Genomic DNA, 144,179 nt, shown 5'->3' with positions numbered 1-144,179 from the left:
AGTGCTTAATAAAATAATCATGACAGAATTACTGCAACATGGACATGTACCACAGCCCACATCCTGTTCTATGGGGTTTCTGATAATGGCCTCTTAGATTGATGAATTAATGAATTATGATGTGAAATACTGGACTCTTACCTGAGTCTGGTTTACACTGCAGAAGCAAACCAGGAGTCTGTTTGGATACCTGAGAACAGGTGGCAACCTGATTTTTGAGTGTTGACACCAGTGGAGTGGAATCAGGCAATTCCCATCCATGTCAAGACCAAGTTAAGATGGACAGCTCTGAATCTTAATGGTGTTCATGGGTCAGAAAAGCTCCAGCTCTATTTCCATGAAACCAAGGCAGAGAGATGCTCAGTGGATTGCTAAACCAAAACTCTGGCAAATCAGAAACTTGATCCTAGTTCTTTTTGACAGTTGAAAGGATAAAACTAGACTACTTTTCTCTCCTAAAGGAGAAAATGTTCAGCTGCAGTGCAGGTTTCCAATAACTGACTCGTGGTCAAAGCAAAGCGAAGACTGACATGTAGCTGATTGATTTGCTGTGACTTTGGGCTGGGTTTTGCTATAGATGTGCCTGAGCTCTGCTTGACACAATAAATGTTATTCTAGTGCTCTCACTTTCCTTGCCACCAGATATTTAGGAGTGCATTTGATCAGTCCCTGAAGTGAGAGGAAGCAGACTGCAGCAACAAAGTTGATAGCAAAGTTAGTAGATCTTGTTTTAGTTGAGGAGCTCCTCATGTGAAAATTCTGTCAAATGTAACTCCAACCTTACTTAGAGAGAATCTCAGAGAGACTCTACTGCCCTGTTCAGCTGGGTAGGTCAAGGGGCAAGTAATTTGTCAGCAAATGTGCTCATGACCTTTCAGCATTTGACCTGAGCTTATTAAAATCTATCAGTACATATTTAAAAATCAGTAAATTGTGCTCTTCAGCTTCAAGAGTTTGCACAGTTATAGTTTTGGTTGATTTTTTTCTGGTTGGTTTTCTTTTTTTGTTTTGTTTTGGTGGCTTTTTTTTTTTTTAATGTGGCTCCATCACTTGTAGATTGAAATGAGTGATAGGTTTCTGATTTCACCCCCCTGCAACAAATACGACAATTAAAAATGCTTTTCTGCTGTTTAATATCTGTGGCCCCCTGCATGACTCTGCATTTTAATCTGTTTTCTTCTGGCAATCTATGTTTTAGTATGATAGTGTGTTCAAGGGAACATATTAACATGGCCAGGGTGAGGGAACACATTTATCTGGTTCTGTTGTCTGCTGTAATTCAGAAATTATTATCTCTTCTTTAGGTGGTTGCAAAATAACTTTCCTAAAATTCTTGGAAAAGTTACAATTAAGCTCATATTTATGGGGGTTTTCACATGCCAGTGCTGTTGTTTCTGCAGAAAAAAAATTCAACATTTTGGGAGTACTTCTGCATTTATTGGTTTAAATGATAAATAAAAAACAAATTTAATTTTGTTTTAAAGTACGTGTACACTAAATCACTTCCATGCTGAACACCAGGTTCAAACCCACCTCAGTGGGCTTCTCCAGTGCCCTTTATTCATGAGGGTTAAAAACTGGCAAACCACAATTGCATTCAAAGCAATCCAGCTCGGTTGCCATGGAGACAGGCAGGATGTTAGTGATGTGGATTATTATTTTAAAAGCTGAACCACTTCCTTGTGTGCTTCCTCCTTCCTCTTCCCTGCTCCTGAGGTCCCACCAGGCTTTGACATGCGACATGTGCTTGGAAGTGAATTGGCTTTTTCAATATGACTTCCCATTGAAGGAGTTTGGAATTCTGGGCTCAGCCCTCGCCTGAGCTCTGAGCTCTCCATGCCCATGTCCTGTGGGGTTCAGGCTGTAGGAAGCTGTAGATCTCAACCTACCCTTGCACCAGTGACAGCCAAGGTCTCTTCTCTTAGGCAACCAGCAGTAGAACAAGAGGGCACAGGCTTAAGCTCTGCCAGAGGAGGTTTAGGTTGGATATTAGAAAGAAATTCTTTCCAGAGAGAGTAATCAGGCATTGGAATGGGCTGCCCAGGGAGGGGGTGGATTCTCCATCCCTGGAGGTGTTTAAGATGAGACTGCATGTGGCACTCAGTGCCATGATGTGGTGATCACAGTAGGGTTGGACTTGATGATAGAGGTCTCTTCCAACCCAGTTCATTCTATGATTCTATGATTTGACATTTGAGGTCAGCTACTGTTTCCATGTCATCCCTCCAGGTGCAGACAGGCAGGATTCACACCTGTGTTCTGTGTTAGTGATAAAGTTCAACTTCTGTTTGCAACCCCCCAGTTATTTGGGAATATCGTAGGTTTTATCCTCAATGAGTGTGTTGTTCTTTTCTCCTGGCTGACTGCAGAATGTGGGATGGGCTTTGCTTAATGTGATAAGGTTAAATGTTTAATGACATCTGTAGCTAAGTTGTCATTAGATCTTATTTGCTACCCTTAGGCAAGCTTAATTTAAAGCTTGAATTATCAAGACTGCTTCTGGTTGAGAGAAAAATGTTTTATTATATTATACAAAAAAAAATTAGTTTCTAGTCCCAAAGTGTGAAAGATGTTTGCCATGTGTAAAATGCATGAGCTCTTGACAACTTAAAAAAAAAAAGCTAAAAATCGGGAAGGGGAGAAAAGACCAAAACAAACAACCCCAAAAACTTTATTTGTAGTTCCTGTCCTTGAAAGGTAAAGTGTAATCTTCCCTTATTTATTCATTCCACTCCACTTTGCCCTCTCTGCCATTATGCAGGTTCCAACAAAGAAGGTGACCCCTAAGTATTCAAAACAAGTCTGGAGTAATATACTAATAAAAATTCATGTGGTGTTTAAAAAAAATGAAAAAGAAAAGCTCAAATCTTTGTTCAAGGTCCATTAAAATGTACAGATCATTCCACAATACTTTCATTAGCAAGCTCCTTGCTTGGGAAAGTCCTGCCTATTGTCTGATGAATCCCCTACAGTATTATTGACTATCTTGTCCTCTCCAAAGGTAGAAGATAAAATTAATAATAATAAAAAAGTGTGGTAGGGTGGAAGAATGATAGCAGTTAAGTTTCACATGCAGTTTAGTATGAGATGCATTAGCTTTTGGCAAACTCTGTTTGACCTCACATCATTTGGCCATTCAATATCATTGAAGGGGTCCATAACTCACACTGCAAGTAAATGAAAAACGTTAGCACAGGTCTATGTTAGTTTACAATATAATACTGCAGCCCCAAAGAGAACCCTTCCAAGGCTCTGTGGAGAAGGAAAGGGCAAGAAAAAACAGAGGTAAATGTGAATTTAAGGGCTGGAATAATTTATCCTGCTTGAAAACCTTTGTGCAATGAATGGTGGTTTCAAAGGGGACACTTAAAATCCAGGAGATCTTTTCTCAGCTTTAGGGACTAAGGGACTAGTGTTGCTTAGGAACAACCTGCACATTTAAACACTGTTCTAAATGAAGATACCACAATTCAGTTAATGAATGCCAAGCTCTGAAACTCTAATTTCTGGACTACTACCTTGTGTGAAGGCTATCTTGGCTTGGAAGTGTATGAAAACATACAAGAGCAAGTTTTCAATCTGTTCAGACAATCTATAAATTCATTCCTTTTTTATTGTCCCCCAGGGAAGATTCTCTAACTGGTGCCCTACCCTGTGTATTTTAAGTGCCATCCATTCTTTTAAGGCTGTATAAGTACCTGGGGAACTGAACTGTCACAACCTGGTTCTCTGTCTTTGCAACTTGAGAGATTCTTGAGCTGTAGATGATAAACCTTTCCATCTTTGAATCCAGCGATCCTGGGTTTTGTTCTTCCTGTTGTTCAAAGTCAGCAATGAGGAGCTGCTCAGTGCACTGCTGTGACTGCAGCTGGAGGATTGGGAGGCTCAGAAATTGCTGCTTGGTCTGGATGGACTGTGAGGATGCACATAACCAGGGCTGAGCCTTTGGTGTAGCACTGGGGGACAACAGAGCTGAGAGCTTCCAAGTCATGTAGAACCTGTTCAGCAGCAAAATTCTGAGTACTTTAATAAGGTTTGGAATCCTTTTCCTAGAGAAGTTCGTAAGGATCTGCTCCTACTTCACAGGAATATGGATCTCTGTGGATGCTGCTGCTCCAATGAGAGCAAGATGGGATGTTGCAGATGACACAACTCCTTGTCCCATAATATCATCCTCCTCAAAGGGTCTGTACCTGATGTGTCACTGGATGAAGTGGCTTCTCAGGGTTAATTATGCCTGTGGCAGGTCTTTCCTAAATATTCAGTTCTTTTCCACTTCAGAACTGAGAAGGATCATTGTATCCACAAGGAGAGGGTTTGGTTTTCAGTTGGATTTGCCTGAATCCACAAATACTGTACCAGCTCATTTCTTTCCTGTGTTCTATTGAAGGTTTTCTAAGCATTCAATAAACATATTTAAAAACAGAAAGCAAGGGGGGGAAATCTAGAAGATAAAGGGCTTAGAATCAGCTCAAAGAAAAACAGTCACTTGTGATAAATGTAAGGTAGCTTGTAATTGATTGCAATATTGAAGAATTTTACCTCCATTAGCTTTATGGTCTCCTATTACACGCTTTCCAACCTTAGAGTAAAACTGGATCCATGTGAACCTTTTGTAAATAAGATCAATCAAAGCTCCTTTAAAGATTACCAAGATGATGAAGTCATTTTTCCCAGGCATTGCTCTGCAGCCCTGCCCGTCCATTCTGCTGGGAAGTGAAGCCTCTGCTTGTTTGGCAATGACAGGGGAGGGGAAACCAGACCCTCTGGCCTCACCTTCTGAAAGGAACTGCACAGTAGAATTTCATAGAATCATAGAATGGATTGGGTTGGAAAAGACCTCTGAGATCATCAAGTCCAACCCTCGGGCCAACTCCAGTCCCTTTACCAGATCATGGCACTCAGTGCCACGGCCACTCTCAGTTTAAAAACCTCCAGGGATGGGGAATCCACCCCCTCTCTGGGCAGGTCATTCCAATGCCTGATTACTCTCTCTGGAAAGAATTTTTTTCTGCTCTCCAACTTCAATTTCTCCTGGCAGAGCTTGAGCCCGTGCCCCCTTGTCCTATTGATGAACTCTTTGTCTTGATGTGAACACAAGAGGACTTTGTAGGAGATGAATTTTGAGAGTTGGCCAAGCTCAATTCACCTAAAATGCAGACAAGAGTTTACTTTTTGGATTACAATTTCTTGTGTGTAACTTTCTGCTTTTGGCTGTGAAAGGGATGAGTTTTCTTTCCCACGTTCTGTTCTTGCCTTTGTGGCTGCATTTGTGCTTCCCACTGACAGTGAGTGGAGGTTTCAGACATCACACTTAGTGCTTATTGCTGTTATCCATCAATACAGTGGCACACAATTCCACTGATTTTAATATAATTGAAGCAAATTAATTTTAATAACTAAAATCTGAACATTAGCATTAGTTGAAATGGGAATAAAATTGCTCCCATCTCACGTTTAAATTACTGCTCCTTTTCATAAATTTTAAAACAGCTGACTCTGGATTCTTACCTGCATTTTGGGGGGAAAAAATTTATTACTGCTATTTTTTAACAAGGACTCATGCAGAATTCTGTTGGAGCTGTAGTTATGCCAAAGATAAAGTGCAGCAAAAAGGCTGACTGCTGCACCAGGAGCCTGCAGTGGAGAATATTACAGCATAATTTCCTAATACATAACTGGGCATCCCCAAAGGGTGCAACAGAGATTTCTGGTTTCAAAGGATGTGAATGGATTGAACCGGAAAGAACAATCAAAGCTTTGACTCATTGAAATAAGTACATTTTATTCAGGTTTTATGGAATTGCTTGTTTTATCCTTGCATAAAAACCTCAAAATGTGTAATGCTGGAAGCATTCTGACCTTCATTCCGACTTTTCCTAATGGACTTGTTCTGCTGTTTTGACTTGAAATTATTTTTTCTTTAGTGGGCAGGGGCTGTGTGTGCTTTCTCCTAATCTTTTATATTTAAAAATAATCATGAAACCACAAAATATGCTCTAATACTGCTCTGGTCCTTGCTGTATCTCAAGGCAACCTGATGTCCAGGTGGTGAGCAGTGATCCACAGTTCTGAGACTTGTACCATGTACAAAACTAAGGTGGTTCTCAGTTCATCTCCTAATTCCACACAGAAGTAAAACCGTTGAAATTTAAAAACTCTCTTTAAATTTCATTGTCCCAATTCTGTATCAATGTAGAACTCCCTGAAGATTTTGAAGCTTTGGGGAGCTGTTGGTCCACATTCACAGGACTGGAAATTGAAGGCAACGAAAGTTGTGGCTTAATCAAATCTGGCTTTTCTTCCTTGGGAAAATTGGCTTTTCTGCCTGTGTTGAAGTGGAACTTGTTCATATTCAACCAGAAAAATGTTTCTGCACAGGTCTGGTCTCTTGTGCTGTTTGGTATTTCCCTTTGACCTGCAAGGCAGGGCTCTGTCTGCAGCAAGAAGCTTTGTCTGGCTGCTGTTATTGATTTGGAAAGTCACAGTGGCTGAGCAGAGTGGTACAACTGCCCTGCTAGAAAAATGCATTTGGTGGGTTTACTCTGGTTTCCTCCACTTTCCTGCTGGTTGATGAAGCAGGTGATACTCCAGATTTTTCCTGCAGCAGGGGGTTGTGCAGTGCTCTGAGGGCTGTGTGTTGACTGTGAGGATGTCCTGCTCTGGCAGCAGAGATTTACACAGGCAGGGCTTGATGTCCAGGTCTGAGGGACCCTGCTGGATCTTACACTGTAGTGCTGCAGTTTGGAGAGATGCTTTCCTATTTCTGTCACTCAGAAACTTTCCTGCAAGTAGCAATCTCTGCTTACAAAACTGTGTGCAGAAAGCAAGAAATGCAAATCAGGGTGGTTGATGCAGACTGGCTCTAATTTGAATTAATGCCTGAAAATAATGGTGTGTTTTATCTCCGCTCAACTGAACCATATTCAATTTTATTTTTTCCTTCCCTCCTTTCCTTGAGTGTAAAGGGTGCACAAACCTCCCTGAATGGTGGTAGAAGGTATCACATTGGAGCAGGTGATTTTTTGGAGTGAGAATCTGTGTCTTTGCATATAAGAACTGCTGGCACTGTATTAACATTAAAATTTAATGGTTGCTGTGCTTGTGTGCACGAAGGGAATAGGCCGACTTCTTAATTTGGGATAGCGAATGCCGTTAACTTCCTTCACGTTTATGAAAATTAAAGTTTAATTATGAGGCATTTGTTTTGAAGTTAATTTCTTTCTCTTTGCTTTGCCTTTGTGCTCAGGTTGAGAACTGGAAAGTGAGATTACGTAAAATTGTTTAATTTAATTAGTAGTCTCATGGTAAATGTTCTGCAGAGCATTAGTGACTGACCTGTGCCCTGACATTATTGAACTATAAAGCAAATACCCATGAGAAGAAAGTATGGTGAATTAGCAAATTCTCTAGCAAAAGCTGAAAATTAAACTCTCCTCTCATATAATTGTGCCTATGCAAATCCTTGTACTAATATAACTCTGAGAATCTGTTCCTTTGCGGAGGTGAAAAACGGTTTATTCCCAACTCCTTGTTGAGCTGAGAGGATGCTGGTTAACCCTTTCCCCTCCCTGTCCCCCCAGTACCTTTCCACACAAACCTTTCCATGGCAGAGCTGTAGCTCTGAGCTCCTCAGGTGTTCAGGGTGGGTTGCAGGGTGTGTTTCCTGCAGGGGTGGGTAAGAAAACACCTCTAATGACTCTCCTAGAATAACTCTATTTAAGATATATAGAAAAATGTTGTGGGCGATGCTGAGAATTTAAGCAGCTTCAACGTGGTGCCAATTCATTACCAATCATCCTTTCTTGTTTTTTAAACATAAACTCTGCAAATGGAGCCTAAGAGAAATCAATACTGAGATGGAGGATTTAATGTGGATCAAAGTGGAATTACAATTACTTTAGGTAATTTACCTTTAGAGATCAGTTGCTAATAATTAATTTCCTTGATTTTATGAGAAGCTATTAGCAGCTTGTAAAGGAAATGTAAACTTCTTTAGATAAAGAATGCTACAGCTTCTTGTGTGAATATATGACTCTCAAAATGTTTCTAATACTGTCATCTGTCTAGGAAAACCGAGCCATCTGCCACATTGATTATGACAGAAACCTGTGATAATTTAGTTTCCTAGAAAGATTAGACTCTAATGAATTTTCATTCATATGGAAAGCTGGATGTTAAAGAGCAGCTCAGCAGCATCTCAGGAGCTGGATTTCTTACACACAGACTTGTGCATCTCCTGTGAGAGCTATTCTTTGGCACTTGGGTTTTGGTGGCTTTTAGGTTTTGTTTGTGTGTCTGTGATTTTCCAGTTCCTCAGGGCTCTCTTGCCATCTCTTCCAAAGCTCCTGCCATGCTGCACTTAACTGGCTGGGCTAAGGAAGAATTTGTTTTGTCTTAGTGTCACCTTGAATGAGAGCAAAGAGCACAGCGACATTGCTTCATGATCTTTTACAAAGTTGTCAACAATTCTAATTCCTTTTTTTAAAAAAAAAACACAACCCCAACTTTGAAATCTAAATCTCTGGCCCTTATATATCTATTTATGTTAGATTCCATCATAAAAGTGTGCTGTGATATAGAGACTTTGCAGCTTGCTACAAAGTGACCTCAAAGTTCTTCCTTCCCTGTATGTTTGGTTTCTAAAGACACTGCCTTTTACTTGTTTACATCAACTTCTTCATTGCCTTATCAAAAAGCCAAATGTGTATTATATCTTGAAAGCAGCGTCCGATGTGCTGATCAGACAGGGAATCAAACAGGGCCTTTGAACAGCTTTGCCAAGAAGGTGCAATGAGGCTGCTTGGAATTATCATCAGGGCCCAGCTTCATCCTGCTCTGAGTTCTTCAAAGCAGTGGGACTGTTGTTTCATTAAAAGAATATATCTGCTTTTAAAGTAAGAGATTGTTAATTAAATGAAGTTTGCTGCCAAATATTGATAATATTTGAAGTGCAAAGTCAGGACTTGTTGAACAGCTTGGTGTGCTATTTCTGGATGCTGAAGGCCTTCTACCAAGCTGGGCAGAAGACAGCAGTGCCTGGGCTGCCTTCAAGCCCTGCTCTGGCTGGAGTGCTAAAGGGAAATCCTCCAATCCACTGAGTCCAATCTGCAGCTGCTGAGCCTGCTAATGCTGGAGGGTGAGGGACACCAGCTGGTGCTGGGACCAAACTGAGCTCCTTTCACATCAGTGCTTCTCTCTGTGTTAATGGAAACACTGACATTTACCTCCAGGAGCTCCTGTGCCATTATAACACAATTATTGGTCAGTTTGTTTGGGTTTTTTTTTCCCCTGAATGGCAAACATTTAGGTCAGCAGGTGGCCAGACGTGGTCCAACCTGAGGGTGTGCTTTCTGAAGCTGACAGGATGTATCTCACCTAAAAGTTGAACCTGCAAAGAAAACGCTGTCCAATTTCTAGTACCTCAAGCTCCAAAAATTGAATCATCCATGTGTGGGAATTGCCCTGCACCAGACTGGGAGATAAGCTTGGTGCTTTCAACTAGATTAGAAAGCCAGAGCTGACACACAGAGGCAAATAGCTGAGGTGATGATCACGATTTACAGTCAGGATGCTCGAGGCTTCAGGGAACAGCAACACAGGAGGGGAGATGATGTCCGAGGGCAGGAGCTGGCAGTTGCCTAGGAAGGCTTTAACTTCATATGGCTTATCCAATTAATCCCTGTGACTCCTTGGCCCTTCTGCCATACCTGGTAGGTGGGCCTAATGGACTAAAGAGCCCAGGAACAAAGTGGAGAGAGCTCCTGGTATTTACAGTGTGAAACAGCTCCCAGCAGAGTGGGGAGCTGGAGACAACATCATCTCCTCAATATGCTGCAGTTGTGGAGCCTCAAACAGTCCACTTTGGAGCACACTGCACAGTCACTGAATTAAAGCCCTTAAGCAAACCAGGCAGAAAAGTATAAATTAGCTGAGAAGGCACATGTATCTGGAAAATCAATTTGAATCCTGCAAGGCTCTTGCCAGCAGGACCAGGCTCTCAGACTTTTCAGATCCAACAAAAATATTCACCACAAATGTGTTTTTAGTACTAGCATTAAATAACAGACCTCTGAACCAGTGATCTGGAGTCTGCTAAATTATTCTCCATCTTAATAAGGCACAATGGAAGTGTTCAGAAGTGGGCAGTGTAAATGCACATGAGTTGATTACTGTCTCAACCCCTTTGGAAATGAAGTTCTGCAAGTCTTCACATAGAATGGCAAGCTAAAACTACATCTTTGCTAATGTTTTGCATTAGCTGCTGTCTGCACCATTGCTTGAAAGCAGTTGTGCCTTTGGAGGAGACTGTAATTCCAGGCATAAGGGAGATGGATGCTGGCAGTAACAAGACATCCCTTCCCCTGTGCACAGTGCAGTGAGGGGTGTTTATTCCCTCATCTCTTGGCAAATGCTGAACTGTAGAAATCACTACAATCATTATTAATGGTTGTAAATCAGAGCTGCCCCAAGCAACATTTTATCAGAAGGCAGAGTTCACTTGATCAGATGGAAACCCTGATGTTTGTGTTTCTGAAGTTCCAGTAAATTGCTCTATAAATTGCTAGTTGTACACGTAAATAACACGAACTAATAACTGTAGGGGGATGGATTGGAAGGAAGGGATTTCTGGGGGGGAAATTTCCATGGGGGAAGATTTCCACCCCCACCAACCCTTGTCAGGGTTCCCATACTGCACCTTCTGTCCATATTCACACACATCCCAATTAGGACCTGACCTTTCTTGTTACTTTTGCACCTTTCAGGGTCAGTCCAGTTATTAGCTCAGCTCACCAAGTTTATCAGCATGCAGGGCCAAAAGCTGACACTGAGGAGAAGAGGTACCTGAGGGTCATCTTGCAAAGAACTCTCTCATTATGAAAGCAAACAGAGTAATGGAAGAAAATATCCTGAGGTGACAACACTTTCCATTACCACATATTAAGCTACTTAACTTGTGACTATGAAATTTAGGGTTTCCTTTACAGGCATTTCTGCCCAAGTACCATTTTTATTCATTTTTCTTGCTCCTTGAAAGGAGTTGAGTTTTTCTGTGCATGACACCCTTTCTCACAGGAGGGTCATGTGACAGGTTGCCAGGGGACACTGCAGTGGTTATGGAAGCCAAGCAATCAGCAGAGGGTGACACCTTCCAATTGTGGGGACAGAAAGTCCTCACCCACACTAATGGCAAAAAGAGAAAAGAAAATAAAGGAGTTCCATGAGATTCTAACAACAAGATATTTGGATTCTGAGAATAAAAGAAAAAATGGGTTAAGATGGAAAGTGAAAATGCAATTAACTTCAGCAATCCACCAGGAATTCCATGAAATAAAACAAGTACTGACTTGCACTTTTTTTGTTTGGAATATTTTGATTTCCCACTTGCATTCCACACCCACTCCATATTAATTGCTAATATTTACTGTCCCTGATCTTTCAGAAGGTATCTTTAAAATTTATCATAAAACCCCTTTAATTGCTGCTTTTAGTCATCTGTTGGGCTTGATGGTTGTTCTCCATGAATTTAGATGGATGGCATTTTTGAATTTTTCACTAGTTCAATCTTCCTTTTGGATCTTGGGATGACAAATTTGGAGATCCTAAAAGCGAAGGAAGAGCAGTTCTGCCAGTGGTGAACAGAGATGAGATGATGGTGATGCAGTTTCACATCCTGAGGAGGGCACAGATTCCTGGAAGGCTTTTACTTTCCAATATCCCATCTATCCTTTCCCTCTGGCAGTGGGAAGCCATTCCCCCTTGTGCTGTCACTCCATCCCTTTCCAAAGTCTCTCTCCAGCTCTTCTGGAGCTCCTTTAGGCACTGGAAGGGGCACTAAAGATTAATGATTATAAAAATGTAGCCTTTCTTCTCTTCCAATTAATGTGTGACACACCTGGAATTACTAAAGACATTTCTGAAATAGTACCTGATGCTGGAAGGACACCTGAGGAACTCTGGTCGAGGGAATTCTGACTTTTCTTTGGTATTTGTCAAAATACCTATTCTTTGAATAAAATAATGAAAAGCTTGAACATTCCCTTTTGTATTTAAAAGAAAACTAGTCCGTCCTGTGGGAATAACCTTTTTTCTTTTTTTTGTTTATGCATAAACAGGCAAAACACTCTGAACAATGGCTGAGCATGATACTTTTTTTTCCAGAGATCTGGAGTGCCCACAGCTATGCTTGACTTCAGCAGAAATTCTGTGTGTTCACTTCTTCTGAAAATTAGACTCTGTTCTTTTCCTGGAGCAATGACAATCTGTGTCTCAAAGGTAAAGCCACACTGTACCATAAGCTGAAAGGGTAACAATGTAACAATATGCTTGGTTTTTTTGTAAAGAGATTTGCAAGTCAAAAAAATAAATGAAAAAAGGAAGAACTGAATTTTTAAGAAGTGGTTTTGATTGAACACCACCGTCAAGATGTTAAAATCTCCTGCTTTTTTCTTCTCCAGTCAGTATTCCTAAGGGGACTTCTCTCACTCTCTGTCCTTATAGAGATGGAGTAAAAAATGCATCGCTGTTGTGTTTTAATTGTGAATAAGGAAACATTTCTGCTGCCTCATCATGGGAAGTGGGAATTGGGCAGTTCTTTTTCAGGTACTTTCCCTTGTTCATACTTGTCAATGTTTAAGAATGAAAGAATAGGATTGAAAAAAAAACATAAAACCTGATGCCAGATCTCACAAACCTCACATAAATAATGTTTTGATTTTTCATTTGTTCCACGGGTATTTTTCAGAAGGTTCTCAACTTCTCTGTAAAGCAAATTGCATATTTCCCTCAGAGGTGTTATGGGTGTATTGACAATTCCATTTTCACAGTGAAGTCTGTTCTTGTGCATATGTATGGGAAGCATCTCTGGAATTATTCCTTGGAAAGCAACATTCATTCTCTGAGTCTTGTTACCTCTAAAATTCCCTCTAGGCATCCTTTGCTGGAAGCTGCTGGATGGCAACATCTCTTCCACTATTGTTTTCTGGTAAAGATGTGTTCTATCCCATTTTAAGTAGGGAAAAGTGAGAGGACCAGATCATTGTGTGTTTCAAGTATCTCATGGTTTATCTCTAAGACCAGTGCATGGTTTAGCTTCTTATCTTCTCCAGGAATTTCTGTCTGGAATATTGACTGGCTTTTTGGGATCTGTTTGCCTAAAGTACAAACACCTCTAATTAATTGCACACTGAAGGCACTTCCATTTGTTTGCCAATCTCAGGAGATAGTGTAGGATGTAATTTGGTGTTCCCTTCATTCATTCATAGTGTAGGATGTAATTTGGTGTTCCCTCCATTCATTCAGGTGTTATAAACTGCTGATTCCATGACTGGGAGCAGAGCTCACTCTGGAACCCGTGCCAGGGACAGAGCACAGACTGGGGGAGGAATGGGGTGTTGGCAGCATTTGTGGCACTGGCAAGGACACCAAACCAGCCAGTTCTGCCAGTGCCCCAGTGTGGACCCACTGGCCATGTGTGGTGTCTTGATGGATGCGTTGCAATTGCTCTTAAAATAGTAGAAATCAATAATTTTATGAAAACTTTCAGACTTAGAGTTGCTAAAAGAATTGGTGGCATTTGGCTGAACTTTAAGGGTATTCTCAATATAAGACTTGGTCTCTACTAGTCTTTTTCTATGGTAAATTTAATGGCTTTTTAAAGGTAATCTGTGAAGTAAATGAATTGAACGTTTGAGTGGAGATCTGGAAGAATGAATGGAAATTTCAGAGTCATCTGATTGGTATGTTATTGCTTGATAGTTGCATTAAACTGAGTGGCAAAGTGGATGGTATTGAAAAGAATAAGCTGAAAATATTCTTGTAACTCCAAGATGGCATGTCAATTTAGGTTTCACAAGCTCTCTAATTTAAATCATTATCTGTGCTAAATTTTACTGTCTGACATTTTATAAAATCAAAGTAATGAGCTTAATACTGAGAGCATATTTGAAAACATCTTTGTTGGAGCTGGCTGAAAATTTCAACAACTGCTTTTCATCACAAATAGCAATTTCATCAAATACATAATGTTTTCAGAAAGCCTGAGTTGATTTTTTAGCAGAGTAAAGTTAAATAATGCCTTCAGAAATTTTTTCTTTAGATTAAGCAAGAAACTGTTCAAATTATGCCTTAATTCCAGTTGAGGCTTTTCATGCTGGTTTGAATTTTGAAATGATTGGATTACCTGGAGTATACAAATTTGATTTTATGACAAAGTCTAATCTTATTAATCAAAGCTGTTCAATATTTCATTTTGCTTTTTGGTGAAATAATGAGTGTATTTAACTAGAATTGAAGACTTTGATTTTTGAATCTATTTATTGAAAAATAAGCAAATTACATTGTTTATGCTCAGGAAAATGTTTAGGATTAACGCTTAATAGTGTGTTCAGGTGGTTTTTTTTCAATATAGTAAGCAAGAGATATTAAATTTCATTAACTTTATTTAAGGAAAGGAAAAAAATCTTATTTTTCTGTACCTGTTAGAGCAAATTGGTTTATTAGACAAAAAAATCCAACCTACAAAGAGGCAAAGAACTTGGAGCAAATATTTTCCATTTTCTAGGGAGAAAAATGTTAATTATGGAAGTAAAATTATTCACACCAGAAACCTGATTGAAGAGTTTTCTGCAGTCATGATAGAGCTCATAATCACAGTTGTGCCCTGCATCACAGGGGGCAAAGAAAAGCACATGGGCTTTGCTGAATTGTGCCAAGTATTACAAAAGGAGAAATCATTAAGAAGTAAAGTGAGATAAAGCTGTTCCTGGAGCCAAAGCAGAAGCAGAGTCATTGTTCTTTGAGAGTGACTTGTACAGAGATGACTTTACATGTCAATCCAGGCCACTCTTCTGCATTTCAGAGAGCAGGAAATTGAAGCAATTACAGTTCTCAGGGTGTTGAGTTGCTGTGTTGCAGGTAAGAAAGATCCAACATTGCAGGGGGTTATTTTGCCGTGGCAGCAGAGCCCAGAGTCTGCCCATGGCTGGGCACGAAGCTCTGCCCTGGGCACTTCAGGTGCTTGGTCTGTTCTTCCTATCAGAGGTGCCCATAAAGTTCTGGGCCCTGGCACTTAATGGGCTCCCACTTGGTTTTGTCTGTGCTGCTGCTCAGGTTTTTGAGGAGTCCCTTTTCCCTAGACATACACATCTCAAACTCTTCTCTGCCATGAGCTGCCATAACATCCTAGAAAATTATAAGGTGCTTTAACTTGCATTTTGCTTCACTAATTCTGTTTACAACAATTCAAAAATGCTGCAGAAAAGGCCCTTGAAAGGGAGGTACTGGGTAATATACTCAACTTTATAGTATGAGTATGCAATTAATAACAAAATCATTGGGTATTCCAAACCAATGAGGATCAGGTCCCACAAGGAATAGGCAGATGTTTCACCAGCAACTCCTTCGTTGCCACTGTCTTTTTCTTTATTTCTTTCCTTCCATTTTGCTGTTTGAAACAACTTTTAAACACTGCCTTGTGAAAATCAGTTCTGTCACTTCATGTGACATTTCTTGAACTTTACAGATCATTTCAGGTCTGTGGAGCTTGTGCCTAGTGGGCCTTGTATGGAGTTTTGGGATCATCTAATCTTTGCAGAGCAAAGCCAGAATAAAACAATAGCTGCCAGGCTTTATCCAGCTGCACTGTTTGGTGTGAGCTTCAGATGGGCAACTCTGAGAGGTGATGTTTGTAAAGGGAAAAGAGAGCACTGGTCAGCAAAAGAAAGCCTGGCATTGAAATCACAAATATGTCGTGACACTCATAAATGTCACATAGTAGTTCTTTGTAGGGGCTTGAATCTGCTTTTCCTTGCATTTGTGCTATTTATTTACCCTCCTTCCCTGCACCTCATCACTGCAGCATCAAACAGAGCAAAGTAATCAGCGGGAGATTTGCCTTTTTTGTGAATGAAAAGGAAATGAAGACTCTTAGTAAATTTCCCCCTTTCCTAATTGTGGTAATTGGAATTTAGAAAAGCAGGAATGCACAGCTCTGGCATGGAAAGCTGCAGCTGAACTGTGCTTCCAGTCTCAGTGGTTCTTTTTTTCCCTGCTCTTTATGTTCTTCCTTGCAGTAGATCAGTGCAGAGTTCCACGGTCAAGCCCACCTGGCTTTGCAAAGTCTGGGTTTGGATTTTGGCTGAGCACTTTTAAAATATTTCTAGGTTCTTATTGGCAGCTGGATGATCCGAAACCTGTGTGACAGATTTTCCATGTCACTGCCCTTAATGGATCCAGACAAGGTGATTTCTCTGTTCCTGATCTATAAGAAAAGCAAGTTGCCCTTGACAGTAATGATCAGCTCATCAGTGTTTGAGCATCATTAGGATTCTCTGCTTGTTGCTGGGATAGCAGTGCCTGTGGTACAGCATGTTTTCATTTTGCTGCTGGCCAGAAGAGTTTAAATCCCCCAACTCAGCACCCCAGGGCATCCAAATCATACTTGCTGTGCTGGGAATGGGCTGGACTCGGTGCTGCTGCCTCAGGTGGGTTTGGCCTCATTGGCAGTGCCGGGGAGGGCCCCTGAGTCAGCGATTGATGCCATCGATCCTGCTGGTGGGTTTGTGCACAGGCAGGGCAGCGATGGGCACTGAGCCACCTCCTGAGCTGCTGCTGCCTGCAGGGAGGAGGGACAGGAGTGACTGCTGTGGGGAAAGCTCCAGAGTCAGCACTGCCCAGGGTAGTGCAGCCTAGAGGGAGTAAAGATGATGCACATACCTGCCTCTGCTGGAGATGTCCTGTTTGTTTCCATTTGTGTCTTCCATGTGGATGTGCTGATTTAAAGGTAAATTGACAGGAGAAATGAACCCAACACAAAAGAGATTAAAAGTCAAAGTTACAATTTAATAACTATTACAATAAATGCAAAGGCACAAAGAGAAATTGGTTTTAACCCACAAAACCCAGACGTATTATCCAGCACCCTGGGCACAAACACAGTGGGGTTTGTTGGCCCCTGTGCTGAGCCCCACGTGGTTCCTTCGAGTCCAAAGCAAAAGGAAGTGAAGAACCTGTTAGTGCAGATGATGGTTGCAGACTGGTCGAGAGTGGTGGTCACAGTCTGGTTGAGGTTCTGTTCCTCCTCTCGATCTGATGAGCAGTCCCCGAGGACTTCAAACTCCAAGATTATGTACTCTCAGGTCCAGGTGGGAGCACTCAGTACCTCCCCCAGGGCGGGGAATTCTACAAGGGGTGATCTGACTCTATGAGTCAGGGGGTATTTTGGAATCATTGATGGCCCATTAGCAGACATGACACCTCAGGCTGGGTGTGAAGGTGCTAATGACTCCCTGGAGGGGAGTTATCACAGCTCCTGTCTCACAGGGTTCTTTCCCACCCAGCTCACAGCTTGAGGAGTTGGGTGTGCCCTGGGCAGCTGCTGCAAATGGTCCATTGTTAACAGTTTTTGGGAGATGAATAGAGGGTTTAGAATACACAGTTTGGGTCACCCCCACACAGTGATAAACTGGTCCCGCTGGCTGAACTAGGACAGTGGACATGAACCCTCTGGAGGAGGATTGAGAGCTTGGAAACTCCTGTCCCTCAAGCACAGCAGTGTGAGCTGAGATGCTCTGTGACAGCTGAAGTCTTGCACGAATAAAACAGATAATAGAAGTTGACAAACTTTCTCGTATACACTGAATTTTCTAATAGCTTTTAGTTGCTTTAATTACTTGTCATGGTTACAAGGAGAGCTTTAGTATAAATATTAATGTTATGAATGAAACATGAGACTTTTATCTCTGTAGTGTCTTCAAATTCACTTAGAGTTTCCTTCTAGTAGAATGATTGATGGGATGTCTTGTTCAGGACTGGACTGACAAGAGAAATTGTAGTTCAGAAGAAATAGCATAATTTTTAAAAGCATTTAGCTCTTGCTATGCTGACAGCAAGAGTTGAGTACATTTTAAATATCTTTAAAATCCTCTTGAGTAGCACAAGTTGACACAGTCTCACTTGCAGACATTTGGGAAATTTCCTGTATTGGCAACTTTTTCCTTTAGTAATTCCTTGTCCTGCTTCAGAATCCATTGTCCTTTCCATAAAAATATGCTATTTATTGCAAAGACTTTGCTGGGTAATTGAAACAATTTCCCAATAAGAAACCTGTAGCCATCTCTAATTCCTTTGCAATAGCAAGGAAGAAGTTCTTATGGTTAAATACATTTTATATAATTCTGCAGAAGAAAAAGCAACATTGATTCCTACTCATGTGTGCCCACAGTTTTTATCTGCCAGGGTGTCACTGCTTTCACGGCTCAGAGGGTGCAGGAGGGGGACCAGGGCTGCAAACACTGGGGAGCACTTTCTCCAAAAGCCTCTTGATGTGCTGGCATTAACCTTGGCAAGAAGGGAATTGGCCCATAACTGCCTCTTATATTCTCTCCACTGGAGCAGGAATAGTCTGAGATTAAAGTAAATAAGTAACATCAATAGTTTGGAGAGAAGACAAATATATAGGAGTTTTTTCCAAGGTGGCTAAAGATTGGAGCTGCAGTTCCCAAAGTTCTCTGCTGAGCAAACTTTGGAGAGTCTGTGTGGGTCTACAGAAGAGCATCCCAATGGGCAGCACTAAAAGTCCATTCTTTAAATATATCACCATAATACTGGAGACAATTCATCTGCTGCATTTTATTGTCCAGTGGAGTGTGGCTGTATCCAGTGGATGGAGATCGTCTGGATCAACATCCTATGGGATTTGGTGGAGAGATTCTTTATGGACAAACAGCTCCTACAACCCTTCACCCACTGATAAGGTCTTTTTGACCATTTTTTCTTAGGCAGAAATTTTATTCCACCAGCACCTGGCTCTCAAAATCTAAATCTTACATGATCCATTCATTCATATTTGACCAGGGATTATAAAAGCTGCATGCAGACATTTTTCCACTGAAAGTAAGAAGTGTGACAATAGGATAATTATATTTTCAAACATTTCTGCATATATATTAAGCCATCCATAAGTTTGCTTCCAGTTTAAATTCTGTTGTGCACATTTGCATCTGTATGTGAGTGTCCCTGACTGACTGTTGGTTTGGGTTTTTAACAGATTTCTCTTCTATGCTAATGCAAGGCTTTGAAAAATCAGTTCTTTGAGTTAAGGCAGCATTGCTGGAAAGAATTATCATCACTGGCTTTAATGTACTCAGGAAGCAAATGCAGTGTCCTTAATCAATCATAGCAGCAAGCCCTAAATAGTGTGAGAGATATTTTATTTCACATTAACTACTTTTAAAGTGAAAATCAGACTAAGGAACAGCTAGTCAATAGAGTACATAAACTTTGTGGGATAGGTCCTGGGTATTTTTATTTGTCAAACAATTTCATATACCATATGTAGCCTTATTTAACAACTCGAGTGAGTGTGTGGCATCATGTCTCATGCTTTGTACTGAACATGATACATCTGCTTTTTCATGGCCACATTCTGTAGCCTTCCTACAGTAATTATTTTATGTATGTTTATATGTCTGAAGACCCAACAAGAATTTAAAAAATCCATTTTTTTCCAGGCTCCCAATAAATACAGCATTATTGCAAGTACTATGGCATTTTGAATCTTTTAGATAGATTATGTATTTCTACAGCTACCTGTAGATATTTCAAAAAAGAACCCAAATACCTATTTGGTGTTAAACTGCAGGATAATTTGATATTTTTTTCTAAAGATGTAAATTTATGCAGGTGACAGTTAAGCAGTGGTCCCTGTAAGTGGAAGAACAGCCTCTTTGCCCTTTAGGAAGGGCTGTAATGGCAGGTTAATAACCAAGAGAATCCTTCCTGCTCTTGGATTAATGAAAATCACTAATGCAAAAATGACACTTGTGTTCCTTTTGAAAAGGTGTCTGCACCTCTCCCTCTATTCTGCATTTTCCTTACAACTTCCAGGCTTTCATTTAGAAATTCCTTTCTCCTCCTTTGCTGCCAGCAAGTTATCAGCTATCTTTGTGTAAATCTGTGCTGACACATGTTAATTCAACCTTGCTGAGAACTGTCTACTTTTAAATTGCAGTGGCAGCAAATCCATAAACTCTGGAATTTACTGAGGGTCACATCAGTATTAAGATGCAGCAGCACAGCAAAGGCAGAGCCTGATCCTGCAAAGGGCCACACTCTCAGGCTGCAGCTCTGCAGCAGGTATGAGGTTCCTCTAAGGACAGAGCATGAGTCCTCCCAGAATATCAGCATATTTATTCAGTGAGAATAAAGATCTGGTGCTCGCTGGAGCTTAATTCAGCTGTCAGGTCAGATATGAGCCACGTTTCAAAGGCTCAGGGTCAGTTTGGAAGTGTGTGATATGTTCATTGGCACCTTGTGCAAGCATTGGTGGCTCTGGGGCTGGGAGCAGAGGCTCTGGTCATGTGTAAGGTGGATAAGCTCAGGTTAGGAGTGGAAATACCCACGAAGGGCAAAAGTGAGTGTGGATGGTCATGCAGATAAACAAATCTCACATGTGGACCTCTTGGCTGCCCAGGGCTTCAAAGAAAACAGATTTTAATGGCTTGCTAATGAAGCTTTTAATCAAAGCCCAACCATTGGTGCACCTCTTGGGCTGGATAAGGTTCCACATGGAGAATTAAAAGAAGCTTCTTTATTCCTCAGACTGAATAAAAGACCACAGATGCCTTGAGTAGGCCAGGAAAGTCTGAGAAAAATTGCACAATAGGTGGAAATGTGCCTATGTCTGTTTGCAGGTAGAGTTATGCAATGTGCTTTTAAAGAATAAAAACAGAAGATTTTAATTTCTTTTACATTGCCTCTAGAGATAATCTTTCTAGGATAGTATTGCCTTGTGTAACAGTTCCCTTTATCAAGCAGAAACATAATACAATTCTTTTCCTTCTTCATCCCTTGGCCTTTTTCATATCCTTTAAGAGTGTGTCAGATTCTCACCAATGAAGCTGAAATAAAGGCTAAATGTTTACAGCAAGTAACACTTGAATTTGTCCTTCATACTTCCTGGGGAAAATTCTTCACCTAATGCCCTCATTTGCCATCCTCTGAGGAAGAAAGGTTTTTTTTTTCTCTCATTGGTAATGGCCCAGCCAGGGGAATGTCATTTAGCACCAAGGGATGTCAACATCACAGAGCATTTGCTAATTTTATCAAGATTAATATAATCCTTGGCACTTGGTCCTAAATCATTGGTGACAGCTCATGGCAAAATGGGAAATATCACAGGGACCAATGACACTTGCTCCAGTTTTCCCTTCAGCAATAACACTTCTGATGTATTTATCTTAATTAGCAGCAGCAGGAGGAAAAGGAAGAAATAGAGACAGAGAGAAATCCAATTGAGTTTGAGCGAGATCATAATTAAGGAAGTGTTGGCTGCACAATTCCAAATGGAGAGTTCTGACAGCAAGGAAGAAATGCAGTTCACTTCCATGAAAGGCAAAAATGAAATGATGTTTAATGAAATATTTGTCATCATTTTTCCTTTTCTGAGCTTCTCCTCTAAATTCCATCACTGTGTAGCTCATTCAGAAAAGCTCACAAGCCCCTATAGTAAAATCTTCCTATTAATGGGAAAAAAATAACACAAATAACTCACATCATTGCTGAAAGAGGAAAGCTAAATCATTCAATTTGTTAAAGCTTGAAATACCTTTAAAAATAAAAGCTAAATGGCTGGAATTAAATAGAAAATATCTTTTTCTAGCTTGTTTATTTTCCTGTTTTCTGGGTTGGTGCATTGTCTTTACCTCCAGTAGATATCAGAGTAACTCAGCACTCCCAACCTGCATACCCTGCTTTTATTGATAGAGGCTTGGGAAAATGAGAGAATCAAATATTAATTTGTATTAGTAGTGTGCACCCTTTATAATCTATCAGCTTGTAACTAGCAGTTTATAAACAGTTATAAAGTTTATAAACACCTATATTTTAAAAATCTTTAACACCAGAAGTCAGTTGTTTCTGAGTTCTTTATTTTTGTCTTCAACATTTCTCTGTGAATTTTGCTCATATATTAGTGCACTAAAATGAGTGAGGTTATTTTTGTGGGTTTTTTAGTCCTGTTAAATGAATAGAATAGCACAAAAAACTGTTGGGAAGTGTGAGAAAGGTGCTGGAGAGATTGAGGCTGGATGAGCAGTTATAGAGGAGGAAGTTCTGCACCAAATCACTGGAAAAAAAGTGGTTTGAGCCTTTATAGAGAGAGGAGTGGAAACCTCCAGCAGCTCAAGACATGAGATGGTTGTGAAAAGCAACTGCCAAAGGACTCCACAGTAATAATGGCTTTATAATACCTGCTCTCATGGCTAAGTTTTTAATTGCTTATTCTGACAAATGCCAACACAAGGTGCAGCTTCTTCCTGCAGGCACTGTGGGGGACTGTTTAAGGGAACTATATGCCCCCAAAGCATATTGGTGTGGGTTACAGAGGGAGCTTCCATGTTTCATGTGATAATTAGGTGCCTGAAGTGTGAAAAACTGCACTCTTGGAAAATGAAATTTGGTGGAAGGGCAGCGGAGTGTGTGGCATTGCTGCTCATACCAAGATTTCTGTTCCCTGCCTAACTGCTTTGCTTTTCCTCTGAGAAACACCTTTCCTTGTTCATCAGACTTGAGATTAATGTTCTCCTGCCACACAGCCAAGTGACTTTATTTTGATAAGTGTCAGTTTGAGATTAACATACAAAGGAAAGTTCTGCCATCTAGCAATTAGTCTGTTGAAGAAATTAAAACCTTCAAGGCTTTAATTTAAGGCTTCATGTGACAGGGCTTAAATTTTCAGTGGCTTTATCTCAGTCTTAGACTGGAATAAGCTCACATAACCTAATAGCTGTGATTACAATCTATTTTTTACTAGACTGTGCTCCTGTTAATCACTGTAATTTTCTTTGTCCTGCTTCTCACTTTGAGCTCTTTTTTCCTTCCTTGTGTGAGATCTGAACACCTGTTCAATACTTCATCAGCAAAACTATTTTTTCCTGTAAAATGGTATTTAAGGGCTTTAAGGTGAGTTCTGCAAATAAGCAGAAGAATTCAGACCCAGCCCAGCCCATTTCTTAACTGTCCCCCTGTACAATTGTCAGAGCTTGAAGCACTCTGTGTTCACAACCCAGTCTGGAACTGGCTCCTCAACACTGACCTTCTCAAACATAAAATCTGTCACAACTGGTAATGATTTGAACCAGTCCTCTCTGTTATTGCATTAGCTTCTCAATTTACTGTATGTTATTGCATTCTCTAATGTTTTTCTTATTACTGAGACTATTGTGTTTAATTTCTGGTTTCCTTACTCTGGTTTTATTTTGTTTGAATAGTGTGATACTTGATTTTAATTTCTTTGTAAAACTTCAGTATTTCTATTTATAAAATTACTACAGTGTTTCAAGAATATCATATTTCAGGATTATTTACTGTGAGATCTAATGAGAAGCTTCAGTGCATTCACATTCATGAAGACCCCAACTTAGGAAAATACTGGAAGGAGTGTAGGATTCTATGACATTAACAGCTGTGGGTCCACTAATTCATCCTGGCCTCAAGCAGAATATTTGGGTTTCTGTTTCTCTTCAAGACAAGCACTTTTAGGATTTCTTCCATAAAGCATTTCTGGCTCTGAACTGGAATTGCAATGGAACAGGAGTGGCTTTATACCAAGATAGTATTTTGAATTAGGAACTTGCTGTGAAAGCATTTGAACTCTGGTAAATGTGGGATTGTAGAGTGACTGAATGGTTTGGGTTGGAAGGGACCTTAAAGACCATCTCATTCCACCCCATGCCATGGGCAGGGTCTCCTTCCACTATCCCAGGCTGCTCCAAGCCCCATCCATCTGGTCTTGGACACTTCCAGGGATGGGGCAGCCACAGCCTCTCTGGGCAACCTGTTCCTGTACTTCACCAGCCTTACAGTGAAGAATTTCTTCCTAATCTCTACTCCAAATGTACCCTCTGTCACCTTAAAGCCATTCCTCCTTGTCCTATCCCTGCTTGTCCTTGCAAAAGGAGCTGTGGAGTGCAATGCATTCTATATGGGCACCAATAAATATGGATAAGTTATTTTTAATAAGTGCCTGTAATCTGCTGGTAGTTCCACATTACAATTTTCTCTCACTCTGGGAGAACATGGTGAAATTATGGGGGGTAGGGAACTTTGTGTGCACCTGAGCATGGACATCTTTGCTCTGGATCACACCTGATGGCTCTGCGTTGGATAACTCTGTGCTGCTTGATCATTCTGTAGTTTCCCAGAAAAAAATTATAACCTGATTTGAAGGAGAGAAGGAGGGGGGATAATTAGCCAGGTTTAGTAGGTGTGGGCTTTGTGCTGATGGAGGAGGGAGGTGATCCCAGCCTTGGGCTGCTGCCTCTGGACATGCCCCACGAGCTCAGCCTTTAAGGCTCAGGTGGACGTTCAAAGTGCTCTGGGCTCTCTGCAGGGCCTTTGCACAGGGGTGAATTTTTCCTCTGGCATGAAAAGGGGCTCTGATAGCTGCTACAAACATATTTTTTATTCATCTTCTGGTCTCTTCATGCCTCAGGGGTACTCCGTGGGGAGCCTCCGACACTGTCTGTGCTGAGAAGTGGAAGGGTTTGTGCATATATTCAGTTAATTCTGAAATCTCAGATGTCACCTCCTCAGCCCATTTCCATAATTACTTGTGTGGAACCAAATCGTGCAGCCACAATGGAAATGGAAAAAAGGCAGGAGTTAAAAAATTAAATGAAATAAAAACTGTTGCACAGCCTCCCCAACTCCTGGGCCTGGCCCTTTGCCTGTGGAAACCCCAGCAAAAATCTGAGTTCTGTGCCTTTTCAGGCTCATCCCAGAGGTCATGATTTCAACTTGTATGAGATAAGAGTGTTTTCTGGTATACTCTTATTAGTTCTGGTCTTCACAGTGTCCTGGACTTATTTTTCTGTAGCTTTGAGAATCTACTGACCCTCCTGCAATCAGGTTATTGGATTTATGTGGGGTTTTTGGTTTGCAGGATATGCTTTCCCATTTTTAATATTTAAATAGCCATTCTCAGCTCCCAGAAGTTGTTTCACATCCTGTCCCCTCTGGATTCACTTTTCCTTTCATGAACTCCAAGATCTCTTGTGATTTGTGACACATTTCCCAAGAGCTCCCAGTCCCACCAGTGTGCTTATTGCTGTGCTGGCTGGTGGCACCTGCACAGCAGATCAAGGTCTTCAGGGAACTTCCTGGGCAACATCTGCTCCAACCTCCTCTGTTTTCTTCTATTTCAGGATTTTTTGGGGTTTGCCTTCATTCAAGAGGTAGTGATTAACCAGAGTGGGGTTTTTTTTGTTGATAGGCTGAGTAGTACAGAGCAAGTGTCTTAGTTTTGGCCTCTCTTTGAAGTCATTAATGTTACAGAAATTAATAATCATTTATGCATAAAATTGTCTTAATCACATTGCATTTCTTCCTGCAAAGATGACTGAGCAGATCCCATTCTACTGCTGTCATTGCACTGTAAGGGCAAATGTTTGTGTTGCCTTATCTCACCTAAACTTGGATGTTTATAGCCTTGTTTTATTTAATATCTCACACACATATTTATAGTTTCCTTCAGCTCTGGTTTCCTTCACATCAAGCATTTCTCTGCAGGGAGTAAAAAAACCACTTCTAAGCCTGTAATGTTCATCTTTCTCTGACACGCCTGGTTGTGATATATTAATTATTTTTAAATAACATTCATTAAAGTTGTGCTCGTTCCTTCAAGATTTTAAAATCAATGTCAGAGAAAATGAAATCCTTTGTTTCAAATTCTCTTTCTGATTATCTTCCCTCTAATTGACTTTTGCTCCTTTCCAGTCAAGTTTTAATTTCCTCATGTGGCTATATGAGGCTGTCTGTTTCTATTTTTCTTTCTTCTGTCTGCCTTTGCATTTCTGCCCTAATATTGTCTAACTCTGATTAATTTGCATTGCATAGGAAGGACTGTGCAGAAAGAAGACCTTAAGATGTGCCTGTGGAAAAGTCCCAGTCAGGGTGGGCTTTGCTTTTTGGGATGTGCTTGGTACTTCCCCCAAAAATCAGTTGGGATAGAGGGAGCTCAAGGTTTATTTTCCAGTTTTCCTGTTTCACAGTCATCAACCAGTACTTTGCTGTAGTCTGAGAGACAGATTCTCTCCTTTCTGAGCAATCTTTATGACAGACCATTTTTAATTTGATGTTATTTTTGAATTATAGATATAATTGTAGATGTTTTTAGCAGTTTCAACTTTAAACCCCAGAGAAGTTCAGCTCCCTGTTGAAGAGGAACATTTGAATTAAAGTTTTTTATTAACTGTGAAGATACCAAGACATATTTTAGGTGTAGTAAAACTATCATGACTGTACTGACAAGAGTTTGAGCACCCTGTGCCATTTGTCTCTCAAAATTTTGTCCTGTTTTTCAGTTTATATTTATAATCTGCCAGACATTCTGAATTACTGCATGCTTTGATTGCAAAAAGAAAGGAAAAATCCCTCCAAACAAAACCCCCAAAACCAAAATCATAACATGCAAATAAATACATCAGTATATTGGGAAAATCAGCTTCACAGATACAGCTGGTAAGTTTAGTATTTTAATCATCTTAGTTATCCATGTGCTTTCCATTGTTTTAAGGGAAGGGAAATAGAACCACCTGAAGAACTTTGCAGTGGTGTCTCAGATAAATCATCTTCAAAAAGCAGCTTGTGCTTAGCACAGCATCTCCTGCTCATGGGTGTGAAATCACTGTGGCTGTCAGATCACTGCTGACCTGACCTGAACCACAATACCCCTCTGCAGTTCATTAGCACGAAATAATACTAAATATTAATTAATTAATCATCATCATCAAATGATTTAGGTTGGAAGGGACCTTAAACCCGTTTCATTCCACTCCCCTGCCATGGACAGGGACACTTTCCACTAGACCAGGTTGGTCCAAGCCTTACCCAGCCTGGACTTGAACTCTTCCAAGGATGAGGAATCCACAACTTCTCTGAGCAACCTGTGCCTCACCATACTCACAGTGAAGAATTTATTCTTAAATAACAATAATAATAGCCTGGAAGCAGCCCCAGGGCACAGTTTGGTGGGAGAGCTGGCAGAGGCCTGAACTGGGCACTTTGATCCCTTTGCCACAGGGAACTTCCTTGTCTCATCCCTCATGGAATGGTCTGTTGCATCTCCTGTTACAGTATTTTCCCTACTGGAGAAACACATTGTTGACCAAAAGGAATGTTCAAAAGAAATCTCTGCCACACCTGGAAGTGCACCAGGGAGGAAGGTATTTGTGAGAGTGAAGAGAACTTACCCTTTTATAGTCAAGGCACAAGTAAAGGGAGAGAAAAGACTGTGCCAGGGAATGAATGAAATCCTTATTGTTGGTAAATATTGCCTTCAACAAGTGCAGTGCAGGATGCCACTTCTCCAAGGCAGATTTTTTTAATAATTCCCTCACCATGAGAAGGAGCTCTTGTGTTCTACAATACATCAAGTATATGTTTGCCTGAAGACTTTATTAACTTATTAAATCAGAAAGATGAAATAGCCACTTTGTACTATTTAATTTAAAACAATAAAACTAAATAATAAAATTGTGGCTTCATAGTGCAGGCTCATGCTAGATAAGGAAGTCTTTTATTCAATATTAGAATTTCTTTCAGTGGTATTTTAGTTTTGTTTATATCCATATATTTAAGTAGGGACACTACATAAGGGTCTGTATGTTTGACAGTTTGTGGCATATAATTAAATGTGAAAAACTTCTGCTGGTGCAAGTAATAGAGGTGTGAATTTAAATGCACACAGGTTTAGAAAGTGAAATTTGTTTCCAAAACAAGATAAAAAAATTCACCAAAAAACCCCAACCAAAACTGCATGTATGAGTGGAGGTGAGAAGACAACACACAGATCCTGATGGTAATTTGTCTATTAGACTAATGCTGTCCCTGTTGAGGAAAGTTGTTATTTGAGATATTTCTGTGTTATTTTAGTTGTTAATTTTTGGATTTGATATTAATGTCTTAAAATGGATGTACTTTCTTGTCTAGATTTTTTTTTGTAATAAACATTTCTACTGAAAAACAGAATAGAGAAACAGAATAGTCATGATACAGATTACACTCTATTTCTTATACTCAGCTGCAAAAGATCTAAGCAATTCTTTGATTCCATCATACCACTTTTTGACCTTAAACCACTATTGGTTCTCAGTAATCACAGTGATCTACACCAAACCTGAAAGATTCAGGGTCAATGTTGATTTTTTTGAAGGTACAGTTCTAGTTTACATCTGTGCTTGTAGTTTACTTAATCCATCTGGTTTTCTGCCTGTGCAGAGAAGGCTGAAGTGGGTACAAATATCCCCAAGTTCAAAATTCCTTGTGAGAGTATGGAAACACAGGTGCATTGTAGCTTTAGTTTTTCCAATAAATTTATTTTGTGATCATTTTTAATACTGTCATTGGTGCAGTGGTTTTTAATAAAAGCTGCAGGAGCCAAGACTCCCTGTATACACTCCCTGTGTACTATAAAACCTGCACATGAGCCTTCTGCAGGGTTTATGGAAATGTGCCTTTGGGCATGAGATACTCTTGCTCTGAAATAGCTGGTTGTTGACATCCCATTATTTTCCTTTACACAGCCAGGAGTTGGGTCTGCCAGCAAAAGCTGTGGGAGGGATTTTCTACCAGCACGTGGCTAATCAAAATATAAAATACAGAATAGTGAAAAGGTCACCATGGCAAACAGCTGGATTGTATTTCATGAATGCATTAAGCATTTCATTTCTAATGCCTCAGTGCAAAGACAAAGATTTTAATGAACCTGGAAAATGCCAGGAAGCTGGTTTTTAATCTGGCTCTGTGTTGCAGAGCAAACAGGCAGCTGCAAAGTCACGTTGCCATCACACATTGGGATCTTTCAGGGCGTGTGAAGTCTTGTCCCAACTTTACCCAGAAATTTGGTTCATTTATTTCCATTTTATTCAAGTAGAATAATGACCCCCTGCTGCTTGCAGTAGTTCCCTTTTTCTTCTTGGTTGTGATGTTCAAAATGAAAGATGGTCTCAGGAGCCACGTTGCATACTCAGAGTTTCTGGGTTTCAGTGGGGTGATTTGGGATCTGTAATGGAAGGGCTGGATGGAAACCTGGCTGCCTTTTACAGCTTCAGAACTCTGGGCTTTGTCACATTTTCAGTGATGTGCAATGTGCTTGCTGAGCTTTATGAGTATATTAAGAACTAAGATGGGCTCAGTGATTGAAATTAAATGCCTTAAAGGGTAGGGTTTTTTTATTTGGGCTGTGTTTTTGCTTTATACAAAAGATATCTATCAAATTTTCTTATTAGGATCTTCCCATGACCTGTAGCCAGCCCCAGGCTAACAGGACAGTGAACTGGATGGATGGTCACCCTTCTGCTGCTCTTTCCTGGGAGAAGTTCCCTGCTGTGCCCAAAAGATTGGGTCAGAATTGCTTACAGGAAGGAATTATGTGGGGAAAGTGTTTTGGTGTGAGTAAAATACCAGCATATTGCACCTTTAATCTGGCTTGTCTTCCCTAAGAATTGGTAGACTTGATATGCCACACCTAAATTAAGAAAAAAACCCCCAACATAATAAGAGTAAATATGTTTTGGTTTATTGCTTTATTTATATCCTTGGGTTATAGACTTGAGTGGAAAGGAATCTGCTGAGGATGTGTTAGGTCTCTGCTAGTCCATTTGAACACACAAATCTACAGTCCACAGGTTTGTCCCAAGATTCAGCTGCTTTGGAAGGGGCAGACAACATTTGTCAGGGTCTGTCAGGTGTTTCATTGGGTAATTTGCAGGTGAACAGGGATTTTTTTGAGAAGTCATTTGACATTTTATGTACCTCTGAGAACCATCCCCCTCTTCTCCCCACATCTTTTAATTATGTAAGAGACTTGCTTTTGTTTAGAAAAGTTCTGATTAGGAGTTCAGTCTGTAGTACCTACAGATTATTCACAAATCAACCTTCCTCTTATGATGGAGAGAAAATTGTGCTACCATCGTAAATCTTGCAGCAAACATTTCCCATTTCCAGTCCTGCAGGGACAAAGGCAAGAAGCCAATATTTATTTTCCCTGGAAGCTGGAACACAGCTGTGCTGCCAGGGCAGAGGAGGCAGTGCCTGCACTCCGTGCTCCTCATCATTCCCAAGCTCCAGGGAAGCCGGTCCTGCTTGCTGGGGGAAGCTTTCAGCCTGTTGGAGGGAATGAGGGAGCATTCCTAAGAAAGCTGAGCCTTTCACACAGCCAGGTGTGCTGGAACCACATGCACACAACAGCATATATTGCAGCTTGAGCGTTCCAGGTGTGCAGGATTCAGGGATTCCTGTCCCCAGTTACCTTTCTGCTGCTCCAGGGAGATCCCAGGGGTATTCACACGGTCAGGATAAATTTACCTGCTGTGAAAGCCCCCCCAGAGTGTCCCAACTAATTTTATACACTCAGAATCTGTGGTCCTTTAAATAACCCCCAAAGAAGCCGTGTTGCAGTTCATTATGTCTGCAGAAAATCCCCCTTCTATTTTTTGGCTGCCTATGGGTCTTTTGGGGACTGTAACAGTGTGAGGGCAGCATTGTTTGGGTTTATTTTCCTGGTGTAAACTCTGGAGTTGTTATTTCTGTGCTGACATTTGGAGTAGAGAGAAAGCAGGTGTGCTAATGTAAGTGGGATTATGCCTTAAATAACAAAGGCAGGCTGGTGTTTGGAAATTTATCTCTTTGTCAGATTTGATGAGCCAAAACAGCCCAAGGAGGCTTGATGAGGGTTTTTGTGGTGAAGGGCTGGTCACTGTGAAGCTCATTAAGGACTAAGAGAACTATCCATTTAGTGTGAATTGGATGTGGGCTTTTATTAATTGTTCAAAAATGTAATTTTTCATGGCTTTCCTGTGCAATTGTAAGGTTTTTTTTTCTGACATTCATAATTTTTGAGCATTTTACTGAGGGACAGGCTGTTGGAGTAAAAAGGATGTCTGCTTGCAGGTTTTCCAGTTCAAATCAGGCTTTCTCTCTCTTCCCAAATCTTTCTGGTTGTCCTGATCTCCACCAGAAACAGTCCTGCAAATGTGGCCCCAGCCCAACTGTACATTAAAAACTGAAAGCCACAATTAAAGAAACGAACAAATAAATAATAAAAACCCCACAACAACCCCCCAACTAACCAAACAAAAAACCCCACACCAACAAAGCAAAAAAGAAAGCAACCAACCCACCCCAGGTTTCTGGAGAGGTTACTGTAACAATTCTCTGATTTGGAGATTTTTGATATAATTTCCTGAATGTTGCTGAAGATAATAATGTGATAACATCCTTGTTTTGCTTTGTTTTTATGATGTCCACTTATTTCACTGCTTCTTCTTCAAGTGAGTGGCCTTTTGGTGAATTTTCTATCTGAGCTGAGGTTTGTTGTATTGTTCTGTTACTTTATAAGTGAATGTTTGTAGGGTTTTGGACTAAGCATATATATGGATAGGAAATGAGAAAAAGTCAGCACCACTGAGTATTTTTGATGCTTTTGATAGAAGAATTTTGTCAAGTTTCTTCAAAGTTTCAGGTGACATTTAAAAAAAACTTTTGAATTTAACACAAACAAACAACCCATCACTGCAAAAACTGATATGAACTGCATTAAATAGATGTAGTTCTTAAATAGAATTAATTGTACTTCTGAAATAGAATTAACTATTCTTTTTCATTATGGCAACACCAAATTCTGTAACTTCCCTTAATTTTAATAGATGATTTTGGCTAGTAAGTGAAGATCTGCACCGTGGAATATTAGAACAGATGCACTATTGCCTTGATCCTGCCTGCTGCTTTGTGTGGGTTGAGTTAAAATTGTCTCTGCTCAGAGATTTTGATGCTCACTTAATATATTAATTTGTAGGTTTGAGGTCTAAGATTGTTCATCTTCTCTGCTATACTGCAGGCTGTTGTTTACTTCCTTTGCTGCTAAAGAGTAACTGTGCAAGTATAATGAATGCATTGATTAATCATTTCAGGGCAAATCATTTATATTCCAAATTAAGTAGCTTGAAAAAGAGCTGAGAACAAGTTTTTAAATTCTTCTTGTCAGAGCCTGACCTGTCCATCCTAGAAATGCACCCAAGCACCTGCTTCCTCCAAACCAGTTCCTGAGCAGAGGAGTCAAACCTCCCTAATAAATGCAGCAACAGCCTCCAGATAAAAGGTACATGTTAAGGACATTTAGTCCCATTATAATGTCCCTGAAGCAGAAGAGTTTAGGGTAAGAGAAAGATAAGAAGTTTTTCCTCCCTCTTTCCTCCCTCTCTTCCTTTCCATTTTGGAAGTAGCACTGTCACCTCAGGATGGTATCAGCTTCCCAAAGGTCTGAGGGTTCAATAAAAGTGTTCCCCTGCAGACTGGACAAGTATTTGGGTGTTCAGCATTACAGCCCAGAGCCAATTAGGCAAGGCTTTCACCTGCAGATGGTGTCTCCAAGTGATCTCTGGAGGCCTTTCAGCTTCTGGTACACTCTGCTACTCAAACTGAGAGTAATGAGCACTTCCCTAGGGCTTTGCAGGGGAAATCAGTAACGTGATATGCACTTCAGCTGGGGAAGTTGAGGCATAGAGGGAAAAGTGGCTGTTAAAAGAGCTGGGAGTGAGTCCTGGATCTCTTGTCTCACTGCCCTGGGCTCTTTTGAAGCTCTGACAGGCAGAGACACTCTAAACTAATATTGGAGCCACAAAGTCTTCTCAAGTCTCTTACATCAGCACTCAGTGGGAGGGATATCAGGACTAGGGTGTTGTATCATCTCAGGCCTATTTGTGTGGCACTGCGAAGTCTCTGTGCATAATAAAGGCAGTGGCTTCCTTAGAAAACGCTATTTCACCCAACAAAATGTTTCTCTACAATAGCAAAGAGCAGGTTTTATTTCTGCCAAAATCTTTACAACCGAATGGACAAAATTTATCTATAGCCTGACAGCCAATATGCATTATCCTCAGGTTCTCTGCTAAACTATTAAAATTAATCAGGTGGCAAACTTTCATTATGCCAGCTCTAATAAACAAGAAATCCAGGCTCCTAGCACTGTAACATCAGTAAATAGAGCAGTGCAATAAAGTGGATGAGAAAATTCTCCAAAAGATAGTCAAATCAAATTAAACTGCGTGTACACCAAACTATTTATTTTTGTTTTGAATTTTTCATACAAAAGTATCACAACCAATTATATGCTATGCAATAAAGTGCAAATACTATCAGCTTGGGGGACAGACTTTGCTGTGTACCCCTTTGGCTCTTCCATTAGTGCTGATGGTGTTGTAGGAATCAGCATCTATAGGTAAATTAAAAGGAAGTTTGGCTGAGAAAACTTGCTTTTCTTATTAGTTAGAGAAGACTAACTGAGGCCATTTTGCCTGGGATTAAACTGTGGCTTGTCATAAAGCCTGTAAAGGGTCAGGAAAATGCAAGGAAAACTAAGCAGACATCATTAAGAAATGCATTCAGGGCATTGGTTAAGAATAATGAAATTAAAGCCTAGTGGTCACAGGTTTCTCAGGTCACACAGACATGGAATGAGGATAGAAAAGCTAAAACTGTGGCCTTGGGAGCTGAGAGGATCAAATAATTTGCAGTATGAGTTGCATATAACTTAATAGTAGTGAACTAATCAACTACTGGAGTTTAGCACAAGTGAATGGAAGAGAATGGAACAGGGAGCATGAAGCTACTGAGAGACCTTGAGGTTGTGTTTGCTTTAAATGCCTGAAAATTTATGGACGTTGCTCTGAGAAATACAGCTGCATCTCCAGAGCAAGAGGAAGAATAGGCTGCAGTTTCCAAAGGAGCATGGGAATGTAAGCAGCAGTTTTATTGGGATTTGGACACGGAACTTCCTCAGGCTTTTCTGAAATTTCGTCAGGAAAACCTGCTCAGGTTCGTGGGATCCCTGGATTTAACCAAAGCACCCTGCCAAGAAAGTGAAGAGCCTGAGGAGATGCTCCAAAGCCAAGCTGTTTGTCTGCAGAGCCAAGGTGTGCAGCTCCCTGCAGGCAGCCCTGAGAGGCTGGGGCAGCACTGGGCCCTCTGCCCACACAGGGCACAGCAGCAAACTGGGGTTAGTTCTGTGCCTGAGGCTGGCAATCCTTTCCCCAAAGGTGGCAGAGTGAGCCAGCAGTGCCTTTGTTTGTGGCACACCTGTGAGGGAACTCCTCTGTGTGTGTGCAGCAATCAGTGCCCTGCCCACAGGGGGATTGAGGCAGCCCTGGCACCAGCACCAAACCAGCAGAGCTGCCACAGCGCTGGCAGATTTGCTCAATAAATTGGGATTAGGCTCAACAGCTGCAAAGTCTTTGTGGTTGGCACTTGGGGAATATCAGCTTACTCTCACCTGGCAAATTAAATCCCACTTTTTAGCTGATCCAGCCTGGAAGGCTGGCTCTGGCTAGGACACAGAGCCCAGCACGAGATGCTGCTTGTGCAGCCTGCCTTGGAAGGAGTGCAGGGACTGCTCTGCTGTTTATTTAATGACTGATGTGTTGTTGGTAGGATGCATTTTTACTGTTTCTCTCAGCACATACATATTGATGTGATTATGCTCCTCCCTTAACCTGTGTTGACTGAAGGTGGTGATTACTCTCCTCATCACTCCTTGTTTTGCCTCTGCCCAGGGTGTGTTCTGTTCCTAGAAATCTGTGCAATCTGTTCTTGGGAGCAGCAAATGTTTACCCAGCAGTGCAGGGTCTTCTCCAAAACAAGCTGAGAATTTAATAAAATAGAAATAAATATGATTTTGTGCATGGGACTGGTAGCCAGGACATTAAGAAATGTAGTTGAATGAGAATTTTCTCTCTGATTTTTGGAAGGTCCTCCTCCTCCTCTTCTTCTTTTTTAAAAAAGTAAATAGAAGTCTAAATGTACATTCTAGTGTTAGGATTAGCAGCTCAGTGTAGTTCTCTGCAGCCCAGCAGGCAAATAAGATCTGCTCCCTTTCTGTGGCTCTGCGCTAAGGCAAAGAACTGAGCTCATAAATTAAACAGAACTGGCCGTGCCAGAACTCCTTTGCCTGGGCCCATAATTGCTGCTCTTTCAAAGTCTAAGCACGATGGAAATTTCTGTATTCATTGGGTTCATATCAGGGGTTGGTGTTGATGTTCTGTCACATTCCAAAATCCTTCTTGCTTGTTATTCATTCAGGTGATGAGGGAACCTTTGGGTTTAATGCAAGGCTGCCCATAGTGTGTGCCCATTGCATCCCAAATATGATCATTTCACAATTCAATTATCTCATGATGTTTCTTGAATCTGCTACATAGAAGATGGCAGGTAAATGCAAAGGGACCATGATATGGATGAGCCTTATAGAGCTTTTCATGGCCTACTCAGTAAGTCTGGGGGGAGTTTGGCATTGGGTTTTTTTGTGTGCTTTATTTTGTTTCGTGTTTTTCTTTGTTTTTCTTTTTTTTTTCCCTCCTAAATACAACTAGATCTTTTCTGTTGCTTGCAAAGCAGACTCTGACAAATGGGATGAAGAATGAGTGAGTCATAAAGACACAAATTAGGTGATTTTAGTTTGGTTTTGTTTTGGACAGTAAACAAACGAAATGTCTCATATTAAAAGATTGTCATTTGCAAACTCTATGTGGTGGAAAAGACTGAATTTCATCTTGCCCATCCTCCTGAGCACATCAGCAGCACAGGCTGACCCTCAGTTGCTGTCAGTGTTTGGAGGAACTCTGTGTGTGCAGGGGAACCCACCAGTTTCTGGTTGTTTTGGACCTGAGCTTCTGGACAGAAAGTTTTGTGAACTTGCCCTGTGGGGCAGACAGAGGAAGAAGTGCCCCATAAAAGCTTTATGAGCCCTAGAGAATGTTTTCCTGAGGGGAAGATAATACAGAATCCAGAGAGTTGTGAGTGGCTTCAGGGAAAGGGAAAGTGTTTGAGCTTCCTCTTGAACTGAAATGGTAAGATTTGAGCTGACACTGGAGGGTTTGTATCCACAAACATATCACAGACATTCTCTATAAAGAGAGAGAGGGTTGAGTTTTTTTGACTAAATACATTTTTCAGTTGCTGCAATGAAAAAAAAACAGTGGAGAAATTATATCCAAGGGATTCAGTATTAAGCTGTTCAGGCAGTACAATTTCAGCCATCAGTTTAATCAGGCCAATCAGAAGGAATATGCAGGTCTGAAATCAAGTACTACATGATTTCTGAGAAGGAGATGTAGGCAGATTGGAAGCTGAATGTTTTTCTGGAACACTTTTTCCAGATGCAACTTTTTTTTTTTGATACAGGAGGAGCTTTAGTTATCCCAGAGCTGCCTTGAGAAGGAGGCTCTGCCTCAGATCAAACCATATGAACTTGGTCCCCCGGTGTAAGGGAATATTCCTTTGGTTGGCTGGCAGTTGGCAAGTCCTGAATGAGGAAGTCTTCTGTGAGTGTGTCAGTTCTGCTGCAGGGAGTGCTGAGCAGAGCTCTGGCCTAGGCAATGAAGTGGAATTTGCCTGTGGAAAAAGGACATGATACATGAGAACAGTCACACATTCAACCTTGGGCAACAGCCTTGTCACATCTCGTACCTTCAGCAGCTTGAGGTCTGCATCGAGCCTGGGAGAGGAAACTGGTGGAGAAGGAGGGCAGGCAGATGGCTCAGCTTTGAATTAGCTGTGCCCCACTGGTAGGATGTCACATCAGGTGCCAGCCTGGGGGGCAGGGTCACAGCCTTTCCTGCAGCTGTTGGACTGTGGCACAGCTGCACAAGGGAAGGTTGGTTTGTGTTTAGGCACTGGACTGTGACTTGGGAGAGATAACCTGGACTCATGGCTTTCCCACAGCCCTCCTGGGTGAGGAGGCAGCTTTGTGTGCTGCTGATGCACCCTGGGCCTCAGCTCCGAGTGGCAGAGCCAAATTTGTGCTGCTCAGCTGAAGAGTTTTGTCATCTTAAGCAAGTTTACTTCTGATTTCTCCTCCTTCTGTAGGAGTCTCAATGACCAGCCCAGAAATATTACGTTTATTATGGTGGTATCTAAGCTGCCAACCAAGAATGAAGCCCTGGGAACAACACAAAGAGAGAAGAAAACTCTCTTCCCCATGATATTCATTATTTTAAGGGCTTATCTAGAGCAGAAAGCTATTCTGATATCAGATAAGATGTGAATAAACCCACATAAACCTGTATAGCTTCATGGGGCTTCTCTGATACCAGATTAAAAGCAAATTTTTTTGGTTGTATTTTTAAGGGTTTTTTTTCAACAACTGCACTTTATTTGTTGGATTAATAGCAACGAAACATTTTAGAGTACTCTCTTCATCTCCTAAACTTCAGTGTGTTGTGCAGCTGCTTTCTCTTTATCTGTGTGTGTGTATATATATGCTCTGCATCCTTCCAGAGCTGGCTATTTTACCAGCAAACAAAATGATTGCACAAAACACACTCTGTAAAGAACCTGAGATTCTGAGAATGGCACCTGCTCTATGAATGTGTGGCCAATTGCTACAGTAGGTTTTTGTGATGTGTGAGAAGGAGGTGGTGAATCGCTCCCTTGTAGGGAAAGGTGGGGATGGAATGGAGGGAATTGAAGGATGTTGGTGGCACTGCAATTGCCCCCAGGGATGAGAGGGGATGAATCCTCCAGTGATGTAGGATCAGCTCCAGCCAGGAGTTACTCCAGTTAAAGGTCTGGCCCAGAAGGTATTCTCATGCCATGATTGATGTAGAAACTGTTTGCTGAACCTGTTCTGCAAATCTTCATCTTTATGATCAGTGGTTTGAGCTCCATCTATATTTTAATACACTTAGGATATGATTAAAAATATGAATTTAATGAATAGGGAGAAATTACTTTCTTACTTTGTTAGTATAAGGACATTATGTCTGACCTAATTCTGCATATATTAGAAAGGAAATAGGTAGGGAGGAGTATAAAGCAGCAGCTGATTTTTAATATACTGTGAACTGCTTGCAGGGTGAGAACCATTCATTCCAGTGATTATTTTCTTATTGTTTACATTTTCAGTTGCATCTGCTTCTAAACACAATTTACAAACTGACTTAATTGTTTCTAAGCCTATAACTGTAAGGAGTATATTTTAAAAAGCAAACCCATTTGACTTAAATCAGTACATTAAATTGCAACATTTTAATTAACTCAGGAATACTTTCCCTTATTTATTGTGATTTATTTTTCCCCCTCTTTCCTAGCTCTTAAGAGCAGGAGCTTATGGGTTCCCCATGGAATCCGATTACGGTAGGGAAATTTTTCATTGAAATTGGAACAGACAAAGCCTTGAGGGTATTGAAAAGTTTCCTGCCAAAAATTTACTGTTTCCAAAAATTAATGGAAACACCTATTGCAGTGATCTGCTCTCTGCTATTCACTGTGGCTTTAATCCCTCAACAAATTGATTCAGATTTTCAAGAGTCTGTAAAGTTGTGTTCAAGATCCTTCTTCAATGCTTGTTTGATTTCACAGAGGAAATATATTCAAATAGGCCATAAGCACAATTAGGGAGCTTTATTTCTCTCTCTGAGATGCAGTTAAAGTACAAAATCCTGAGGGAAGGGAAATTCTCAGCTCCCACTGACTTATGTTGCTTCCAGGTAGCAAAAGCACAGGGATGTCTGACATTAAGACAGCAAAAAAGAGAATGATTCAAGAGCCTGGAATATAAATAATTCTCAAATTCCATCAAGTAGTCAACTCGAGTTATTTAATAAAGCACCAGGGAAGACTTGGGTTTGTGACAGTCACAAGGGAGGAGATCAGAAGAAAATAGTGACATCTGTGTGGTTCCATTGGGCAAATTCTTGGAGTTTCATTAATGGAGCATTAATGAGCAGAAGACATATTGTCATGGCTGATCTGTGTCTCTGCAACCTGCATGGCAGTAGTTAGGATGGACCTGATCTTGCTGTTCCTGCAGTCAATGGCAGTGTAACCATCAATTATTTCTTACACTTCTCATATATAAAATATCTCTGGAGTTCATACGATAATTAAGGGCTTATGAAATATCTTGGGCTGGCAACCCCAGAGACTGAAATTCTGTTGATTCCTGGAGTAGGTAGAGTTTACCTGAAAGTGCTTCTGGCACTGCATCTCCACTCTGTTGGCCTTGGACCCTCTCTAGGGCAAGAAGGTACCTGACCAGCAATTTCCTTTCACTTATGGCACCCCCAGAGGGGCTCAGGCACAGACATCTTCTACCTACTGAGCATTGCTATTTTTCCTGAGCTACAAACAAGCACAAGTACAAATGACTGTCTAAATTTCATTTTTCACTAAATGTGTTCTATTTATCAGCAAGAAAAAAGCACTATTTTTTGTTCATATTTTGTCCTGTTTGGAGGACTTTTCTCTGCCAGGCCCAATCTGCCTGCACAAGAAGTTGAATTTTAAAGATGCAGGTTTGCAGACCACTGAAGAGCCCTCAAATGTTAATGAGTTTTAGTCGTGAGCAGCCAAGGGCACTTTGGAAGCACCAACCTCTGGGTGGAAGGTTCAATATCCTCTCACAAAACCTCTGAGGCCTCCAGTCATGTTGATGGATTTCTTTTCATGTTGCTTAGATATTAACTCTGTATACTAGAGAAGAAAGACATAAGCCATAATCTGAGAGGCAAGAAAAGTATTTCAAAAACCCAGGGAAATATTAATAATTTTTGTTAGTATTTCTAAATAATAATAGTGCTTTTATAAAGCTGTAAAAGAGGCCATCTACAAAACATTAAAATTATGGACATTTTAAATTGAGATGGTATCCTTGGGGAAATCAACAGGAATTTATTAGTATGTATTTAACTTGCACTGTTTCATACGAGGTAATTGGTTTAAATAAAGTTTTAAGCTACACACAGGATGCCTAAGTCCAAAAAAATCATTCATCCTCTGCTAATTTGCCCTATGACACAGAGCACATTTTTAATGAGATTAAAATCATATTAAGGAAAGAATTAATCCAGGGCTTTATGATCTGCAAGAAATGCAGTTGAATCCCTGACATTCACTTGGAAACAAGGAAATGTAACTCATTTAAAGGACAGAATTTGTTAAACATCAATTGATACATCTAATCTATACATATAATCATCTTGTTTAAGTCTTCTGCTCATCACAGTATTGATTGGTGGCACTTAGAGGAGGTGGAAGGGATTTATTTCTACATAATACAGCCAAAGGGTGGAATGTTTTTGTGGATAAATATCAGGTACTGCCAGTTCTAACAGGACCACGTGCCAGTGCTTACTCCCAGGACAGTCTGATGCAAAGAAATGCATCTTCCCCCCAACATTAGCAGTGAATCTCCCACTTTGAGGTACTACATCACAATATAAAAGAAGCCACCTTTCCTACAACCCTCCAAATGCAGTGACTAAATGATGGTATCTCCTTGTAAAACTCGAGCCTACAAGCATTAAGATTCTCCCACTCTTCGATACTGGAATTCAGTCAGTGCCTCGGGCTGGTGTCTCTGGGCTGCTGACAGCCCATGACAAAGGTCCTCACCCTGCTGGCTCCAAACTCCAGTGACTTCATGGGAGCTTCAGGTGCACAGACTGGAGCCTGAGAATTGTGGTACAAGAGAAATGCCAATAGTGAGTTGTGAAAATCACCAGGGAAAACCAGCCCTGACAGTGCTGGGGAAGGGAGAGTGGGAGCTGGGTGTAGTTCCTTCATTTCTGCCAATAAAATTAATCCTTGCACTGTGTGTGTTATCTGTGGATTTCTGATAATAAAGATGCAAGTGCCATAGAGTAATTTTAGGCACAGGGAAATGAGTTGATTAATCCAAGTCCTTTGATAGAAACAGGAACTCCTTTTCCAGCTTCTAAACTCCTGTGTAGCCCTGAGGGAAAGCCTGGGATTTCATTGCTTCCTGTGCTAGTTTTTGTAGAATCCAACTAAAACATTTTGTGACAATATAAATTTTTCTTGAAAACTTTTTTGTAGGGATTTTTTTCAGCTTAGAAAGGAGAACTGTCTTCCATTATATATATATGTATATATATGTACACATTGATATGAGTATATATATTTATAAATTGTGAATTTCCAGGGGTTTTTTATTGAGCCGTATTAGATTCCAAGGTTTTTTTAGCCAATAAATATTTCATTATAAATATACTTGTTCTGTAAGTTGTATTTTAGGTAGGTTCAGTGTGACAGCAGGGCTAAAATGTCATTTTTCTTAAGAGGAATCCTTTGGATTCACAGTCTTTGTGGATGGCAGTGACTTGAAGATCTACAGGAGTTTATTCCTACACTAACTCAGGTGGGTATAAATGCTATTTCTTTGCTGATTTAACCACATGTAGCTTGTTTTGTACTCTACCAACATACTTTCAAAGTTTGCTGTCAATGTTCTCTCTGATTCCAATTGTTTGTCACTGAATGCCATTTATTGCAGAAAATTGGATTAGTTTCCCAAAATGTTGGGAAGTGTAACAGAGTTAGTAAAGCTGCTACAACTTTTCCATTTTTCATATGGGTCTGTCACAGAGCCCATGATCAGCTCTCATGTGTCCTCCTCCCTTCACTCTGTCAGCCTCCACATGAGACCCAAGACCTCAGACACAGGAGGGACAGTGAAATTTGGCTGAATTTGGGGATGGGAAATCAGAGAGTGAAAAAAAGCCTTGCCCCAGCTCTCTGTGAGTTCAGAGCAGAGACATGGCAGGTGCAGAGAAGTGCAGGACAGCCTGTGGTTTCAGGCCACATATACCCACTGCCCACAGAGAAAAAAGCAGAGGGGGATTGTTGTGGTTGCTGCAGTCCCTGGGAGGGATTCTGGGAATCTCTATCCAGATTTTATTCGAGGCTGGGATGTGCCCCACAGTGTTTATTTGAAACATGAATAGCTTGTGAACCAAACTGCTGTTGAGTGGGTGCAGGACTGAAAGCACTTGCATTTACACAAAGAACCAAAAGCTCAGTGCCCAGGGAGAGGGAAAATCAGCTTACAGGAGTCAGCAAAGTCAGCTGGGTAGGGCTCTCAGCTGGGAGGTCTGGATGTGAGCTGCTGTCAGAACTGGGGGTGGTGGGGAGCCTTTTAAAACCAGTCTTTTGCTTTTGCATGCAGGGTAAGGGGAACTTTCTTGCAGTGAACAGTCTTGGAAAAACATAATAAATTTAGTGATTTTCTCTTTTGTGGCATTATTATACATATTTTATGATGACTGTACAATGTCTGCCTACCTAGTTCTTTCTCTGTCTTCAAGCAATTAATCTTTTTTATCCCTGGTTGTAAATTAGTTTGTTTCTTTGAGCTTTTATTTTGTTAAAGAGATATTTTGACACACTGCTGAGCTGAGTGAGATTATCCCAATTACATTTTACTGATAATGGTTGGTGTCTGGTGCCTTCCATGTGAATATCTGTATGGCATGAAATGCTGCCTTTCATTTCGGTGTGATCTTGCCTTATTCATAGGCAATTTGCACCCAAGTTATGAACTCCAAAGCAGGAGGTTAATGATGAAAATCAGTGACTAATGGACCTTTGATCAATACCTTAATTACTAAGAATAGGAATAGTCAGTGCAGTGTGGGGTTCTAGCAACCTGTGCTCATGTCCCTACTCATCCTGCATTTATGGATGGCCTGTGGGAAGTTCCTCAAATTCTATGCCTCAGAAGGCACATTTCTATAAGGAAAGGGTGGGTGAACCTTCCTTATCTTCCTCATCCACAGGAAGGTTCACTTTCCTATCTTCTTCCTTATCTTTTGTTCGCTGTTTTGTAAAGGATTTGTGAAAATAAACACAGTCCTAGTCTGTGACAGCAAAGGTGCTAGAGGTGTAGAGAACCAATTTTCCTGATTAAGTTTGGACACTCCCAAGTCTGCTCCAGGTCACTGCTGGGATTCAGCACTCCTGGAGATAGACCTGTTGTGCCAGATCCCAGCAGGAGAAAAAGCCTTGCCAGAATGAGACAGATAATTCATAGGAGCCCTAGAGCAGGGAGGATGTTGAAGACTGATTTACTGTGACTCTGTCAGTTTTTTCTAACTGAGAGTACAATTAAAAACGTGATATTATTTTTAGAAAGTTATTGTTAACTGTTCATTTCAGCAATCACACTTTCCATTTTCATATTGTTGTGACATCTCCTCTCTGGGTATGGCACTTGCATGAATTAAGTTAAGTGCTGTTGTTCAGCTTGATTACAAGGAAACTGAAATATGCCCCTCCTGGGCATTATCTGTCATGTTGCTAAAAACAAATCCAACATAAAGCTCAGCTTGTTGCTGGAAAAGCCTTGCAGTGCATCCATCTCTGTGAGGTTCTGAAGGTCTCCTGCTCCTGCCAGAGTCCCACTGGCCACAGAAATTTTGCTGTGAGACTGTTACAGCCTTTCACAGGAACTCTCCTCAAGTTCTTTAATCCAGCCATCCCCAAAACTGGAAATGATTTTATTTTTGGTGCTTCATCTGGGGAGGAATGAACAAAGTGTAATTCATAGACTCTTTACATGTACAGGCATATGTTTGTCTTGGTTGTAAAGCATGACAAATTCATAATCCAGTTGCTAGAGTAGGACAAAACTCTTCTTATTATCAGTAATTCCATTTATACCTCAGAGTCCTCACATTTGTGAAACAGCCAGGGGTAAAAATAGAGATGGAAATATCGTGGTAAGTCTTCACTGTACTGTGTCTTTTCAAAGCTTCTGTGACATTATTTCCCTCCTGTCCTCCTTGTGTCATCCTTAACATGGCCTGTATGCTCCTGCCTTCTGTGCATTGTTTATTTAATACCTGTCCTCATTTCACTTTTACAACTCCAGTGCCTATTTTAGGCTTCTCAGAAGCTTTTCTCCAAGCGATCCGAGCCATGTTATTTTGCATGCCCTACTTTGGGAGCATGTGACTCAAAGTTCTTGAAGAGTTAGAACATGGAATAAAAGCCATGTCATATTTAATGAGCAAATTGGCTGCTGTCAGCTGTAGGAGCATGCTTTTGTTTTGCAGCTTGTCCAGAATGCATGTGCAACCCTCAGCTAGCCTTACATTTTAGCACAAAAATGGCACCCCTGCATGTTTAGCTGTTTGTTTGACAAACTCCATCTGTTTTATAAAAGATTTTTAGGTGAAAGAGCACACAAGACTAAACAACAGGTAATTGATTTTTTAAAAATCTTTAATCCCTGTTTTGAATATAGTTTTATTTCCTTGTCCATATCTGTCCTCTCCTTCCCCAATTAATAGTCCTCATTTCTTACTGTCTCCAATGAACACTCATATTACCATGGATGTTGTCTGGTTTTCAGGGTAGGACTGAGATCTGAACTGCAAGTGACTTTGCTGTTAAGTGTTGACTAAATTAGTTGACCCAGACTGCCCTGAAGAACACGTCTGAGTTGCTCAGAAAACATGTCAGTGTATGTGATATACATAATAAGAAGATATTTTTGTCTCCTAAATGCTAGGATTTCAGGAAATGAATATTTCACTGTGACCTGATTAGAAACCAACTCTTTTATTTAAAGAAGTTGCAATTGAAACAAGCTTTGAAATTCTATATTCATTTCATACTTGGACTTTTCTGTATGAACTGCTTTCATTTGTGACTGTGTGATTAATAATAGCTGGACAGACAGCAGCTGGACAGTCCTATTCAGGCACTAATGGCTGGTTCATAGTCTGGTTTTTAGCCAGGAGCACAAAGGTGTTGCTTTGTTTGTAAATCAACCCCTGAAAAAGGCTGTACTGAGTGAAGTAATGCATCTCATATCTCTAATTTCCACCTGAAAAAGAAGGGAGTAGCAGCAACAAATTGCTGCTTCCTCTGTGTATGTGTGTTCTGCCTGCTGGTGAGAGGATGGAGCGAGGAAATTCAAGATGTTCCTGGGAGTGTTTCAGCATGTTTTTCTCCAAAATGCCCTCTGGAGGCAGACTAGGGGTCTGTGCTCCCTTCCCAGCACAGGGGATGCTCTGTGTGCTGCAGGGCTCCGAGGTGGTACCTGCTGGAGGCAGCACAGCACAGTGCAGAGGAGCAGGGCACTCTGCAGTGGTGCCCAGGTGTCTCCCGTGGCTCTGGGGGTGCTGCTGGAATTGCCCCAGATCACACTCCAGCTCTGTGCCAGTGTGCCCTGTCCAGCTGCCACCCCAGCTCCCCAGGTGGGATAAGGCTCCCAGGGCATCCTCCTGGCGGCCTTACCTGTGATACTGGGGCAGGTTTGGGCACCACAGTGTAAGAAAAACATGAAGCCATTAGAGAGTGGCCAAAGGAGGGCAATGAAGATGGGGAAGGGCCCTGAGAGGAAGCGTGTGAGGACACTGAAGGCACTTGGAGTGTTCAGCTGGAGAAGAGGAGACTAAGAGGAGACCCCATTGCAGGAACAACTTCCTTGGGAGGGGCAGCAGAGGGGCAGACACTGAGCTCTGCTCTGTGGGGACCAGGGACAGGACAGAGAATGGCCTGGGGTTGTGTCAGGGCAGGTTTAGGTTGGGTATTAGAAGAAGACTCTTCCCCCAGCTGGTGGTGGGCACCGAACAGGCTCCCCAGGGCAGTGGGCACAGCCCCAAGGCTGCCAGAGCTCCAGGAGTGTTTGGATGATGCTCTGGGGCACAGGGTGTGACTCTTGGGGATGGTCCTGTGCAGGGCCAGGAGTTGGACTGGATGATCCCTTCCAGCTCAGCATGTTCTGTGATTCACTGTGGCCATGCAGGCTGGAACACTTCTGTGGAGCCTGTCTCTTTGTCCATGCAGGAAAACAGATGTCAGTCCCTCTGTTTCTGTGAAAAAAACTCATCATGCAGTAGCAGTTTCTGTTGTGTTGTTGACTTGGAGTTAGGTTTAATCTTAGTTGGAGTATCTGCAAAGAGAATTAAGCAGGGAGCTAATGGCAGTATCTTTTGAATAGGTCAATTAAAATACTGGTTACTCTGAGAAGTGACCCACAGCTCCTTTTAAAATTTGTCATGCATTTAATGCCTAAGGACCTATAATATTAGAGCAGACTGGTCCTTTTACATGGCTAACTCAGCATCTTAAAGGACTTTTCAGAAACAGCCAAGTTCTCACTCTGTAATGAGTCCTATAAAGTGGCTTCAGTTGGACCCCTGTGTAACTTCAAAACTATTTTCAAAAAGCTAGATATATCCTCAGAAGCTTGGGAGTGTTTCTAAAGATGTGCCCCTTTGAGCTCATGGAGAGGATGCTGTCAGGAGATTGCTATCAAGCTGGAAGGGAAACTAAGGAAAGGAACATTTTACAGCCATTACTGAGTTTCAAAAAGCGTAACAAAAGGTGAAATAAAACACCAAGTGTTTTATAAAACACAGCATAGTTTCTTATCCAGTCATGGCTATTTACTTTATAAAAGATGTCCTCAATGTGGCAAAGAAACTAATGTATTGAGTTATGTATTTTTACACCATAGTCTGTGCTTTAGTAGTTTTGGGAGAAACTAGAGAGGAAGAAAGAGATGATGAGTAAAATCTTGAGGTAAAAATGAATCCAGTATATTAGGGTAACTTAGCATGCCTTGAGACATGCTTTTTGCAGCAGGAGTAGGTAATCAAAATACTCTGCTATGCAAAGTGCCTTGTTTTAAAAAAAAGAACAAGAAAAAACTTATTTAAGGGAGAACATTAAACTTGTGCTTGACATATGAAGGTTTCAAGGCTAGTGACAGGCAAAATTTATATCATTAATATTCTTGCTTTCATGCTACACTCTGTGTCCTGTGACCAAAAAATTGGAGTACATTTTACACACCATTATGCAGCAGCAGAAGAGCAGGGTCTACAGTTTTTTGAAAGCTTGTCTATCCAGTCTTTGCATTTTTTATTCCTTTTATGTACTGCTCTGGGACATAAAAACACACCCTATTCCCTTTATAGTTGTATAAATATTAAAGGTTAAATTGTACAAATGGTCTATGTCTAAACAGTTGATGTGAAATGTGCAGTTTGCTGAGGAAGATGCTTTAGAGAACCAAATCAATCTCGTGATGTGTTGATCCAAATGCAGCCTGTCCCTCTGTGCTTTGGGGGCTGTGCAGGCAGCAGAGCCTGTTGGGAGCAGCTCCTGGGTCTGTGGTGGCCCAGGGGGGACACAGGGCCTGAAGGAGCAAAGCACAAGAGCAGTGCATGGCTGAATGTATGACATTTAAGATACACTCTGAGCCAATGGTGTCCTTCAAGGAGGAAAAAATCCTCTTTTCTGGAGGAAGAAACTCGTTTCAGCAAATGACAAGGCATCAAGGTCCATGGAAATTTGACTTTCTCATCAATGCACTTTGTTCACAGTTTGCAGACTTGTTTTTAGCAAACATCTTTCATTACATTGTGGGAGAGAGGACTTAGATTGCAGCTGTTGTGAAGTAACAGCAAAATAAAATCAGCAGATGTCCATTCTCTTCAAGAAAGAAATCAAGAAATTTACTGTTCTCTGAGTTGCAAAAGTGTTCTTTGAAACTTTCTCTGTGTGGGAAATAACACAGGAAATATGTTCTTTAACAGTTCTTGGGATTGAGTTGGCTTTGGGCTAAAATGACAGTTTCTCTTCAGGGTATAATTATGTAATAATCTGATTAGCTATTAGTCTTATGAGTTATTGGTATGTTATATTCTCCTAGTATTATAATATATATATATTTACATCATGGAAGGTATAAGCTGCTGCAGGATGGCCTTTTATTCTGAAGTTTTTTTAAAAACAATGCAAATGTTAAAAGAATTAAATTGCCTCATGAAATGGGACTGTGGCTAACAATTTTCATTTATAAGACTAACAATTTCAATGCTGTTAACAAATTGTGGGTAAAGCTTTACTGATTTCAGTTGTTTTACAGAGTAATTTGTATGCTCTTTTTAGAACAAGCAACTTTTTCATAATCCTGATCACCATGAGCAGAATTTGACCTTATAATGGTTTGTTTTACTTGTTTCTGGACTGTTTCTAACTCATGACATGCAGCACAGCAGCAGATGAAATCCACCTAATGCAATCATTTGTATGCAGTTTAGAGAAGGTTACATTTTAATTTGATTTTAATCAGGAGCAAAACAGAGCCTGAAAATGTACAGCTCTTGGAAACCTGGAGCAGTGAAGTTTCCAGCTCAGCTCCCAGGGGGATTCCTTTGGATCTCCTTTGGGTCTGGGATAAGGGTGTGGATGTGCATTCAGAGCTCTGGGATATCTTGTGATGCTCAAATGCAAATCCTGCTGCAAGTCAATAGCAAATAAATCCATTTCAGGTGAAATATGTGGTGTCCATGTCCCACAATCGAGGACTGGGCCCATCATTTAATCTTTTAAACAAGGACTAAATTGCCCTGATTGTGACCAGCACTTTGCTATGGGAGCTGTAAACTTCTGTATCTGGTGCAATTCAGTGCTCTTGATTTGGTTTGGGCAAATTAGCCCAGAAATTCAGATTGAAAGAGTTGAATAAAAGCACAAATGCATTTCAGATACCATCAACCAGCAAAGGGTTTCAAACCTTGGTTCGTGAGGGTCCCTGAGGGCTCCTGAATTCAGCTGTGGCTTCTCTCCACAAGTTACAGGAATGCAGTTGGAGTGCAGTCCTGCTGTTTGAAAAAGAGAAAAGAAAAAAAAATTGATTTTACCTCATTTTGAAAACAAGTTATGGGGATAAAGGTAGATGTTGAGGTAGTTTAGTGCTCTAGGTGAAGTTTCAGGGGAAATTACCTTCTCCTTCCCTCCTTGTAACAATGCAGATTCAAACACATTATTCTGTTTCATATGTGAGTTTAGCATGACACAGAATCCAACCAAAAACCACAGCACATCTATGATTTATTTAGCTGAGATCAAAGACATACAGCTGCAAAGAATCTAATTAAAATTTGATGATGCAGCAGGCAGGCTCCATCTATTATTTAATTTGGAGGTTGTGATCTTACACAAAATTAGCTTCCAGATTTCTCTTGCACTCTTGGGCTGCAAATACACTTGTACTCAATCATTTTGATACCAAGTTGAATCACCAAAATTTCACAACAGATCCTTGGATGTCCTATGTGGAATTTTCTGTCAGGAAAGGAGTTAATAAATTGCAGCTTTGGAGCAGCTCAGATCCATTTCTGATCACCTGGTTCTCAGCACTGGGGCAGTTCAGATTGTTTTACATGACAGACCAAGACAGGTATATTTTAAAAGCTTGATTGGTTATTGAGATATGTTCAGAGTGGACACAGTCCCAGCTCTTGGCCTTCTTAAAATACTAAATGAGTTCAGAAACAAGCTGTAAAACAAATAAATAAGAGGCAAGGTTATTAGCTTTTTGAATGTTTATAGTTATTTGTTCCATGAAACAGAACAGCACAGAACTAAGCAGTCTGACTAATGGACTTTTTTTAGTTACTTGAAAATAAGATAAACCATGCCCTTTCTGTTATCTCGTTGATAGAAGATTGGGTAAGCAATTACTATAATAATTTTAAAGGAAAAGTGTTCCAAATCACCCAGGTTATTCCTTATAAAACTGAGAGTGCCTCAAGCTGATGTTTTTTGACTGAAGTTGTACCTAAATACCAGCTCTGAAGAATGAACATCCTTTTGCCAAAAGAACTGATTTACACAGTGTGTTCATCTGAGCAACATTTCTCTCTAGTGGTACAGTAGTAATCTCTGCAAATTTATATAATTTAGGGGTGTGATGCTGAAGCCAAAGTAAGATTTGGTCCAAAAAGCCCCACTGTGGACCATGGGGAGCCACCTCTGTGGGAAGGGACCTGCCATGCTCCCTGTGGCTGGACTCCAAGTCAAGCAGTGCTGATTGTTTCCCCTCTCTCTACCATGGTTACTGCCCATTGTCAGAATTATTACAGTTTTCATGTCACCAGAGCGTATTTCAGTGTGTGAGAATATCCTCTTTCAGACTGCAGGCGTTTCCTTGTTCTCCTGCAGGCAGAACAGGGATGAGAATGATTGCAGGGAAAGAGGAGCAGGACTCAGCTCTGAGCTTGGGGGAGGAGAACAAAAGGAGGCTGAGAAATATTGATCCCACTTTCTTTCATGCCTTTACTGTTTGGTCTGGAAGTTTGTTGTAAAATAAAAATACTTCCAAAATCCACAGGGTTTACTTGAGATTTGGTACCTTTGCCAAGTGCATCAGGGGAGTCTGGAGAGAATCTGTCCTTGAATGTGATCTGAGATGATCCCCCATATATCTCATTTCTTTTGTGACCTCTGAATGTGTTGGCACTTCTCTTTTCTGAAGGTACCCAGTACTCTAATTCTGGCTTTCTTCAACTCAGTAAGAACCAAATCAAGTGCAGAAGTGTAATGGGTTTTTTTGTTTCTTTTTTTCTTTCTTTTAATAAGTAAGTTAGAAATAAAGCTCTTTATTTTTATTTTATTTCACTACAGAGAATTTACCTAAAATGTCTCACAAACAGCTTAAAAGAAGAATTATTAATTACATCAGTAATAAGAAGCTACAGATTTCTTATCCACTTGCTTTGGCCTAAGCTTGGATTCAGATATGATTGGAAGGTCATTGCGTTCTTGGGGTTAAATGTGTCAAACTACAATAGAAGGCAGAATTATCCTTAGCACAGCACTATGAAAGCTGTGGTTAGGAGGAGAGTTTTGCTAATTGGCAGACTGATTATTTCTAAGTGATTCTGCTGCTGGTGAAATATCATGCAAATGATTGAGATGAGGGATTTTAATAAGGCGGACTGGGCCTAAGATGATACATACCTTTGATTATCATCCTGTCTGTTTGGGTTTTTTATTATTAAGTTTAATCAAAGAAAAAAACAAGTTTCAGTTAATGAAAGGAAGAAAAATGTAATCCAAATCTTTAGGGAGATATGATGGTTAATTGGATTTCAAGTACTGTAGCTCCATCCTCAATAGTGTTCATTTTCTTTTCAGGATTACAGTTGTTTAGTTTCATTAGCCTTAATGTACAGGGTCAGCTTTTAAATTATACTGCATTAGGCTGCTGGTTTCTTTTACCTCCTTCCTCCTCCTTTTGCTCTCACAGCACTGACCTGCTTAGGCAGAGGTCACTTGTCACAGCCTCGAGAGAGCAGCTGCTGAAGTGCCAGTCCCCTCCTAATGACTCCTGCCCTCCTCCCAAGCCTCCAGCGTGGCACTGGCAGGGCAGAGCTCTGCCTGGCACTCTCAAAACAAGGAGCTGAACTCCTCTTTGCTCGTAAAAATCGCTGTTTATCAGTAAACCAAGTCCTGCAACTGCAAAAAGCCTTGAAGAGCTTCAGCTGGCAGCACTCACTGTAACTGCTGAAAACAATTCAGCAGACCCTCGGGGTTTATTTGGAGCTCCAGATTAACAATAGAAATTATTATGTGTGATGCTGGGATGAATTTGTCTTCTAAGGGAAGTGTTTTTCATATTGGGAAGGAGAGGTTCTTGAGCAGAGGAGGCTGTGAGGTTGGATTTGCATAGAATAAATTCCTTTCTTATTGACTCAAATTTCAGCATGCCAATATTGGTGCTGTTTGTGCCTAGAAGAGCAAATGTTAATGCATTTAGTTTAAAACCAGAGTTGCTAAATGTAGATGGAATTGAGTGACAAAATGTAAGAGCCTATTAGGGCTTCCTGCATAATGGGATTTGTTAAAAGCATTGACTTTCCTGCTTTGAAACTTGTTGGCATTTGTTTTTGATGGGTTCAAGTAGGCAAATACTGAGTGCTTTGTCAATCCCATTTCTGACATGTATTTAAAATCTAGGTGTGACCTGTGAATGCATCTTCCTTATGGAAATAAACTCTTTTTGCAGTGGACAAACAGGAGTAACAGATTAGACTGAGGTTGGCCATCACATTTATATGTCTGGATTAATTGCAAAACAGTGTTATAAGATATGCAGCCATTTTTTTTTTTCACCCAGTTCTACCCTTGAATTTCCTCATCCTTAAAGGAAATGTGGCCATATGTCAGCAATGTGACTAGGAGTAAACACGGGCAGTGCTGTGGAGAAGTTCCAGAAGCACTATGGAAGTGCCAACCTCTAGAGACAGCATTTAGTTTCCACTAAGTTTTAAAAATATGTCAGCGCTGTTTCTCTTTCAAAGAAACATCCGACGCTTCAGTGAACCTGACATCTCTTGGAGCTGACCCTATTAATTATTTTTGACTTACTGTGTACTATACATCCACAGGGATTTGCAGAGAATCAAGCACACTATTGTCAGGGGCTTTTATCCCTCTTTTTTATTTCCTTGTGTGTGTTAGAGATTTTATGTGTAAGACTGTCTAATAGCAGGTGCTGTGATAGGTTTAGAGATATAAATGCATCTGTCTAGAGGGAAGAACATGCAGAACAGATTGGTAAAATGCACTGTAAATATTTTATCTGTACTGCTCAAAAATTCAGGCAGCATATAGACTGTAAGCACAATATCTAATTTTCCTGAAGATTTTAAAAGGATGACTTCTAAGGAGAAGTTCCTCCAGTGCCTGGAATAGGTTCTCCAACAGAGAGAGGACCAGACTTTGTTCTTAGCTACACAAATATTAAGTTGGATTTCCTGCAGTAAATGTGGAAGGCTTGCTCTGCATTAGCATTGCGTGACTGAGAGCAGAATCTCTCCCTGTGTGTTTGCTCCTGGGACACCACTGGCCTTGGGAAGGTGCTGAAGGGAACGGCTTAGGAGCTACAGGATGGGAACAGTTGGGGGAGTAATGACTCGAGGAGGAACTAACACAGATGCTGAGAAAATTCATCATTTTTCTGATTCTTTTTCTATCATTCATGGGGGGAAAAAATGTGAACTGCAGGGAGAAAAAACAGAGAAAGAAGGCAAAATAATAAAAATGTGCCTCTGTGCACTGAAAAGTCATTTCCCCTTCGCCCACACATGCACAGGTCATCAGGACAGAATGTATTGTTTCACAAAGTTAAAAAAATATGAGAGGACACAGAACAAAGTAAGGTGGTTTGTTGTTTGTTTGTGGAGTTTTTTGGGGATGTGTTTTGTTGTTGTTGTTTTTTGTGTTTATTTGTTTCTTGAAAGTAAACCCTTAAGTTCTCAATAATTTTGATTTTGTCAGAAACTCAGTCAAGGTCTGTGGCTCCATGATGGAGACAGCTGTAGCCAGGATGGTTCTGATTCCAAAACAGGACCAAATCCTACATATGTAGGAAGATTTGCTATAAAAGGTGACAGAAAATTGTGGAAAAGTCAGACATAACAATGTTTTGCCTTGTCATTGTCAGATAGTGTTGATTTCTATGCAGACTGAATTTAAAAGAGGATAAGGAGACATAATTATCCTGATTGATCAATATTTAGCACTGTAGTATCTACTTTCTCTTTTTTAATATCATTCAATGGACAAGCCATGATACACCTGGGTGACTATTGTCAGCTGTCAAGAAGGTGGGAGTATAAATGGGAGTGTCAGTATAAATGTGCTGGAACAAGACTGAGTCCTAGAGCAATGTGTTTTGCAATATGGGCTGCAAATTGACAGTCTGCTCTCTATGGATAGTCTTTAATAAGAGTTTTCCTATTGGAATCTGATCTCAGTATTTGTTCTCATCTGATCTCAGTCTTTTAATTGTTCTTTTTCCTCTGTTAAGTACCCTGAACATTGCACAATCCAGCATTTATAAGCCACTGACTGCCATAAGCCAAACTGCTGTAAGAGTTACCTACAGCATTGTTTGACTCTGCCAGAATTTCACCCCATAAAACCAGCAGAGATCAATGAGATCGAGTGCAACTGGAAGGAAAACAAGGATTTTTAGTGGAATCCTTATAGCCCGACTGGAGGAAACATAGAAATGGCACTGAGGTGGATGCATTGTTCTTGCCCTGAGTGACTCCATTCCTGCTGTGGGCTGTGCTGCAGGAGGGGGATGTCTGTGCAGGGTGTTACTGCAGGATATCCCCTGCCTTCAGAGGCACAGTGGATTAACTAAAGTATAGCTGAGTAAACTATAATCCCCCTTTTTTACCATGAGTATGTATTTAATGAGCTCTACAGAGAAGCCCAGCACTCTGCTCATCATCCTCAACACCTGCAAGCTCTTAAACAGTTGTGGGCCAAGACAAAGCTGGTGTTGGCTGAGTGGGGAGCAGGGAAGAGCTGCAGACAAATGGCCACATCTGGGGTGTGTTTCATTGCCTGTCTTATCTTGCCTGCTATTTTTGCCAAGCTTCTAAGTAGAGGAGATTTCACTAGAAAGCTTTCACTTAAAAAATCATGTTAAAACAGAGAACAGAGAGTTGTGAAGAGGTGCTTTGGAAATATTTGAATGAGTTGATGGATCATCCCTGAATCCATATGAATCCATAGTACAGGCACTCAGAAAAATCAGCTATAAGAACATGGTGGATATAGTTATCAACAGCTTCCCACCTAAATAGAGATCTCAGCTAGATTATAACTTCCTTTTAAACTTTTATATACTTGAGACCTTTTGTCTGGCACTTGTCATAAATGTTGATTCTTTTAAAATCAAGAAGGAAATACCAACAAAATGTTGCCAATTATATTGTGTGAATCATTGTTTTGGTTTAAGTTCAGTACCTTTTTTTATATGAAATTAAGTTGGCAGACAAAAATTCTTTGTATATTTTTCTTTGCCTTTTTCTGTTGGAATATAACAACCCACCCTAACTTTATATGAAATGTTTAGTTCTTAAATGTGGCACTTTTGCTGGGGATTTATTTAATACTTTATTTAAGTGCCTTATAAAATTTACATTAAAACGTGGGTTTTTAAAAAAAAATGCAGTGTTTTATTCTTAAATGTTTTTAATGATGCTTCAGCTGAAGAAGTTTGAGGAAAAATCAGATACTTGCTGAGGTTCTGAAATAGGCATTTTTCTGCTGAAGGCTCAGACTGAGGGAATAGTGTGTCAGATCCTGGTTCCTCAAAGACTGTGCGTGCCATCCTTCACTTTAGACACAGCTCTGCTTGCTGCTAATGGAGTTGGGGGGGTTGACATTCCTGTCTTTCAGGCGTGGCTCTAATTGCAACAAAACACATCAAACATTTAGCATCATGTGGTGGTGAGTGAGCACAAGGCAATGGCTCTGTGTCCTGAAGGATGGGGGTCATCCCAAACACATCACCGTGAGCACAAGGAGATGGGAAGGACTTGTGGCCTCAGAGCCTGCGGGATGGGGCAAACCACACCAACCCCAATTAACCCCAGCTCTGCCTTCCTCAGAGCCCGTGGGATGGGGCAAACAGACCAACCCCAATTAACCCCAGCTCTGCCTTCCTCAGAGCCCGTGGGATGGGGCAAACAGACCAACCCCAAATTAATCCTGCTATCCATTCTTCAAAGCCTGTGGGATGGGCCAAACCACACCAACCCCAAATTAACCCCAGCTCTGCCCTCCTCAGAGCCCATGGGATGGGACAAACCACACCAACCGCAAATTAATCCTAACTCTGCCCTCCTCAGAGCCCGTGGGATGGGACAAACCACACCAACCCCAAATTAATCCTAACTCTGCCTTCCTCAGAGCCTGTGGGATGGGGCAAAGTGACCAACCCCAAATTAATCCTAACTCTGCCTTCCTCAGAGCCTGTGGAATGGGGCAAACAGACCAACCCCAAATTGATCCTTGCTATGCATTCTTCAAAGCTTGTGGGATGGGGCAAATCACACCAACCCCAAATTAATCCCAGTTCTGCCTCCCTCAGAGCCTGTGGGATGGGGCAAACAAACCAACCCCAAATTAGTCCTAACTCTGCCTTCCTCCCTAAGCAGCACTGCTCTGGGGTGGGCTGTGTCTGCTTCAAGCAGTTCCCTCTGATCTCTGGTGAATTCCTTGATTCTCCTGTGGTTGCACATTCTGGTTTCCTTCCATGGCTCTGCCCTCACAGTTGCTGCAATAATGCAATAAATTCTCCCTCCTTGTGCTGAGCCCAGTGCCTCGAGAGCAGAAGGTTTACAGGGGAGGAGCAACGGGCATTTTTAAAAGGGAGGAAAAGCTGCTTTCTTTCATTTGTGGCAAATTTCCCACTTTAACTCAGATAAATGACACCCAATTAATAATGGCCAGTAAAGAATATGATGGCTCAATTATTTCATTTCCTTGATTTCTGACTACTTGATTAAATTTGCCTGCCCCCCACTATTTGATAAGAAATGCCAAGCTGAGCCACAAGAAGGTAGCAGTAATTCAGAGTTCTACTAAAATCATCAGAGTCTGGATCAGTTCTTTCCCCACTGACAGGGTAATTTTTCTTGCTGTCAACAGTTGCAAAAGTGTTTAATTTTATTGATTCTTTATTCATCCATTTCTATTATTTGTACTATTTAAGTGAATCTCCAGTGAGAGTTTATACCAATACCATGTCAACTGTTTTCTCTATGATGAATTTATTCATTCTGATACAGATAAAACCAACTCCACCTGCATGTTAAAAATTAATATGTAGATTTTTCTCAATAGTTTTTCCACCAGCATATTGCTGTGCATGTTTTTTGGTATTGAACTGTCACCAAGCAAGATAAAGTTTGATAGAAAACACAGAAATCATCCCCCCAGCTCTTCCAAATTCCAGCCAAATAAACTCTACTGAAGTCAGAAAGCTTTAACTAATTAGCTTATTCTTTAGTTTAGAAGAACTTAATTTTTGGAGTTCTAAATTTCAATATAAATGCTTTTAATAATTTGGGGAGAGACAGTGGAACCCCTTTTAAAAAGAACTTATACATTTTCCTGTTGAATCATCCTTCTTCTATTGGAATCCTAACTCTAAGCTATAAATAATCTCATTTCTAGAGGAAAAGGAGAATTCTTTGAAGGGTTTTATCTTACAAAGTAGGCTTAGAAACATCTCTTAATATAAGAGTGAAAAATTTCCAAACTTACAGCAAATGGAAGGGCAGAATTAATTGGAAGAAAATATAGAGAGATCTTGTCTATGTCGTTATTGAGTAAGGTCTCAAATATCAGCTGTTGAATTCAGTAAACTTTACCATTTTCACTATGCCTTTAATTGAAAAATCTATTTAGGTTTGCTTTCTTGAGTGTATTTCCTGCCCATACTTGGTTTTGCACTGGACACACACATGACAGGTCAGCAGCTGGAACTTCAAGAAAATATTTTAGTTCTGAATTTCTGCAAAAAATATTAAAAGCCCCCAAGTACTCATAACTAATAATTTCTAGTCACCATTCATCTCTTTCATTACTTATTGTCTCACAAAATTCTGCTGACTTTGTTATTTGAGCCATAAAATTAATCAGAAATTTGAGTAGAACTTAGAGTGTGGGTTGTGTTTGGTTTTTTTTAATTGTAAATATTTAAAGTGGTGAATCCCTTATACATGGTAATATGCCAGGTCTAGATTGGACCCTGCAAATTCCTGCCAGAATTCCTGACTCCCTTTATTTTGCCCTATTTTATCCCACTGGGCAGTACATGGGGAGTTCCTGCACCTCTGTGGGGGCCATTCTTGGTTTATAAAACCAGCTGTGAGTCATGGAGGGGAGCAGGGGGTGCCCAATGGCCTCACACAGAGGAGTCCAGAAATGAGGCACATGCACAGCCAGGAGTGGATACAGACATTTGGAGCAGCAGTTCCTCATCACCAGGGAAAATCTGAAAATGCTCACAACTTCAGGGTCTACCTGGGACTTAAAGGCAGCCTAAAAATGCATTTTCATTACCCTGGAAAAGGGGAATAATTTCAATGAATATGTAAAATGCAAACACCATGACATCTGCTAGCAGAAGCAATGCTACTTTCTCAAATTAGTTTAGACTTCACATATTCCACCCCCACCTTCTGTTTAACAAATGTATGCATAGAGGGTAGAAAAAAAATAAAGTCTACAGGAAAAAAAAGCCCTAACCATGGGAATGAACTAATTCTCCTGTCAGTCAAGTAGTTATAAAACAAGCCAAGCATGTACTGAAGGTGAATGTTAATGACTAAGGATGCAGCCAGATGGTCCAACGTTTCTTTAGGTGGTTCACCAACCTTTATTATTTACAGAAAATTGTCTTTGATAAATGGATTCAATGTTAAAAGGATATTCAGGCAACATATGGGTCACCTTTTGATTATGGTCAAGCAGAGTATATTTGACAGATTTCTGCCCTTTATGATTTGCTGCAAATACAGGATGGAGTTTTGATATTTTGGGGGGTTGTTTTGTTTTGTTTTGTTTTGTCAGAGGTTATCGGCATGAAGCTCCATGTTTGTTTCCTGAACTTAAAAGCACATTGTCATTCCACAGGAACCCTAATTTGTATTGAAGTCTCATGTTCACTCCCTAGTGATGACATTTTCTCACTGACATAATTACTGAGAGCTCCAGATCACCACTGCAGGCACTGGGACCTTAAGGGAAGAAGTTCATTGTGCTCTGGGTCTTTCAGGAAGCACTTTAGTGTCTCAGAGGACTAAGACAACCACAGTTGTGTTTTTAGGAGCAGGGACTTTTTTTTTCTGTGCTGACTGACAATTAGGAAAGCTTTATGCATAACTAACTAAGTGAAGGAAACTGAAAATTAGCTGGCCAGACACCAGCTGCTAATGCTGATATGGCAAAGGCTTGGCTTTGCTCTCCAGACAGAAGTGTTGGGATGTCTCAGGAAGAAAGGCAACTTGTCCCTTGACACCTCTCCCTCCCTGTCCTCAGCCTCCCCATAGCTATGCTCCGGCTGCAGGTTTGGGAAGGTTTCATTCCATGGCACCATTTTATTTCCCTACACAAGTTTAGGGGTGGAGAGGTGAGCAGTGACCCACTCGGCAGAATTGCCTTCTCTACAGCCTGGCACAAGTGTCCTCATTGCAGTTATGTGCAAATCAGCCTTCCAGCAGACCAGCACTTACAGGACTACGTTCTGCATGTTTTGGGAGTGCTGAAATGTAGAAGCAACAATTTGCATGGACAATTTGTATTTATGCAGTGGAAAACCTGCTTTTTAGCAAACTCCTATCACCATCCTTCTGACTGCTGCTCACTAGATTTGGAAAAAAAAAAAATCCAGCCTCAACTCTGCTGACCTCAATTCTGCAGTGTTGCCATTCGAGATGTCCTCAGTGGTATATTATTTACCCAAAATATGAAAATACTGGTGCAGCACAGGGTATCATTTGTATTAGGCTCCCCATTAGTGTGTGATGTTGAATGCTGCCTGCTGTACTCTTAATTCTTCTCTCAGCTCACCTGTGGAAGGGAGCAGTGTCTCCTGGGTGTGGGGCTGCATTTCAGAGCAGTTGAACTCCAGCGAGCTGGACAGGCAGATAGTTCTGGCCAATTTAATTATGCAAATGGCAATTCCGTTTCTCGGGAATGTATTATCAGCATTACTTCAAAGGCTTGCATAGAGTTCTCTCATCTTTTTATGGGTTCTTTTTCTTTGTTGCACAAGTGAAAATGAAATATTGCAATACATTGAGAAAATTTGGAGGAAATAAATGAGCCCAGATACGTTTGCAAATGCTGCCTGTTCCACTTGGGGGCTGGAAAGCTACAAGGAAGGGGGTAGAAATTGGGTTCTTTCTTCCTCTCCTGTCTTGCAGCTATGCTTTTGCAGAAAATTTCTATGGAATTCAAATGAAAACAGCATTACATGTATTTTAAATCACATCAAATAATTTAATAGAGCGTCTAGGTTGTACCATTCTAATATGTATAAAAAACCTCACTATGTAAAAAGGAAATTTTCTTATAAAACCTTTTATTTGGCAGAAATGATTTCTTTACAATTTCAAAGGATTCTGTGTAAAGTTACAAGGGTAACACAGCTCAAATGTTTTATGCCCTTCAGAGGTTTGCTTTGTGGAATTAGCCTGGAAAATGAAGAATGGCACTTTGCACTCTCCTTGGAAACCTGGAAGTTGTATCCTCATGCCTGTAAAGTTTGAAGCACATGAAAGATTCTCTTTTTCTGATTGAGAACCTCAGCCTGCTGGTGGTGTCTTTAATGTAATAGAATGAAATAAATAGAGGTATGCAGACAATTATTTATTTCTAAAATTATTTTAACATTTTGATGAACTATCCTTTCCTTTCCCCACCTTTTTAAGCTATTAGTCTTCTCCTTGGGTTCACTAGGAAGAGATTTGAGAGCAACACTTAAGTACAAGACTGCTTGATGTATTTATTGGGGCTGAAGAAACTCTCCCACCCACTGTATTGGTATTAGAGGTTTGCACTCACCTGCAAGTACATCTGCTCAGAGGAGACTTATCTTGGGGACTAGCTTTTAATTTTTAGACTTTCATTTAATTAATACATAATTTCTCTCTGAAAGTGAATTCTTTGAAGTAATTTCTAATATCTCACAGAAGTGGATGTATTTATAACTTCAGGTCTCATTCCCAAGGAGTGATGGTAACTGTAATTGTAAGTGCAGGTCAGAGCTTATTACACATCCCAATGGCTTTGAGTGTTGAAAAGTCATAAAGGAGCTTTGCATTTCCATTTTTATTGTATGAGCAAATCTTTCTACAATGCAGGACAGCTTTTGGCAATCAACCTGTGTCATGATCTCTGTCAAGAAGGGGAGTCCTGAACATTTTGAAAGGGCAGGACCACAATGTTAACTCAGGGCAAAAGGAGCATTTTCTGTTACAAAGGCTAATGAAATTGTCCTGCATGGAGACTGACCCTCCTGAAGCCTCTCTCTCATGTTCTGTTTTGATGGTAACCTATTTTTGAGTAATGTAGTTCTGCATTGAAGTCAATCACTAACAGTAAAATTAATTTCCTTTCCTTTTAATCGTGAAAAAATAAATTACCTTTTAAAAGTGTTTAAGCTCCCTCTTTAGTCAAGGAAGAATTATTCACACCTCCAGAGCATGAATCATCTCACCCAGAAGAACACCTATGATAGTGCTCTTTAATTCCACAGAGACACTAGATGAATAATGGGGACTAGGATGCTCTAGGTGGTCAAGGAAATAATTCCTAAATAAGTAGATAACACTATAGATAAGATAAGCTACTGAAGATCAATACCATGTTGGCTCTCTACAAGAACTGTTCTCAACCCATCTTTGCCTTGATGTATTGGCATTTTATTGTAGTTTAGAACCAAGAGAAATGAAGAAATATGAGGCAAGTCTCTGGCATTAGGTATTCAAGAAAACAGTGAGTAAGAAAGAAATCATTTAACATGTGATTTCCATCAAGATTAAGATTTGTTCCTTAAATTGACCTGTTTAATCTTTACTTATTTTATTGCTTTAGCTCATGTGTAGGTACAATTACGTGGTTAGGCAGGAACTTACAGTCAGGTCTGGTTTGTCCATGTGACAGCCACTTTTCCAGTTAATTGCTATTAATAATAATTTCACAGTTTCTGATCATGAGATTAGTGACTAAGCCAATGGCTTCTGGGTTCTTTTTCCTCTCTGCCATGGACTGCCTTTTTAATCCTCATTCTTTTGTGTCTTTTGTCTACAGATCATGAGATTTCCAGCACAATGAATCATCTGGACTACTTAGGCTCTTGTTGGCTTTTAATCAATCATCCCATTTTTATTTATTAGTCCATGTTCCAATGCCACTGTATAGCATAAGGCCTTCCCCCAATGAGCTTGTAATGAAAGAACTGTGGATAATCAGTCCTTGTTCAAGAGGTAGTCACTGTATCCAAGAGTTGTGCTGAAAAAGTAATTATAGCCCAAACTGTGAAACTCTCCAAGGCTTCTATGAACACCACATTCTACATGCACATTTCAATTTACAGGGTTCATTTGAATCAGTGGCTGAAAGAACAAAGAATAACATGGGTGACAGACACCCAGGATTTTAGATTTACACATTCAGTCGGTTCCTTAATGTCACTATTCAGTGACACCATCCATTTCTCTGTTGTCTAGTTCATTGGTGTAATATTTTTGATTGTAAGACAGTTTGACACTCTTGCTTTCCCCCTGCATGGGATTCCCTTACTCTCCCATGCTCCCTCTTCCAATTTCACACCAATACACAGTGCAAAACTGAGTGAGGAAAGCACAAAACTCAGTCCTCATGTCTGAAGGAGCTTTCAGTGTTTCAGATTCAAACTGCTGACAAGAGCTTGCTGGTGGGCTGCTCTGTGGCACTAAGAACACAACCTTTGCCATATCCATTGTGTAGGGCAAAAAAGATCTCTCCATTGCCTGGCAATGAATTCTCTTAAACCACTGTTTGGTTATTTGTGTGTTAAAGCAAGACTTGGGAGCCAAAAATCTGCCTACCATTTAAAGTAAACTGCATGTACCATTTAAAGTAAACCACATGTTAAATAGCATTGCTGCCAGCCTTTAAATTGGCAAACATACCCAGCCAGTGCCTGTTAAATATCATTAAAAAATTATGCTCAATGAGAAATATGCACGTTAATACTTTATGATAGCAGCTAGAAGTGTCAGTCTTCAGCCTGAATGGAATTTGCCCAGACTGCCTAAGCACAGCCCACAGTGAAATCCATCTCTAGAAGGGCTTCCTGACTGCAGAGCAGGCAGAAACCCAGACAGGGAGCAGAGTAAGATCAGAACAGTAGTGTCAGTCAGCACAGCAAGAGATGGTCTTGGCACAATCACTGTCTGGTGGCTGATTTTGGAGGCTTCAGCCTCAAGCTGAGAGATGTTACTGAATTTGCTGCTAATCAGCACACACTTTGGAGGTGGAGCTGCTCCAGGCTGGGATGCCCCTGAGCAGCCCCCCAGCTGTGCATCCCTCCCCACAGAGCCTCCCCCAGTGTGCCAGGGGGGTGTTGAGGAGGTGGTGGGAGAAGGGGGCGCAGCAGGGACTGTTAGGGGTCTAAATAGACGGGGGGGGGGGCAGGAATGATTCCAGGAGGGTGACTAAGAAAGGAATTAGTTAATTATGGTAAATTTTGGCAAAGCAATCTCCCAGTGGAAAGAATTGTCACACTGTAAATATTGGATTATTTAAGGCTTTTTCCTTTTGCTTTTAAATTGTTTTTGACAGTACCAATCTAATTAGTATTGCTTGCATTTGCAGTGCCTACTTTAAAGCATATTAAAGAGCAGAACACCCAGTCATATTCTGCCCTACTGAGACAGTGCCTGGCCCAGCTGAGATGCACCTTCTAGGGACAGGCTGGACACATGAGAAAATAATCCACCTCTCCACAGTTGCCTCCTGTAGCAACATCATACAGCATTAGGAACCAAAGGGAGAAAATAACCTGAAATCAGAAGTAATTAATCTGAAGAATTAAATACTTGAGCTTAGATTTTGTGAGATGCTGAGTGAGATTTTCATGTCTTTTTTTTTTTCTCTCCCCATCATCAGTGCATTATTAGATTAATACTGAGTTTCCTTTAGTTGGTGTTCATTTCAGTCACTTGCTACTCATGATGCTTGAGGTGAATACTGTAAATACCACAAGGCAATTTATCTTTAATAGGCATATTTCCGAGTGTGTTGACTGACCAAAATCAGTTTGAAGACAAAGATGGACCAATGTGGGAGGAATGGAAAGAGCAAGAAGGGAAACTGCAACAATATAAATTGATTTTTTCTGCTGTGATGGTGCCAGGGACTGGCACTGAGATTGGTGGTTTTGTGGCAGTTATTGGTACGGACACAGATCAAGGGATTGTCCCTACCCTGCCATAACTCCCAAATTCCAATGAATCAGACACAGGGCCAGGGGCAGTACATCATCCAGGGGATAAACTGCAGAGATTTAATTGCCTGCCCCCAGAGCAGACCACAACCACATACCATGCTCAGAAAAAAAGCTCCTCACTGGTGTTATGACTCAGAATTTACTTTAAGAGAAACTGTAAAAGATGTGTTAATTATACTGTTAGAGATTAATATTGTGAGCCATGAGACAATTACTTTTTACGGTTTTATCACTTCATGGTGATTTTTACATTGCAGCAGCATCCAGTAGCCCCAGGTGAAGACTCTGTATAGTAGATATAACAAGCTCCAGGTGGGAGGAGGAAAAGAGCCACAGGTTGCTGAAGTGGCTGCAGTGGGACCGACAGGTATTGCAGCAGAAATAGCTGCATGTCCTGGTTCTGGCACTCCCATCTCTTATTTTAATGAAGCCTTGCTCCCTAGTGAACAAAACAACTTCTACAAATATATTTGTCTCTTGCAACCTCCTTTTGCTAAATAGGATTCAGCCAAAGAATTGCAGTTTAGCTGTGCATTTGTAAGGGGTTTTCTTGTGTGGGATGATGTGTCAGGCTGGTCGGTGTCACGTGATTCTACTGCATGTCTGGATGACTCTAAAACAGTGTCTGATGAATAATATGGTTTATTTAGGTTTTAAGCTCAATTATATGATATGTTAAAATGTGTAAAAAGCTTGAATTGACTAACATTTACATCCATGTTCTGTTAGCAATAATACAAGTAGTGAATTCACCACTTACAAAAATTATTAATGAATCAATATTTGTGTCTGAAGCACAGTCATAGTTCTTAAGATCATTAAAGATTTCTCATATGTATTTTACATTAAAGGAGAGAGAGAAATTATGGACAGGTTTTCAATGGCTGAGAAAACTACAGGAACAGATATTGCAGAGTTTTTCAAGTGTACAGTTTATTGATTTAAGCAACCTGTGAAGAGAAGTCTAAGAGCAGTGATACACCAGCCCAAGTAGCAATTGTATATTTATAGTGAATTGCTCATGTTTGCTTCTGAAAATTCATAACCTGAGGTAGAAGTGAACAGTGAAAGAGAAACACCAAGCATGTAAAATCAATTGAAGTGCTGGCCAGGTACCAGAACATCTTTATTTTCTACAGCCACGTTCAAATGTGTTTTATGTCTATTTATCACCGAACTCATTGGGCAGAACAAAAATGGTGCTGATGTTAATACCTCATGAATATGCACAGGAAATGTTCCCTTTTGCTTAAATATCAACATTTATACCAACCTTTCTCTTTTGTGTTTAATAAGAATGGCAGATAGTGGGTGCTGTGGGCTAAGACTGTTCATTAATGTTGTTCTCTTGGGTATTCTTGACATTTAATTTCAGGACACGTGAAATGAATGAAGATCCTGCATTTAGTGTTCACATATTAAACATTTCTGAAATGGGCATATCTGCAGAAATACCACATTCTTTTTGAAAGCAGACCCTCATTTTTAGGGAGAAACATCACCTGATGATCAGATTGAATCCTCCCCAGTGCTGGCAGGGGCATTCAGAGGAGATGGTTAGTATGGTCACCAACCAATCTTTCACATAAGATGTGAGGTTTGGGGGTTTTTTTTGAGTATTTAGCTCCATTCCAGTGCAATATCTCCACAGTTTACAGCTACCAGGCTTGTTATGTTGAGGTTAACCCTGGTCACCCAGGTACAGAACCTGCTTGTAGAAATACTGTGCGAGCTGAAAAGACACAGACCCCTTTCCATTCCCTCAGTGGGAAAGTGTCATTCCTCTATACCAGACGCTTGTAAAACACCTTCTGAAATGAGGAAAATGCCAGAGGGTAACAAGTGGGCCACAAAGTCCAGTTCTGTAGATGATGACATACAAAAAGCACCTCATTCTTACCTAACTTTGCCTGTGGCTCCTCAATCTGTTCTATGCAGAGCTCCTTGGTGTGGTTAGGTGGGAAACACCTGCTAATCTGCTTCATCTCCATAACTTCAGTTTGCTTCCTGGAGAGAATGGAGCACTTCTCAGAGGAATAATGAAGGATGATAATAACTTGTAAAAATTTATGTGTATCCCAAGGCCCTTAATAATTTGGCTCACCCCAGGAAGTGCAGAGTAATTTTTAGTGGCCGCATTTCAATCTTATAGAGCAGTTGTGGATTTCAACCATGTTTTTTAAAAAAGATTGGGCATTTAGAGTAAGGACTGGTTTGCTCTGTGTGTAATGGCTGTGCTCTGGCAAACCCACTGTTCTGGGAGCATAACCGGCACTAGAAAGTAGTTCTTACTGCAGCAAACCTTATTTTTATGACTTCACAAGTAAATTTAGCAGATGCCCCTGTGATGTACACACTGTTACTCCTAATGCCCTGACTCTGCTCTAGGGATTTTTTCTTCCAAACTTACAAAATTTAATCATTACAATCATTTAAATGAAAAAGACTGGGAAAGTTTCATATTTTTTTCCTCTTTAAAACACACATGTCGTTTGCAGGAATTATTGCTCTCCTATTTTTTAATCTTTTTAATGAAAAGAAAAGTTCTGACACAATGTCTAATGTGTGGGCTTGTCTTGGTTGAATCCTCTTGTCTTGCATCTGTTGTGCAGTCTGCTGGTTCCTATAAAACACTTTAAAACACAATCACGAATGACATGGTGTTTTTATCTTTTCTTTTAAGAATCTAGATCTTACGTGGCATAAACAGAATTATTTCAGATATATTTGAGAATAAAACAAAAAAGAAACCTTTGAAAACTGTATAAGGTATTTATAGGCAAGTGAATCAAAATTTCCTAAGGTGACACAACATGTGTTTTCTAATTTCAAAGACAGCCATATGTCACGAGATATTCAGATATCAGCTTTCAGTAATGCTTGTATTCCCAGGCTGCTGTATTTGTTTGCTTTTGCAAAGCTCAGCACATTCTCTAGAGGAGTAAATATTTTACTCTTCTCATCCCATACCTGAGAAATTGAGGCATGAGTAGGTGGCAGTAGTAGTTTGGCATCAAACATATTGTTGGAAAAAGAGAAGGAATATTAATGAGATGGTAGCTGAGATGTCTGGAGTTTGCCAGCAGATTCTGGGGCTCATACCCAAATGAAACCGTCAGGTTTAGGTGTTGAAGTATTTTTTTCCTAGACAGTGAAGCCAAAAGGATGTTTGGGATAGAAGGAAGAGCATTTGCTCCTGGAGCTCCCCCAGATGGTCTCTGTACAGACCAACAGACTGCTGGAGTAATTTTTAACATCATGAGGTTCTTACAGTGTAGGTCAGCTTGAGGCTAACATGAGTTTGCGTCAGTGATGAAGAGGATGGGGTGAGGGGAGTTCCTATAATTTACCTCTGCATTCCCTCTTTACTCCCTGTTCCTCCTCCAGCTTGCACCTCAGAGCTGATGAATGAACCTTTGTCATGAAAATGCAAGGGGAAAGGAGCAGGAGTGAAACTTTGAAATTTATAGTAGAAATCTACTTAAAAGATGATAAAGTATCAGCAGAGGGAGGAAGATCTCATGACGTTTATATCCTGCAATGAATAACCAGGGCTTGGCCTGCTGTGGTTGCAATGCTAAGTGGGCTTTCATCTAATGTGCAATCAGAGCACCCTGTGTGAAAAGAGATGCTTGATGATGATCCAGTGTATGAGAAACCAGAGCGCTTTGCAGGTTTTAAAGGAAATAAGGTGAAATCTTCCCCCAGTCACCAGTGCTTCTTATGTGCTGTATTGTGCTCATAGAATAGGATGATGAATCATCTGTCATGTCAGGATGTGACACAATGTATTTGTGATGAGTAATGTGCTAAACAGAAACTTCATTGCACCACAGCAGAATTTATCCATCTTGTGCTTCCCTTGGCCTGTTCCTGACCAAAGCCATCAGGTGGGATTTTGCACAGTGCAGAGGCTCAGTATTGATCCCGTGTTAGTGAGATCAACGCTCTGTGGCCTCTGAATTACCTTTGCCATGGAACAGGATGGAGGCTCAAGAGCCAGGTGATAGTTCATCACAGCCTGAAGATGAAGCCGTGATAGGGTGGGAACAAAGGCAGGGAACAGAACAGCTGGTTCCAATTAATGCCCTTGATTGCAGATGGTACAAGCAGGGCAGGAGCTGCAAGTGCCTTATTGAGCTCTGGAGTGTGACAGAGCAGGAGCTCTCAGAGGCAAGGGAGGCTAAGCAGGGGCAAAAGCTTGGTGAGAGGCTGAGAAGAGTCTGGGAACTACATATCCTGCATCAGAAAGAGGTGGGTGAAGCACTTTTAGAAGCTTGTGATTATGCAGAATGTGCAGCAGGGTTGTGGAAGTTCCTTTTGGGTATGGAGCCCAGGTCCCTGCTGACACCACAGTCTGTTGGTTTGTTAATAGCTGATCTCAATGAGCCTTGCTAGTCCAGCCAAAATCTCGGGGCTTGTTTTGGTGTGTTACGTTGAAATCCTGGTTTGGAAAAGGAGGGGCTAAAGCATTTTATATGGCTGCGTTCTGTGTGAGAAAAATGTTTGTCATCCCTTAGGCTGAATTAAGTAACAAGCAAGTGAACTAGAAGTTGCCTTATGAGGGAAGGTGGAGAGGCATTTTTAAAGGAGTCTTCTTTTTCCTAAGTGGTTTTCTGGAACTGCTTTTAGGCCTGAACTACCCTGTTCCTAAACACAAACAGCTCTGATGCCCACAGGGCTCCTGCCTGTTCTGGCACATGTAGATTGCCTTGGTGCCTTATCGAGGGCTATGCTGAAGAGCAAAAAGAGCCTGTGAGGGAGGGCTCTTCCAAAGCCTCCTGTGAGGATTTGAGAGAGGACATAGGGGATGTGCAGTTCTCTTCTTTCAATTCATTCAGCCACTCGCTAGCAGGGGATGTACACGACAAATGCACATAAATTTTTCCCAAGGGAAAAAGAGAATTTAAGGAAAAGTGCCAACTGGGGGAGCAAGAAGGACCCTGTATTTCAGGTCTCTCTGTGTGTTTCTTCCCTTGTGCCAGAGGTTGCTCACAAGGCAGTTCCTCTCCCTGTAGCTCAAGGCTATGCCTGAAGACACGTTTTAGAATTGTCCATTTGTAGTAAGGCTGCACACCTGAGCCCAACCACCTTGAAAAGACTGCAGGGAGGAAAAATCCCAGTCTGCCTGTGCTTCTCAAATGAAAAATAATAACAATAAAATCCATCTGGCTTTGCATATAAAGGGAATGTGTCTTTTAAAAGCAGTAGTTACTGTTGATCAGTATTTAAACAGACTTTTAAAAACTATTTTAAACCAGTAAGGTATTGTTATGCCCAACATCCCCTCATTCTTCAAAAAATGGGTTGTTGGTGCATGTTTAAGTCCACTAGAGTTCCTGATGCATCTCCTTCTGTTTTTTGGGTTAGTTTGTTTTTGGTTTTTTGTTTAAATTATTCCACTTCATTACTACCTATCAGTTTAGAGATAACAGAATATGAAACAAATTCTGGATGCTTATTTTGAAGGACCTAAATTATAGTAGCAGAATGATGGTTGAAGCTGTCTGCTTTAGACAGGATCCCTTTGGTGGGCAAAATTCAATCAGATCTCTTAAAAGTGCTTTAACAGAAATCATTCTTGTACTTCTGCCACTTTCATGAATGGCTTTGGCTGGCACTTGGTGTTTGTGCTATGCTTGGGTGACTTGGGAAAGAGTCTCCTGTGTGATAGTGCTGATTTCTTTTTACAAAGCTACAAGACAGACATCTACTCAGTGGGAAATTCTATCTTGGTATAGCATCTTTATGTTACAAAATCCTTTGACACGTGAGTGGTCGAGTTGCTGCTCTCTCCTTCCATATAAGGAAGGCCCAGGTGCCTCCACCTTCAGCTGCAACCAATCAGTCATTAAGATGATGGGGAGCAGCAGCTCAGCTGTGGAGTGCAAGCTTAAATTGGAAGGCAATTCTTGTTTAAACTTAAACAAGGTTTCTTGGAAAGCAGTTTGCTGGTTAACATCCTGTGTTTGACCCAAAATACAGTGCAAAATTAGTGAACGCTGGCTGAGAGAATAGAAAAGGTGATGGGTGTGCAACAGAATGGTTTCCCAGACCACGAGTTGGGAGTTGTTCAGAATGACTTGTTATTGATCCTCCTGCAGCTGCAATGGCTTTATTACTGTTTCACCTGTGCTCTGAGGAGCCTGAGCCAGGGCTTTGTGCTCCTTGGTGTGCAGCGAGGTTTAAGGTGCTGGGAGAGAATGGGAGATAGCAGCTCCTCTTGTTGTGAGGAGCCCAGCTGGGACTTGATAAGCCAAAATCTACCACAGGCAGGCTTGCCTCAAAGAGAGACCTTGAACCTGGGAAACTTCACCATTTAATGCCTCAAATGTTTGTGTGTTTTCACCCCTGCGTGTTGATGTTGCTAAACCGGCTCCCTTTCTACTCTGTGAAATTAAATTTTCCATGTCTGCTCCTCCAGTGACATGAACCTCCCAGCTCTGATGTGGCCCCTTTCCCCTGCCTGGAGCTCAGCTGCTTCTCACCATTTGGATGATAAGAGCAAAACAAGAGAACAAATCCCTTTATGCATTGTAAATATCTTTGTTCTGTGTGGGGACTCAGGGCTGTTTTGACAGGAGGAAGGTGGTGGTAAGTGAATAACAGTCTTCAACCCAGAGCAAATTTAATATCATTGCTGTTACTAAAGAATTGTAGTTGCTTTGGTTTAGGTGACGCCTAAAGCATTTCTCGGCCTTTCTGTGGTTTTCATGGGGATTTGTGCTACCAGTGCCCCTGAAAACAAGGTGAAAATGTAAAAACAAACAGATAAACCAAACAAAAAACTCAACAAAACAAATGCATAAGGAAAACTTGTTCCCTTTGAAGTCAACATACAGGCTTTAAAGGACTTTAGCAGTTCTTTGAAGTGCTGTTAGCAGAAACAAAAAAACCCAAATGGAAATAATGTAACCTCTGTGCAGCCTCCTTTGCATGGTAGTTTAGACACTGATTTTCATCTTCCTCAGAACGGCAGAAAATCTCAGGTTGTGCTAAGGACAGGATTACCTCATTTCATAGCTGAACCAGATTCCTTGTGTGGCCTTTCTGAGTCCTGCCAGGATGGGGTCCCTGGGGCTGCACAGATTAAAAAGGTTCTCTGTCCAGTTTCCTCCTTGTACTTCAGTATCAAAAGAACATTAATTCCCTTTCCTGGCATTCCTTTCAGCCCAGCTGGGTGTTTCCCCTGGACTAGGAGAGTTACACTCAATCACAGGTGACTTCTCTGAATTCTACTGGCTTTTAAGATGTGGTAAGAGATTAGAAATAGACCTTGAGGAGTGAGATGTCACAAGGGAAAAGTAATAAAAAGAAACAGATTTTAAGGGAAAATGTAAATTTGCTGGATGCTTTGTGAGGAATGCTGATAGAGAGGTGAAGGAAAATGAGAAGGACACATAGGGTAAGAGTTGGCTGCTGCTGAATGCCATATTGGTGGTGCAGAGCTGTGCAGAGGATTAGTGGCAAGAACAGGTTAAAACTTGGCATGGTGAGAAAGAAAAAATCTGTAAAGACTTGTAGGAAATGTGTTTTGGTACGTAGAGAAGAGCTTTTCCAGTTGCACAGAAGTGCTGTGGCCCTCAGGGTACCAGGGCAGCCAAAGGACAGTTCAGGAGAGAAGTGGCAGAGGAAGCAGAATCCTCTTGAAATGGGGGGGATGGATGTCCCTTAAGGTGAATAGGTTATACAAACTGGGGATCATCAGGGGTAATGAAGTCGATGAAAGGATCTTGGGGTTTGCTGTCAGCTTCAGAATGACTGAATTCCTGCTAGACTTGTAAAATCAGACATGCCAGACCCCAGAGCCCTCACCCTCCTCAGGGCAGGGCCGTGCCAGGGCAGTGTGTCAGTGTGACTGGCAGCCTCTGAGACATTTCATGGTGTGCAGCTCTCCAGGAGCCCCAGGGAAATGCAAGAACAGCGAGAGCAGCTGTGCTGAATTCACTGTTCTGAGGATTTGTGTTGGAAGCAGAGCTGAAGACCTTGGGAGAAAGAGTGTGTTATAAAAAGCTGACTGGAATATTCCCTTCTGCCAGAGAATGTCACATCTTAGGCTCGAATGAGTATTCCACTACTCTTCATATTAGTTTCAACTCACAGAATGTTATTCAATCTTTCTGTGTGCATTGAAGACAGCGTTTTGCACCATGGTATTTGAAATTAAATATATGGTATTTTTGTATGTTTTTAAGAAGCAGCTGCACCAGTAGCAGGAAGGTAATGAAAACCAACCAACCAAACCACCCTATAAGAAAACAAGTATACTTTTCATTATATTTTACCCCCCAAAACTGTTTTTGGTAAGTGTAGCTGGTTATCTTCTTTCTGCACAGAGTGACTTAAGGAATGCCATGTCCTCTGTGTGTGGTGACTCACTTGCCATATTTTCCTGGGTAATTTTGAGGATGCCATACACCAAAAAGGACAGGTGGCCTCTTGAGCTCAGCATGTTACAAATATAGATGTGTGTGAAATGTTCTGCTCCAAAGAACTTGAAAGATAAAATGCTGGCACAGAGAGAGGAACACAGGAACAGGCTGAGTGAGTGACATAATCTCAGTTTGTTGTATGCAAAGGGTGTTTTGGGTGGGTTGGGTATAGTTAATAAGTGGTATTTTATATTGCTGGTGGTGTTGAGTGTATCTGAAAAACCTGAGTCCAGGTCAGGTATTTTCCTGCAAGGCTGTTCCTGTTGTTAACCAGCCCAACCTCGTGCTAAGGCCACTTAACTGAACTGGATCTTCCTTTTGCTCCCTCTGTTTGTATGTACAGCTTGTGTTTTCCACATAGCAGTTTTGTTGATTTTACTGAGCAAAGTAACTGCAGTGTCACATTTAATCCCACTTGAAATTGCTTATCTGATCAGGCTCAGGTTGGCTGCTGAAGACAACAAGCTTCCAGCAAGGCTTGCTCTCGAAACTGTTTGCATCCTCTTTAAGGAAAAAAAATACTTCCTACTTTCCAGGAGGCTCAGAAAATATGACCTTCTATTATATTTGTTGTAGGAATATTCCAACACACCCATCCTGTGTTAACTGAAAGAAAAGATGTTGCAGAAAGGCCTCTACTTCAAAATAAAGCCAAGATAATCTTCATACATCAGGTGTGGCTGACCCAATGCTGAGCAGTGCAAATAGAAATTAATCTGCTCTGCCTCTGTTGGTTAAGCACTCCAAATAGGCTGTGATGTCCTTGTAATTTTTAATTTCTAATGCCAAAATGCCTTTATTGCTGTTGGTATTTTTTCTTTTAAATTCCAGTCTTTGATGCTGCAAGTTTTGGTCAGTGAATGCTCAGGAAGAACTGTACAAGTAATGAAATAACACCTGTGTAGTCCCTGTGTCTTTTCATCCAGCTATTGTAAACCTTCTTACAGGCATCACAGTAAAGGAAAGAATGTACACAATGACATGTTGTCAGAATTTCTGGGACTTTCTCCTTAGCATGAGAAGGAATGTGAGGAAAAGCACAAAAAAAGCTCTTTTGAACTAAAATCCAGGTGGGTGAGGGGGGTGGGTGCTGTCAAACCATCAGATTGGCAGAGCAGTGCAGTGGGCAGGATGAGGAGGCAATTGCATCTCTCCTGTTCAGCTGAGAAATGAATTTGCAATGACCTGTTGAATGTTCTTGTCCTCAACACAACTTCTCTAAACAGCCAGTCCCTGTGTCACGAGGCTGCCCTTCCTCCCCTCCCTGTCACATTCCCAACCCCTTCAGGAATTGAAGTTTTACATCTCACCTCTGTTGTTGTTCAAGGAATTCCCTCCAACATTTGATAACCAGCAACGCTCATCAACCTACTCCAGCAGTGCTTTACATGTTATTTATTGGTCACTGAATGTGTCCTTTGTGGTTCTTTAATTTAATTGGATTTTTTCCATTTACCTTTGTTTGTCTCTGGTATATTGCAAACAGAGTTAATTGCATGTGGAAATATTCCTCCCAGAATAACAGTAATAGAAACTAGAATATTATGGCTGTTTCCTCTATCTACTTATCATACAACAGTGTCTTTATGTACTGCACACATTTTTTATTAAGCGCTAACACAGCATTCTGTAGGATGTGGAGATGTGCTATAAACACAGATTGTGTTTCCTCATTTAGATTTTTTTTTTAAATATTGCTCTTATTATTTTAATCCAGTCCAGCTCACTGGCCCTTTTCTGTCTTTCCAGTTGTGTATCTGAATGCCATTCTTTGGCACAGTCTAATTACAATAGTTCAGCTTTGGTGACTGAGCTGCTGAAGATTGCCTGGTTTATGGGTTTATTGGCCCTTGTAGCTGCACTTGTTGGTACTATCTTGCCTTCAGAAGTGTGGTTACCATGGCACTGCTGCCAAGGAGGCCTGAATTCAGTCTGTGTTCACTCTGGTTTAGGACTCTGCACTGAGCACAAATCTATTGTTACATCTGTGAGGTACTGAAGGTGCAGCTCAAAGACTTCAGTGAGGCTTGGGGTGTCCTTGTGTCCTGAGAAATCCCAACTCTGTGGCTGAAGTTCTCCAAGTGAAAGTGTCCTTTTCCCAACTGTACTTAATGTGAGGGTTTCTGTTGGTTGGGATGTTAGACTGGAGCTCTGAACTTCTGGGGAAGGATGTAGGTCAGGAGATTATTGACAGGAAAAGATCTCAAATGCCTCTAAAATGCTGCACAGTGACACCTTCCTGGAGATTCCAGCCTAAATTGTTAGGTGCTTCTTTGGTTGAGCATCACTTGTGGTATTTTAGGCAATCTTGAGATGGGAGTGGGTAATAGTTCTAAAATACCTTTCTCCTGCTGAGCTGATTGTTTATATTGATGTATGTAGATATGCAGTGGAGAATGCAAGGCAGACTTGGCTGCTGGAACAGCAGGGTCAGAATTGGGAAACAAATGTCTGAATGGACTCACCTTTTGCCAGAAGGTGAGATTGAAGAGAAAAGTATTATGAAACTGCTGTCAAAGTCTGGTGGGTTCAGAGACTTGTAACATTTGTCATTCTTCTCTTTTGGTGTTTCTAAATGACAGCTGGGAAAAATGAGGCTGACTGATGCTTTCATGAGGACTGAAAATTTATTTATTTCTTTTATGAGAAGAGGTAGTGGAGAATGTACCACAGGGCCCCCGCAGATGAGCTGTGTCTTCTGATGCATTTTCAGGGTTTTTTATATTAACATTATATAAAATGATGAAGCCAAGTTAATTTTTAGGCAGTTTGACTGGATCTCAACATAGCTGGAAATAGCTACTGATTAAATTATTTCTCTGAGAAGGACAAAACATTTTTTTAAAAAAATTCTTTCCTTTAGCCCATCACAGCAGCCCAGAGGTGATCACTCAGAATTAATTTATCTAGCAAATCCTCTTAGTAGGAATGCCCTTAATCTGACAAATGGAAGGATGTTCACTCCTCTGAAGTCTCCCTACCCCATATTCCATCTGTATCACATGAGGAGTTGTTTGGTTTGGAGCTTTCAGGAATTTAGTTGTGAGTTCTCATATTTCTAAACCCTCTTCATTTGGGTGGCAGTGGTTTCAGTAGTTTGAACACTTGGTCAATGTGCCTTGAATCAAGTGCTTATAAACAGTGAAAAGTTTTGGAAACTTTAGAATGGATCATCCAGTCTTTGAGGGATGAGAAATAAAACAAGCTTTAGATTTGAGCCTGCTAAGAAGGCTTAATCTGAAAGTGAACTTCAAGTAATAGGCTCTCTAATCCAAAGCAGAGACAAGCTCCAATCCTTTCCTATGCTGTGCCCATTCTATTGATTGAGTCATGGTCAAAGTTTGCTTTGCCTTGTTCTCCAGTTCAGGTGTAAGACTGAAAATTGACTGGCTATTAATTGTTGGAAATTTTTGTATGATTTAACAATGTTTTGTTTTAAGATAGAATAGGAGAAAAAACTTTTTATCCTTTTTCCAGGCAGATTTACATAATAACCAAAACAATTGAACATCAATCCCTGCTTTGAACTTCTGGATGTGTTGGTAGGAGGGCAAACATTCTGTCTTGATAGAAGACAAGGTCAGCTCCTTTGTAAAACTTGGCTCCCATGTAAATCCAAATCTAAGTAGAGCAAAGAATGATTTTTCCTGATTTATGGTGTGACCCAAGTCCTGTAGTGTCCTTCAGCTCTGATTTAATGCTGGCCCAGTCTCTGGGTTTGACTTAGCAGTTATTGGCCATTCATCAAGGAAATGGATGAATTTGATGTATTGTTTTCTCAGGTAGGCCACTGCTCCTACTGTGTGTGCTTCACAGAAGTTCAGAGGGATGGAAGCCAGAAGAAAGTTTCTTCTAGTTTTCTCCCTTCCATCCCATTGCCTTCCAAATTTTGGGTAGAAGAAAAAGTTGGAAGGAACAGATGTCTCCTAATATTGAGTTATAGTCCACATGGACCAGTCTGAAGAGGTGCTGAACCACAAACACTTTGACACTTCCATGCATGCCTAAGGTCACCACTTGAAAGGAACCAGCAGGAAAAAAAAAGAAATTATAAAAATAAATAGGGATTGTAGATGTATCTGTTGATGTCCTTGAGTACATAGACATGATCTTTGAATAATATGAAAGGTACTGAAATGGCATGTGCTGATTTCAGTGGTGAGGGTAAGAACCACAGCAATCAGCCAGTGAAGTGAAGACATTTCACACTGTCTTCAAATGAATCATTAACATGCTGATAAATACGCACAACAATGAGGAGGCTACTTAATTTGACACTTAGCTTGAATTGCCTGGGAAATTACCTGCTTGCTCTACCTGGGTTTAATTATTGCTTAAATGATTAGGAGGCTCACTTCACTTGAGAGGGTAAAGGAGAGTCGAGTGCAACCTCTGTGCCTCTGTTGAGGTGATGGCTGATCCTCCAGCTGCTGAGTTGGATGTTCATCTGGGGTTATTCCAGACACTACTGCAGACAGTAGAATAGCAAAAGGAAGCAGAGTTGCTGTACCAGACCATGGCTAAAGCAGACTTGCTGTGTCTGCTTCCTTCTGAGGTAGGGCTGTAACCTGGGGAGGAGGCTGAATGGAATTTCATCCTCATCCAGGAGAAATCTGCTGTATCTGCAATCCAGAGGTCCTCCCTAGTCCCCACTGAGGAGCCTGCACAGCTCAGTGCTGACAGCCTGCATATGTTTAAGCTACTAAATATTTTCACCTCCCACTGGCTTCATATCCCTCACCATAGACAATCCTGCAGTGCTGAGCTCTAAATCAGTTGGTGCATTGTCACAGCTCCCTGAAGAGATGGCCAAGTCATAGCTGAGTTTTATTAACCTTGCCTAATTTTAACTGTGGGCCAAACTCTGCTTTCTTTGCTTCTGCAAATGATCCCATTGGTTCCACCTCATCTAAGTTACTGAAGTATTACTTGCCTTTGAAGTAGTAATCTGGAAAAATAAATTCATTGATTTTTAGTTAAATGTGAAGTATAAAAACCATTCAGGAAGTCAGGGGACACTTTGAGAGAGACACTAAATAGTCTCTAGTTAGAAATGCCATGCTGCCATGGAAGTTAATTTTGCAGAAGCTGGAAATGAACTCAGATTTTAAGTTACAGGAAAGCATCAGTTATGCTGGTACAGGGAACCAGAGCTGTGACAAACAGCAGGTTTATGACTCAGCCTAATGTGTCCTGGGCCTTCTGAGGTGTGAAGGGAAGGGTGACAGACAGGCTCACCTGGCCCTGCTTGGCACTGTGGTCACTGAGGCAGATGGCCAGTCTTGTTGGAATGCCAGGGCAGGTCAGCACGCAGGATTCCTGCTGGTTGGCACATTGCCTTGGGATGGATATTGGCTGCTGCCCATGGGGTGTTGTGATGATCATCACTTGAGACCTTGCTCTGTGTGGGTCAGGCTGCCAGAACTGAGCTGAGCCATGGAACGTGTGTCCTGGCTGCACAGGTGACCTGTGGATCTTCTCTCCATTCCTTCCAGTCCAGGTGATTTTCACCTCCATTAACACTTGAGGCTCTGCTTAGCACCCTGAAGGATTCAACATGAAAGAAACCTGGCAGAGTCCACAGACAGTGTGGTGGGATATGTTAATTGGGCCAAAATGCAGAAAAGCATTTGGGTAGAAATTGCACCTGAAGAAGTAGCAGCTCTGCCTGAAACTTGCTGGGAAAGGTGCTTGAACTTTGCTGCTGCTTTTAAAGTGGTGTTAGTATGTGATCTGCTGTAGTGAGTGTTGTGATATTCCTTTAGGAGGCTGGTAAATCTGAGATTACAAGCTTAGAAGGCCTCAAATTTAGGAACTGCACCATAAAATAGTTAAGAATTAACAAATTTTTTTTTTTGGTCAGAACAAAGAACTCTTTACCTTAACCTGAGGCTTGGATATATGGTTCTTAAGGATTTATGGAAGAATGCTGCATAAGGACCCCTCTCAGCTGAACTGTGCTGTGGCAACGAGAATAATTTTCCTTGCTTCCTGGAGTAGCTTAAATAACCTTCACATACTGTCCATGAAAGCACAAAAAATATTGCCTTGCTCTGTATTAAAAAAATAAGTCATTAATCTGGCAGAGTTTGGGGGTTTTGATGCCATTTGCCCCCAGTGCACATGTCCATGGGGAAGGCACTTGGTCTCTGCCAGCACAACAGAGCAGGTATCAGCAGCTGAGTCAGAGGTTTACAGGCTGCAGTCAAAATTCAGTGATAAGGGACAGGCTGCACACAGATGGCAGAAGTTAATAGTCTGATCCTGCCATCAGGCCACATAAAAGAAATTATCATCCATAGATGGTAGAAGAGTTCTGATGGCTTGGAATGGATCTGTACTGCCCTCTACTTTGTACCCTCATTTATGTAACAGTGTTATCTTTCTGCTGCACTTCGTATTATTTTTAAAGTGACATAAATAATACCACAAGACTGAGGAGAACAGGACTGCAAGACCAAGGCAAGGAGTCTGCCTTAATCCTGAAAGGAAATGCTGCCATTCCCATTGATTTCAGCTGCAATTAATGAAGTTATTGCCATGACTAGACCAACATATGAGTCTGGTCTCAAGGATGATGTAACACATAACTAGTACATATTTTGTACCATGTGGACTTGGAAGTTTGTTCCCCATTTCCATATTGCAGAATACCTGCTGTGTTTTGCAATTAGGAGGCTCCTCCAAAGCCTTCTCAGTGTGTTGGAGTCCTGACCCTGCTTATAGTGGCAGATTTTTGTCTCCTTTGTGTTTCAATTAAAATAGTAAGCAGTGGGGTATCACACAGATTTCAAACCAAAGCTATTTTGAGTGTCTTGAGGTGCTTCTATGAAGCCAGTGGAAAAGATATTCAGCCCAGAAGGACCCATGGCCATGCTCAACCTACTTAGTGAGGTTTATTGTCTATATAGCATCAGTAACTTCACTTGGATGTGAGAAGGGACAGTTATTAATTTGCATGACTTTCAAAAATTTATGTTAAATAGGTGATAAAAACTTCATTGAAGATGGGCCTCTACCTGTGATTTTAAATTACTACTAAAACAATTATACTAAAGACATCTAATTAATATGTGGCAAGTTCATAAATATGCAGACTTAGTTTATGGTGTGATTTATAGGTTTCGTAGCATGCTGAAGCAATATAATGGTCCATATGCAAGGCCAAAATAACTGAGCTTAAGCATCACTTTGGGATTTGGGGCTCCTTTTAAAATATTCCAGTTTCTACTGAATGCCATGTAGGAGTCAAACATGACTTGTGGTTTTGTTGCAAGGAATACCCATGTAGCCAACATATCAAATGTGGGTCTCAGACATGCCCATGCCCCTGGTCTTGTGTATGTGAAAGGAAGGGTGTGAGGAATAAATCCACTCCCTCCTAAGAGCACACTAATAGACATCTTTCTGATGTCAAGTCAGGCTGTGTTCCTTTCTATAAGTATTCATGTCAGGCAGCACTAGCACAGATAGTGGTCAGCCAAACAGATGTTCTCTGATAAATAACACTCCTTGGGTTGAGCTTTTTATTGGAAGCATTTACTTCACTGATACTTGTAATGCAGCGAAGCTTCTATTGCTCCTGTTTCAATTTTTATCCCCTTTTTTTCCCCCTGCTGCTTTATAGAGTAGTTTGTCTTGTAATCCTTTCCTTATTGCTGGAAAATTGTCCATTTCAAGCCTTGCTTCTGCTATCAGCTATGCCAGATCAAATCCAGAGCAGCAACCCTGGGGACAGACATTCCAATCTGGACCCTGCAGTTGTCATATCAGGGCTGTGTCCTGTCCTTTCCATCAGCAGTGCCAACCAGGAATGAGTCAATAAACATCATTCTTAAGGATTGCTCTGCTCTTACTGATTTTGTGTGTTTTATCCAAGCAGCAGATTTTCAGAAAAGCATTCCTGACCACAGCTCACATCTGTCTCTTCAATTAATAAATGCTGTTGCAGGGAAAGCCGGTCTGAACAATTCCCATCCTGTTAACTGGAGTACAAAGTAAAAATAATTCAAGTAGCCTGATTTCCTTTTATTGCAGGAATTATTTTGCAACATAAGTATCTCACTTTGAAAACGTGTGTTACATGTGAAATTGCAACATAATTTGTGTAGTTGCAGGGAACAAAATAAGCTAAATTTTGCCATTCTTTTAAATTATGAGAGTTTGATCTTTCCCCTGTCAATTACTATCTAAATACTATGACCCTGTCTCTCCACTTGGTGTAGCAATGCCATTTATAGGTTAGTTTCAGTGTGTACATTTGCTTACATAAATGGAAAATTAACTCTACCTTTTGCAGGAAATAATCCTCTGGGTGCTACTTCAACTTCCCAAATGAAGCAAGATACAAATTTGGCTTGGAATGAGAAATACATTGCAGGAAATCATGCTCCAGTCAGATGAAATTAAAAGGCAGAACAATGTAATTTCTGAAAGAGAATATTAATTCCAAGTAATTTGTTTAGCTGTCTTTAGTACAGAAATGGCAACATCATCTACTATATGCTGTGAGAAAAATTGCCTTAGAAATATTTATTTTAATTGTGCTACAAAAGCATTTCTGAGAGTAAGTTTTTAATCATATTATGATTGTTACAATCATTGTGCTTTTGAGTCACAGACATGGGATTGGATATCCTGAGAATTAGCTCAGCTGTTTGGGAAGAAAAATAGTCCTGTAGTGGAATACCTTGAATGCAGGAGAAATTGCTCTGTTGTAGGTAATGCTTGGGCATAATAATGTAGTTCCTTCCGTGTAATCTTCCTCATGCCTTGGTATTGAGTTCCCAGTTCTGGACAAATCTTGTTCCAGTCATGCTTCTAGTATTACTTTTTTTTCTGATTTTCATGGGAAACTTGCATGTGGGTCAGAAATGCAAAGCTAGAACTCATTCTTGCTGAAAATTAAATACTTCACATTCCTAAAACCTATTTTAAGACCACTTTTCTCATAATCTGTGTTTATTCCAGCTTTATTTAGCTCCCTGAAATTCAAGGACTCTGCTCAAATCAGGGGGTGTGGTTGTAGTCCTGTTAAAAACCAGAGTACAGCACATATTCAGGGCACTCTTCCACTGCAGAACTCAAACCTGAGATCCATCAATCCTGGACAGCACTTCCAACAGCCTGAGACCAGGAGAAGCAGGTGAAGTCTCAGGCAGACAAGGAATAAATCAGGAGCAAAACAGATCAGCTTAATGGAGCAAGAGAGACTGAATCAGTGTTTATGAACTTAATCATCAGATAATGAACGTTCTGATTCACAGTCACAAGGAGATGAAACATTGCAGAGAAATATGTCAAGTGAAGAGCAACGGGAATGCCAAGGCAGGAGGAGAATTGAAGGGAGTGGGTGGTTAGTCTGAAAGGTAACGGGGTACCCACTAATCCTGAAGTCAGGAATCTCTGGTGTAGTCATGCTGACAATCAACGATGTATTTTAATTAATTTCTGTGTAAACCCACAAGAAAAGCAACTAAATGGTATCAAATCACCAAAGTCTGCTTGGACTGTCAGAATTTGTCCCACCTTTGGTAGGTTACATAATTTAAGGTTTTCTTATGCATTGAGGCGATGCCTCAGTTGGAATTGCAGACCCTTGGTAGTGTATTTTTGAAAGCTATTTTAGAATAACTTTTAAAAGGTGTCTTCGGCTTTAGCTCCCTGACAGAGCTCTGGTAAATTTTCTTTCTCCAGGGTGTTGTGGATGTTTTTATGACTTTAATGGTCCTGCTGATGGTGAAAAAGGGTTCTAAATAATACAGGAATGTGAATTGATGGAAGCTGCTCCCGAAGATGGGCAGCTAATTAGGAGCTTTGCTGTTTTGTCTTGGGGATTGGATTATGGGAGAGAGAACATACAATAGCTCGCTTTTGACACAGGAGATGGTATTGTGGGTCTGTGTTAATTAAGGAACAGAGATTGTGGCCTTATGTTAATAGAGGAGATATGATAGTTAGATTATTTGTCTGAATTTTTACAGAATGAATATGGAGATTATGTTGGTACATCTTGATAAGACACCTGCAAGGCTCAAATGTAATAACAGTGTAGCCATGGTGATGCTGTTGAATTAGGACTGATGTAACATTAAGAAGTAAGGTGGTTAATATTTGACTAATAAACTTCTAACCAGCACACTGACAGCCCTGGGCACTCTGAGCATGATGACACTGCTGGGCACTCTGAGCATGATGAGTGAGTGTCCTGGTTTTGTAGGGGTTGCTAAAGCTGTTTACCTCAATATGAAGCACACTTGGCAGTACAGACTTTGTTTTCCTCTGCCTTTTTACACTTGGGATGGGGCAGGGGACAGAACATATGAAACTCTTTTGTCCTTCCCCTAGTTTGGGTGGGAAGTTCTTACTTCAAGTCCACAATAATAATTGAAACAATTTACAGCAACATGTGTGCTTCAGGAGATGGATCAAGCCCTTTCCTCAACACAGGTTCTTCTGAGGTGCCTCCTTCACCTCAGGTGTCTCATCTTTGTGGGACATTGGAGTCTTCTCATTAGTTGTGGTCAACTTCTTTTTCCTCTCAAAAAGCAAGCTATAACAATTAAATTCAATAGTACTGGCAGCAGAAAACAAACTCTTAATCTAATTTATATTAAGCTATAATTTGCTTTTCTAATAAGCCTACTCTGCATTAATATAATATTTGGCATTTTATAGTTCTTCCTGCCTTTAGAAATGTAGTTTAAGCAACTCCCCATATTTCTTATTTCCTGCTGCATTATATTTTGCCTCTTTTGTTCAGGGTACATCACCACAGTTATTTACCTCTTTAATTAGCTCTGGATCATTAATCTAGGCTGCTTCTCATCTTTCTTTAAATGGAGTAACAGTTTGCATTTTTGGGAAAGCAGAGCAGTTCTGGCTGCAGGAGTTCCCTTGGTATCTTATGATGTGTTAAGACCTCTGTGCAATTTACTCCAGGTTGATTTAAAATAAGTGCATTTCAGCCTGGGGAGTTTCTTTAGCATCCAAGGTATGTTAATGAACACTAAGTGATGGTGTAATTCTAATCATGCACAAGATGATGCTCTAGCTCTTGAAAGCTTCGTGCAGTCCATTCTTCCCAATCAAATGCTGTGTTGGTGCAAAGCTGAGCTGCCAAAACAATTGGACAATGTGGTACTGAAGAGTCCCCGGAGCTGAGCAGCTCTGTGGGTGTCTGATGCTGCAAGAAGGTCCAGCAGTGAAAGTGTTTCACCCTGCCTTGGTTAAGGCTGTGTTGAACTCTCTGCTCCAATACACAGTGATTTCTTTCATTCACTTCAGTTGATTTCTAAGGGCTCACCCTGGGCACAGTAGTCTGGAAACCCTAAAAAGGACCCCCAGGCCCATCTGTATGAAGTCTAGAACTGCCTCTGTGGGCTGCCCTGCTTCCCTTTCCCTTCTGCCCAGGGCTGCTCTGCCCCAGGGAGCTTTATCTTGGTGCACTTGGGGGAAAGCAGCTCTGTGGCACAGATGGCCCAGGCTTTGTGTCTCTGTGCTATCAAAATTACATCCTTCCTCTTTAGCAAAGCTCTTGTTCAGGGCCTGGGTAAGAACTTTGGGTCTCTTAAGGTTTTTACTTGGTGAGCTTTGTCCTTATCTTATTCCTTGGTGACTTCAAAGTGTGGGGACAGCAAAGTGATGAGTTTTTCTTTCAAATTCTTTTTTTTTTATTTTTTTTTCAGACAAGGAGTTTTCTGTAGAGATTTTAGGCCTCCAGCTAAGCTCCCACCATGCTGGGTTAACATGTAGCTGCAGTTACAGGCAGTAATTGGGCAAAGGAGGCCTCTTGGTTCTTATTTTAGAGTGTGACAGACTTTCCCTCTGTGAAGTGAGGTGCACACTGCTGGGAAAGGGCTTGGTTGTACCTCCAGGAGACAAGTGTACCCTACATGAGGAATGCAGAACAAACTATTGACAGCTTCTCACTGCTTTGGTCTTTGCAAATTATTCCCATTTTGCAGAAAGAGCATTTTGATTTCATTGATTTGTTCTGACATTCTCAAAGTTAACTCAAGAGGATTAAGATGCACAGTTCCTATTAGTTTAAACTGGAATTACAAACAGTTAAATGCCTTAAGTAGCTTGGTAAATTTGTTTGGTTGGTTTGGGGATTTTTTTATTATGATGTTGTAACTTTATTAACCCTCAGAGCAGGAACCCCTGAGTGTGGTGAGCAGGTGGAACAGTGACTTGTGCTGGGGGACAGCTCTGTTCCTTTGGCAATCCTGGCTCACTTCAGGGTTCAGGAGCCTCTGTGTGGCCCATGATGAGAGGCAGCACAAGCAGTGAAAGGCTGCCCAGGAAGGTCAGTCATGCTCAGAGATTAGAGGAGCTGCACTCTCAGCTAAAAGCAATTTCTCAGACCATGGTGAGCAGGCACTGCAGGTGAATGGTGCTCCAGAGTTGAAGACCAGCATTTATTTTTAAATCTTGTTTATCTAACATTAAAGATCCTGTTTATATCTGTATGTCAGAGAACCAGTTTCTGCTGCCCTGTAAGTGCCACACAGAACAATCTGCCCAACTGGTACATTGGATTCTACTGCTCATAAAACTCACCGGTGCCGGTTTCTCACCTCATGCACCTTTTTTACCTTGGCTCTGCCTTCCTTTGTCTATTGTTTCTAATATTCAGGATTAAATCTACAGGGACACTGAAGCTGTACCTGTAGCTTGCTGTAAAAGGGCAATGCACTCATTATGCTAATAGCTCAGAACTTTAAAGACCCCAATTACATCTCAGGCTTCCTGCATAATATTTGGCAAGTCACGTGCTCTCCATACTTACACATCACTCACAGAAGTCAGGCATGTTCCATATAAATGAGAGAGACTAGAACTGGTGTGCCCAACTCTGACTAGAACTGGAGCCAATGTCTTTGTCCCAAAATCCATGGGAGTGTCTCCTCAGAAATTATAAACAGCGCTGTCAATAGGATACGGAAATGTGACAGTAGCCAAATGACAATTGTTTACTTTTCAAATAGAACTCTGAATGCAAAGTAGTTTTAAATGGCAAATTCATAACAGGGAATATATTAAACCCATAACTAAGTTAGTATTCCAAGTGTTAGGTTGTTTGAAAAACATGAGCAGCAGAGAACCCAAGGACAGCATCCTAGCAGAGCTGCCTTTCTTCATCATTTCACTCAATTTGTCTGATCCCAGCCAAGTAAATTGTGAACAGGGAAAACCATCATTGTGAAACCCTCACTAGGCATTAGTGGAAGATTAGGAATATTTGAAAATTGAGTTCTGTGTGAGCTGTGCTCCAGGTAAGTCCAGGTTGGCATACTCTTCATCTCTAAATTACTGGGGGAGATGGATGGGACCAAGCTGGTCTAAGCAAATATCAGAGTACATTATTTCCACAGAAAGGTAGGGAGAGGATAGAATTAAATTTTGCATCATGGGTATGAGAGCACTACTCTGGGAAATAAGTACATTAGGGCATGAAGCTTTCTTAGCATGAGCTATTATATCCTTTTAAGCCACATTTCTGATAGTACAGTTCCGTCTTGAAAACTGGGAATTTGTTCTATATTTGGAGAAATGAGCTTATTGCAGATTGGCATAGTCTGCTGTGTGTGCAGCTTTTGTGCCACACAGGGACCACAGGGCAATTATCAGAGGCATCCATTGAAGGGCTTGAGTAATTTGCCAAATGCTATTTTGTTTTCAGATAAAGTAAACAGTTTTAGTATTGAAGGGCATTTTAAGTACTCTAACTTTTTGCTTAGTTTGTTTAAATTGTCTTGTTTTTCTTCCCCCTTTAAAAACAGTCCTCTGCTTATTGAGTTGTCCATTTTTTTCATGTGCTCAAGCCCAGTTATGTGACTGATGGCCTTTAATGTCTTCTATGAGTCTGAGCATATGGGAGCTCATGCCCAGATGTAGCTCTGTGAGGATGTTGATTTAAGGGAGGAGGACAGTGAGGGACCTCATTAACAATTGAAAGTTCCCTCTCTGTATTTTCTGCTTTCTGGAAAGAACTAAATACCCTCCTGTGCTCCCCAGCTCTGCTTGGCCAGAAAGATCATGTTTCTTTCGAAGTTCACTTTGCTCCTGTTTTCTCTCGCTGGTGACCATTAATTCTGTAATAAGAGCACACTTGTGAGTCCCCACCTCTAGTGGGTTTTCAGAGAGGAGCACATCTCTGAGGGGAGGGTAGGGGGCAGTGAAAGTGGTGCAGAGCTCTCTGCTGATGACTTGCTCTTCCCTTTTGCTACTGTGCAGAGAATTCTCTGCGTTGGCTTCTTCCCTCTGCTTTCTCACCCTCAGCAGCCAGCCTTCCCTAATCCCAGCCTGTATTAATCAATGATCCCTTTCCTCCTGCAATTGTCTTTCCTTCCTTTCAGCTTTTTGCTGTTTTCAACACCTCCTTGTGTCCCAGCTGACAAGTGCTGTTGAGCAGATGCCAAGCTGCACCTTGTCAGATCTATTCAGTAATGGGCATCTGGGTGGCTTTTCTGCATGCAAGAAAAATGATTGGCATCCTTATCCAGTCTCCTATGTATGTAATCATGGATTTGAGGTGGTTTAAGTTGGAACTAAAGAGGTGTGATTCTTGTGAGACTGATAGTTCTCACGGTATAGAGTGCTGTGAAATTATAATCATCTCAGTATTTTCATATAATTACTCTTGCAGCAAGTTTAATGTGGTGAGGCTGTGAAATAGTGCCCACCCTTCCTGAAAGGCTGAATGTCTAAAAGTGATGCTCTGAATGTACCTGTCTGTGACAGCAAATGTAACCACAGCTGCTTTTGGAGTTGTAGGCCTGATTGTTCTTTGATTTCTGCCCATCCCAATCATGTGTGTTCTGCAATTTTTTAATTACCTTTTCAGTCTTGACCAAGTTTTTCTGTCAGTCTTTGATTCTGAACTGAAACAGATACACAGATATTAACAGTGACTTTAGACTGAATACCTAAATGTAGAAAACCAAATTAATAAATACATTGGTCTCCACCTTCCTTTCCATTTTTATCCACTGCTGTCTTCTATATTAAGGACAGGCTTTTCTGACTCTTTACATCATCCCCCCAATCCTCACTTTTATGATATCATCTTTCCTGTTTTTACAGGTGTATCTGAATCTTAGTGGTGTTCTCATCAGACTATCTCCAGCTGCTGAGTTCCTTTAATGTCACAATTTTAGAGCAGAATGAATGAATCCCTTCATCTGAAATGGTTCCTGTTTAACATTATTCATCTCTGGCAGGTCGCTCTGAGGAGTGGCTGCATTGCTGGATGGGAAAACTCATCAGCCTGTTTTCCACATAGGTCAGAGAAGGTGCTTAAAGGCTTTGTGTACATTTAAATAATTTTCATTATCTTTCTTGTCACAGTTGATTCTTGGTCTCAAATCTGCTTTAGTTTTCCTCACCTCTAAAGTTGTCCTTATCACAGTGTTCTTGAGGGTAACAGAGGTGGAGTCAGTTTTCAACTTTTCATCTCATTTGTAGTTTTGTCTTGTGCTTTAATGGAATGACTCATCACGGGAAAGAAAATTGCTATTGGGAAGCTGTGTTCCTACAAACCAAAAACCAAACCAGAAAAAAAAACCAAAACACCAAAACCTCAAATACCAAACTGGAAAACAACAACCAAATTAAAAAACCCAACCACCAAACCAAAGAACCCCCACCAAAAACCCACCAAACAAAAATCTGTTTTATTTTTCAAGCAGCTAAAATGCACTTTTACAGCCAGCAACTTGGATAACTGTGTACCTTGTTTAGTCTCTGACTTCTGAGTGTTCAGTTCAGACCTTCCAGAGGCATTTTGCTGCCTTGACCCTCCTTCTGTGGCAACGTCGTCTCCTGGACCAGACATGAGGATTTTAATTGTACTGACAGAGACAATGGCCAAGTCTCTGCACCCAGAGTGGCTTGTGGGGAGTTTGGTGGTTGAATTTATTTGGCTTGTAATATCTGGCTCATTACAAAATATTTTTTAATCCCCATTCTTTATTTTTTTTTTCTTTTTGGTGCCACTTTAGGAAGACAAAAAACCAAAACAGGAACTTTAAATACAAAATCTTGAGTTCAGCTTAGGAACCTGAGCTTGCAGCTCTTGTGTGGAGCCCAGTTTAAGGTAATAGGAGTATTTGTGTCCATTTGCATAGAGCAGCATTTGGAATTGGGAATCAGCATAGTCCATTAATCCATAAATGAGTGTTAGAGAAGTTCTCAGGTAAAAATCAATGGTACTGTTCACCAGGGAAATCTTTACTTGATGGCTCTAAATGTTCATATCAGGGGCCTTGGTGTGGGTACCAAGATGGTTATGGAAAAAAAACAAAAAAGAAGAGTAATCTTCTCTTGCTCCCCCCTGTCTCAGTGCTGTGGTTTTGAGCACTGCCCTTGAAGGCAGACAGGAGACAATGTGATTGCTTTCCAGATTGAAAGCCTCATCTCCTCCTGTTGTTCTCTCATTTACTCTGTTGCTGAACAAACAGCCATTGATTTCTGGTGCATGTGTTTTTAAAAGCAGCAACATCCAGGATTGGACCCACATGTGGAGCCCGTCTGCTTTGTGAGTCCTCCAGTTTAAAATTGCAAACTACTTGAGGAATTGTAACCAGTGCTTTTTATTTCCATTGATTCTGTTAATAAGGAAAATGAACACAGCTGAAGAGAACGGTCAGGTTATTCATGCACACCTGCCCTGGGAAATGTGGATTTGGAAATGAAATGTGAATTAAGTTTGCTTTAAATATAAGGAAAGAATAGCCTTACAGTAGAAAAGGGGTTTGAGCTGTATGAGCAGTTTTTTGCCACTTCTGCCATTGGAGCATAAGGAATTTCAAACCTGCTGGTTCCAGTGTTGTGACAGAGGGCAGAGTTTGTGTTGCTCTGGGATAGGATTTGTCTTTTCAGTAAGAAAACAGCAACACAGTGGATTTATCCAATGCAGATTTTGTATGATGTATATCCTTAATAGCGTTATATTCCTTTTTGTCTGTCACTTTTGACATGTGCCTCAGTTATTGGTTCAGTTTTCACATTCCTCTCTGATCAGAATTCCTGCCCCTGCAACTTTGATGTTTTGTAATACTACTGGTTGGCCTTTAGTTCATCCTACCTGTATAGTGCCTACCTGCACTGGCTGCTGTGCAAATGTTTGAGAGTATACAGGTTTAGTTTCAATGTAACAGCAGAGCTGATACATAAAACAAAGTGTGGGTAAAGGAGATTGAACCTAAAAACTGCAGACAAGCAGAAACTTAGGCTGTGGTTTTTCTAAGGAGGTCAATCTCATTGTTGTTTTTAATTTTTGCAAGTATCCTTAGTAATTGAAATATGAGTACAAAGAAAAAAATCTGCTTTAGGATGGGATTAACTCAAGTGCTGAAGTTAAGTCTGGTTTGCCTTGAGACCTCAGAAAATGAAAAGCACTCAGCATTGTGGTCCTCTAATGCAGGTGCCCAAGATTCCCCTGTGGCTCTACACTGACTCTATGAAGTCTAGAGCTGGTTACTGTAATTAATTCACAGGATCAAATACAAGACTCCTGAGTTCATCTAGTAAAGAGCCTTTTGCATCCTTATGGTGCATTAATTTATAAATGACAAGATGCTGTCTGACAATAGACTTCATTCCAGCACTAAAGGATGACTTGGTTATATTTTCCTGTAGTTAGTTCCCATCTATTTGCTACTCTTCTTGAGAATGTTTAACTGCGGATCTTGGTGGGAGCAGAGTGGCTTCCCAGGTGTGTGTGAAATGCCTGGCATTAACTATTCCACAAGTTAAAGGATGAGGAATGTTGTGGCCTCTGCAGTGACTTGCCATGGGCCATAAGCCACAGTCATTTTCTCACACCAGAACCACTCAGTGCTACTGATGTGACAATATATATTGAGGGCACAGGGACTTGCAGGCAGCTTTGCCAAGGAGTGTCCAATGGCCTTGTACACTTGCATTGAAGGGTGGCCTGTGTGTTTTCTCACGTGAATAATAACACAGCAGTGCTTGGTGATTGATCACCTGCATCCAGAGAAGGAGTTAAAATTTTTCCCATCTTGAATCTGTGAGCATCCACTAATGGCATTAAACCCAGGATGATTTGCACCACTCAGGAATTGCAGTTTTCCTCTACCTCAGGTGGTAGTGCTGGTTATTGATTATAAAAAATAATTCTGACAAATGTAGAGTGTTCCACCAGCTCCTGTCCCCAACGTGTGGACTAAACTGTCTCCCCTTTTATGTGATTCTGACTTCATCATCTTGTTCTCTGCTGGGATGCTCACCCCAGAGTGAATCAAACAGCAGGGCTGCTAAAGCAGCAGGCCAGGGGGAGTCTGAGCTCATCTTCCAGGTCTTGCAGTGCTTGACCATCACAAATTGTTGCTGTCAGTGTTAAGTAGCACCTGAGAATATCTAATTGCGTCTCCAGCTTTTAATTGCTAAGGAACAGAACTTTTAGCTATGGATGTTTTATAGACCTCATCTGTAGCTGCCACAGTTATAGGTGCTGATTGTCAGTGAAATTCAGTGGGTGCTCACAGGGGAGCGAGGCAGCTGATGAGCCTTGTGCATGTACATTTACCTCCTGGGCTTGCCTTTTAATTGAATCTAAAATCAATTTTCAATTAGTGGTGGTTTGGCACCTCATATTAGCTGTTGGAATTGTGAATAAAGGTAAAGAGTAAAGCATGAAAATCCATAATTACTTTTACCTTAATGAAATGAACATTAGCAGAATTAGGAAGAGATGTGCTGAGTACTTAAGAGAGTTGAGAAGGAGAGTTAACACTGGCATGGCTGGAGATGCCAAGCATTACCAGGCTGGCCTTGTGTGTGGTTATACTGCATTTATCATGCCAGCACAGCTAGATGGAAATTGTTTTGACTGCTGGCAGATGAACAGGGCACCCCTACATAATGCCACTGTGGTTTGGGTTGTTTTCCCTCTTGAAATGGGAATTAAAACTCATGGTAGGTCAGTCAACACTTACATGTTAAAACAGCCCTACTGTTTGAAAAAAAAAATTAGCTGAAAATGTCAGATGGAATTTCTCTCAATGAGAGATTTTGCAGGTCTGATTTAGACAAATTATTTTCAAGTGTATATATGACACATGTCTGAACACGCTGGACAATACAGCATCTGCAAGTGAGGTTTCCATTACTGGTTGTCTGAAGTTTGTAAGATCTTGTCTGTGGTCTTCCAGTTGGTGATGACATCTGTCTTCTAAAGCAAGAGCCCCTGGCCCCTTTCAGTGCAGCTGCATCAACTACAGTGGAGAACTGGGCAATAACTTTGCATTCTGTTCCATGCTGCAGGTCTGTTCCAGAGTGACCATTATTTTGCAACCATTGCCTTTTAGGCTATTTGTTTTAAATTGTTGAAACATAAAATCAATACAACAGGCAGGACTCAAATGGTAAACACTGAAAATGGGAAAGCAGTTTCTTCTGCTCACCCTCCCACATGTGTTTTCATTATTTTTAGCACAGTGGATTGTGTGTTTCTCTTCTTTCCAATTTCCAAAAGTTTTATTTCTGTGAACAGCCTGGGTGATTCCCTTCCAAGTGTTCCAGTAGAAAGTCTGCCCAGACCTTTCTCAAGCTTCTGGGATAAGTTTCATGACAAAGAGAAGTAGTTGGGATGTCGTAAGGATGAGCTGGATAGTCTTTGTGTTATGTTACATAGAGCATCTCAATAAAGGACACAAGGACAGCATTAAAAAAAGAAAAGAAAAACAAAATCCACAAATGTACAATTCCCATTAATAAGTCACAAGTTAGGAAAGTAATTTCAGTGTGCATGTGGTATCTGAAGTAGGAATTAATAAAATATTGTGTGTATTCAAAGGCAAAAAATATCAGTCAATGCATTCTTAAGGGTCGTATGCATTATGTAAAATGAATGTACAGGTGTTATAGGGAAGACCATGGAAACTGATGGCATTGGGTATGGAGTGCCATGAACCCCCAAGTACCCTGATCCTTTACAAGGCAAACAGAGCTAACTCTGATAAAATGAATGCTTGCTCTAAAATTCTGGATGTTTATGGAAATGTTAAATGGGCTTTTGTGTGAGAAGCCATTGGCAACCACAATTAAAATTTCTCTAAATTTAAGAATTTAAGGAGCTTCTGATAAAGTGAAGCAGTGTGTTAATAACCTTCCATATCTTATTGAGTACTTCAGCTCTCTTTAATGACTTCGACTGTTGAAGTGTTCTGAAAGTTTATTTACCAGTCTGTTTACATTCATTAGTATAGTTAGTTCAAAATCAAAACACTTACAAGCCCTCTAGCTCAAGATATCTTATCCTTGACTCATTTTATAAATTTTCTAAATGTGTTGTTGACTACTGCGAGTAAAGCTAAAAATATATAGAGTTTGTGTCCATTAGACGAGTAAAGGGAGCTGTTACATAATGCTGTGATGAAAAGTCACCAAAGGCAAACAGTGCAGAGAACTCTCCAGCATCTGTTCCCAGCTTCTGTCCAGCTGCTGCTGGTGGATTAATGAAGTTTGGGGTGTACCAGGGAGAGGGCTGGCACTGGGCACACTTGCCAGTCAGAGCACATAGCAAAGTGGTGCTTCTCCTGCTGACTCAGGGAACAGCAGCTTTTGCTGAGCCTGGTGCTCCATCAGCACAACCTTGGGCTCATCCATCTGCCCCGAGGTGGTGCCAGAGCTTCCAAAAGCCTTTCCGGGGAGTAGCTGATGTGAACGATGCCTTTGTTCTTTCAGAGAATGCCAAGGTAAAGCGGGGAGTGTCTGCTCTCTTGAACCTAAAATATTTCTTTACCTATGTGGGAATTCTTCTCAGAGGATGTTGCCAGAGCAGTGGGAGCTTTGTGTAACTGAAATTCTTTATTTCACTATAGCACTTAATCCATATTATGGAGCTTTTTTAATATTTTTTTGTTTGTTTTTCCTTCAGCACTTGCATTGACAGAGCATTGTTATTCTTGGAACCTCCAGCTGCCCTGGTAACTCCACTGAAGAAAAATCAGTCTGGGAATTTTGTAACTAGGCATAATTTGCAACCCTTTTTTCAGCTCTGTGCATTGATTATTTCTGCTTAACATTTAAGGATAAATTAATGCTGTGACACACAAGGATTAGCATAATAAATAGGAAGATTGCCAAGCCTTTCTTTGGGTTCAGCAAGAACTAGCCTGTGTGAAACCCTGCAATTTGTGTAACATTGGGAAGTAGAGATAATAGCCTGCAAATACAGAATAGCATCTTTATTACTCTTCTGGCAAATTCAATATTTTAAAATTTTTATTCATCAGAGACAGGATGTCTTGGATCATCTAATTCTACATTTGAACCTGACAGTCCTTTACAAGCAAGGACAGCTCAGCAGCGAATATTAAATTGTAAAAATAAGGAAGAGTTCTTACAAAGGGCAGAATACATTGGTAATGTCATGTGTTATAACCCATAAACTGCACCTGTATAAATACTTGAAAGGCTGTCAGGCTGCTTAGATAAAAACTTGATGTCCCCAGCAAATAAATCTTTATAATGTGTTGACCCTCTGTTTCTCTTGAGCCAGTTCAGCTATGGAGAAATCACTGTGACCAGGAATGCTCCATCAGGCTGTTATTTTCTGTTAACAGGTGTTTGTCAAACTTCTCTTCTAGCTGTAGCCTGGACTTGGAAATAGTCATGATAGGAAGGGTGACTGAAAGCTCTGGAATGTTGTGAGTCATATTTGCAGTTGTCTGGATGAATATTCGCCTTTTAATGCTCTAAATTATCCCTGTTTCTCAGGAAAACTAATGGTTCTGCACAGAAAGGGATGGTTTGGGCTCTTTTGGTAGATCTCCTTTACTTTGTTCCACTCTAAAACACATCATATGCATTTAGGACTGAGTCATTGCAGGCCAGGCACAGCAGTGGAGCAATTTCCAGCCATAGCAACCAGACAGTAGTGGGGGTATGATGAATACCAGTATAAAAACCAAACTCTGGCTGATTGCTGGCTTGAGTTGATGTGATAAACCCATAACTCATGGTTGGTAGGTAGTTTCTGGACACTGTAGCTGGACTAAAGTTTGGCCCTCTACTCTTTGCCCAAGTGTTAGTCCAGCATATACTCTGCATCTCCAGTGTCCTGTGGTGAAAAGTTCCAGCACTTGTGCCTCTTGTGGAGGGCAAAAAGCACCTCCTTGCTTTTTAATCTGCATCCCACTAGTCCATCATATGCCTCCTCCTTCCCTCTGTAGCAGCTGCTTTCACTTTTTGATCCTTCCACAGGATTTTGCAACCTTGGGCAGACCTGATCTGAAGTGGGATCAAGAACTTTTCTCTGGTGCGTGTTTTGTTGCCTACCTGAGAAGAACAGGTTGGGACAGCTTTGGCTGGTTGCTGAGGGAAGCTGGTTTATGGGGATGCCACAAGAGAAGCAAGTGGAGAAGATAGTTTAGAACTGTGAAATGTGGTCATCTTTTGTTATATTTTTGATAGAATACTGGACAAGAGGCTTCAGATGGTTTCCTCCTTTTTCCACATAGGTGACTGAAGCCTGGCTTACCAAAACACCCCAACATGCTGAAAATGTATGTGCTTGAATGCAGGGTGTGCTCTGTGACAGGAAAACAAGGTCACACAAAGTCTGAGGGATCTCAGTGGCTGCCCAGCTCTGGCTAACTGAGTCAAGCAGTGGCTCAGAGATGCAGCATCAGGCAATCCATCTGCTGAGTTAGTTTGCTCCAATACTGAATTCTGTGCTCAGGGGCCACTGGACAGGGCTGGGATGGTTCTTTAGGTCACTTTACTTATGGCTTTCTCTGACCTCAGAGTGCTTGGCTTTTCAGCCTTAATATGTTATTTAAACAAGGGGCACCTGTGTATTTCTAATTTTTTGAGTGGGAGGTTTAATGGATGATGCTGATTAGGGCTTTTTTTTTGCTGCATTTTGCACAGTTAAAGAAATATATTCCAAGAAAGCTTCCCTAAGTTATTCTTGTAACTCTTTGGCTTTAATTGGTAAATTACCTCTTGCAAGTCTGAGAGATGAAGAGTCTCGTTTCCTGGAGTGATTTGATTGGCAATTTAGAGATGATTTGTTAAAACTGGAAGAGTGTATTTCATAAGATTAAATATGAAATTGCAGAACTGCTTAAGGGCATAATTGCCCTGCTTTCTGCTAGAAACATTGTTGTACTGGAAATGTATACACCAAACATGTTCTTGAGACTTTGGTATTGAAAAAGAAACACACTGATGAGTTCCTTGGAGCTGAGAGTGGAGTACCCAAATTATTATTGTCAATAAACAGACTTTGAACCATAATTTTAGCATATTTGCAGGCAAAGCAGTCTCTGTTATATCCTTCAAGGTTTTTAATCTGGTTAATGTTAATGCTTTTCTGGTTTCTTAGCTTGTAAACTCTTAATGTTTACAAGAATTTACTGTGTAATGGAGGCAAGCTGATGGAATAAAAAGGTGATCAAAAATTTTGCTATTAATAATTATGAAGAGACTGTAAGATCTCCAGTACAAGAAAACAGTAAGCTGGCAGGGCACAAGCTGATGAGAGATGTTTTGGCAGCAAGGACAGGAGATGGACCTTGGGTATATTAAATAAAATGACAAATATAGAAAGGCTGCAAATCACTTTAGCAAAATATTCATAAAGGCCAGAATGTCTCTAAACACTTTGTGCTATACCTAATTATTAATAAGCTATGTTTAATCTGTCTTATTTGACTTGATGGAGTCAGTCACAAGCTATAAGAGTCTGTCTCTGTGCTGGCCCAGTGCAGTATCTCTGCTGATGTGTCACCACTCATGGCTTGGGACCTTAACAGGTTGAGTCTCTTGTTCCAGCATAGCCTGAGTCTGGCTGTGGTGGAGCCCTGCAGCTGGCCCTGACTAGCCAGTTAGACAAATCATTGATTTACTTTTTTCTTAAAGAAGCTTTTGACATCCTTTGTATACACAACTCAAGAGCTTGTCACCGCTTAACCCTTCCTTGTTGTACTGAGATCTTCATCAAAGCTGTCTGTGTTTTTGTTGACAGTAATGAAAGTGATGTGCTCATTGCTCTTGCAAAGCCTTGAGTGTTTGATACACTGACATGCACTGTTGGGCTCCAGTCCAAAAATCCAGGGCAGTCCTAAAGCTTGTCAGGAGCTGTGCATGCTCCCTCCTGCACAGAGAAATACTGACTGTTTAATTCTAGACAGTTATAATTATAACCAAGTCTGTGTTTTAAATGAAAGAAGAATACTAATGATAAAATATCATTTATTTCCAGCATGATTAGTGTACTGAGAGTGGTGGAGATGAATCCATGTTAGCACAAAAAGCTGGTTCTGCTAAGCCCTCTGCAGTTTCAAGGCCTTTTGATAAATCCTGTGTTTTGCTGAGAATTAAATTAATAACTTCTCCTTTTGTTATGCATCAGAGATCTATGGAATTTGATAAGAGAATGTAAGAAGCCCTTCCAGGCTTTCACAGCACCTTCCAGCCTCTGTGAAGCTCTGCGGTGCTCACAGAAACATGCACAGTAAATGCAGCACTTCCAGCTCACACCACAGACCTTTCCTGCAAGAAATCTGGGCTGGGGACATGTTACATTCAGGCTTGGGATGAATCAGCAAACCAACTGAGGGTAATGGTTTAAGGAATAAAAAAACCCTTTTTGCTGTGGTTACATTCAGCAGCAGCAGCTGTAACACTGGAATTCTTATTCTAAAATAACCTGGTTTATTCCCATGGCTTTGGAAGCTGGGAGGGAAGGGAAGTGTTGAATCTGGCAGGGGAGGGAAACAGTTTGCTGAGGGTGCTTTTAATAGTTGGCTTTGCTCTGATATCAGCAATCCCTCTGGGAACCCAGATGCAAAAACCATGGCAAAAAGGGCTTCAGGCAGTTTTCCTGGATTTCTACAGCTCCAGTTTCCTTAAACCAGTGGGAGGGAGGTAACCAAACACTTCTGATCATTTCCCCAGAGTTTAGAAGCTTCTTAAAAATTTGAGCCTGAGGTCAAAGCAATATTTGTATGTCACCAATTGGTATTTTTCCCCTAGCAAGATATATACCATTCTCTTTACAAAATATATGTTTTTTATGGCTTTGGAGATCTGAATGCTGGAGGACACCCTGAGAAGGATGGATCTTTAGTGTGTGTGTCCTGTGTACTGCTGGAATTTCGAGTTGACGAGCACTTAATTCTCTTTAGGTTACTGCAACTCAGTGTTTCAAAAGAAAATCCAGGATGTGATTCTCATGGGATTTGTTTTTTCCATTTTTTTGATGGGTTCTCCACCACCCCACCCAGCTTCCCTGTTATAATTCTTAATGTATCAAAGCTCTTGCTCTTACTGGGAGAAATTTTTTCCTACAATTCCCATACCAGATATTGCAGTTTCCTGAGCTGTTGAACTGTTTGTGGGTATTTACTGTAGACAACCTGTTGACTAATGGTGTTGTTTATACCTGAAGGTTGCTCAAAGCAATGCCTTGGAGACTTTGATCCGAATATATTTCTCACATAGGGGCTGTATAGATGAGAGTCCTAATTCACCACTGAGACTCTTTTTCTGTGTTGCTGCAACCAGACTGAAATGGAAGAGTACAGTGGCCATCTCAAATCTTTTAAAAGCCTCCTCATTCCCAGTGCTAAGGTTTCTCTCTGTTAAGTTGGTTTTCCTTGCAGAAGTGCTTGGGCTCTGCTAACATTTCTGAAGAACAAAATATAAAGTATTTTGTGCAGCATGGATAACTTGGATCATTCCTAGAGAGGAACTCACAGCCTCTGAGAAAACGTATTAGACATAAAGGATGTGCGAGCATCTTGTGGAGCTGAATGTAATGAGGGAGTAGAGAGGGGCTGCAGATGGTGGGAAATAAAGCCCTGAGGGTTTAGCTGGCCTGGCACTTAGGGAGAAGGCAATGCCATCTTCCTGCCTGTAACACTGGATTTCTCATTGTCAATGGGATAATTTCAGTAAGTGCTGACAAAGAGCTATTAAATCTCAGCCCGCTCAAGGGTTTGGCTATTTTGTAAGGACTTCAAAAGAAATTGGAAAATGAGGTATGAACAGAAAACTTTTTGTGTTATAGGATTTCTTTTTGGTCCAGAAGCTACAAATCTCTTTGCAATTATTACTGAAGTCCCTGTGGATCTGATAAATAATTGATTTAAGGGGGCTGTTTGAGGAGCAAAGGGGAATGGAACAGCAATGAGGTCAGCAGCAGGTTTGCACAAATACATGAGAAGTGACAAGCTCAGTGTTGTATTGATCAGTGCTGGTGAAAGGGGGAGATTTGTGTGGGGTCAGAAACTACATTATGAAGGGCATAAAAACCTTCTTGGCTTTAGCCCTGTGAGATATGGAAAGAAAACAAGTGTTTAGGTTTGAGGAATGACCAGTACTTGGGGAAATGTGGATCTTGGCATTGTACCCACAGGAGAGGGTGTTTTTATGGTACACAGTGAAGTGGAGGAAGGAGGACCAAGGGGTTTGAAGGAATGGCTATGGAGCTACTAAAATGAGTGGAAAAGAAGGCTTTGGACCCTAAGCCATTGTGGTACTTTGCCTTGTGTTCTAGAAATAGTTGCCTGCTCTTGACCCATGTACAATATTCAAAGGACCCTTCAGGACACTGGCTGAGTGCTCAGTTCTCATTGGAGTGAGTGCCAAAAATCTCTTTGAAAATATGGTTTTAAATGATGATGCCAGTTTATATATTGGTGCTATCCATGGCATGGTTTTCTTCTGTAGGGATGAATAACTTGCAAGGCAAGGCAAGCAAGTGGTCTTAGTATCTGGAAATTAAAATCTTCAGGGGTTATTCCATGAGCAGCCCCAGTGTTAACATTAAACACCTCCTGGTGTTGCCCAGCCTCTCTGCTTTGCTCATGGCCATGCACTGTGTGGTTGCACTGGGCTTTCATAGCATGGAAACAAAGAATAAACTCCTGTGGGCAACATTTGGTTTAGATTTATCATAGGTAATCACAGTGATTTGTTCTTGAAGGGAACCTGATAGTTCATGCAGCAGGTAATCTTGGGTGGTCACAAGTCTTGTTTAGGTGATCCCCCACGAGGCTGGAGCACCTGTGGAGCTTGTCAGGCAGATGGAGGAATCACACCATGCAATTTCTTACATGACATCTTCAGAGATTGATTGGATTTCTCCCCTACCTCCAGCTAAAATAAGGATCTCTGGATAAAACTCAGAATGGGAGAGAATTTATCAAAGCTTGGACTTATGAAAGGTTCATTTTAAGTCTAATTTGAGGCAACTGCTCAAAGACTCTGCAGAGCTGGTTAAAAATTTAAAGCAAAGACAATTTCGTACTCTTTTTTTTTAATTATAGTATTATTCATCTAGTTCTGAGAATTCTGAAGAAACTGATTCTATAGCTGAAGAGAGCAAGAACTGAATTGGAGAAAAGAAAAATATGATAGTAATACAAACTAGCACAAGGTCAGTGTAGCTGCAAGTAGACTTTCTGTAACAGCAGTGGCAGACTGGTGGTCAGTAACCTTCCCTCAGTGCAGGACTGTACAGGGCCACAGGTCCCACTCCTCCACTGCAGGAGCACTGGGATCTGTGCATTAATGTCCTTCTCCTTGGATGACCTAGACAGGAAAATTGGAGAGAATTCAAACTGTTAAGCAGGGACCCTCCTGGTGCTCAGAAACCTTCTTGGCAGTTTCCATGAGTGTTCTGTCCTTTGCCACAGAGTCCTGCCCAAGATCTCCCATTCCATTTGTGTCTTGTGTTCTGCAATCCCCAGGACAAGAAATCCTGCCTGCTTTTCTATCTTCCCCTTCCTTCTTTTTGGCTTACATGCTCCTAGGAACTATTAATTGTTCTTGAGAGAAAAAAACCTGCAGCAGACACAGTTGTTGAGTTATTTGCTCTGTTTTGCCACTTCAAGCCCAGGCTCTGTCCCTGCTCTGTAGTTTGGAACCTTCTTGGGTGAGGGACTTGCACTCCTGTGCCTCTCAAGAGCCTGACACAATTTGCCATCAATCTGGTTGGTCTTCAGGTGCTACCTAAGAAATAACTGGGATTGGAAAGGAACCTTCTTATCAGTTTTGAAGTTATCCGGGATATCAACTTGAATAAAAAGTGGCATGAAGCTTCTAGTTGATGAAATTTATCTGAACTGAACAGCAAGGGATAGCTAATCCAAAAAAAAAAAAAAAACAACCAGCAAGCATGTGCTGTAACATCAGAATGTTTTTGATCCTGAAACTGGGACTGTACAATTAATCTGGTTTCCCAGAAGGTAACAGATACTTCCAAATGTGAAATTATTCCTCTTCTGCAGAAATGAAAGGATTCAAAAGATCAGCCTCAGCAGTTTCTGCTGGGTCTGTGCCCAGGGTATGTCATTTATTTTCTAATTTTTTTTTCAATTAGATTACTTTTTCAAAAGAGAGGATGTCCGACTATTTAATCTAATCTAGTTCATTTATTGTTTTTATCCTGCTGAGCCTCTCACTGCAAATCCAATAGTGCTGGCATAGCACAGACCTCAGAGGACCTCCAGGGAACTTTTGCACTACTCCAGTGGCAAATCTTACTGGGGGCAGAACCTTTGTGGTTGTAGGGTACAGAATATTCCCATCCCTCTCTTATTAGCTGGAGAAGATTTAGATGGAAGACAGGACTGGAAATGCAGGTATAATTTTCAAAACAATTTTTGAAGAGAATTTCTAGAAGGTCATCTTTGACTGTTCTTCCCTAGCCATTTGTTCCACAGCCACGTGGTTGGTGTGGTTTTTCTGTGGGAATGCCACAGTTCTAGGTTTGCTTTAGGGATCTCTGGTGCTTTAGGGCTCCTCTTTCAGCACTGGTGAATGTCTCTGTGTGGTACTGCTGCAGCTGAATGTACACCACCAAAAATCACATCATTACTCCCAGTCTGCTTTTTGATGTTTAATAAAGATAACTAAACTACAGCATGCTCTGGTCCTGTTTTACTGTGTATTGTAGCAAACAAGTGAACTGAGGATAAATCCAGACCCTGTGGAAAGAAGCTGAAAGATTCCCATTAGCTTCTGTGAGAAGTGGATGGGGTGTTTGTGAGAAGCTGAAACAGCTATTGAAAACAAGATTGACCTCCAGATCGGAGTCTAACTTAAATCTTCTGTGCAACTTTATCACCATCTGCTTTGAGTTCTGTTCACACTGCAGAAGGTCATGCACAGAAACTCACAGTAGACTTGAGAAGTGTCTTTTAAAGGAAAAAGTGAGGCAGGGAAAACAAAAGGTGGTTTTATTGCCAACTGGATGCTGATATAGTGGGGGAGTTACTCATCGAGGTGTACTCTTGGAGCTGCCAGGGAGATTGTTTTAAAGTCATTGTACTTGGATTTCTATATTCTTTTTCTTGGGGTTATTAGAAGCAAATGATTCCCAGTTCTGATTAGATGAACAGTGAAACATGCAATAAATGTGTACTGAAATGAGTCAGAAATCCTGGTACCAGTTTGGGAATTAGGAGAGCAATAAGCAGTAACGCTGTTTGTTTACTGCTCTCTAATTTTCCAATAAAATGTTCAGTGTGTGAAGATCACGGTGTTTAATAATAAACCATAAGCAGCCACATATGTTCGGCCTGATGCTCCCAAGCCACATTAAAAATGGCAGAGGAACTTTGCAATGCTTTGGAAGTGAGGAAAAGGCTTGTGGTGCTCCCTCCAGTGCTGGGGGAAACAGACTCCTGCCCACTGGGTTGTTCACTGTGTGGTGCAAATCACAGGTATAGGGGCACTACTGTGGTTACTCAGCAATCTGCTGACGTGTTTGGAGTGCTAAAAAACCATAGCAATCTATCAAAGAAAATACAATAAAATTCCCAGGTAGATACATCACAGCCTGAACACCTTCACCAAACTTGTGGGATTTTTACTTCTTTCAGGAGTGACTTTGATATTCTCATAATCATCACGTTAATGAAAATGTTATTGTTGGCAGTTGCTGATTTTACATTGCAGTGCCCTAACAGGGTAAATCTGAAACCCAGTGTCTGATAGCAGATGAGTGGCAGAAATCTTTATTTTCTTTAGTCCTTGTGATCTGGAATTCACTTAGGCTTTCCTGCCAAGGAATTTGTCAGTGCTAAAATTTGGGGACTGAGAAGTCCACTGGTTTTATAGAAGAGAGGGGTTCATGGAACATAGAAGGTGTGCAAAAACCCTAAGGAAAATAAGTAGTGGGAAACATGTGCATTTCTGAGACAATAACCTCAATTTCTCCATTTTTGGAAGAATTTCTATTGCCATATTGAGGTGTAAAATTAAGGACAAAAAGGCAGGCAAAATAATATTGTGCTGCTCTGAAACTGAGAGATTAATTCAGAGATCTGGGAGGTTTTTTGGGGAGGGAACAGGTGCAAAATGTTCCTTTTCTGTCATCCTTCCCCTTTTGGTTCTCTTCCTGTCATTTCTCTGTGCAGGTTTCACATAAATAGAACATGAATGGAGTTGCCTGCTCTGATCCAGATGGGAGGATACAGAGCTGGTATAATTTTAATGTGAAAGATACATTAGCTTCCATTTAAATTCTGTAAATATGCATGTTCTTCTCTGAGTAAGTGGAGACAAACTGGGAGGCATCGATGATAATTGTACATGGAAGTTGCGAGCCCTTGGCATTAATACCCACACAAGCTTTTCAGTTTGGAACAACTTAATATTGTAGATGAATCACTGACCTGATCTTGCAAACAATTACCCATGTGTTTAGTTTTATGCACTTGTGTGTTACTGTTGCAGGCAGCAGGTTAATTGAAATTTGGAGTAAGTGTACAATCGATAGATTAGACAGGAATGGAATTCTGTGCTTGCAAATAATTTCCCTGTTGCTGTGTATATTTGAATTCAGCTAATTTAGGCTCTGCTTTATGAAGTTGCTCCAATTATTGCAGTTTCTCCTTCTCCAAGTAGTAGTGTCATAAGAGAGAGCAGACAGCAAAAAGCATCCTTAAGAATAAAGTTACCCCAGAAAATGAATCAAAACTTTACCAAGGCCTTGAGCCTTTGGAGTAACTTTTTCTTCTGCTGCTGACAGAGTCCAAATGGAGGCAAATGGATGGGCTTGGCAACTACACTCATGTTGTGTGGTATTTCCTAACTATGGAATACAGACAGGAACTTTACAGAGAGAAGTGAAAATTATTTGGAAAGAGACAGATCAGTGCATTGCTGTAACAGGAGCGAGTTGTTATGAGGTACAATATGACCCAGGAGCTGTTAAGGGGCTCAGACTCCACTCTGAACAGCAAGTCTGCTTGTTGGGAGGGCTTGGAGAGAGCTGTGCACAGGTGTGTGTATTCATGCTCCTCATTAGAGAAATAAAATGTTCTTCCTTATTCTTAGCTCATTTATTTTTATTTTTCAGAACAATACCACTCCCTAAAGAGGGATAATTTTGGTCTCCATGTCAGCAATAGTAACTGCTCTGTTATTTCTCAGCTGGCTGGGCCAGCAATAATGAACACTGGGTATTTTCCACAGCCCCAAATGCTACAAAATCAGGTTATCCATGTAAGTGAAAGGAAATGTATGTCGTTTTGGGTTTTTTAACCAGTTGTTTCGTGCTTGCATGAAAGGCTGCCTTAATTAGCTGAGGTGAGTGTGAGAACAGCTACAGTTTTACCAGCTGGGAGGATCTTGAATTTTCTCCTTTTCTGACACACAAGAAAGGCAAAGTTCGAGTACTTTGGACTTGATCACCATTTAGTTATTGATGCATTTTCTTTATACGTAGACATCTGTGTATACCAAATAGCCTCAGAACCCACAACAATGCAGAGATTTTTACTTTTGAGAGGCACTTTTGTAATTAGAACAGGTTTTACTGATCCCTGCACATTGAGAAGACGACCTGGCATCACCCTAGACAGATTCTACAAAAATCAATATATTGTCTTTCATTTAAGTATTTATTAGGTAAAAGACATGTTATCTTTAGAAATAGAGGTTTGGAATTAAGAAGTTCTCAGCAGCTGACAATAAACCCTGGAAATTTTATCCTATGTAGTTTTTTTGTTTGGTTTTTATTTTCCAAATCCAGCATTTGGAGTAGTCAGTATCTGCACAAGTTTAAAATGAAAGACTTATTAAACAATTACAGTACAGCAGAGACCTATATAATTGCATTTAATTTATTTTAATATTTACTTGTTTAATTAGAAGTTGCTTCCTGAACATGTCTAAAACTTTCATACCTCTAGTCAATTTGTTATTAACACTTTTAAAAAAAGTTGTAGTACGTGCTTAGCAAACATTATGCATATTTTATATGGCAAATATAGTCACCCATTTATAATTTATAACATATGTTGCCAAAACATTTATTAAACATTGATAGCTGGTTTCATGTTACTACTACTGTGTATTATAAATACAATAAAGTCACTCAAACGTTCCCACAGCCTTTCTATCAGCGTTCATTTATTGTTAATATTTTTGCAAACTCTGGTAGCATAAAATCGGCCGTAATGTATCAGAAATGATTTATGGAGTCATCTCCACCTGCTCATTTGTCATTTAGGCCATACATCAAACTGTTGCTAAACCTCTATATGTGTAAAACACACCCATCTGCAGTGTTGGAGAGAATCAGCTGTTCTTCAAGGAAATGCCAGGATTCTGTTTTCAAACAGAACTTATTCATAACCAAGTCAATCACTGAGCTGTAACGACCTGGGTTTGCCTCTCTCAGCAGACAAGTCTCTTCCATCTCCTTCTCTCTCCCTCAAGGGCTTTCTGCTCTGTTGAAAACCTCTTTGCTTTGCAGTCACAGCATTTCTCCATCCCTTTTCCTGTAGGACACTACTCTTGTTTCCTCCTTGGTTCTCTTGTCACCACTTTGATCTCATCCCTGGCAGATGGAGGAGTAACTAAGCACAGTTGGTTAAAACTTGGTTGTAATAACGCCAAGGTCATGGGTTCAATCCCCATTGTGGGCCATTGACTTAAGAGTTGGACTCAATAATCCTTGTGGGTCCCTTCCAACTCCTAATGTTCTGTGATTCTGAGGGAAGTTGAAGGTAAGCTGGGCTGTTTGGGACAATCCCCATGGGACAACAATCCTGTGGAGACATGACCTGTGTGAACAGTGTTCTTGGGAGAACCAGCAGAGCAACAGGCTGCTCTTCTCTTCTGGCCACTTTAATATAAAATATAAAGCCCTCTTTAATATAAAATATTTAGGCAGTTCTAGAGCAGAGTCAGAGTTTAGGGCTGCATGGACATGACTCTGGCATCCCTTGTCTTGTAAATGCAAATCGCTCAAAAATTGAGGGAGGGTTACTCAAAAATTGGAGATATGGACACTAAAAAATTGGATGAGTGGCACTCAAATTTTGGGGAGAAGGGCACTCAATTATGGGAGGAGCACTTAAAAATTGGGGGAAGGAACACTCAAATTTTGGGGAAAGGGGCACTCACAAATTACCGTCGTTAGTCCTATTACCATAATTACTTATTACCCCCTTAACCGTAATTAGCCCTTATTACCCCATGACTGTAATCACCCCCATTACCATAATCACTGCCATTACCAAAAAACTGCCAGGGCAGAAAGGGCCTGCTGCTTTTATAGAGGCAGGCATTGGCACATGCAAGATTGATGATTTTCCATACTTTATAAATTCCATCAAGTGTCTCCTTTGGATAGTGCACTCCAGGTTAATTTATGGCCTTTGTGTGTGGCCATAAATCCTGATTTTTGGCTAACAGTTTTTGAGCTCTTCTTTAATGTGCCCTTGCAAGTTTAAGTTGTTTTGCTGCTCTTGTGCTTTTGTGCCTGCAGAGCACTGAGTGCTCCTGAGGCCTGGGGAAGGAGTTGGTAAATGCTGCAGAAGAGGCTTTAGTGAACTGGCAGCAGAACTCTCTCCTTGTGTCCAGTTATTCATTGCTGCCACATCACCTGCTGGGATCTCTTTGCAGTGGTGAGGGGGTATCTTGCAAATGAGGCTCCTGGACCATAGGATGTTTCCTCCTTCCTTTTGATTACTTAAACTGTGCCCCTGAATCTCTGCTAGCCTTTTTGTGGTAATGTTTCAAAGTATTGTGCTGGAATTCTTTGAGATACATATGGCATGTTATTATTTTAATTGTATTTCTATTTATGCCTTGACTCATTTTTCTAATATAACCAAAAATTGTGTACAATTTAATCTTTTCCATTTTATGTGCTTCTAACCCAGCTAAGCTTCACTGTCTTAGACTTTTCAGCTCTTACAGTCATATTATTAGAACTGGAACTTAATGAAATGTATATGTCTTCTGAGATATCACTGTGCAAATGTATGAGTTGGTCTATTTTTAGTGCCACAGCGATTACTAGAATTGGTGAGCACCCCAAATGGTGTTTGAGATTCAAAGGGAATAATGTCAGTGCTATGGATTCTCCCTTGTTAAGTGTAAATTAATTGCTCCATTGTTTGCATCCAGCTTCCAGCCTGCAATTTGCCTTTCTGAAGGATTTTTTTAATCAAAGGGGAAACTTTGAAGTCTTGTTAAAGACATGGTAACAGCAAGTGAGATATGAGGGGATCCTGTGGCTTATGTTTTGCTGCAGACTACAGATCTACAAAGCCCTTGATTCTCAGAGTCTGTGTCACACCACAAACCACCCTACACAGTTCCCAGTGTCACACTGGAGGCAGCTCTGGGGGCTACAGCAGTGCTGTGTGTTTTATTCTCTGTACAGCTGCTCTGGCTCATGACACCAGCCTTGGTTTTTTCAGTGGTGCTCTGTCTATAGATTGCACATGAAAGTTATGCTGTTACTCCTCTGGCCTTGAGCAGAGAAGTCACTGGCTGTGACTGGAGTTTGTACACATAAATTATACATAAATCTGTTTCAGGATTAAGGAGATTTGATTTTTAGAAGTTTTAAAGAGAAGAATCACAAAGGCATTTAAAATTCAGTTTTTGCCAAGTTCTTTTAAAGACTCTCAAGGCCGAGGCAAGCGATGAAAAATCCATAAAAACCAAACTTCAGAACCAGAGAGTGGTGTGATGCAAACATCCCCAGGCAGTGTTCATTCTGAAGTAGGCTTGTTTAAAGTATTTGGAGTTTTCCCAGTGCATTCAGATATACAGCTTGCGCCATGTTTCACTTATTTGATGGAGTTTTAGGTGCTCACACTGTACTCCTTCTAGGAGGAAATCACTGCCAATGAAGTTTTAGTGTTAACTTTCAAACTACTTTTCTTGTATGAGAGAAGATAAAAGATGACCTAGCAAGGTCTGTGCCAATCTGATATGAATTGCTCACCCTTAAGAGTAGACAATTTTAAACAGTTCTTAATAGGAACCTTAGAGATATTCCCAGCTCTCTGAACATGGTCTGGCTGCTTTAGGTGCCCCAGCTTGAGCAGGGCTGTTGGACAAGATGACCTCTGGAGATCCCTTCCAAAGTCAAAAATTCTGTGATATTTTATTAATCAAGTCCCTGATTCAGCTATCAAACCAATGGAGTTTTTTTCCTATCCTTTTCTACTAAAGCATTTGCTGCATTAGATGCACTGAAAAGTCAGGGTCCATTGCAGAATCAACACTTTCCTCTTTGCAAACCCAAATGAAATGGAGAATTTTGCCATGGAGGTGAATCAATAGAATACGGGTGACATTTGCTTTGAATCCTACAGGAGAAAAATGCTTTAGGTGCTTCATAGAAGGTAATTGTGGGGGCAGAGGTTTCTGACCCTGTGATAACGAACTGAAAGCACATGGAATACAGTGGGGATGAGGAAGGGAGGAAGGCATGTATGTGTGATGGCATTTGCTTATTGATAATGTGCTGAGAAATGTCCGAGTGCAGGAAACAATCAAGAACTGTACTCACCATTGTTTTAGTAAATTTGGAATTGCAATACAACCCAAAGTTCAGTATCACTGTCTCCAGTAGATTAAAGAACCAAAACCCAGAAACACTGTCCCACAGGCCTGTGTGTTGGCCTTCAACCAACTTCTTTTCCAGTTTGCACTTCAGTTTCAAGAAGGTTTTTGTGCTTCTCCAGAGAGATGAAAGGATTGAGCTGCACTTCTTCAGTTAGGGAGGAAAGCCCTGACTTCTGTAAAGCATTGGGGGTTTTTTTGGTGGGTTTCTTTTTGAGCAGATCTGGGTAATAACAAGCACAACGTGAGGCTCTGTAAAGCAGCAGCCCTTGAGCCCCAGCCCTCCTGATAACAGTGCCAGCACTCCACCTAAGCTAGTAGGAACCACTGTGATTAAACAGCAGCAGCCTTCTTCAGGAGAGCCCAGGACTCAAGGCTGAGCATCCGTTTGGGGGATGAAAACTGGCAGTTATGAAAAAGACTGAGCTGTCTGTTTGTCTATCATTGTGGAGAATTCCAGCAGCTTCAGTGGGCTCCAAACGGACTCCCAGCACACACACACTCCACAGTCCATGAGTGGTGTGGCTTCTCAAGCCCTGTTGTTACAACGATCTCTTGCTGTGTATATGTTTTTCTAAAACAATAGTGACTTGTGCTTCAAAACCAAAACAAAAGCACAGCAGTTCTGGGAGGGGATGACAGCCCTGTGTTCTTTGTGTGTAGATGCTGGTAAATGAAGTGCTCTTGTTCTGCAGTTTTTTCCCCTCCCTGTTGAGTGTGTTTCTAATAAGGTTTCACATCTTTTGGGAAACTTAACAGCTTTTCAAATGAAAAACTGTAAACTAATTTACTTGTGTGTTGCCTCTTTCAGCAAAGCACTTGGGCAGGAGCTGAATTGTCAGCTTGTGTTTGTGGGGTTAAGGACAGTGCAACCACCGCTGTGTTTAAAACAAAACATCTCCTCAGCAGTGAATGGGATCAGCGGCAAAGCTCAAGGCTGGATAATGCTGTACCACTCAGGGTCCACATGTTCTGTTTCTGAGAGTTCTGACTGAGAGATTTGTTCTTCCATGAAAATTGAGCTGCTCTTGGATTTGTGCTAACAGTGCTGTTTGCCTTGCAGTATTGGTGCAAAATGGGTTTGGGCTGTTGAGGAGGTTGGATCAGGTTCCAGTCCTAATGGGTGTATTTCAAATCAGATTCAGAAGTTGTTGACCAATCTCTGCAATTTCTTTCCAAAGATGAAAGGAACAATTTAAATTGCCAAATAACATTGCTGGTGAAGTCAAAAAGTTATGTTTTTTCATACAATTTGAATAATTTTCTGGTTAAAGTGCTAATGATAAAATGGAAACTTAAACCTTGTAGTCTTGTGTATCATTCTCTGTTTTACATTGGTTCTGCTAGTTAGTTTTTAAACAATATATCTTCTTATTCTGGTGTCTGAAGCTCAGATTTCATTCTAAGAGTATATAAGGACTTCTCTGTAGGCAGTTTCATTATAGATTGGCTTCTTTGTTATTTGATGATACACATTTTCTGTTATGACTATTCTGTAATTTAAAGAGGTAAAGAACCTGACTTCACATGTATAAGTAGTCAGAGATTTCTTTAAGTAGATGGAATAGCGAGATGTGATGGGTAATAGACAATACAGCACTTTGTGCTGGAATAGGAAATTTTCTTTTAAGGGTTAGGGAAAGTTCATCTAGCCCAGCCTTCTAATTTGCTGAACATCCCTACATACTTTATAATGACTCTGCTATTGTTGGTACAAATTTAGAATTAAAAATCCCATGCCCAAGTTCCAATTTACTGCGAATCCCCTGGACAGCAATGCTGAGGAGTCCTTCGTTGGAGCAGCACTTTTCCAAAACTCCATGGGCTCTCTCTTACAGTTCTGGACTGTGGATTTAAGAAACTCTTGCTGTGGCAGGTGAGAGAGGTGGTGTAGGTGAAAGCAGAAGAGCCCTTGCTAAAGGAACATAGGCCATGTTTGTGTAAAAGGTGTGAATTGTGCACTTCAAGAATGCTCTGTCTGTTTTAGTAGAGTTTTTAATCTTGATTAATCAACACATGTAAGATTAAATCTGTTTTTGTTCAGAAGTCTCCTATGAATGGAGAAGGGATGATGAACTCTGGGTTAGGAACCCTGAGCACACAAAAGGCTGTAATTTCCCTCCAACTCCAGCAGTCCCAGAAGATGGTGTCAGAGGTCTCTCCTCTTTGTGTGGCATCTGGTTTTCCCTGTTGTGCCGCAGTAGCACGAAGAAAAATAAACCTCTCAAACCTGGCATCACCTCATGAAACCCCATGGTACTCCTGAGCAAACTTTTGTGTGTAATGTGCTGATAATAATTATATGGGCAACCAGTCTGAGTCTGAGTGCTGTGAGAGGTGTTGGAGCCACAGCTTGGAGGCTGCTGACCTGGGAGAGATGTAACACTCTCCTTCTCCAGTTATGGGACTGCAGGATGCAGAGCACGTCTGGTGGTGATATGGATACTTTGCAGCAAAATAAATTTGTTTTAATTGCTTTAGATGGAAAGCAAGATGCTAATTTGGCATCTTGGAATGAGGAAAATAAATGCCAAAGAAGTGAGCAAAAAACACAATGAAGGGGCAGATGATAGTGAAGCTGCTGTGGTAAGAATGCAGACCTTCCAGGTGCAAAGACTACAGTGCCCTGCAGAGCTGGGCAGGGCTGAGCCAAAGAAACTCCTGATATCCCTGGGCATGGCTGTGCCCTCACAGGGTGGCTAATGTATCACTGTGCTGCTGGGTGCACTGAATGTCATAAATCCTTTTGATCAGAGCTGGCTGCTGGGAAGTTTCCAAATGCTGAATTTCTGTATTCAGGCACTTTTAAGCCTGTTCTTGGTTAATCATATTTGGCTGGCACACTGGTCACTATGAGGGTTTAGGGGAGGGGGGGACTACACTGTAGTGATGTGATGTCATACCCCTGTGACCACTGGAGCTCCTCATGGTTTTGACTTTGGGACTGTGCCCTTGAACATCTGATTTCTCCACCTTTTCAAAGGCATTGCTTCCAGGGACCTGCTGGTCTCTGCACTGGGGATATGTCTGCTGCAGCAGCTCCTTACTCCTTCCTCTTTTCCATGCAAGGCAGAGTGCTTAAATCACCACTGAACTGGAAATGTTTGTTTTCTTTCATCATTGGGCAGGTTATCTGTGATAATTTTATTAATTGCCACTTACAAGGATGGATCCCACTTACCCCTTTCTCTATACTTACCACACATGTATAAATAATATCACTTAGCTTTATACACATTTGCCAGAACCACCACTGCAGCTCTGTGGGAGGATGAGCTCTAACTGCTTGACAGGAGAGTGTGTGTGTTTATGTAATGTGTAGTATTCATGACTATAAATACACTTAAACACCAGGGTTGGGTTGCTGAGAATGCAGAGCTGCTGTTGGGTTTGAGCAGCCTGGAGTTGGATGTGAGGAACCATCTGGCTGGGGCAGCTCTGGGGCCCTGGGCTGCCCTGTGTGGGCAGAGCAGTGCTGGGCTCTGTTCTCCCAGGTTTTTCACTGGGAGGGGGAGTCAGTTGGCAAAAGCTGGACCTGGCCCCAGCAGCCTCTCCTCTTCCCCCCCAGCCCTGGGCAGGGCAGTGGAACCAGCAAGCAATGCATGTACAATTAACCTCCTGCCTCTTCATCTTGAGGGAGCTGAGAGTTGACAGCGACAAGAAAAAGTCCAAGTGTAAGTTTATTTACTACATTTGTTAACCAGCTGGGATATAAAGCTTCTAAAGTGGAGGAGCTGTCAAAGTCCATTCTGGTTAACCCTGTGGAAGCAAAAGGCTACATTTTAATTTCTTGCATCAGGCATTCAGTTTAGCAACAACCTTGGACAAAAAGCAGTAGGAATGGAACTGGAGTTTTTATTCTATTAGTACATCAACCTGGTGACAGGAGCTGGTTACTGACAGAGGTCAGCAGGGTCCCAGCTGGAGGACATGGAAGGAGGTCATCGGGAGGTGAGGAACTCTTCCTTGACTGGAGCTGTCAGGTTCTGTGAGAGGTGATGGATCCACAGCTTGGAGGTTGCTAACCCAGGGGAGGTGCAACTCTCTAGTTATGGGCCTACAGGAGGCAAATGAGGTCTAGTGGGTGACAGGGATGCTTTGCAACAGAATGATTTGGTTTTAGTAGCTGTGGTAGATGGAAAGCAAGATGGTAATTTCGTTACTGAAATGGGGAAAAGGGAGGTCTGAATATTCAGCCAAGACACCAGGAAGAGCCAGAAGATAATGAAGGTTGCTGTAGTGTGCCCTGCAGAGTTTTGTGAGCTCTCCTGGAGCTTGCACAGAGAGAGGACAGCCAGGGATCATTTTCAGAGTTTGCTGAATAAGAATGCAATAAAAAATACAATGCAAAAAGGACCAGCACAAATTGTGACAGCTTAAGGTACTAGAAGTGTAACAGTGAATAATGTAATGGGGATGGTAAGCTTTGCTATATTGCACTGAAAAAACTTGCCTTGCTTTTGGGTTGGAGCTGTGGAAACTGGGCTGTGGTGTTCTTTTGACTTTTTTTTTTAATACAACAGTTTAGAGTTCTGCTAGCAAGGTTGAGAATTGGTGCTGCTCTCCTCCCTGAACACCAGTGAACAGAAGTAAAGAAATTAGGGAAAAGAAATTACTCGAAGAGGGGGAAAAACAAATAAGAACAGCATCTTTCAGCAGGGAGCCAAATTTTACACTGGAGCAACACTGGCTCCAATGGAGCAAGCACAGTTCAGAAGAGGACAGTATTTGTTCCTGGATTCTGAAGGTGGGGGGGAAAGATACTCTTGTACAGGTCAGAGAGAGGAGGGGGAAAGGCAATATCAAGGGAGAGACAGAGAAGGTGTGGTATATAAAGCAATTGTAGGAATTTCTTGCGAGGCAGGTCCATTACCTTAGTGGGAATGTCTTGTGATCACACAGACTTGGGCTCTGGTGGTGACATACCCTGCAAGTGTTGATGTGCCTCTCAGGAGTGTGTAGGAGCCACAACGAGGTGTGGTGCTGCCTCCAGGAAAAATGCACTGGGAACCTGTAGCCCCTTGCAGCGTGGGAGTTAAGTGTTCTGCACTACTGAGAATCAGGTTGCTTTGGTGCCAAAATATGGATTTAGTTGCTTAAAATTAAGTCTGCCTGTGTCCCAGTTTCCCCATCTGTAAAATGTATTACAGCAATTTCAGCTAATCCTATTAAATTGTAGTACTAGTGTTTCACTATTAATATATCCTCAAGGACATGCATCATGGTAACTTTACCCCATGGTGACTAAAATGTCTGCAGTAGCACAGTATGAAATAATCAGAGCCTCGGGGACTCTGGAGCTCTCCTGTTTTAATTGGTTGACTAGAAGGAAATTATGCCAATTTTCTCCAAGTAAAGATCTGGTCTACCCTCACCATGAGAGAGGAAGAGCAACCCGTTTTTCACACTAAGGTTTTTCCCTATTTCCTCTCAATCCCACTGTTTTGGGGTAACAAGCAAACAGGATTTGCTGAGAAAACTTTGTCCTGCCTTGAGATTTTTTTGGTTTGTTTTATCTATCATTATTCAAGGAAGTACTCGGGTGCCTTCAAAACATAAAGACTGTGTAATGAAAATGCTGCCTGCTAGGCAGGGAAAAAATCTTCAGAGGTAATTATAGCTCCATTTCTTTGGCATTTTGTTCCATTTAGTGTTTTATTAAACCTCTCACCTGATCTTTGGGGTGTGTATGATAAAAGGAAGTTTGTAGTGCAGCCACCTCTGATAGATGATATAATCCTTTTAGCAGGCAGGATGTAAAATAGGTCCCATAAGACGACAGGATTTCCTGAGAAATCTCTGGCAGGGCTAATTATTTCTTTTCCTCACCACTGAACAATCACTAACTCTCCTGCAGTTTCTAAGGGCTTCTGTCCTTCGATATTTCTTCTGTGCTTGCACAGAGATTACACCTGGACTCCTCAAGGACATTTCCCTGGCTTCCTGTCTCAAATGGGAGCTTGCCAGGAAGGACACAAGTTTGGAGTGATGCAGTGTCTGCTTACTTGGTGCATCCTCCAAAGACAGAAGCATAACATGTCACATTGCCATGAAAAAAAGAAAAAAAAAATCTGTGTTCTTTGGAGTCCATTATATTAATAGAAATCAGTAATACCCTGTTGATTGCAGTGGCAATGCAGTAATTACAACTCATCTCAGATGTCACTGTCAGAAGGACTGTAGGGGAAGGTTATGGCACCACTTTGCTGGCAACATCCTGCTGGAATAAATCACCAGACAAAAGCAGGGCTAGTCCCAAAGAGAAACTAGGTCCCAAATTCTGGTTGGGCATGCCAGGCTCTTACTGAAGCAGCAGTAAGAGACCACAGCCTACCTCCTTCATAGCCTTTCTAACCTGACCTTGAGAATGATGCTCTGTCAGTGGTCCCTGTCTCAGGCTGAGAATTGCAGGGCTGTTGATGAGGCAGCAAGAGCCTGGTGGTGTCTGGCTCTGGGTGAGCCTTCCACTCCTCTCTGCCTCTTCTGCACAGCCACTTCCATCTGCCTCTGATTGGGAGCTAAGGTTTAATTAGAGTAAGGCTTTTGAGTGTTCACCAACATGTGGTAATATTTTGGATGTCCAGATTTTCCCAAGACCTTCTGAATACACCTTTAGCTCTTCTGACTGCTCATGGATACTTGGTAATGCTGAAGATTAGCCTCAAGGTCTCCAGAAACATTTAAAATGAGAACTCATTTCAGAAATATGAGGCTTAACCTTCTTGAAGTATTCATTGTTTGATGAAATCATTTTGCATTTAGATATCTTTACTGTAATTATATTAAATTATGTACACGGGCTGAAATCTTAATTTGATGGGCAGGTGCTGAGAGTTTAAGACTCAGGTCATATGTAATTTAGAAATGAATAGTCTACCTGTTGTTTTTAATAAGTTAAATGTTACCTGTTGTAGTGCTTTATTTGAAAGCAGTTTCAGCAAAGGCGAGTTCAGAACCATTCCCTCTCCCAGTCCTCTGAACAAGGAGCTTCTGCCCCTGGAAGGTGGCACACTCTGATTAATATTCTACCTCAAACACTGATTACTGGCAGCTTCATCCTTCTCTCTCAGCCTCTCCAGGAGACAGGCAGTGGCCAGGAGCACAACTTTTGGGGTCCCTACCCCTCCACAGGTAGCTCTGGGAAGCCCAGGATTGCTCATTAATGGGATAGCAACACCTGAAAAAACGTGTTCCTCACTGTTCCAGGCACATTTTCTTTTGAAGCAGTATTGTCAAGTGTCTGACTACCATTTCAGTGAATAATCACCAGAGATATGTTTCCATTGAGTTGACAGCCTGTTTCTTATCTCTGTAATTTTTATGGTTCCCCAACCAGAGCTCAATATACCACATACACAAAATAATTACAGTGAAGCAAAATGTTCTTATGCTTTCTGTGAGGGGTACATTTTTCAAACGTTCTCTCAGAGGGAGCTTTACCTAACCCAGGAACTTTCAATGCTGTTACAGCTGTAACTGAAACTGTAATGATGCAATTAAATATTACATCATCAATCAGATGTTGTGTTGCTGTTTCATTAGATCAGGAACACCCAGACTGAAAGGAAAAGAGAAAGGATTTATCAATACATGTTTTCTACAAGTATAGGAATCCTTGGGTGAGTTTGCTACCACCAAACATGACTATAATGAGACAATTTTTAGGAATTACAGTGAGAATGCCAGATCTTCAGCAACCTGCAGTGCCTGGCACAAGACATTCCTCTTCCACAAGGGAAGAATAGAAGTGTTTACACAAAGAATACATCCTTTTATAAACCCCAGTTCTGATGAAGGGTAAACCATCTTTGCGGATGGGAGGCTGCAGCACAGGCATGGAAGGAATTTCTGAGAGCTGTGGAGGAAACCTGAGCACAACTGGGATTCAAACCCAGGTCTTGAAACTTGCAGAGGTTTTCTGGGAACTAATGGATTGTCTTCTTGTTGTGGTGATTATAATATTTTATGGGACACCCAAAAAAAAGCCTGATGTTCCTGAAGACTATTCCAAAGGCATGTCTTGTGTCCCTGCTAAAATCATACTACAATATTGATGTAATAAATGCCCCAAATACATTTCCTGCCTGGTTGTGGAGTTGGCTGGTTCATGTAACGAAGGTATCCTGTGTATTCTGGAATACCTCTTAGTTATAATTCAGGGGATTTTCTCCCCTAATTGGGGCAGAGCAAATCTGGATAAGATTCTCCAAAGTATGGCACAATTCCTTACTCCTTTTAAGGCCTCTTTATATTGCCTGTAATAGCACAGCAAAGCTCCTGTGTAATAAAAACCTGAGTCATTCCAACTCTGATATTACTTCTACCAAAGGTAATTTTTAAAAGTGCAGGTATACTCAGCAGGGCATGATCCTTGTAGCTAATGAGATCTTCCCTTTTCTTTGCATTTACCTGGAGTTTTGCATTTCAGACACATTTCTACAAGCTCTCAGCAGAGACCTCCTTCCCAAGCTTTTAAACCATAGACAGTCTGTGGTCTACTCCTTTATCTCTGACAAATAACTTCTTTCATTATTATTTGTTGTGTATTTTCCTTTAAGTTTCAAACTTCATATTTCTTGGACTGAAAGTTTATGCTCTGCACTTTGTTTTGTAGCATTTTAACTGTTATGACCTGTAAATTTCTTCTCATATTGTTTTCCTGAGTGCTTGAGCTCCCATGGAGAAATGAGGGAGGTTGAATGAATGAAGGGTGACTTCTCCTATCTCCCCTCTCTTGTAGAGTTTGTAGAGGGCAACTGCTTGCAGCTGGATACTCCAGTGGTTGCTGCTTTTCAGAGGTTCTCAGACTACCCATTTCTAACTGGAAAGCCAGTATTTTGCTGTAACCCTGGCAAAGTGTACGTATTGTGATACCAAAATTGCATGTGCTGAAAAGTGCTTTCATCCTGTCAGTTCTTTCTCCACAACGAAGCTTATTTGTTTCCTTCTGTCCTATTGTGGCTCCATTCTTTTGAAATCTAAGCATTTGGTTGCTGTGGTGGGAAGGTGTGTGTGACCTGTTTCTGCTTTCAGAACTACTGAAGGCTGGACTAGATCATTGAGATGTATCTTAAAGTGGGTTTGTTGAAATCAAAAGAACGGTGACAAATTAAATAAAAGACAGTCTGGCCCAAAAAAGTGATCCAGCCTGTTGCAGTGTTCTGGCTGATAAACAGGAATGATGTGTTTGTTTTCCTCCTTTGTAGAGTCAGGGCAAAGCAGGCTCTGCAGGGATGCTGAAATTGCTTGCAGCAATATTTTCTGTAATATGAATCCAAATGAGTGAACAGACAAAGCCTTCCATGAGGGTAACCAGCTCATGGTTATCAGTGCTTTGCTTTGAGCATGGCAGGCACCTCCTCAGCCTTCCTTAGGGATGAAGGTAGAATCAGGTGTCTGGTACCTCAGCCTGGTCTCACACTGTAACAAATACAGAGGCTAGGAGGTTGGTTAGGGTACAGGTTATAGGTAAGTTAGTAGGTTACAGGTGGGGGGATGCTGGCATTGAAATCTGTGTGTGTTACAGGCTTAAAGTCCTGAAGTTTGGGTCAAGCAGCTTAACCCCAGTGTGTGTCTCAGCATGATCACTCTGACATGCTCCCACCTCTGGGGAGGGAGGGAGGGCATCTCTTTGTTGCCTTCATGTTGGCCTCATCATAATCAATAAGAACAGCTCATTGCATAGAAATCATTTGTGCAGAGGGCAAGGATATCTATTCCTTTAAAATATCTTCCTTTTGTGTTGTGAGCAATCATTACATAGCAATGTGTATGAAGAATATCTGACTACAAAATACTGCCAGCTCTACTGATTCAAAGCTATCTGAAATTCCACCTGAATACGTAATTATGAATCTGATATAGATGAATGTTTATACTGCATTTCCTGCCAACACTGAAAAGAAAAAAAACCCAAACCACAAAACAACTAAGCAAACAACAGAACCCCCTCTCTACACCTCTCAAAACCCCAACACACCCACAAAGAAACCCAAACCCCCCAGCCAAAATAAAAAAGCAAACCCTGAACATTTTTATCATTTGGTTTGTTTGGGGGTTTTTTAATAGTTAAATCATGTATAAAATAATTTAAAATCCCTTCACAAACAGTTTTTAGAGCATAAGTGCAAGTTGCCAGTTAAATAATATATATACATAGTAAAATGAAGATTAGAAGGTAATGAAAGTAAAACTGAGACTTTTGAGTGAGCCTATAAAAATATTTTGTAGAAACGTGTAATTTTCAGCCGCAGTAGAACACTCCTTTGTAGTGTTTAGATATTGAAAGTCCCAGCTAAGACTTTTTCTGTCTTACATTTTATGTACCAAAAATCTGAAATAAGGCATTTTCTTGTCTCTATTTCAAACTGCAGAATAAAAGTGTACACGTACACCCCCTCACCGACCCCAAGCCATCAGTTCTGCGCCTGCCCCAGGACCACTCCCTTCCTGGAGCACGTTGTGAGTAATTCCCTCAATGTATCTCTGTAATGGACCATTATTCTGAGACCTTCAGCACTGGGATAGAAATACATCCTTGTGCAGTGGGGCAGCTCAGGATTGATGTGCCTCTTAAATTCTGGAAATAGGCCTCAAGTGTGCTATCCCTCTGTCCAGCAGGGAGTTGCAATTCCCAAAGCACAGGCTCCTCCTATTGGATGCAGGAGTGTTACTGGAATGCAGAATTCCAGCCTACCTGTGGCTCTCCTGTTGCATTTCCCACTGTGTATGATACCAGAGCTTATCCAAACCTCTGATTAATGTGCCAGCTCAGGTGCTGTTTGACATCAGCCTGTGATCCTATGCCTGCAGAATCCATAGGAATTGGAGTGGAGATGGATAACAAAGCCCTGAAGTAACTTCTGAAATAGTGTGTGTAGGCAGACTTTGGATGTCACATAAAGTGGGATAGTCCTTGGGGAATCATTTGGGACAAAAGAAAAAAAAAAAGAAACAAAAATCCAACAAAAACAAACCCAAACCCCCAAACACAGTAAAACCCCCAAACCTCCAAAATCTGTCATGGCATTCTCCCATCCTGCCTCGTGGGAGAGCCTGTCATGTGCGTTCAAATTTATTTATGGAGAAAATGATGACAGTTGTTCCAGGCTGGAGCATATGCACATGTTTACGTGCAAGCTGGACAACTGGGGGACCTGACACTGCACTGAAGTGGAGAGAGCAGCTGTGTGGACATGCTGAGAGATTCTTGCAGCTGTGAGTGTATTAAATATTAAGTTCAGCTTATGGCTAACAACTCCAGCACATTAGAATCACCCACACTTACCATTTTATGCTTTGCAGTCTAAGCCCAGAAATGGAGACAATTAGACAGCAGAAAATTCAACTCCATTTATGTCATGCTCATTAATGATGGCAAACTAAAAGGAATTTAGTCTTGATCAAGTTTTGAGGTTATTGGGCCTGCCCATTTCTGTCCCTATACACTGCCGTGGTTAAAAACCTGCTCAAAGCAAACCTGACAGTTTGGGGCTGTGTGGGTCATGCAGCCATAGAACTCCATTCTTGGAAAGCATTACTCTTCAAATTACCCCATGAAGACCTTCTGTTTAGGTAATAACATATTTGGACATCACAATGTTTTGATGTCTCTCTTGGCTTGTGGCATAACACTTCTTAAATATTGCAGGGGGGATATTAGCATGGGCTCAGGCACCACTTTCTGTCACGGTTGAACAGCCTGAGAAGTTGCTGCTGAATCAGAATTCCCAGGAGCTCTGAGGGTTAGACTTGCCTCTACTGTTGCACGATCTCTTAGAAGTCTGCAATTAATTTACACTGGTGCTTTATTGCTGCAAGCTCTTCCTGAGCTAAAACATTTGCACCCAATTGTTGTCCAGAACTTGTTCTGCATTTTGCATTGGTCAGTTTTTGTTGTACATTTGTTCAGAGGAGTAATTTCAATATAGAATTCCTCCAGAATCAGTGCAAACAGTCTTTTCAGAGCAATCCCTTTGAATATAGATTGATTATTCCAATTTCCTTACATCTGCTGAACGTGCAGCCCTTTGCTGGCCCAGGAGGTTTGGCCCATTGGTGCTGACAAAATGCATCTGCTGGGGATGCAACTACACAGGGTGACTTTTATCCCTCCATCCCTTTTGCTTTTCAGTCTCCAATCAAAAAAGCTAAGTCAAGCTGGTGGACCAAACTGGGAGGACTGATGGCTGGTTTATGTTGTTGTATGCAAAGAACAGCAGTTTCTTTTTACTTTTCCATTTCTCTGGGGAGGTCAAACCTCATTATTGAGGTGGAAAGCTTTGCTTTGTCAAACTGCTCTGAGGGTTTGTGAGGCCACCAGAACCTTTTTTCTGCAGGTCTTTGGCAGGGACATCATTGCTGTCAGGAGACTCCTCCCAAACTGTTCCCAGGGTATAAGACCACCAGAATTCTCTCCAGTTTAAGATCATCCTGGATTCAGTGAGCAGTGTCCTCAGTGGGCATCTCCCCATCAAGTGGCACAAACCATTTCTAGGAGGCTCATTTGCAAATGAACATGTTTTGATCAATTTTTCCTTGCTTGTGTTGGCATCACATGGGTTTTGTGGTGGATGTAGGAGACACATTATCTGCTGGACTGACAGACTACAATTACCTTAGCCAGGCCTGCTGACAGTGTTAGCACTCTGTCCTCTGGCTGTACAGCTCTCTGAGCTCGACAGAGCCAACATATCTCAATATTGGAGCTCTGTACCATGTTCTGGAACTGCTGGGTGGCAAATTTCAGATCCCTGCCAGTGCCTGAAAGAAAGAGGGGATAGGAATGAAAACTTAACATTATTTACATGCTCAGAAAACAGAGACTGAGACTTTGCACTGATTTTGTAATTTGATTTATGCTGCTCTTTATTTGTTTCAGTTGATACAGTATTTGTGTTTTAATAAGATGTTTAGTCTATACTATGCTATTCAATATCTTAAACTTATTCTGTGTGGCTCACGTTCAACAGCATAATGCTCTTCCTGGCTGAAAAAGCATGACTCCAGTAACTCAGTTACAGGAGGAAAAACTCATGAAAAATGTATTTTTAAATATACTTTGAGAAAGTTGTAGAGTGTTTAAACTTTATGCACTTTTTGGAATAAGGTTAAGGCGAAAAAAAAGAAAATAATAAGTGATACCATGGCATGGTGGAAAGGTGGGAGGCAAACAATCATGAGCAACAGTAATTTTTTTAAAGACCTGACTGATTTCTAATGAAATGTGTTTCATGATAATTTGGCTGTACAAAGTGGAGGGGTGGGGGCCTGGGGATGCTGTTCTGGCAAAACGCGATAAAGGACTTGGGTTAGTTTTGCATTCAGTAAGGGAATCATTATAATAAAAGTCTAGAAAGCATTTTGCAAATATTGAATTAGAAATTATCAAAATTGTCCTTTCAGGAAGGAAAGTGTTAGTGCCTCAAGAAATTGCTAGGTTAAATAACTTGTTGAAAGCCAATGAGAAAAACAAGGGTCAGACCAGATTTATTACTGCAAAATGAAAATGCAAACAACTCCTGGAGTAGCAATGGAGTTCCTAACTCTGAAATCCTGTGCTGTCTGGGAAGGCTTTGGCCTTGAGGGGAACTTTGTCCACAGGTCTTCAGGAAAGGTCACAAAAACATTGTCAGCTCAGGTGTCAGGGGAGTGGAGCTGCTGGTGCAAAGCAGAGTGTGCTGCAGTGGCTTTTTCATGGCAAGGCAACTAAACTGAACAGAAAACCTCACAGAGACAGAGCCCTGGGGTAGAACTCACCGTGCCAGGGCTGGGTGGGCTTGGCCCCATTTCTGCAGTCCAGTCCTTAAGCTGAACCTTGGCGCAGGTGGCAGATCTGCTTCTCTTTGGGATTTCCAGAGAGAGATCTGGTGACATTTACCCACGTGGATTTCACATTTTTGGCAGCAAAGATGCAGGGAGGATTTTCTGCCTCTTGGGAGGCTCAGGGGCAGCAGTGGGTATAAATGAGCAGGTTATGAGAGTCTGTTACAAATCTGTCCAATGTTAATCTCGTTGGATGTATCTGTATTTAGAATTAATTGTGTTTCTGCTGATACTGGCTGACATAGGAACTGTGTTTGTGCACCTACTCATTTGCATGTTAATGGGCTTCTCCGGGGCTTTTCCTTGATCTTTAACAATAGGAAAGCCTGGTTAATTGAAATTTATTTCAAAAAGGGTTGATTTGCCTCTTAGGCTGGGGACAGTAGGCTGTAATGTTCATGTCAGAGATTTTAATCCCTGAGCATGCCCACACTGCAGGATACATTGGCAGAGAGGTGGGTGCTCTCCAAGGACCCTTCTTGTGCCAACCACCCAAGCTTGTTGTTTGTGCAGTGGCTGCTTCACAGCTGCTGAGGTGGGGACTCTTGTTTAGGGGAGTAAAGGACCCGCATGTAAAGCTTTCCATGGCACACAGTGGTACCCTTCTAACAGCTGAATCTGGTCCAGGAGTGTAGGAATGACAGCCCACAAAGATCTGTCTCCACTGCCACAACTAACACCTGAACATCTGGACCATCCTTAAACTTCATGCATTGCATCCTGTCTCTGTTTATTCTCACAGCTTTGGTTCTCCAAACCCCTTAGTCCACTGTCAGTGGAGCAAGACACTTCAGTCTCAGATCTTAGGGGGCCTTGCCTGCAGCCACTGCTTTCTGTGTGACTCCTGCCCCTGGAGCTGGTGAGGTGTGACAGTTGCTGTAGCAGATCGACCAACTCTGAGAATTATCTCTATGCTGGGAACATTGTGATGGCTCAATTTATCAGCTGCCCCCTTTGCCAGCACCATCAGTCAAACTGGAGCTGGAGGTCAGGATTTCAGTGTGGAAATAACATTTTGGGTGAATGATGATGATTATTTGTTGAGGGGAAGGGTTGTGTACTTTTACTGCTTATCCTCTATGGCCTGTGTTTCCAGCCAAGTGCATGAGAGCTGTGCTGATGAGCATCTTCTGGGCTCCTTTGGTTTTAACCCAAATGCTGTGATTTCTTTCTGTCTAGTTAGTCACTGAAAAACACTGCAGGGGATGATTAACACTTCACTAATCTCTGTATTTTTAGAGCATGTCTGTCATGTTGTGGTCTCAGTCCATTTCTTTCCAAATATTTAATTGCTGGGTCTTATATTGAGGTTTTTGATGATGAAGAGTTCATTAGAAGGCAGACAGGACATTTCCTGGTACAGACCAGAGTATAATCACAACTGAAGCACAGCTGTCAAAATAAAATGAATACAAAGTGCAGCTATTGCTTTAACTGTGTTTATATCCTCATTAACTCTGGAAACTTCACCCTCCAGAGTGGTTCTCCTGCTGATAGTGCAGTAACCAACAGGCTCCAACACTGCTGTGACCAGAGTGCACCTGGCTTTAGTCTCTCTGTCCTGAGACAGAGCTGATCAATGTTTTAAAGGGAGTCTGGACTTACCTGTGCCCTCCCAAGGCAGGGAAAAGTAAATGTAACAAACAGAATACATGAAGGACAGGACTGTTATCCTGCCAAAGGAAACCAGAGTCTGGAGGTCCAACTGGGTGCCAAGTGGGAGGGTGTGGAGTTGTCCCAGAAGCATTTGCTGTAGGAAACAGGAGGAACAGCTCAGGTCTGTTCCAGGTGGGCTCAAGGCAGCCCTGATAAGCCATTAAGCAGCAATGTGTAAATACATCTGGAAACTTATGCTGTTTGTACTGTCTGAGCAATAGCTTAGCATCTGATTGGCTTTGAGGACTATGGCAATTCAGGGCAGGGTTGGACCTTGCCAGCCTTCCATCCTTTGTGGCTTTCCCTACCCCAAGACTGTTTGTCACTGATGTTATTTCTACAAGAGATGTAAAGATGCAAAGGCTCTACCTCTGTGCACAGCTGTAGAAATTTCTGGAGCTCTTTGTAAAAGCAGTGGAAAACCATAAAAGACTGGGAAATGCTTGGTTGGCCACATGTCTCTGGAGAGGAAAAAGGAGACCCACAAAATATGTTTCTTGTGCCTGCAGACATGGATGTAATTGGTGGATTGAGCAAATTGCTCTGTCATCCACTGGTGATTTTGTGGATATTTATAATCTCCCTTTTTCACTGACCTTGAACAAACATGAGCCTTTATATCAAATTTTAATTTATTAACCTTTAACGTGCTTAGAGAAAATGATGTAACACAACTGACCGCTCCCTCTGCTGATTAACTTTAAATTCTTCTTCCTATCTACAAATAAGAAATTATTTTAGGGCATATATGCAACTATGTATATAAAGGGGTTTCTCTTTGGCTCTTTCCTATTGTTACCTTAGATTTCAGAATTTCTTTTTCTGCACAAAGTTCCTTAAAAGTAACTCTTTATGTTTCCATCATTGAATGCTGCAAGTGCTGTTTAGGGAAAACTGGAAATTCCTTAAAAAGTGTTTCCATTTGTAATCTGGAGTTGGACATTTTAGATGCACATCTCCTCTCCCTAAGGACTATTATTTCAATGCTATATATGAGAAGAAAGATTTAAATCAAAAAGGGAGAGTGTGAGAAACTGTAGAGTGTGTGGTATGAAATTCAAAAGCCAAGTATTAAATTCTAACTTGACTGCTCAGTTGGACTTTGAAAATACAGAATTAGTGCTCCTAAATAACGATAGTTCATCAGTCTGAGAGAAGCTGAACTGTTGGCTGAGAAAATCTTAGATGCAACTCTGTTTAGACTGTGGATTTTTTTCCCTGAGTTTTTGTGGCATAAAGAAAAAAAATCTTTGGTCAGTACATAACAGGAAGTTTGATCCTGTTAGTTACTGGAGGTTTGAGGGTGACTAAGCAGCGAAACTGGTGAGGGGGCTCTTTGACTCCCTGCCAAGCCTGGCTCAGATTCTGGACATTGGGAACTACAGAAATGGGATGCCAGAGAGCTCCCATGCAGGCACAGAGTTTAATTTTGGCATTTAGTTATTCATATCCTTTATATTTTGTTTGTTCCTATTAAAAAAGAGGAGGAATAAACCAAGATTATTATTGCAGAGAAAATATTTCCCTTTACAACAGTTTTAATTAAGTATTGGGAAAAAAACACAGACTAAACTAATTCTGGTTGCCTGAAGTAATGGATCTGGAAGCTGAAATGAATTTATTGTTTCTTTTCTCAGTGTATTAAGAATAAATGAAGGACTGAAAGCAGCAAAAGTCCTTCATAGAAGCTTTTCAAAAGCCTCATAAGGGAGTTTCAGCGGCATATCCTGATGCAAATTTTGCTTTAAGTGTGTTTTGCATCTGTTTCAACAGTTGATTTTTAATGTATGTTAGAGTTCATCTATTAAGCAGTGGTTATTATGCATATTTGTACATGGCAGACAGTGAAATAGGGAGTTTGACAGGTTTGCCGTGACTGATTAAATTCTTTTCCCACTTCCATTAGAGTTCTAAATCTCACCTTGAAAATCTCATCCACACCCTTGATGTGATTTTTAAATGACATTTATAGTGTGCATATGAAACACGGTAACTTCTGTAAGCTCTCTATTTATTAATGAGCCTGAGAAAGTGTTTTCAGGTAGTGCCTGGGAAATGATAATGGAATTTTCAGCAGCAGCATTGCACTGCCAGGCACTGGTGCTGGTGGGTCTACTCACTTTTCTCCAGGCATATGGGAAGCAAACCCAGTGCTATTTCAGCAGGATTATGAAGGGAAAAGACACCTTTTTCAAAGCCATTTCATGGTCATGGTCACAGATTCCTGCATCAGCCCTTCTGGCAAGTTGCAAGAAGAAGCAAAAATCACAAAACAAACAGTTATTCACCCAAGTTTACCTTCAGTGAAATCAAAAGCTGAGACAAGTGGCAGGGAGCTGTGGCCCAGGCAGAAAGCAGCAAATCTCTGGGGGAAACTCTGGATGCACAGACGTGGTGCCAAAGCCTCATCCTTTGTCAGCTGGGGAAGCTCCACTGATTCTCTGCGGAATCTGCCAACATATGTGCTTTGCAAGGGAAGGTCTCACTGAGAGGCTGTGGCAGGTGGGCTGCACTTCCAAAGTCCATGTCCTCATTCTCCCAGGCTGCCTGTCCCTAAAGGCACCTTCCCAAACTCCTGTTTTAATTAGGACATACTCTGATTACACGAGAGCTGCTGTCCTTTAGGTGCTGGAGGCTCCTGGGTGTAGAGGAGCAGGGCTCATCCTCAGACAAGGCTGCGGGTGGTGGCTCAAAGGCTGGGGTTATAGAAAGGGTTTTTAATACAGAAATTCTCTCTGTTAGCTCCATATGACCTGTGGAGGGAGTTGTGGTGTGCTCCTCACAGTGTCTGATTGGCTGTACAAAAGCTGTGGAATCCAGAGGGAAGGACTGGAAATAGAGTATCTTTAAATCTATAACTTATCTTCCCCAACCTCTTCTGAAGAACAGGTTTTCTAACTGAAACACTGCATTTGATGGGTTCTGGGTTAACTTTTGTATATTTAGCTGGCTTTGACACAACTTCTGTTACTGATTCAAAGGTCAGTTGTTCCTCTCCTGTCCCCTGACAACATATTTGAATAAAATGTAAACCTCTGCTGGCTGTAAAATTTGAAGTGGGAGAAAATGCTGATGTGCTGTTTATTTCCAGTAGTTTTTAACTCCTGTTCAGGGACACAGGCAAACACAGCACTGTGCAAAATGTGCCTAAAGCTACAGTTCTTTCATTTCCCTGCACGGTGCCCAGAAGAAGAATTATTAAACATGATTTTCACAAGACAGGCATTAGTTTTTCAAATCAGGATTGGAAGATACACTGGGGCTTAAGAGATTTATATGCTATTGCCTCTTATAATTGTTTCTGTAAATGGATGTGAGAGTTGAATCACTTAGCATCATTTGCTTTGCTGGAAAAAAAACCTGATGCATTTTAAACTGAGCTTATTTTCATAGGCAGGCAGATGATCTGTTATTCCTGAGAACACCTTGGTGTCAGGGTTTATTGCTGAATGTATATTGCTGCCTTTACCACCTGAAAGGGAAAAAAAATACATAAAAACAGCAGCTCATGCTGTCAAAACTCTAGGATATCTTTGAAAATGTGCATTCTCCAGATGTGAGCAAGATTTATTTTCACAAAGGCTGTTCTGGGCTCCAGATTTCATTAATTTTGTCAGTTCAGTTGATTTCACTTGTTCCAATTTACCCAGCACCAACAGTGAAAATCATGTTCCTGGATGTTTGTACTTTAAGGACAAGATTTTCTCGTTAATCTATTCTGTAATCAAAAATGTGTGTGTAAATACATACTCACTGTGGAGGTTTGCAACTCTTAGTTTAGCCATTTTATTGTCTTTGTTCAACCATTTTTGTTAATTCATCATATACTATCATGTATACCTGTCTATCAGCCTATTTGGGTACATGCACAGATATATATAAGCACAAACACGTGTATATGAAATAATGGATAGTGGAAAACAGGAAAATACTGAAAATTAGCGTTTCCACCACCCAGTAAAGCAATGCCTTTCTCCATCAGTTGGAGGTTTGTTCAGCTGCAGAGGACAGTGTGGTGAGAGAAGAGCTGAGCCACATCATTTGGGTATTGATCTGTCATTACAAGAGTGAAACCCCAACTCTCAGATGGATCCTGGACTGTTGTTTTTGAGCATTTACTCTGTGAAATACATTTTTGCAATACCTGTTTGATTGTGGGTGTTTTACATTGCTCGTGGTCCTCACAAACCCACAGGAACTGGCAGTGTGGTTTCACTCAGGAGTTGAACAAAGTCCAATTAATTAAATTAATAAATGTTCTCATTATCTTAATATTTAAAGTGGGAATTAAAGTTTTCCTTCCAACACGGAGTTAAGCCTTATTTTAGGGACACCTAATGCAGTCAATATAATTATTTTTGCATGTAAAGATAAATAGAAATTTTAAATGATTAACATTTGGATTTATTCACATTTCTCCCAGTGAAAGTGCATTAGTTTGAGATACAGAGGAAAATACATTATTCATAATTTTATGGTAGAAATAAGAAAATTGATATGGGGGTATTTGGCATGGACTATAAAATCTCATTAGCAGCAGTGTTCCAAGGCAGCCCAAGAGGAGAAGGATATATAGTTAGACCACATTATGACATAGTAGTGCCTCCTGATAGCTGTGTCCTCCTGATTATTTTGTGAGACTATAAGATATTAGTTGTATTTCCTCTTGAAATTAATATTTAGTGAACAAAGTTCCAGAATAAGTCACTGCCAAAAGTGGTTTGCAAACTAAAGTTACTGAGTGAGCAGTTTTTCCGTAGGAGTTTGTGCTCTGCTGTTGTTCCAAAGTGGACTGAAGAAAAATCCTGTGTCCTGAAGTGGTTGCCAGCTCAGAACTGGTGTCTTGACAGGTTTTTCTCAATTAAGTTCTTGAAGAAACTTTTGGTGCCTGGTCCCAGAGAAAAGCAGCTTTTGTTGTAAGCAGGCATGCAATGTTTGAAGTGTTGTGGTTGGTCTCCTTGGAGCTTCTCTGGCAGGAAGAAAATAAAGACGTTAAGATGCAGCATCACTGTGTTCTTGAAATCTCACAGTCAAATAATTAACTGCAGTAGCTCAGCAGTTGGACACAGGGCAGAAGGTCTGTTTGTAGAATGTGGTGTCACTAATTACTTTTTCTGATGGTGTGTATTGATAGTCCAGTGCAGAGCCAGAAGTCAGTAATCTGTCAGTGAACTGTGTTACTGGCACGATCCTGGGGGAAACTCTGGCCCAGGGAAGGCTGCAGTAAAATTCCCTTTTATTCCCCTGAGCCCAGAATTAACACACTTGGGCAGTTCCACGCTGTCCTTTGGCAGGAATCTGCTGCTCTAGAGTTGCTGGATAATACCACAAGACTCTAAACTAATAAAAAGCATCAGTAGTCCTAGGTAATAACGAGGAGATCAGAAGGAAGAAAGATGATATTAAAAGTGTGGTCCAAGTGAGCAATACTAGATATTCTCAGCTGAGGCAAAGGTGACCTTTGGCCCTTTATCTCACTGGCTTTCCATAGCAATGGAAAAGAGTAAATTTTCAACACATGCTTTTACTATTGGTTTAACATCAGCACTTTCACTAATGCTTATGTTCCCAAAATTGCCTTGCAAAATGGGCAGTGATAGTGCCATCCAGGACCTCTGGAGTTCAGCAGCAATTGCCCCGTTGCTGTCTGAACTTGGTCTGACCTCTCGGAGTGCAGCATTGCATAAGGCAGACAGCTTCCACAGCCTAATGAAATACTAAAACAAACATATTTATTTTTAGCTGTATCTTGCTCCAGAGGCTTGTTTTCCACAGTGAAGCAGCCCCTTGGTTTTGCAAAGCAGTGAGGATGGCAACAAGTTCATCCAGCACCATGAAACGCATTTAAAAGGCTTCGCTTACGTAAAAACTGCCTTCAGAAGTTGCTTATGTCTTAATCCTTATTCCTATTTAAAACATTACTGTTAGACTATTCAACATCAGATAATTGCTATTTCTTTGTTTGTAATTGACTCTAATTTTATTCTTAGGTCATTCTGTAGTGTGGAGTTCATCCAAAGCTGGCTGTTTGTTGTGTGGTACCCAGGGCACCAGGGAAGCTGACAAACTCTTTTATAAAGTAAATCCCACACTCACAAAAGTCTAATGTTTAAACACTCCTTTTGCTTCATATGTTATCATTTTGATATTTTTTTCCACTTACTTTGTGTTCTTTCTTTTTTCTTGTGCACATTGTGTAACTTCTCATGAGAGGCTTCATATAATGGCCATTAACCATCACCAAGAGGCTTTACAGGTAAACATCATTGTGTAGATTTAAAAATAACAGGGCTTTTTAAGAAGGAAAAGAAAAAGTCACCAACCTCATTAGGCTAAAGACTGAGGGGGAACCATTTCACTTGGTAGATGTAGTTTTGTTCCAGTGATCTGTGGGACCAATTAAATGTGTTGTCTAAGCACAACAGGTGTGTTTTCTATTTTATTATACTTGTATCATGTGGCTTAAGTGTTTGGAAGACCCAGAAGTCTCAATAGTAACAGAAGTTGTTCAAATGATAGGAGATGCCTCAGAGGTGCAATTCAGGCTCCACGTACTCTTGTTCAGGCCTTCTTTAGGGCTGCAGAAATAGCAGGTTGAACTCGAACATTCTGGACAGTTCAGGCTGTACTGGAGCTGTCAGTGTGGGATGAAGGATTTTCACTGTTAGGGAAAAGGATTGTATTAGGCTGTCATTGTGTAAGGACCAACAGGAGGGAAAAACAAAAAGATTTTATACAAGTGGGTGCTTGGTCTGCAGAAAAGGATGCAAGAAAGCGTCAGGTGATGTTTTGTGCCATGGAAATGTCAACAGAGAGGGGAAATACAATTGCAGGAAAATGGGTTACTGCATTTGTTCCTCAGCTGCATAAAGAATATTTGATTTCTGAACATCTTGCCTTAGCAACCCTGGTTAAAAAAAAAAAAAATATATATATATAACAACACATATATATATACACATACATATAGATCTAGCTGGAAAATCAACTGCAATTTACCCATTGAATTCAGAGAAAAAGCCATACTTGTGTCTTCTGCAGGACAGTCTTGGAGATCTGAAATATTTTGTACTTATAAATTTTGACAGGTTCGCTTTCTCTCAGAGAGAAAGAGAATTGCCAGAAACAAGAATACCATATGCACTAAAAAGGAAGACAAAAAAAATAAAATAAAAAGGTTGGGAGAGTCAAAAGAATTTTCTCCATCTGGGGAAGTCTATAACTCAGGGGAATCCACAGGTAGCTGGTTAAGGCTGCTCTGTGCTCCTGGGCAGTCCTGGGAGAATGAGCCATTAGTGCTACCGTATAAATCTGAGTCTTACACTTCAAGCCTTTTCTTTGGGAGGTGTAGACATCAGCCTCATTATTCAATCATTCTTATTTTTAAACAGTGGGAACTATTTCATGGGGTTTTTTTTTCTTTTCTGATTGGGTATTTGTAGCCTGTTAAATTTGCATTTAATTGGCGGTGAAGTGCAAGGCTTCTAAACCAAAATAATCATTTAGATAAGCTGTGTCCTCAAAACAGTTTCTTTCCTCCCTACTAAGAAAGCAGATATTTGAATAGTGCCGAGTCCCTGCCTGCCCCAGCTCCTGGAGCAGCTCGTTCAGGGGCACTGTGGCCACAGCACAGGAAACCAGAGCAGCTTTGTGCATTTTTCATCACTGACAGGGCAGCTAAACCTTCCTGAGAACTCTTTCTGGAGCAGAGCAGGTGCCTGGCAGAGCAACTGCTCCCTCCTGAAATGAACCCATTGCCTTCTCAGAGCTGTGGACTTCAATTAGGACAAAAATTTAATTTCCAGATGTTCACTGAGGGATCCTCTGTAGCCCTTCCCCTGCTCAGGGAGCATAAAGAAGCCTGTAGGATATGGGCAAAAGCAGTGCAGCAGCAGTTCTTGCCCATGGTCAGTTGGCCACAGAGCACTTGTCTCACCTAATCAGCTCACTTCACTCAGCCCATGTGCTCCTTTCATTTCTAACACCAAATTCTCTCACTTCTTGGAATGTTGGGTTTTCCTTTCACATTTATGCTTTTTTGTCAGAGTCATTTATTGTAGTTCCTTTGTTTACAACAATTTAAAGGTCACATTGCTTTTATGTACATTACTAACACTAATTTCCTGGATTCCCTTAGTGTTTCCAGTTGCTGGTCCTCGAGCCTTGGTTCTTTAAATTGTCCACTGATTTCTGCTTAAAATATGTGGTAGGAGTTTTTAGAATTTTTTTGGCTCAGTCTCAAATAATTTTCATCACCCCCCCACACTACAAAGGGTACATTTGGAGTTCATAATTCCAGAATATGTCACCACCACCATCAAAAGTCTGTGAAGCATCAAGAATAAGATAGAAACGTGCTTTTATTCGGAAACAAAAATACTCTGCCTCCCACTGTGTAGACCACAACAGCTTTACAGCTGGGACAGTGCTGGACTAGAGCTGGACAGATGATCCCAGTAGCATCTTCAGCATCTGCAACTGTAAATGCAAAAGGCACAAAATAACTAAACCTGATGGGCCCTAAGAAAAACTCTTCAATCTAATAACACAGACCTCAGTATTTGTCCTAAATGTGCCAAATGATTTCTGCTTAGCTGGAAATGCATTCCTGAAGTCTAGAGAGCCATAGGGGGGGGAAGTTGTGAACATATTCCAGTTAGCACGTTAAAGGCACTTTATTTTTTCTTTAAATTGTTCTGTTCAGTATCTTTTACTGATAATCCATCCACCCACTGAAAATACATGGGGTTTAGATGTTTTGCAAGGATTGCTCCAGATAATTCTTTATCAGCAGAAATTGCTTGAGGAAATACATTGTAAAGTCTTCCTTCATTCGTTGATGACTTCAGACATTTAAGAGAGTGAGAAATAAGATTATGTGATAAAATCATTACTCTCTCTCCACTTTAGGTTTTTGAAGGAATTGATTGGTTTTAAGGGGAAAAAAATCTGTCCTGCAAGATGTCATTTTTGCAGAATAACCCCCAAGTACAACTTGAAATCAATTTGTCTTGGCATCTGAAGAAACCATCACTTTCTAGTATGTGTTTTAGTTAGGAAAAGCAGTTCATGAATACAGTTTTAATCTCTCAGGGATGTTGAAAACAATAATTTTTCATGGTGAAATAACCTAAGTATATGGTACTTGCATGTGTAGTAGAGTGACTTTTTATATGCCCTTAATTACCAGCTCTGAAAGTAGATGAGGAGCGTTTCAGATGTGTCTGGGATGTGCTGGGGTGTGATTTACCTGCTATCAGCCAGGAAAAAAAGTATCTCTTTAAGATTAAATGTTAAATTTCCCTGTAAACTCTGGGAAGAAATTGCTCCATGCCACATTTCTCCTGTGTCCCTTTGCATTCTGCAGTGCCCTCCTAAGGTATGACATAAATATTGCTCAGGAAGGCTCTTTGTAGCCGTAATTCTTTTCAAATGTTTCACTTTGAGCACAGAGAAAAACAAACAAGCACCAAAGGGAAGTGCTGTTTTAAAGGCGATTAACAATTAAGAAAGATGTATTTTAAATAGGCAAGGAACTTTCTTCTATCACCTCATGTGTGTGATCTTTGAGGCTGTAGAAACTTCCTCCTTTTCTTCTGTTCAAAATCCCATTTCCAGTCAGCCCATGCAAAATCAATATATTTGAGTCAATCACATTTAAAGCTTTACTCAGTAGCACATGTTCTCTCTATAATACACGGGGTTATCACCTTCCAAATTTGCTGGAGCCAAGGCTATGGGATGAGATCAGAAATATTAATGGGCTGTGCAGGTTCAACAAATCAATGCAGCAACGGGCAGGGAGTACTGGCAGAGTAAGCAGTTGACTCTCAGCTGACAGGTCGCAGTTTCAGCTCTCACTTGGCCACAGCTCCTGCAATTTGTTTTCATTTCTGGTGAACCACCGAAGTCTTTTGTGCTGCTATTAGCACTTTGGAAGCATTAAGGGGGAAAGTGAGATGGATTCAGATCCATATAGGTACAAAATCAAACTAATCTTTTGTAGCTGAAAATGAAATTCTGAGAGGCTCAGAATTCTTCAAATGTGTTGTAGAAATCATCAAAGCACTGTTTTTCTGCTTTGTCTTGGGCTGAAAAGGAGAAGTTACTTCTCCTGACAAGACAGTGCATTTTATATTCCAAATATAACCCAGTGCCTGCTCAAACTGAGCCCTCATTTATTCTTCAGAGCTCTCTGTGAGAGCAGAATACATTGCCCACAAATTGACTCCATAGAACAGTGTCTGTGGATGTAGCCAACAAACCTATTGCTTGAAGTTTACCACACAAATATAATTAAATATTATTTCTTTAAAATAAACAGTTTTTCTTTTGAACTACCAGGGAAGCCCACACAATTCTCTGTCCCCTTTTGCTTTCTGTGCATGCTGTCAAGCTTGGTAAATTTTTTAGCAGCTGTCAAAGTAAATTTATTACAGAAAGAGGTCTACGTTCTTGTGCAATCCAGAAGGGAAAAGCCCTGCTGACTTGGTTTTGCTTCAGCTTTTGTCTTTACATCACTTTAAAAGCCTCTCATAGTTAAGATTCATGAACAGCCCTAGTTAAACAGAATTTTTTCATCTGCTAAAGCAGACTGTGTAAAATATGTGCGTGTTTATATTTGAAAATAATTCCCTGATAGCTCAGTTTTTAACAGGTCTGTTTTAATCGTGTAGTCTGCTAAAAATGTGTTAAACTAATGGATTGGAATTTGAGAGCTGCAGTGGGCACACCACAGTTGGAGCTGCTCTGGAAAAAGGAATTTTTGCTGATGTTTGGCTGAGGGACCCTGAATTTGGGTGAGGGAAGGAAGCTGCCAGATGCATGAGTGGAGGATCTGAGGCTGTGTGTTATGTGGAGCCTCTGTCCCCACAGCCACACAGTGAGATGTCACACTAGATGTCAGCAATGCAAAGAAACCTCTTAAAGAACCATCTAGAATATGGCACAAAGTGAATAAAATCAAAGAAAAAAAAATTAGTCTCTTACAACGGGTTTAAATTTATTACATATTCTAAATATACTGAATTTTTTGGGCACAGAAAGGGAGCTCACCTTCATTCATGAAGCTGCTTGCAGACTGTCCTACCTCCCGCTCTCCCTTCTGCTCCGGCAGAGCTGCACTACCTTGTTCTGACATGCAACCATCTGGTCCAAGTCTGTGAAGTCAGTTCTTTCCCTCTCTGTGAGTCTGGGTCACTGGCAGAGCACTCCTGTGTTGTCACTCTTGAGAAATTAAAGTTCAGCAAGTCCCTCCACACTTGTGAGGAGCAGTCAGCATTCTGAGTTACAGCCAGGAACAGCAAGAGGCAGAAGGAAATTAGAGAGATTTATTTTTCAATTCATTTCTACAGAAATGTGCACAACTCTGCTCCCAGCAACCTTCATTTAGATGAGCGTGTCTGTGCTTATGAATTTCCCCTCAAACAAAGAAGCTTGGAGTTCACTTAAATTAAAGCCAATACATTGTTGGAAAACAACAAAACAAGCAACCAACCTCCTGGTCCCTACAACAAAACACCACAGGTGGAAATGGAGTGATTTAAGCTCCCAGGAATGGGGGTTCTTTGGTCTTTGGGGGATGTACACACAGCTCCCCAAGTGCAGAAGGATGAGGAGGAGTGGGGAGTCAAGCACCTCATTTTCAGTAGTGTCCCAGGTCCTGGGCCACCTGCTGACTTTGTGTGATCCCTCTTCAAAAACCTGCATTCTCCTTCTTAACATTATTTATATTTTATTGATCGACTTCAGTCTTTTATAACTTGAAACACCTGAACTCCCACCCAGCCCCTGAATCAGTGTTTGTGATGGTCATGCCTGGATGCCTCGAGCTTTGCCAGTTTATTTTAGTTGTACACCAAGCTGAATTTAACTCAAAGGTCACCAGGATCAATCTGCCTCAAACTATTTTTTTCCCTCAGCAGGAGGAATAAATGAATGGGATGAGGGAAGATTAGTTCAACATGAAAGATTGTCTCATTTGCTACCCAGGTCTGCAAATGAGAGTATCATTGTTGTCAATTTTATTCCATTTACTACATCAGATATTTGTGAAGAGTGGATTCATATGGCTTCAGGTTGGGTTTTAGTAGTCAGTACATTTTGGGGAAAGCTGTTATTTGCATAGTATTTATATTTCTTTATTCTTTGCCTGTTTTCCAAATTTTCCTTGTCTTGCATAACTAATATTACTGATGTGAAGGATTGACCTAAATTTTCTGAAAATATTACCTTGTTAGACTACTTTCTGTGTTTGCAAAGTGTTTAAATTTGTGGGGGATGTCAGAATAGAAAGTTGCCCTTCTTTGCACAGTTTTTAAAGAAATTCTAGAGTCCTTAAGAATACTATTGTAATTTCACTTCCTAAAGGTCTCAATAGAATTACACTCTGAATAGTACAGTTTTTAAAATTTTTATGTGGTAAGGTTGGAATTTGTAAAGACTTCAGCAGTGCCCCAGCTCTGTTCCTCCTGAAATCTGTGGAAAACACTGATTGATTTCAGCAGGAGCAGAGTGAGCTGACAGCAGGTAATTATGAAAATCATACCCAAGTGGGAGCAGACCCAGGTTAAATATTGAAAAGCACCTCACTGGCTCAGGACTGCAGGTACTATTGATTTCTGTTGAGGGTGAATTTCTCATCTGTAGTTCTGCATGTCTCCAGTGGGAAACTGTATTTCGGTGTTTCTTGGGCTTAGGTCACCTTTTAGAATAGTGTATGAAACTCTTCCTTGCTTGGTGTTGAGGGTCAGTGTGTGACCCATCCATAATTCAGGTCATGGCTGCAGATGTCCCAGAGAGATCCACACTCATTGTTACCCACACTCAGCTCAATGGAAGTGTTGCCCAATAAGAGTATCAGGATAATTAGGCAGTGCTACTTTTCCCAGTGCAGCCACTTGGAAGCAGAAGGCAAAGTGGCACATAAAAGGTGATAAAAATAAATTTGTGCATCAGCTGGAACTACAGCCTCAAATTCTCATCTGCCAGGCTGAAACCTGCAATTTCTTCTCACTCAAAATTCCCAGCAAACTCATGGAACTTATTTCAGTTCTCCACTGACTTTGTCGTCATTGACGCTCATATGCACACAGCAATCTGAGCTGCTGGTTCTGACTGGCATGAAGCCCCTGTCCATGGCCTGAGTGGTTTTGGGGAGTAGAATCAGGATCCAAAACATTCACTCAACTTTTTTTCCATAGGTAGAAGAATGGGAAGGATCAGACATGGATAAGAATCGGCTTCAGTCTGATCTCAGTGTGGTGTATTTGGCTGTTCTGTTCGTGTAGCTCCCAGTGTAAATCTCACCTTCTGTTCCACTTTTGCAGCATCTGACTTCAAGTTTCTCTGGTGTTCTCTGTACCCTTGTTATCTCCAGGATGTCTGTACAAACTCACAGAACCTCGAGGGTCTCTAAATATTGGTGATTTGGGCTCTGTTCTGACTTCAGCCTTTCCCTTACCTGCCTTTGGTTCCACTTGTGCATCGTCAGCAAATTTCATCCCTCTACTTTATAATCTGTTTTCAAGTTATTGACATATAAAGTGTGCCTGTGTTGGGGGTCTTGATCACCTCTGAGGTATCAATCTGGCAGCTCTGTGAATGTCAATTTTTTTCTGTGCCACGTGGTTTTTCCATGTCAAACTAAGAGAGTTTGGAGGGGGAAATGTCTGACTTCCTCCTTAAGTAAGATGTGTGTTTGTGTAATGCTTTTTTTGCCCTAGGCAGAGATCCTGTGGACATTAGTTCAGTTCCATAATATTCTTGTAGAGTAAATAAAATATTATCTTCACATATTAAAAAAGCTGAGGAGAAGCAAGTAGGACTTTCCAGGGCAATGCTGGAAATCTGTGCACATCCAGGATTTGAACTTTTCATTCAGATCACATCAGTGCCTTAATTATAACACCAGGTGATCACAGAGATCAGTGTATCAGCCCAGCAGGACTAAATTAAAGAGAGAATGGTTAATTATTATAGCTTTCTGTAAGTATCTACTTTTTAATATATTAGATTCCTGTAAAGCTTTTGAGATGTGTTTGTTTTCACCAGGGTTATATTTTTAGAAGCTGTATAATGTTACCTTATGGTAATGGGAATCATAATTAGCATCTTTTTGTTAATTAAATCATGCAAATGTGGTTCATGTAGAAAGCCATGGTGCTGCTTCTGGGGATGCCAGGTAGAACATCCCTGATACTGCTCAGGCAGAGCTCACAGGTGGCACCAGGTGTTGCTTGGGAAGTGGGCACAGCCTGCCATGGGTTGATTTTTTGCTTGGTAGAGGGATGTAAATGGGGATAACTGAAGTGAAACTGCAATGGCATTAAACTGCTCTGAAAAGGGTTAGATTTATTTCATGTTTGAAGTTTGGTTGTGAGATTTCCTGAGTGAGTTCCTAGCTCCTTGCAGCCAGTGGCAAAACTTCTCTGCCTTCAAATGCAGCATTGTTTTACCTTGTATCTATTTACCTGAGAACATCCATAATGTTTTCAGTCATCAACATCATCACAAAAACATTCTTACAGTGCCAGTGGGCTCAATTTACTGACCGACTTCAAGGCATTGTACTGTCTGTCTGTGATACTATTTAATTTCATAAAACAATCCTCATTAGAGATTCTTCTCTGTGCTCTATCTGACAAAATATTACTGTCTGGGATTTTTTTCGCACACTTAAACTTCTATATCCTGTTAAATCTTTGATCACTTCAATAATGAAATGCCTTTCTGACAGCATTTTTCCTTCCAGGCCATATTCTTTCTCTGTGTATGTTATCACATATGTTCAGGGAAGCTTCTGTTGCCTGTCGAGTAGAAAGAGATACTGTGGTTTTTAAAACCTTAAATGTACCTCTGTTTACCTGATGGTGTGCTATTCAACATCTAGGATTTATTGTTCAGCTTTCTGCTCGGTTCTGTGTGTAATACACAGGAGGTATTGTCACTGATAAACCCAAGAGAATGGGTGAGGATTGTAAGGGTCAATGACCTTTCCAGGCAGCTTAAAAAACTTTATTGTTAACATGGCCGGAAACTTAATAACAAATGCTGAAAAGGAAGAGCGTGTAGGACAGAGGTTGAGGTAGTAAAGCCTCAAGAGAAATGCAGAGAGAGGCAGTGAAATACATAAATTCCGACTGGGGAGACTCCCAGCAAATTCTGTGTTCCAGTGCAATTCTTAGTGGGTAGTGAAGGTTACTCTGTAGCTCTGGCTTTATTTTTAGTTTATATTTGGATTGTCCATTTTTATACTTAAGTGTTGTCAATATTATTTTAGACTTTGTAACTTGCAAAAATAGGAAACTCCTTAATAAAGTGGGGATCAAACCCATAGCTAAAGACTTCCCAACCTGAGCACTGATCCAAGTTTACTGCTAAAGCATCATGGCATGTATGGAGGAAACCCAGCTTGTTTTCCCTTGGCTGAACCATCACTGTGATTTCACTCGAGGCTTAAGGTGGCCCCATCAGCTCCAGTTCAATCATGCAATAATGAAGAGGAGAGAAATGTCCAGTTTGGAAAGACAATGCAATTTGTTTTACTTTTTTTTCCTAGGAAGTAAATCTTTATTGCCTGTTACCTTCAGCCAATTAAGAGATATGTATAGAAATCATATTCCAGCTATAAAAGTCTATAGAACTGGTGTAAAGAACTTACAGAAATTATTTTGTTCTGTGATGTTTTAGGAATTACTCCCTATTCCCACTGCAGTAGGGTTTTCGTTTTGGTTTGGGTTTTTTGTTTTCTTCAATGGCTGTACCATTTGTACAAATAATTTGTGAACAGGGAAATAGCAAAATTCATCAAATAAATTATTCACAAAGGAATTATTTGCTCCATTAAAGTATTTCCTTTAAACAGAACTAGAAGCTGTCAATGCATGTCTTGTTATAAGAATGGAAATTGTTCTATTTAAAAGAGTTCTTTATAAGCAAAAGAAACAAAAGGAAAACAATTAATCTGACAGAACTGCAGAGAATGTTTGTTGTCAGCTACTTTGGAGTACCAACTTCTAGAAAAGCAAAACAATACAGAAACATACACCATCAGAGGATTAAATTCTAATGTCTCTTTCATGCCTCTTGAGAATATACAGTCATAAAATTTTCAGAAGTGGCTAAATGGGTTAGAAATGTTTGTTTCTTTGAGAGGTGAGATCCTTAAGTAGCCTTGATGCATTTAAACATGATGCTCTCATAAGCTAGATGATATTTCTCTATGGTACTATACAGTGGTTTTATTCAAGATTTAAGATAAACATTTCCTTTTCTTAGGAAAAAAATCTTAATGAAAAGTTGAAAAACATACATCTGGAAAATCTAAGCATGTTTTAATAAGAATGACATGTTGAGAGGTAAATACTCCTTTTGCTTTTGTTTTTACTTTTGTGAGAGTATTGTTATGATCATTTTGTTCCCCGGAAGTGTAGCACATTTGATTATGGAATTATGGCTCCTTGATTATTGAAGGTTGATTTTTTAAATTTTAACAAGCAGTGAGCTCAACTGTCATAACATGAGGCACAGTCCCCAAAATGATAAAGTTCAATTCCCATCTTTTCTTGAGAATATTCAGCATCACACCTGCTACAGCAACACACATTGGCTTCCTCTCCCTCTCTATCACACTCATGGGTGGGTTTCTCATGTTGAAACTTGTTTGCTAACAGTGGTGAGATAAAACCTTTCAGCGGAGCAGAAAGATAAACTTTTATTAATCCTGATGAGTTCCAGCATGTCAGATGCTGAGAGTTAATCAAGAGCAAGATTGTGAGTAGCAAACAGCAGAAACAGCCAAGGGCATAAGGACAGCATTTCATTTTGGGGGGCTGATTAGGGCTTAATGGCTCCAGAATGAGTGAGTTCTGTTTGGGTTTTTCCCCTGGTTTATACATTGGGATCAGTAAATATTCAATAGATGTATATCTGCATCCTGCCACTGTTTGCATTCCCTTATGCCCTGATTAAATAGCCTGGCCCAATATGGTAAGACGGGCATGGAATGTGTCCTGGTCCCGAAGCTGATGGAGTATCAAACACTCCACTTTAGTTGTGGGATTGTCATGGAATCATTGAATGGTTTGGGTTGGGAGGGACCTCGAGGCTCAGCTCATTCCCATCAGGATGGGGCCCGGAGCAGGCTTGGCTCTGCCATCAGCACCGGGAGAACATGCCCTGGAACCGCTGCCTGGCTTTGAAATGAGGACAGCGAGCTGGGGGGAGCTCCAGGGGGATGCTGGCACTGGGTGTGCAGGGAAAAGGGGGTGCCAGAACGGGAGCTGCCAGTCCCGGCAGGCAGCGCTCCCTCTGCTGGCAGGAGCCGGAGCAAGGCTGGCACTGATGGGGGCACCGCGCGGTAAAACGAGCTCTGGGAATTTGGGCAACGAGGAAGTATTTCCCCATCAAATGTGCTTTCACTCTAACCCAGGCAAAATTAAGAAGAACGATCTCTCTTGTTTGCTGTGCTCTGCAGCTGTGCAATTCCTCCATAGCTCCTCTGCCTTCAGCTCAACTAAGCAATTAAACCTGGTTTGGGCATTGCTAAGTCCTTAAGAAGCAGAGACCTTGCAGGCAATTTCTGGCTACAAATTAACATTAGTTTATGATTTCTCTCTAAGAATTTTGTTTTTTTTTTTTTTTTTTACTTGTCAGCTTTGAATCCTTTTCTGAAAGAGCTCCTTTTGGTTTTTGCTGTTGAACACATCCATACCTCTCCATAGTGGAGAATTGTTCAAGTGTGGCGGAAAGTAGGTTTGAATTCACTTTTTTTTTAAAGGAAGGGATTGTCAAAAAACATAAAGATTCTGTTTAGACAAAATCCTAATTAGTTTTATGAGGACAGAGATGTTTCTGCAAGTAAATAATTAAGAAAAAATTCATCAGAAAAAATTGTTTTGGATATTCGTTTTATCCCACTCCTGGTTACTTTTCTTCAGTGTCAAGAAGGGAGATGACATTTCATTATGTTGTCTGTCTTAATTTACTGGTGGTTTTTTGTTTTTATTTCATCCTTTCTTCCCTGCTGTTTCTCCCACCTTAGACTTTCAGGCAGTACTTTTTCCATGACAGGAATTGTTGCTTGCTGGCAGAATCTGACATTCATGTAGCTCTACCATGCCATTTGTGTCATACACCACAACTCCTGGCTTACACATAACTGGGAATAACTGTCTTTGAAATTTGGTAAATAGCAGATGTTAATTTAGATCAACTATCATTATTTTCTAGAGGAAATTCATGTTTTCAGAAGTTTTTCTGCTCTTTGTGCTTTGAGGGGAAAGCAGGAAGCCCCTGTAAAGATGGTTGGTAGGTAGAAAGTGTGAGTTTCTGTGCTTCAAAACCCAGCTGTATCACATACATTAATGCCTGGATGTATCTACTTGAAACAGGAAGATGTGTCCCTGCCATCCCAACCTCACTGGTTATCCTAAGAAACAAAACTAAATTGTATTCATTGAGTAGTAAGTGTCCTTTTTTTTCATACTGGGGCATACTGATGTCATTCATTATGAAAGGATGATGGTGAAGAACATCATAATATTCCAAATTTATTTCTGAAATTCTCCATTCAAACAGACAGCTAGAATATAAGGTCATACAATTGAATATATCAATTATCACTTCATATGAGATTCAGTGTTTTCCTTTTATTTTTTTTTCTTTTTTTTACTTACTCCAGTGCATCATCCCTAATTAAAGGGCTTAAAGCTTTTTAAAGCTGCACACAAAAATATATAGAAACATCATTAGGGAAATGCTCAATTTTTATGGACTTCTCTGTGGGATGCATTCCCTCAGCTGATCACAGAAGCATTCACAGATGCAAGATGTAACTATTATACCTAAATCCCCTGCTAATGGATCTTAAATTTTTCTCAGCACCCACCACCATTTCATGTAAGTCCTGGCTCCAGGTTTCCAGGAACACCAGATTGCGTTTGATGGCTGTGAAGTTCCTGACAGGAGTCACTTAATGTCTTTTGTGCCATACCTACTTTACTGCTTAAAAAAGTTTAATTATATAGAAGTATTGCTTTTGGTTGTTCCAGTCTTAATGATGCCCATCTGTGGAGGCAGATGATACCTGGGAAATAAAACTGGCACAAAAAGGGGACAACTTAATGTAGCAAGAAAAGAGCATCTCGTGTCTGAGCCTGCAGAGCATGTTCAGAGTTTGCTGTTCCTGCTGTGGGGAACCTTTGGCTTATCTCAAAGCCCAGGATTAGGAGAAAAAAAAAAGTTTTTATATTCCCCCCTGTTAATAGGAATGTTGCTTAGCTTTAGTTCACCTGATGCATATAAGTGGCCATAAACTGAGGAAAATGTGTCCTCTGTAGATGGAAAAGAAATCATAATTGAAGAGTGTGAGGGATGTTGCAGGGGGGATCCAGTGGGAAAGGAAGCATGTGGATGTAGAGTGGTTTTTTAGGTGTCTTTCAGGTGTTTTTTCTTCTTTTTGATATAGTCTATATGGTTCTTTAAGAGTTTTGAGGTTTTTTCCCCTTTATGACTGACTCAGACAATCCTGATCACGGTGTTATTAGCAAATGCAGCCCCCTCCAGAAGTTGTTTATGGTTGCATATTTTATCATGGTTTTTAGAGGCTTTAGGTGTTTTCTCAAACCACAAAGGATTCACAGGATCAAGCTGGTGATACACCCCTGTCTTTGCTCAGTTAGTCCAGCTTAGAGGGGAGCTCTTAGTGCCTCGAAAGTTTGCATTCAAAATACACCTTTAGTCCATTAAAGGTACCAATCTGAGAACTTTAGAGGCAAGAGCTGTACTTCCTATTGAAATTTTTATATATATGTATGTATTTACAGATAGATAAAGATACATACATAGATACATACATATATCTAAGATTATAGGCAGCACCTCCTAATTCCTGCTTTACATTTCTACGTGTTTTATTTTGCATTATGTGGCATCAAACTGAGTATCTGCAGCTGGGCTATGTGGGGAGTTTGTGTGTGGAGTTAATTTGAAATCAACATTAATTCAGCATTATTTGAGGAATCACTGTTCTCAGGTTGTGTTTTCTGCTGTTTTCAAGGTGTTCATACCTGTGTGATCTTTTAGTCTTTTAGAGAATTGGAGAGGAAAATATAGTTGGAACAAAATGAATGTTTTCCAGTCAGTTCATTTCTGAGTTTTTTATTTCCTATATTGTTGGGTTTTCTCATTTCATCAACCACCTGATAATTCATGATCCTATTGACTTTTCAGGACCTGTCCTTGCTAAGGGTCATAAGAATAATCCCTGGAGATCAGGCAGCTGCTGTTGGGGTTTAATTGCAATAATAGCTCACAGGCAAAGTTCACCGTTTTATTTGCTCTTTTGACAACACAGTCCTGCATGGAATTGTGGACCAAAAGAAAAGTACTGGCTCTAGTGGAAATTTTTTCTAAGAAACTACTGAAGTAGCTGTAAAGCAAATGCAAATCAGTGTTCCAACCTTTGCTCTGATCTGACAAGATTTTTTTAATTGTTTATACCTTTCTTTGTCTGATTTTGTGACTTGGAAGCAAGTGATATTGGAAAAGGTAAAAAAAAGAAATTCTGGCATAATGACACATGTTTTAGTTGCTTTTTCAAATAAAAGTATGCAACTATTCCTGTTGCAAATGAACCTTGCTTTAAACAGCATAATAGGAGCTTCTCAGGTGACAAAAGCTTTCTGTAGTTTTGAGCATTGCATTGAATGAGAAAAGGGGCATGTTGTTTTCTAATATTAGGCCTTCCACTAGCAGGGGAAAATACCCTGTAAGAAATATGCAATTTATAAAGATGACACTCCAGGTGCTGTGAAATCACTTCTTTTTCTCCTCCAAATATAAGCAGTGCTTTTTACAAATAATTCTGTCAAGGGTTATCCATGTTTATCATCTAGTTCTTCATACAGTTATCAAGTGAAACTCGAGTCCTA

Source organism: Pithys albifrons, chromosome 19 (genome assembly GCF_047495875.1).
Source record: "Pithys albifrons albifrons isolate INPA30051 chromosome 19, PitAlb_v1, whole genome shotgun sequence".
Classification (NCBI taxonomy): domain Eukaryota; kingdom Metazoa; phylum Chordata; class Aves; order Passeriformes; family Thamnophilidae; genus Pithys; species Pithys albifrons.
This window is presented reverse-complemented; position numbering follows the sequence as displayed.